At 48.4% G+C, this 144,179-nt stretch overlaps 1 protein-coding gene across 1 annotated transcript; it reads right to left on the bottom strand.

Annotated features, from left to right (window-relative positions):
- Window positions 1-30,054: 30,054 nt before the first annotated feature.
- Window positions 30,055-132,924, bottom strand: TPP1 (tripeptidyl peptidase 1). Its single transcript, XM_069203639.1, has 13 exons — window positions 132,628-132,924; window positions 125,877-125,960; window positions 122,379-122,518; window positions 120,963-121,113; window positions 111,374-111,495; window positions 61,310-61,488; window positions 59,659-59,857; window positions 52,048-52,236; window positions 42,205-42,277; window positions 41,559-41,679; window positions 40,005-40,163; window positions 36,866-37,003; window positions 30,055-35,650 (listed from the first exon to the last, which is right to left on the bottom strand). Exons 1-13 carry the CDS (start codon window positions 132,633-132,635, stop codon window positions 35,510-35,512), a joined length of 1,704 nt encoding a protein of 567 aa, XP_069059740.1. The 5' UTR covers window positions 132,636-132,924; the 3' UTR covers window positions 30,055-35,509.
- Between the last annotated feature and the right edge of the window lie 11,255 nt (window positions 132,925-144,179).

The raw sequence follows: 144,179 nt of genomic DNA, 5'->3' as shown, positions 1-144,179 counted from the left end.
ACTTTGGCCTGTGCCAGACATTTTTTAGAGAGAGTTAAAGTGATAGAAAAAGAGAAAAAAGTTTTCAGAACTTTTTGGAAAGACAGAAAAAAACTTTTTAAACTTTTAAGAACTTTTTGAAAGTTTAGAGGTACTTTTCAGCACTTAGAAAAGAGTGAAAAGAGGAAATGCAAAACTTTTTGGCTATGTGTATATACACTGACCTTGTTTTGTATATTTTTCTCTTATGAAAAGTACAATGACAAGAGTGGTAAGTAGTCTCAAGCACTTATCCCACCACTGCACAACCAATGTAGGAGGCTGGACTGGCTTGTAGTGGGTACCAAGGGGTACTTGCACCTTGCACCAGGCCCAGTTATCCCTTATTAGTGTATAGGGTGTCTAGCAGCTTAGGCTGATAGATAATGGTAGCTTAGCAGAGCAGCTTAGGCTGAACTAGGAGACGTGTGAAGCTACTACAGTACCACTTAGTGTCATATGCACAATATCATAAGAAAACACAATACACAGTTATACTAAAAATAAAGGTACTTTATTTTTATGACAATATGCCAAAGTATCTTAGAGTGTACCCTCAGTGAGAGGATAGGAAATATACACAAGATATATATACACAATAGCAAAAATATGCAGTATAGTCTTAGAAAACAGTGCAAACAATGTATAGTTACAATAGGATGCAATGGGGAAACATAGGGATAGGGGCAACACAAACCATATACTCCAAAAGTGGAATGCGAACCACGAATGGACCCCAAACCTATGTGACCTTGTAGAGGGTCGCTGGGACTATTAGAAAATAGTGAGAGTTAGAAAAATAACCCTCCCCAAGACCCTGAAAAGTGAGTGCAAATTGCACTAAAGTTCCCCTAAGGACAAAGTAGTCGTGTTAGAGGAATAATGCAGGAAAGACACAAACCAGCAATGCAACAACTGTGGATTTCCAATCTAGGGTACCTGTGGAACAAGGGGACCAAGTCCAAAAGTCACAAGCAAGTCGGAGATGGGCAGATGCCAAGGAAATGCCAGCTGCGGGTGCAAAGAAGCTTCGACTGGACAGAAGAAGCTGAGGTTTCTGCAGGAACGAAAAGGGCTAGAGACTTCCCCTTTGGTGGACGGATCCCTCTCGCCTTGGAGAGTCGTGCAGAAGTGTTTTCCCGCCTGAAGGACGCCAACAAGCCTTGCTAGGCGCAAATCGTGCGTTTGGCGTTTTTGGACACTGCTGGGGCCCAGGAGGGACCAGGAGGTCGCAAATTGGACCTGAAGAGAGAGGGGACGTCGAGCAAGACAACGAGCCCTCACTGAAGCAGGTAGCACCCGGAGAAGTGCCAGAAACAGGCACTACGAGGATGCGTGAAACGGTGCTCGCCGAAGTTGCACAAAGGAGTCCCACGTCGCCGGAGACCAACTTAGAAAGTCGTGCAATGCAGGTTAGAGTGCCGTGGACCCAGGCTTGGCTGTGCACAAAGGATTTCCGCCAGAAGTGCACAGGGGCCGGAGTAGCTGCAAAGTCGCGGTTCCCAGCAATGCAGCCCAGCGAGGTGAGGCAAGGACTTACCTCCACCAAACTTGGGCTGAAGAGTCACTGGACTGTGGGGGTCACTTGGACAGTGTCGCTGGATTCGAGGGACCTCGCTCGTCGTGCTGAGAGGAGACCCAAGGGACCGGTAATGCAGCTTTTTGGTGCCTGCGGTTGCAGGGGGAAGATTCCGTCGACCCACAGGAGATTTCTTTGGAGATTCTGGTGCAGAGAGGAGGCAGACTACCCCCACAGCATGCACAAGCAGGAAAACAGTCGAGAAGGCGGCAGGATCAGCGTTACAGAGTTGCAGTAGTCGTCTTTGCTACTATGTTGCAGGTTTGCAGGCTTCCAGCGCAGTCAGCGGTCGATTCCTTATCAGAAGGTGAAGAGAGAGATGCAGAGGAACTCGGCTGAGCTCATGCATTCGTTATCTAAAGTTTCCCCAGAGACAGAGACCCTAAATAGCCAGAAAAGAGGGTTTGGCTACCTAGGAGAGAGGAAAGGCTACTAACACCTGAAGGCGCCTATCAGCAGGAGTCTCTGACGTCACCTGGTGGCACTGGCCACTCAGAGCAGTCCAGTGTGCCAGCAGCACCTCTGTTTCCAAGATGGCAGAGGTCTGGAGCACTCTGGAGGAGCTCTGGACACCTCCCAGGGGAGGTGCAGGTCAGGGGAGTGGTCACTCCCCTTTCCTTTGTCCAGTTTCGCGCCAGAGCAGGGGCTAAGGGGTCCCTGAACCGGTGTAGACTGGCTTATGCAGAATTGGGCACATCTGTGCCCAACAAAGCATTTCCAGAGGCTGGGGGAGGCTACTCCTCCCCTGCCTTCACACCATTTTCCAAAGGGAGAGGGTGTCACACCCTCTCTCAGAGGAAGTTCTTTGTTCTGCCATCCTGGGCCAGGCCTGGCTGGACCCCAGGAGGGCAGCTGCCTGTCTGAGGGGTTGGCAGCAGCAGCAGCTGCAGTGAAACCCCAGGAAGGGTAGTTTGGCAGTACCAGGGTCTGTGCTACAGACCACTGGGATCATGGGATTGTGCCAACTATGCCAGGATGGCATAGAGGGGGCAATTCCATGATCATAGACATGTTACATGGCCATATTCGGAGTTACCATTGTGAAGCTACATATAGGTAGTGACCTATATGTAGTGCACGCGTGTAATGGTGTCCCCGCACTCACAAAGTTCAGGGAATTGGCTCTGAACAATGTGGGGGCACCTTGGCTAGTGCCAGGGTGCCCTCACACTAAGTAACTTTGCACCTAACCTTTACCAGGTAAAGGTTAGACATATAGGTGACTTATAAGTTACTTAAGTGCAGTGTAAAATGGCTGTGAAATAACGTGGACGTTATTTCACTCAGGCTGCAGTGGCAGGCCTGTGTAAGAATTGTCAGAGCTCCCTATGGGTGGCAAAAGAAATGCTGCAGCCCATAGGGATCTCCTGGAACCCCAATACCCTGGGTACCTCAGTACCATATACTAGGGAATTATAAGGGTGTTCCAGTAAGCCAATGTAAATTGGTAAAAATGGTCACTAGCCTGTCAGTGACAATTTGGAAAGAAATGAGAGAGCATAACCACTGAGGTTCTGGTTAGCAGAGCCTCAGTGAGACAGTTAGTCACTACACAGGTAACACATTCAGGCACACTTATGAGCACTGGGGCCCTGGGTTACCAGGGTCCCAGTGACACATACAACTAAAACAACATATATACAGTGAAAAATGGGGGTAACATGCCAGGCAAGATGGTACTTTCCTACAGTCACTCCTCCTTGTTAGGTGGAGTGTTTATATTCAACGTGTTGTATACTTTTAGTATACTTATACTGTGGTTCTAAGCGATTTGATTTGTTAGTTGCAGTGTCCTTCAAAAAACCTTGCTTGCTAGTGGTCAGTTGTGCCGCTTTGTCCTGCCTCTTTTTCTCTCTGGGAGCAGCACGAAGTACTGTATAATTACACTATGTCATGTTTATATCTTCTGTAAGGGACTTTTTTGTTAGCATTTGCCTGTTTCTCTACACTGTGGGTGCTTGCTCATTTTCTCCTCCCCACCATCTCCCTCTACAAACATAATAAAAACACACGGGGGAGGGCTTTTCCAAGGCCAGCTTGCTTTCCCCTCGATCTTTTTATTTTGTTTAAACATGATTTCGTTTCTCGGGCATATTTTGTAAAGGTCACTGTAAAACACGACCCATGTGTTTATGCAGGTTGTGTACGTTTGATTTTTTTCAAGATGGCTTACCCTTAAATGATTTTCTGTGCACTCAGCTTTGACTTAAAATATGTGTATGATTGATCTTGCGAATCAGCATGGTGTTCGTTTTTTAGGAGCAGGATTATAGCTAGCGTTATCCAGTTGCGTAATGCAAACATTATAATGATCCATCCTTTAAAAGTTTTATAGCTGCTTGTAAATGTACCAAATGCTTTTTTATTTTGTGCATTCCTTTGCTCCGATGGAGCGTGCACTTTACAGTGCCCCCGGGGCACAAGCAGGGACTGACTATAGTGTTTGTTTATTATTCGCAAAACCCGTGTGCTGAGGGTTTCCCAGAGATCGGCGTGCCTTTTAGAGGACTCAAGCTGTTCAGATAGTAAGGGCTAAGTCCTCCAAGCCGCCCCCTGATCTGACATCAGTGCTGCATCGGAAAAAAAGGTATTTCCCCGATCCGAGCTGGGAGGATGCTCCCTAGAGCTGATAATGTTGGTTCTCCTGTTAATCTCTTTCGTCTCCTTGCCACGCCTCCTCTCCGTGGACAGAGTATGAACAGTATATTTTTGTTACAGAGGAGAAATTTTGCATTCAATGGACCCTTGCGTCGAACCTATAGTGGCAAAGGAGAGACACACGACTGAAGAGCGATGCCTGAAAAACAAGGGAAATAATCTTTTTTAGAGAGGATGTAATGCTCTTTTGTAGTTCACATACTACTTGTTATATACGTTTATATTGCAGTCTATTTTGGGGTAGGGAGCTTGAAAAAGTTTTTTCATCGAAGTAACTAAAACCAACACTGATTGGAATTGGAACATTTAAGTTTTGTTTACCTTTCAAGAATAAAGTGCTGCTAAAACAATGGACAGTGGTGTGGCTTAACGCAGTTCCATGTCTGCAGCGTTTACTGCACAACTATGGAGTTACTGCATTTGTCACGTAATTGGCCACGTAAATGAAAATAGTATTGCCAGAGACTATGCATTTTATTTCCATTTTGCTACATAACTAAAATACCCATATCACATAATTTGGTCCACCATATTGCATAATCCTAGTACCCCCGTGACATTGACAAAGCTTTGTTGACGGTCTAGGGGCTGCCATTCCTATGATGGAATCCAAATCTCACGTACTGTGTAATGTTTTTTATATTTCATAGTTCCCTGTGAAATGTGGATTTTTAACTCAGGCTTTTGTGCAACAAAATACCCAACCATTTAATACATACATAAGATAAAGATATATATATATATATATATATATATACATATATATATACTTACATAGATATATAGTCTTAAAACAAATCAGAATAATAGATTACATGAACTCTACAGAAACTATTGTTTTACTTTTCATTTTCAAATTTATGTGGCAAGAAAAGTCCAGTTAGGAGTTTACAACACTAATAGCTCTAACTCGAGCAAATGCAAGACCAAATGCATTGCAAATGGTTGCTTTTCTTAAGTTTCCCGCCAAACTTGCTGCCAAAAGTGGGGCTTTGTCCGGGGGGCGGGCATCTCCACTAGTACTGTAACACGAGGTCTGAGCCTTTGAGGCTCACCGTCAGGTGTTACAGTTCCTGCAGGGAGTCTTGCACTCTGGTTGACTGGCAAACAAACATTCCTATCCGACGCTTAAGCTTTTCGTACCTTGGCATGATGGAGGCACTTGATCCGTCTATGACCTGGGCCCTGAATCTTACCCCTCTTCCCTGCAAGATGAAAACAGTACTGGGGAAATGGCAGACCCTGCCGTTAAATGTCATGGGCCGTATAGTACTCTATAAAATGCTTGTCCTGCCCTGCTTCCTATATGTCCACCAAAATCTCCCCCTTCGACTCCCCTGCCATTGGTTTCAGGAGATGGACGCCACGGCTCACTCCTTTATATGGCTGACGGTGCCTATCCTGGGACACTTGCCAGCACGGTGTATATGACAGCGGTCTAGCTATGTCTAATTTATACTTCTATTATTTGGCAGCGCAGGTACTCTCTATCAACGAATGGCTAACAGGGGGATGGGACAGTCCAAATTACCACTTAGAACTATCCACACTGGGGTTCTCACATCTTATGGACCTGTTCTACGGCAGTCCCATTCTCAAGGCCATCCCAGAAGACACCAGCCATGTCCTATATGGTTGGTGGGCCACTCAAAGACAGACAGGGTGGTGGGGCCGGGTCACCCAGCACACCCCTCTATGGTGGGGAACATGGTTAAGAGAGGTTGCCAATCTAGAGGACTTTACACGATGGGACACCATAGGCATCACAGTAGTGGGAGATGTCTTTTCAACAACTCCAAAAAACATATGCACTGACCCAGACACAATTCCACAAGTTTTACAATTAAGACATTCATTGCATGCCCATGTTAACAACGACACTCTTATACCGGAATTCAGCCCCATGGAGGCAAAGGTAATGATGGGGGTGCTGGGGGTATCTCGCAGATTTCTTGCTCCCTTGCGCTGAACACTTCACCATCTCTCCAGCCTATACAGACCCACTGGGAGACTTGGGTTGGTCCATTAGACGAGGAGGATAGGTGAGACGCACTGATGGAGCCGCGTGTCCTCGCAATCCCAGCTAGACTACGTATGGTGCAAATGTACTACTGTCTGGAACAAAACAACTGTCTGGAACAAAACAACGACCCCAACACCATCACCCTGCTCGACAACCTCGCCAACCTCGGCCTCAAACAACTGGTGAACACCGCCACCCACATCGCCGGACACACGCTCGACCCTATCTTCTCCGCCAGCAAACACGTCTTCTTCAGCCACACCTCTGCCCTACACTGGACCGACCACAGCTGCGTCCACTTCACATTCCGACGCGAGACCTCCCACCTCCGCACTCAACCCATCCCTCGTCGACAGTGGAACAAGATCCCTGAAGAGCAACTCTTCTCCGCTCTCGCCGCCAACCAACCCACCCTCACCACCGACCCCAACGACGCAGCTCTCAACCTCACAAACTGGATCTCCAACTGCACTGACAACCTTGCTCCCCTCAAACGCACGCATCGACAGACCAACACCAAAAAACCTCTCTGGTTCTCTGACACCCTCAAAGAATCAAAGAAAACTTGTCGTGCCCTTGAGAAGGCCTGGCGCAAGGACCACACCGCTGACAACATGACCGCCCTCAAGAACGCTACACGCGAACACCACCACCTGATCCGCACTGCCAAAAGGAACTTTTTCACCGACAGACTAGACAAAAACAGCCACAACAGCAGAGAACTCTTCAGCATCGTCAAAGAGTTCTCCAACCCCAGCGCCAGCGCCAACGCCGTCACGCCCTCACAGGATTTGTGCGAATCCCTCGCCACTTTCTTCCATCGCAAGATCAGCGACCTCCACGACAGCTTCGGACACCAGACCCAACCATACACCACTGAACCCGCTTCCCCGGACATCACCCTCAACAACTGGACCCACATCAACACGGAAGAAACCAAATCCATCATGAACTCTATCCACTCCGGCGCCCCTTCGGACCCCTGCCCGCACTTCATCTTTAACAAAGCCGACGACATCATCGCCCCGCACCTCCAGACCGTCATCAACTCTTCTTTTTCTTCTGCTACCTTCCCCGAATGCTGGAAGCACGCTGAAGTCAACGCCCTACTAAAGAAACCTACGGCTGACCCAAGCGACCTGAAAAACTTCCGCCCCATCTCTCTTCTACCTTTCCCAGCCAAGGTAATAGAAAAGACCGTCAACAAACAGCTGACCACCTTCCTGGAAGACAACAACCTGCTCGACCCTTCACAAACCGGATTCCGAACCAACCACAGCACGGAAACCGCCCTCATCTCAGTCACAGACGACATCAGAACCCTGATGGACAACGGTGAAACAGTCGCCCTCATTCTCCTCGACCTCTCGGCTGCCTTTGACACTGTCTGTCACCGCACCCTAATCACCCGCCTACGCTCCACCGGGATCCAAGGCCAGGCCCTGGACTGGATCGCCTCCTTCCTCGCTAACCGCTCCCAAAGAGTTTACCTCCCTCCGTTTCGCTCAGAACCCACCAAGATCATCTGCGGCGTACCTCAAGGCTCATCGCTCAGCCCGACACTCTTCAATGTCTACATGAGCCCCCTCGCCGACATCGTACGCAAGCACGACATCATCATCACCTCCTACGCCGACGACACCCAACTTGTACTCTCCCTCACCAAGGACCCCGCCAGCGCCAAGACCAACCTACAAGAGGGTATGAAGGACGTCGCAGATTGGATGAGGCTCAGCCGCCTAAAGCTGAACTCTGAAAAAACGGAAGTCCTCATCCTCGGCAACACCCCGTCCGCCTGGGACGACTCCTGGTGGCCCACGGCCCTCGGCACCGCACCGACCCCCGCAGACCACGCCCGCAACCTCGGCTTCATCTTGGACCCTCTTCTCACCATGACCAAGCAAGTCAACGCCGTGTCCTCCGCCTGCTTCCTCACTCTCCGCATGCTCCGCAAGATCTTCCGCTGGATCCCCGCCGACACCAGAAAAACCGTGACCCACGCCCTTGTCACGAGTCGCCTGGACTACGGCAACACCCTCTACGCCGGGACCACCGCCAAACTCCAAAACCGCCTGCAACGCATCCAAAACGCCTCGGCCCACCTCATCCTCGACGTACCCCGCAACAGCCACATCTCCGCACACCTGAGACACCTGCATTGGCTCCCAGTCAGCAAAAGGATCACCTTCCGTCTTCTCACCCACGCACACAAAGCCCTCCACAACAAGGGACCGGAATACCTCAACAGACGCCTCAGCTTCTACGTCCCCACCCGCCCCCTCCGCTCCGCTGGCCTCGCACTTGCTGCCGTCCCTCGCACCCGCCGCTCCACGGCGGGTGGGAGATCTTTCTCCTTCCTGGCGGCCAAGACCTGGAACTCCCTCCCCACCAGCCTCAGGACCACCCAGGACCACTCCGCTTTCCGGAGACTCCTAAAGACTTGGCTGTTCGAGCAGCGATAACCCCCCCTTTCCCCCCTAGCGCCTTGAGACCCGCACGGGTGAGTAGCGCGCTTTATAAATGTTAATGATGATGATGATGATGATGATGATACATTGTGCCTACCTGACCCCAGCCCGACTCTTTCACGCCGCGCTCAAACCAAGCTCTCAATGCAACAGATGCTCCTATTCACCGGCAGACTCCTTCCATGTAGCATGGTCCTGCCCCAAGATACAACGAGAATGGAGGCACATCCTCACTGAACTCTCCACACTGTTGAACCTCACCCTCCCCTGTAATGGCCCTGCTGGGGGTGATGGAGGGCATCAGGAGCTCCCGGGTGACCGGAACACTTGTGGGCACAGCCCTACTTATTGCAAAAAGAGGCATTGCTGGGCATTGAGCGTCCAAGCCCCCCCCCCTCATTACAGCAATGGAGGAGGGGGATGGAGTGGTGCGCCCAAATGGAGCGACCTGTTTACCAGACAAGGGGATGTGAGGGCAAATATCATAAGATCTGGGATGCCTGGCTCGGCCCTACTTGAGCGCGAACCATCTGTTCGACCCATGTATCAAATGGACCTGTTGACCCATGAATCTGTACTTAAATATGATATTGCGCTAATGAAATGTGTCTTCCTGCGTGTGACATGTTGTTATATTTATAAATCAATAAAAGTTGGTTATCAAAAAAACTGTCCATACTCCAAGTTTTAAAATCCACCAACCCACTGCAACCCTCCCTTTGGACCCAACCACCTGTCCGAAGATTCCGGTGGGGGAGGGGGGAGGAGGTTTGAAGGGCATTGTGCCCAACCCCCCCAACCAAAACCCCATTGCAATAAGGAGGTTGTGTGTGTGCCTGAGGGAAGAGTTCTCAGTTTATTATCCTGCCGCTTGGATACACAGGCACTCATTCAGGGATCCATGAACGATTTTTGGGATATATTTTAAAAGCCTGTTTATGTAAAGAGGAAAATGTGTTTTCCGATGACCAAAGCACTTCTGTAAATTACAACATGGCCTCCCTTTGGAAGTGAGCACCGTGGAGGCCTGTGCCTGGTTTGACACAGTCCTGTTTCATTACTTGTGTGGGGTTTCATTTCACCTGTTGCATTAACTAGTTTAATGTGCGGTGCGCAGGCCCTCATCTCTTTGTGATTATATTTGTTACGTGGTAACAAGTGACGCTTCGAGTGACAATGAACACTAGTTTCTTCATAAGCCAAAAACCTAAACATGGATGCTCAGGATTTGTTGTCCTTTATTTACAGAGATCATACAAGATGGGGGCACAAATGATGACTATAGCTAAGTTTTCGCACTTGCCCTTGTGGCATTTGGATGTTACCGATTTTTTCCTTGATCAAAGAGAAAACTTCTGCACGTGTAGGGGAAGTAAGGCAGTTGTTTTTAGGTCAAGCGCGTGAGTGCTTTGACCTATTGTAAGTATTGTGGGCTTTTAACCACACCCACCTCGCCCATCACCTTCATTCGTTGTGTACTTGCCTTCTAAAAACCTCTTGATGTCTCCAGTAAATGCTTTACGTTTTTCCCGCCTTGGGGCGCTTTGGTTTCCGCCTTGGATACAGAGCCTATGAAAGGGATAATTGTACTATTGCCGATATACTTCAGCATGGGAGAACTACTTTTTGCTTTTGTCTGCGCTTTAAGCCATGGAACTCAAACTTGATGGGCCGTATTGGAGCATCACTCAAATTGTCTACACTGTTACCTAGTAAGAGTCATTTCATTTTTGCTTTTTACTTTTATTTGCGTGATCTGTAGTTTACCGGATTACCTTCTCGGATAACGCATGGTAAATATTTTTGTATTTGTTTTTTATTAGCGCTAGCTCTTCCAGGCACATCGGAAAGCATTTTCTTTCCAGGTCCAGAGGTGTGTTGAAAGCACCGCTGCCCATCATGGCAGAGCAAGCTGTAGGCGAATGTCACTGTGTCCAGTGTGTGAAATGAGGCCTCTGTGGAGTCTAAAGCAAGGGGTAGGGACAGCGGACATAACAAAGGGTCACGAGGACACATAGCAGAGACCTCGAGTGACTTCATAGTCCACATTTGACTCAGAGGCAGAAATACAAAGCTGTTCCCTCTGTAGAAAGAACACTGATCACCAGAGTTATTTTGAAATTTTTACATTATATGTACTTTGTGAACTGCCTAGTTCACGTTCTTTGCAGCAGGCACATTAACCCTCTTTGCAACCTTATGATGACTCCAAGCATACACTAGACAACAGTACGTTCTCTCTCTCTATAAGTGGTATAGTAGGAGCTTTGCATGTCTCCTAGTTCAGCCTAAGCTGCTTTGCCATAGCTACCTCTAACAGCCTAAGCTGCTAGAAACACCTCTATTCTACTAATAAGGGATAACTGGACCTGGCACAGGGTGTAAGTACCTCTGGTACCCACTACAAGCCAGGCCAGCCTCCTACAGTGACAATATGCCAAAAGTATCTCAGAGGATATACTCCCTTAGGAGGTAAGTAAAATACACAATGTATACACACACAAAACAAAATCAGGTAAGTAACAGTTAGAAAAGCAGTGCAAACACTGTAGTACACAAGAGAATGCAATAGGGAGAAATAGGCCTAGGGGCAACACAAACCATATACTCCAAAATTGGAATGCAAACCACGAATGGACCCCAGGCCTAGTGTAGTGTGTAGAGGGTCGCTGGGAGTGTAAGAAAACACTAAGGGTGTCCAAGATACCCCACCTCAAGACCCTGAAAAGTAGGAGTAAAGTTATCCTACTACCCCAGAAAGACAGTAAAGTTGAGATAGGGGATTCTGCAAGGACAACAACTGACTGCAAAGCACTGAAGACAGATTCCTGGACCTGAGGACCTGTAAAGGAAGGGGACCAAGTCCAAGAGTCACGCAAGTGTCCAGGGGGGCAGGAGCTCACTAAACCCTGGATGAAGGTGCCAAAGGGCTGCCTCTGGGTGGAAGAAGCCGAAGATTCTGCAACAACAGAAGGTGCTTTGTATGTACTATTCAAAGTAAGAAATAGCATGCACAGAGTCCAAGGGTTCCCCTTAGAGGTAAGATAGTGGCAAAAAGAGATAATTCTAATGCTCTATTTTATGGTAGTCTGGTCGAGCAGTAGGCTTATCAGAGGGTAGTGTTAAGCATTTGTTGTACACACACAAGCAATAAATGAGGAACACACACTCAAGGACAATTCCAGGCCAATAGGTTTTTATATAGAAAAATATATTTTCTTAGTTTATTTTAAGAACCACAGGTTCAAGATTTACAAACAATACTTTAAATGAAAGGTATTTCACTCAGGTATCTTAGGAACTTTGAGTCATCACAATAGCATGAACAGTTTTGGCAAAAATGGACACAGTGCAAAAATCAACAGTTCCTGGGGCAGGTAAGTAAATGTTAGTTTCACAGGTAAGTACAACACTTACAGGGTTCAAATTTGGGTCTAAAGTAGCCCACCGTTGGGGGTTCAAGCCAACCCCAAAGTTACCATACCAGCAGCTCAGGGCCGGTCAGGTGCAGAGGTCAAAGTGGTGCCCAAAACGCATAGGCTTCAATGGAAATAGGGGTGCCCTGGTTCCAGTCTGCCAGCAGGTAAGTACCCGCGACTTTGGAGGGCAGACCAGGGGAGTTTTGTAGGGCACCGGGGGGGGACACAAGCAGGCACAGAAAGTACACCTTCAGCGGCACAGGGGCGGCCGGGTGCAGAGTGCAAACAGGCGTCGGGTTTGTAATGGGGAGACCCGGGGGTCTCTTCAACAATGCAGGCAGGCAAGGGGGGGGCCCCACGGGGTAGCCACCACCTGGGCTAGGGAGAGGGCCGCCTGGGGGTTGCTCCTGCACTGGAGTTCGGTTCCTTCAGGTCCTGGGGGCTGCGGGTGCAGTGTGTTTTCCAGCCGTCGGGTTCCTTGAAGCAGACAGTCGCGGTCAGGGGAGCCTCTGGATTCCCTCTGCAGGCGTCGATGTGGGGGCTCAGGGGGGGGGTCAACTCTGGCTACTCACGGGCTCGCAGTCGCCAGGGAGTCCTTCCTGTAGAGTTAGTTTTCCGCAGGTCGAGCCGGGGGCGTCGGGTGCAGAGTGGAAAGTCTCACCCTTCCGGCGGGAAACGTGGGGTCTTTAAAAGTTGTTTCATTGTTGCAAAGTTGCAAGTTGGTTGAACAGGGCCGCTGTCCTCGGGAGTTTCTAGGTCCTTTTAGATACAGGGTAGTCCTCTGAGGCTTCAGAGGTCGCTGGACCCTGGGGGACGCGTCGCTGTTGCAGTTTTTCTCGAAGTGGGGAGACAGGCTGGTAGGGCTGGGGCCAAAGCAGTTGGTGTCTCCGTCTTCTCTGCAGGGCTTCAGGTCAGCAGTCCTTCTTCATCTTCAGATTGCAGGAATCTAGTTTCCTAGGTTCTGGGGAGCCCCTAAATACTAAATTTAGGGGTGTGTTTAGGTCTGGGAGGGCAGTAGCCAATGGCTACTGTCCTTGAGGGTGGTTACACCTTCTTTGTGCCTCCTCCCTGAGGGGAGGGGGGCACATCCCTATTCCTATTGGGGGAATCCTCCAAAATCAAGATGGAGGATTTCTAAAGGCAGGGGTCACCTCTGCTCAGGACACCTTAGGGGCTGTCCTGACTAGTGGGTAACTCCTCCTTGTTTTTCTCATTATCTCCCCTGGACTTGCCGTCAAAAGTGGGGGCTGTGTCCAGGGGGCGGGCATTGTAACACGAAGCCTGAGCCTTTGAGGCTCACTGCTAGGTGTTACAGTTCCTGCAGGGGGGAGGTGTGAAGCACCTCCACCCAGAGCAGGCTTTTGCTTCTGTCCTCAGAGAGCACAAAGGCCCTCACCACATGGGGTCAGAATCTCGTCTCTCAGCAGTAGGCTGGCACAGACCAGTCAGTCCTGCACTGAACAATTGGGTAAAATACAGGGGGCATCTCTAAGATGCCCTCTGTGTGCATTTTTTAATAAATCCAAAACTGGCATCAGTGTGGGTTTATTATTCTGAGAAGTTTGTTACCAAACTTCCTAGTATTCAGTGTAGCCATTATGGAGCTATGGAGTTCGTTTTTGACAGACTCCCAGACCATATACTCTTATGGCTACCCTGCACTTACAATGTCTAAGGTTTTGCTTAGACACTGTGGGGGCATAGTGCTCATGCACTTATGCCCTCACCTGTGGTATAGTGCACCCTGCCTTAGGGCTGTAAGGCCTGCTAGAAGGGTGACTTACCTATGCCACAGGCAGTGTGAGGTTGGCATGGCACCCTGAGGGGAGTGCCATGTCGACTTAGTCATTTTCTCCCCACCGGCACACACAAGCTGGCAAGCAGTGTGTCTGTGCTGAGTGAGGGGTCTCTAGGGTGGCATAAGACATGTTGCAGCCCTTAGAGACCTTCCCTGGCATCAGAGCCCTTGGGACCAGGGGTACCAGTTACAAGGGACTTACCTGGGTGACAGGGTTGTGCCAATTGTGGAGACAATGGTACATTTTAGGTGAAAGAACACTGGTGCTGGGGCCTGGTTAGCAGGGTCCCAGCACACTTCTCAGTCAAGTCAGCATCCGTATCAGGCAAAAAGTGGGGGGTAATTGCAACAGGCAGCCATTTCCTTACACTTCTCCTTTGGTCAGAAGATGTGCCACGACGTGCTGGAGGATGCATAGTTGTTTCCACGCAGAAAGATCGCAAACAAGCCTTGATAGCTGCAAGAGTTCCGGTTGAGGATTTTGGGTGCTGTTAGGGCCCAGGAAGGACCAGGAGGTCGCCCCTTGCAGGAGGAGACAGAGGGGGCGCTCAGCAACACAGAGAGCCAACGCAGAAGCAGGCAGCACCAGCGGAAGCACCTGAACAGGCACTTAGAAGATCTGAGGACGACGGTCGACTCAGAGCCACAAAAGAGGGTCCCACGACGTCGGAGACCAACTCAGCGAGTTGGGTAATGCAGGACGGAGTGCTGGGGACCTGGGCTAGGCTGTGCACAAAGGAAGTCTTGCAAAAGTGCACAGAAGCCTGAGCAGCTGCAGTTCATGCAGTACACAGGATTACTGTCCGGCGTGGGGAGGCAAGGACTTACCTCCACCAAATTTGGACAGAAGGGGCACTGGACTGTCGAAGACACTTGGACCCAGCTCCTGTGTTCCAGGGACCACACTCGTCAGGATGAGAGGGGACCCAGAGGACCGGTGATGCAGAAGTTTGGTGCCTGCGTTAGCAGGGGGAATATTCCGTCGACCCACGGGAGATTTCTTCTTGGCTTCCAGTGCAGGGTGAAGGCAGACAGCCCTCAGAGTATGCACCACCAGGAAACAGTCGAGAAAGCCGGCAGGATGAGGCGCTACAATGTTGCTGGTAGTCTTCTTGCTACTTTGTTGCGGTTATGCAGGCGTCCTGGAGCAGCCAGAGGTCGATCCTTGGCAGAAGTCAAAGAGGGAAGTGCAGAGGAACTCTGGTGAGCTCTTGCATTCGTTATCTGGTGAGATGCCCATATGAGAGACCCTAAATAGCCCACAGAGGAGGATTGGCTACAGAGAAAGGTAAGCACCTATCAGGAGGGGTCTCTGACGTCACCTGCTGGCACTGGCCACTCAGAGCTATCCATTGTGCCCTCACACCTCTGCATCCAAGATGGCAGAGGTCTGGGACACACTGGAGGAGCTGTGGGCACCTCCCTTGGGAGGTGCTGGTCAGGGGAGTGGTCACTTCCCTTTGTCCAGTTTGGTGCCAGAGAAGGGCTGGGGGGATCCCTGAACCGCTGTAGACTGGCTTATGCAAGGAGGGCACCATCTGTGTCCTTCAAAGCATTTCCAGAGGCTGGGGAAGGCTACTCCTCCCCAGCCATTCACACCTATTTCCAAAGGGAGAGGGTGTAACACCCTCTCTCAGAGGAAATCCTTTGATCTGTCTTCCTGGGACAGGGCTGCCCAGACCCCAGGAGGGCAGAAACCTGTCTGAGGGTTGGCAGCATCTGCCCGGAAAACCCCAGAGAGTTAGTTTGCCAGTACCCGGGCTCTATGCTGGAGACCCGGGGATGCATGGAATTGTTCCCCCAGTACCAGAATGGTATTGGGGTGACAATTCCATGATCCTAGACATGTTACATGGCCATGTTTGGAGTTACCATTGTGACGCTACATATAGGTATTGACCTATATGTAGTGCATGCGTGTAATGGTGTCCCCGCACTCACAAAGTCCGGGGAAATTGCCCTGAACAATGTGGGGGCACCTTGGCTAGTGCCAGGATGCCCTCACACTAAGTAACTTTGCACCTAACCTTCACTAAGTGAGGGTTAGACATATAGGTGACTTATAAGTTACTTAAGTGCAGTGAAAAATGCCTGTGAAATAACGTGGACGTTATTTCACTCAGGCTGCAGTGGCAGTCCTGTGTAAGAATTGTCTGAGCTCCCTATGGGTGGCAAAATAAATGCTGCAGCCCATAGGGATCACCTGGAACCCCAATACCCTGGGTACCTAGGTACCATATACTAGGGAATTATAAGGGTTTTCCAGTGTGCCAATCAGAATTGGTCAAATTAGTCACTAGCCTGCAGTGACAAATTTAAAAGCAGAGAGAGCATAACCACTGAGGTTCTGGTTAGCAGAGCCTCAGTGATACAGTTAGGCACCACACAGGGAACACATACAGGGCATACACTATGAGCACTGGGGTCCTGGCTAGCAGGATCCCAGTGACATAGGCAAAAACAAACATACACACAAGTAAAATGAGGGTAACATGCCAGGCAAGATGGTACTTTCCTACACCATTCCAGGACTATTTAGGGTCTCCCTCTTAGGTGGGTCCTCAGATTCGGTTTGCAAGATTCCAGAAGGACTCCTCTGCAACCTCTACTTCGACTTCTGGCCAGTGGAACTGCGACTGGACCCTTCAGGAACCAACAATCTGCATCCACGACGAAGACTCTGCTTGCAACATTGTTTCAACAGCTCCTTCCAGCTTCTGCAACATTTCCCTGGCGCTGCATCCTCTGAGGGTGGCAAGTCTTCAGTCTACACGAGAAGGAAGAGGGAATCTCCCTTGGAGTGAAGGAGTCACTCCCCTGCATCCGTAGGTACCAACAGCAACGATGACGGTCTGCGTGGATCTCCTCTCATCCTGAGCTGCGCGGATCCTGCATCACGGGTGGTGGTCTGGAGTGGTCTCCTTGGTCCTCTCTGCCAGATGTCCAACTTTGATGGAGGTAAGCCTTTGCCTTCCCATGCAGGACAGTACCCCCGTGCACCACGTCTCTTGCAGCTACCAAGATTTTTTGACATCTCCTCCAAGGGATCTTCGAGGTCCATGTTGCCCCAGCACTCTTTCTTTTGATGCAGTGTCCTCTGTGAGCTTCTCCTGCGGCATAGGACCCTTCTTCAGTTGTGCTGCGTGGGATCCTCTGCGACTCCTGGGTCCTTTTCCAGAGGGTCTACTGTGGGGGCTGCTTTTTCGTCTGTTGACTCTCTGCATCGCTGAGGGTCCCCCGAGACTCACCCCTGTGGGTTGCGTCCTCCTGGACCTTGCTGGTCCCTGGCAGCTCCACTTTTCTGCTACAGCGACTCTTGCCTTTGCAAGGCTTTCTTGTGGCTTTCCCACACCACAGACAGACTGCAATCTTCCATCCGGCATGGGACGTCAACTGCATCATCCTTGGAACTCTTCACAGATTCCAGGGCTACATTGCTGACTGTCTTCGTCCTACCATCGACCAACTCCTGCAACCACATATGGGTGGGAAGTGGCTCCTGCCACCACCGGACACTCCTGTGACTTCTGGACTTGGTCCCCTACTTTTTAAAGTCTTCCTCTTCAGGATTCCACGGCTGGTTTCTTGCAGTCTTGTCTGGGTGTTGCATTATGTTCTTTTTAGTCGTTTTGGGTGGTTTGGGGAAAATACAGTAACTTACTCCTTTCTTCCTGGTCGCTGGGGGGCACTGTGGTACTTACCTTCGGGGTTTCCTAGTTTCCCCAGCTCCCCTCTACACATTCCACTTACCTAGGTGGGGGGTCCTGCATTTGCATTCCATTTGTTTTAGTATATGGTTTGGGCTCCCCCTAGGGTCATTATTGTCTATTGCTATTTGCACTGTTTTCTACTTCTTTTATGTCTATTTCTCTTGCCTCTCTAGTACATTTTGGTAATTGTGTCACTAAAATAAAGTACCTTTACTTTTGTAACACTGAGGGGCCGCCCGCCAGACTTCCCCCTCCAAAATACCGCTCCGCGGTCGAAAGACCGCTGAGGGTATTTTGGGTTTTACACTGGGCTGGCGGGCGACCGCCAAAAGGCCGCCCGCCAGCCCAGTGTAAAACTACCTTCCCACTAGGACGCCGGCTCAGAATTGAGCAGGCGGAGTGGGAAGGTGCGACGGGTGCAGTTGCACCTGTCGCGAATTTCAGTGTCTGCAAAGCAGACACTAAAATTCATTTTGGGGCCCTCTTACGGGGGCCCCTGCAGTGCCCATGCCATTGGCATGGGCACTGCAGGGGCCCCAAGACACCCCATACCGCCATCCTGTTCCTGGCGGGAGCACCGCCAGGAACAGGATGGCGGTATGGGGTGTCAGATTCTCCATGGCGGCGCAGCTTGCTGCGCCGCCATGGAGGATCCATTTGGGCAGCGGAAAACCGGCGGGAGACCGCCGGTTTTCCGCATCTGACCGCGGCCAAACCGCCGTGGTCAGAATGCCCTGCGGGGCACCGCCAGCCTGTTGGCGGTGCTCCCGCCAACCCTTCAGAATGACCCCCTGAGTGTTTTCTTTCATGTGTGTAAGTGCTGTGTGGCTACAAAGGTATTGCATGTGCTTTGCATGGCTCCTAGATAAGCTTACGCTGCTCATCCACAGCTACCTCTGGAGTGCCTGGCTTCTAGACAGTGCCTACACTACACTAATAGGGGACACCTTAGGTATCTACCACACACCAGACCAGCTTCCTACAGTCTGGAGGTAGCAGGCTGAAAACAACCAGTTAGCAACCATGCCAGGGTGGGTAGTTTTTGCAGGGGGTACCTCTAAGGTGACCCCTGGGTGCATTTAGGGACAAATCCAATACTGGTAAACTCTGGGAAACTCTTGTTGACCAGTGTCCAGTACATGTATTAATATGGCTGCTCTGTTCACTCACTATGTCCTAGGTTTGGCAAGGAAACAGTGGGGGCAGATTGCTCATGCAGCTATGCCCTCGCATATGATATGATGCACCCTGCCTTAAGGCTGGAAGACCTTCCAGAGGGGTGTCTCACCCATAGTATATGCAGTGTATGGTGGACAGGGCACACAGGCAGTATGCCATGTCGAGTTTGCATTTTCAGTTTGCACCAGTGTAATGCTATCTATATTTAACCAACGATTCCATCTTGACTCCATTTTGTGCTTAGCTTAGCTTCAAATGCCGGCACATCGGTGGTGCAGGTATTTTTCAATGCACAGATTGTTAACATGCTTTCGCTTTTCTCACCACGGAAAGGAACCTAACAGGAGGGTTGCAATGCTGATAAAAGTGTGCAAGGGTAAGCATGTTTATTGCAGAGAAAGGAACGGCTCGGTCTTGGAAATACACCTTGGGATCTGACCAATCTCTTTGCATGTTTTTCAACACTGACCAAGAAAAGCCAGCGCTTGAATTTCAGAACATAGTCGCAGAGAGGAGGGAGGTTACAAGAACCTTCTTCTTAAGTTAGTTTAAGGTACATAAGGTATAGAAACTTGGCACCGAGGCCAAAGGAACTAATTTCGGAGGGTGGACACGTTGCTCAGAACAATCCCAAGGGGGAGAATATCTCCTGTCTCAGCTGCCCAGGGTTCCAAGGCTTTGCGTTGGCAAAGACCAGGATGATGCTGGATTCAATCCCCATGGTGATGCATTTTTAATTCTTAATTATCTAGCTTTATTGTGTGCATGCATAAATATATATATTCACTGCATACATATTAATTGTTGATCTATTGCATTTTTTCTGATTATTATTATTCAATTTCTGTGCTTAATTTAGTAGCTACACCTGTTTTGCTGCATTCAAGTTAAATGCTCACGTTGTATACTTTTGTTTGAATCCTGGGAAGTGCCTTAATAAATTCATTATTCAGACTGAGTGCTGCATTCTTTGCATCCTTTAGCCCCGTTCCCTCTTAGTTTGAAGCTATGCAGAGCCACCAGGACACCCAGCCTGCAATTGCAGTGCAGAGTGCATCAGGATGCATGGCCTTAGAGGGCCCTCAGGGGCCTACCCTTAGTAACTCATGCCCTGGGTACCTAAGTACCTTTTACTAGGGACTTATAGTGGTTACTAAAGGTGTATCCAATTACCTTTACAATGTTTTAGGGAAAGAACACTGGCACTGGGAACCAGGTTAGCAGAATCCCAGTGCACTTCAGTCCAAGTTGCATCCTGAAGCCAGGCAAAAAGTGGGGGGCAACTACAAAAAAGTGACAGTTTCCCACACCTAGCTGCATGCAGCAGTCACATTAAAGCTCTGCATTCTTGGAGTACAATTATTTATTCATTGCCCAACGGGTAATGTCGCCGGTACCAACTGCCAAGTAAATATGTTTTGCACCTATGAGTAGTTTGTGTTGTAAGGGCCTTGTATAAAAATATATTCCAGTAGGCCTACTAGCCCTTTAGTTATATGCAGGGCCACTAGAATTATGTGGCAGAAAGGACCAAAATATGCAGCAGGGTTGACTGATTAATATGGCAAAAAAGTCTTATTATGCATTTACATTGCCAATAGCTCCAACTCAAGTAAATGCAAGACCTATTGCATTGCAAATGCTTGTTCTTACCTGCCAGATCATTGCTATTAGCCTGTGTTGTTGACTATTTGTTAAACAGTTAAGGTGTGACGTGGGTGTCCTGTCTAGACAGCTGCCTTGATAGTATGATACCAAAAACATCCAGAAGAATTGAAGTTTCAACACCACACGCAAATGTCACAAGAATACTATCTGTAATTATACTTTAGACCGTGATAGGACCAAGATACGTCCTAATCCTGCCAGTAGAGTCCGGTCACAGCATCATGGCCCAAATAACAGTACGTGTGATGTTGAAAATTCACGAATTCCTCTGGACGTTTTTGGTATCATACTATCAAGACGCATGTATAGACTCATTGAGCACTATAGACAGCTATTCAATTTTTGAAACATATGCCCTGTTTTTGGACGTGACTTTCTTCGTTTATATACAATCGCCTTGAAAAAGTCACATGGTGTGACAAAACACATGTTGGCTGTTCATAGATGATCTGACTAGTTATTGTACAGTTTGATGAACAAGGATGGACTGACCGAAGAATTTTGCAACATGATTTACACTTCCAGCATGGAATAAAGTCAATACATGGACTGGGATCAACCTGACTGCTTCTTCTTGGAGTTATTACTTTGAATTGTGGAGTGCTGTGGACTGTTCGATTCATTCATGTGCTCCTCTGGTAGCACATGTCTTGTTGCCCTGGGGTAGTAGGGCACTCTAACCATACAGCAATATATGGTATTAGTAACATTGTGACGTGCACAGGATGTGCAGTTGATTATACCACTACTACCTCTTAGGGTGTGTGAGTGTGTATGTATATATATATATATATATATATATATATATATATATATATATATATATATATATATATATATATATATGGAAAATGTCACTTACCCAGTATACATCTGTTCGTGGCATGTAGTGCTCCAGATTCACATGCTGTGCATATATCGCCATCTAGTGTTGGGCTAGGAGCGTTACAAGTTGTTTTTCTTCGAAGAAGCTTTTTTCGAGTCACGGGATCGAGTGACTCTTCCTCTTGGTGATCGTGCGCATGGGCATTGACACCTTTGTTAGATTGTTTTCCCGCAGGAAGGTGAAGTAAGGAGTGAAGAATTGGATATGTACAAAAAAAAATATATATATATATATATATATAACATATAAGACCGCGAACTCTGGGTAGTTCCCAAATTTAGGTGGAGAGCAGCTCCAATAAGGAGCACTCTACAATACCAGCGACACTCTAGATTTGCTTACCTTAAATGCCTGTTTATCTAGCAAAATCTTTAAGCATAGCATAGTGCTATCCACGCCGAGCTAGATAAAGACAAAGTCTTTTGCCATTTGTACATCAAAATCTTTAAGCGCAGGAGTGTTGCTGGTGTTGTAGAGTGCTCCTTATTGGAGCTGCTCTCCCCCTAAATTTGGGAACTACCCAGAGTTCTCACTTGTATTTTGTAGAATTTATGTGTCACTCTAACCCTGAAAGGGTCTTGTTTTGATATATATATATATATATATATTAAAGAAGATGTCCATGCAATGTATATACATATTTTCATAATAAAGTACTACGACGGCTACAGGTTTCCGGAGAGGAGGGAGGGCCCAGGATGTATTGGAATGTGGAAGTAAGTGTCCTTGAGGTCTAATGCTGTCATGTAGTCTTGTATTTGTAACAAGGGAATGATCTCTTGTAGAGTGACCATGTGGAAATGCTCTGACAGGTTATATTGATTTAGAGGTCTGAGATCGAGAATTGGTCTGAGTGCGCCATCCTTTTTTGGTATGAGGAAGTATAGAGAGTATACTCCTGTTCCTTGCTGACTGACGGGAACCATTTCTATTGCTACCTCTTGTTTTAAAAGAACAAGGTGTTGGAGAGAAAGCCTGTTTGAATGTTTGAACGGGGTGGAATGTTTGGTGGAGTGGAGATGAGTTCTAGGCAATAACCATTACGGATAATTGACAGTACCCATTGATCTGTTGTAATTTGTTGCCAGTGTGAATGGAAATGTTGCAGTCTCCCTCCCACAGGAGATGTATGTTGCTGTGGAATGGATGGGAAGTCATTGTTTTAAGGTAGAAGCACCCTTTGAGGCAGGGAATTTACCTCTGCACCTGAAAATGTGTGCTCTGTAAGAACCCCTGAAAGATCCCCTAGTGTAATACTGTTGGCCCTGTTTAGAGTGGGACGTGGAAGCCTCTGTTGTTTGTGTTTTAAAACCACCTCTAAATTGAGGTTTACGAAAAGGGGCCCCTAAATGGTGTAGCGTAAAGGGCTCCAATGGCTTTTGCTGTTTCTGAGACTTTTTTGAGTTTATCAATGGTTGTGTCCACCTCTGGTACTTAAAACCGCTGTTTATTGAATGGCATATTAAGGACTGCCTGCTGTATCTGAGGTTCAAAACCTGAGGACCTTAACCAAGCACAATGGTAATGCTGGTGTTAATTCCTCTAGCTGCAATATCTGCTGCATCTTAAGCAGACCTAATCTGATTGTTTGCAATAGCTTGCCCTTCCTCCTCTATTTGATGTGCTGTTTTTTGATGTTCTTCGGGGAGCTATTGCAATAATTCTTGCATCTCATTCCAATGTCCTGTCGTACCTAGCTAATAGGGCTTGGCAGTTAGCAATACGCCATTGATTGGCTGCTTGTGTTGCTACCCTTTTACGTGTCACATCAAATTTGTGGCTCTCTTTGTCAGGGGGAGGAGTATCCCCAGAGGACTGGCTGTTCGCACACTTCTTGGCTGCACGGACTACAATGGAGTCCGGTGGTAACTGCTGTGAAATATAAATTGGGTCTGTTGGTGCAGGCTTATATTTTTTTTAATCAATTCTGAGTGTTTAAACTCTAGCTTTAACAGGCTCTTTAAAAATATCATCAGCATGTTTGAGCATACCAGGGAGCATCGGTAAACACTGGTACTGCTTGTGAGTTGAGGATAGGGTGTTAAACAGGAAATCCTCCTCTAATGGTCCGGCATGCATTTGCACTTCATGATATGTGGCTGCCCTGCAGATAACCTGATTGTATGCTGTGGTATCCTCGGGTGTAGATGGTCTTGTGGGATACGAATCAGGATCGTTAGGTGGGATTGGAGCTGAATCATACATATCCCAAAGATCTATATCATAACTATCATAGCCTCTGTCTTCGTCCTGTGAGGAAGAATAAGAGTGTGTGGGTGAAGGTGGTGATGGTGCAGTAAGAGGTTGTGGAGAAAAGGACATTTGAGGTGAATGTGATGGAGAAAGCTCAACAGTTTTTGGCTTTTCCTTTTGTTTGTAAATTTTTGCCGGTGAAGAGGCAGTATCCAGAGTTTCCTGGAATGCTAATTTCCTTTTGGTAAGCGGAGGCAGAGAAGCAATGATTTTTCCAGTCTCTTTCTGGATTTGATTTCTCCTTTGTTTATTGTCCATGACCTCCAAAATTGGTGGAATGTCTGATTCATTCCCTTGTTGTTTTAAAGCATGTTTTGTGCCTTTAAAAGAATGTTCCATGGCAGCATGCTTCATTCGAGTTGAATTTCCATTTTCCTCTGTATAGGAAGATGTTTTCTGCTCCGAAGTTAAAATCTGATGTTTCGGCTCCGAAGCAGAGCGCTAGGTTGTTTCAGCTCCAATATAGCAGGGTGCCGACTCGGCTTGGAGGTGGAAGCCTGTATCTTTCAGCTCGACCCCGACACCGAAACAGGTGTGGTAGCCTGTTGGGGAACTGTCTTGACCTTTTTCGGCACTCATCCCGAGGGTCGGTGGCGATTGCTTGTTTTTGGGTGGAACCATGGCTAAGAATCAGTGGTGCACCCAAGGCCTTGCGATGTTTTTTATTTGCTGGGTAGGAGCTGGTGTACTCACGTACTGCGCCGCAGATATTGCCTGGCTGTCCTCGTTTGACTCTTGTTCGGAGTCCGAATCTGGAATGGAGACTGCAGTTTGTGCCTGTTCTTCGCCAAGGATGTCGGGGGTGGCCTCTGTGAATTTCGACACCATCTCCAAAACGTCTTGCTCTTCGATCACGGAACGTTTTCTTCAATCGAAAAGACCAAAACGCCTCACAGCATTCTTCCCGATGGTCTGGAGAAATGCAGAAATGCAGAAATTACACAACAAATGCTGGTCTGTGTGTGGGAATTAGGTGTGGCACCAAGGACAGAATCGGAATGGAGTCCGATCCATGAGCCTATGACGCAGTAGGCCCAAAGGGGCCAGAGAAGGGCACGGGTGCCCAAAAGGGCATTTAACCCATCTCAACAGTACGATCGGAACGAGTGCAGTGGGAAACCGCGTTCAAAACTATACCAACGGTAAGAGAAAAGTTTAAAGAAGTACTGAACCGAAAATCCCAGAGCGAGAGGGAACACGTGCGAACCCGACAGCGGAAAGAAAACAATCTAACAAAGGAGTCGATGCCCATGCGCACTATCACCGAGAGGAGGAGTCACTCGATGCCGTGACTCAAAGAAAGCTTCTTTGAAGAAAAACAACTTGTAACACTCCGAGCCCAACACTAGCTGGCGATATAGCTGCAGATGTGCATCTACAGCTATACATGCCATCGAACATATATATTCTCTCTGTCTTTCCCACTCAGTCTCACACACTGTTGTCTCTCACATGGACACCTACAGATATACCATGACACATGCGCTCATTCATTGAGCCTCTCTCACATGCACAGCCTTGTACACACTCACATTCACACCCGCACACTTTCACTCTCACCTCACTTGCTGGCCTATTCACACTCTCCCACACAATGCGTGCATGTCACACAGCTGCTTCTAGAGGAGAAGGATGCTCTACATACTACGTAACTTGTTAAAGTTTTCCTTGTTATTTTTCACTAGGGTGGGTTGTGCCTTTTCCATAATTTCGAATTTTTCCCACTTTTCCCATTAGTAGATCCATTCCAAAAACTAAATGCTTTTCTTTTTATTTTTTTAAAATAGGTCACTCTCAAGCCACTCCACTATACGCTACACCACTTCACTCAATGCAACTCCACACAACTCTACGCAATGCAACTCTAAGCCACTCCATTCTATACAACACCACTGCAAGCAACTCTACTCCACTCTATGCAATGCCACCTGCTTCAGGCAACACCATGCAATACCACTACACTCCACGCCACACTATGCCACGTCACTTAATGCAATGCCACTTCATGCAATGGCACTCCACAAAACACCACTCTACGCCACTCATGCAACTAAACTGTACGAAATGCCACTCCACTGTATGCAACACCAATCCACTCAATGCAAATGCACTCCACGCAACTGCACTTCACTCTATGCCACTTTATGCCATGCCACTCCATGACATGCCACCCCAGTCCATGCAATGCCACCCAATGCTACTCCACACTACCGAACGCCACTCTGCTCCATGCAACACCACTGCAAGTAACTGCACTCTACCCAACGCCACTCCAGGCAACGCCACTCAATGCCACTCTATGTCACACCACCCAACATAACTGCACTCCACTCGACGCAACATCACTACAGGCAACTGCATTCCAGGCGGCACAACGCCACTCCACTCAACTGCACTCCACTCTAGGCAATGCAACAGCACTCTTTGCCATGGCACTCTTTGCCACACCACTTAACTTTACGCCACTCAACTCTATTCAATGCTACTCCAATCTACGCCCTGCCACTCCACTCCACTCTACTCTACTCCATAAAAATATACTCTTCTCCACTTTAGAACACTTCACTCCACGTCCCTTTACACCAATAACTTTGCTATGCTAAATAGCAGCCACACTAGAGTACAACATTGCTAAAACATATTGGCAAAGCCATAGTCTATGCCAATGCTTGTTTAATCTTGCAAAGCATGGCTCCTAGGAGCACCTTTCAAATGCTGTTGACCCTCTGTGCCACTGTAAGCTTACTATCAGCTGCCTATTGCTGTTGAACATCCAATAAAATAATTTTAAATGAATCTTCCCAAACAGATTCCTTCCACATCTTCCTCACACAAAGTTGGGAGGCTTTCTGCAAAAACAGGGCACTCCACACCCTACAGACACCAGAATCTAAAGCCTCTGATGGCATATCCTCCGACTACCCTACTGACATTGTAACTCGCTACAACCCCATCAATAATCTTGGATCTCTCAACCTGAATCATCTGGTCACAGGCAACGGCTATGTGCTTCGTCCACGTTTGGATCTTTTTACCTTCTTGGTCACCTTCACTGGAACTCACCACCTCCTGAAATCTGGGCTTGTTCCCCACTCTAGTGGCACCTCATGCAATCAGAAACACAACAGTAACTATATGTTGCCTCTAAAGTGCATTGTGTGTCTTGTTACTATGGCATACAACAGTGGAGTAGCAAGGGTGCTATAGGGAAACAAGGTTGTGGCCCAGTACTGATGGCCACCAGGATTTAATTATCCCTGCTGACTGCCTTGGACTGTATGCCCCTATTAAAGCACTCCTGGTAGAAGAATCAACAAGAAATAGAGAGGGCATATTAGGAGGCGAAGAGTGGAATGCTTGCAGATAGTCTCAAAATCCATGTTTTTCCCCACTGTGCTAGACGCCATCTTCACCTCCAGCAGTCACACCACCAAACTCCACTGGACTGACCACTGCGTCCACTTCTCCTTCCTGAAACCCACCACCAACAGCACCCTACACCCTACCGCAAGTGGAACAAGATCTCCAAAGAACACCTGATCTCCAACCTCGCACAAGCTCCATCACCAACGACCCCAACACCGCCACCCTCAACCTCACACGATGGCTAGAAACTTGCGCAGACTCCCTCATCCCTTTGAAAACAAACAACAACACCCGCACCATCAAGACCGCCCCCTGGTTCACCACAGAACTTCAGTCTTCCAAACGAGAATGCCGAAAAATTGAGAAAGCCTGGCAACAAGAACCCTCAATGAGCAACTTCTCCGACCCTCAAACAGCCATGCGCAAACACCACCAACTCATCTGGACCACCAAACTGTCCCTTCTACAAAGAACGCATAGACAACAACACGCACAATAGCAAGGAACTTTTTGCCATCATCAAAGAACTCACCAAACCCAAATCCTGCACCATCGACCCTCCACACTCCCAAGACCTCTGCAACTCCCTCTCCAACTACTTCCACCGCGAAATCGCAGACATACACGACAGCTTCACATCGTCAACATCCACCATCACCGCCACCGATACAACCAACACCACAACACCCTGCCGCACCAACCTACTGAACACCAGGACCCCCACCAACGACAAAGAAATCGGCAAAACCATGAGCTCCATCCACTCAGGCTCCCCAACAGACCCTTGCCCCCACCACATCTTCAACAAGGCCAACCCAATCATCGGTCCCCAGCTCTCGGCCGTCATCAACAGTTCCTTCGACACCGCAACCTTCCCAGATATTTGGAAACACGCCAAAGTCAACGCTCTTCTCGAAAAACCCAAAGCAGACCCTGAAGACCTCACAAACTACCGACCCATTTCTCTTCTCCCCTTCCTCACAAAGGAGAAGATAGTAAACGTACAACTGTGTCGCTTACTAGAAGACAACAACATACTCAACGTCTCCCAGTCTGGATTCCGCAAAAATCACAGCACCAAGACCGCCCTCATCGCTTGCACAGACGACATCAGGACCAGATTGGACAAGGGCGAGACCGTCTCCCTCATACTCCTATACCTCTCTAGCTTTTGACACTGTATGCCATCAAACCCTCAGCACATGCCTTTTTGACGCCGAAATTTGTCACAAAGCCCTGGACTGGCTCCCCTTCTTCCTCTCCAAAAGAACCCAAAGAGTTAGCCTCTCTCCTTTCTGGTCGACAGCCACCAAGATCATCTGTGGGGTCCCCCAAGGATCCTCCCTCAGCCCTACACTTTTAAACATCTACATGGCTCCTCTCGCCAACATTGTCCGCCCCCACGGCATCACCATTATTTCTTACGTTGACGACACCCAGCTCATCATCTCCCTCACTAGGAACCCAGCTACCGACAAGAATAACCTGCATGCCGGACTCCTCGACATCGCCACCTGGATGACGGCAAGCCACCTCAAATTGAACTCAGACAAAACAGAGATCATCATCTTCGGCCCCAACAAGGCAGCATGGAACGACTCTTGGTGGCCCACCACCCTTGGACCACCCCAACACCCACCATCCAAGCACTCAAATTTGGCATCATACTGGACTCGTCTCTCTCCATGACCCAGCAAATCAACACCATATCATCCTCCTGCTTCAACACCCTTTGCATGCTACGCAAGACTTTCAAATGGATTCCTTTAGAAACAAGAAGAACAGTCACCTATGCCCTCATAAGCAGCAGACTTGAATACAGCAACACCCTCTACGCAGGGACCACAGCCAAGCTTCAAAGAAAACTCCAGTGAATCCAGAACGCAGCCGCACGTCTCATCCTCAACCTCCCTCGCCACTAACACATATCCACCCACCTCAGATCCCTACACTGGCTGCCCATCAACAAAAAGGATAATTTTCAAAATCCTTGTCTACGCTCACAAAGCCCTCCACAACACTGGACCGGCCTACCTCAACAAACGAGTCAACTTCCACATACCAACTCAACAGCTCCGCTCCGCCGACCTCAGTCCCCGCATCCAACGCACCACCTCTGGCGGCAGATCCTTCTCCCACCTCGCCAAAACCTATAACTCCCTCCCCACCAACCTGCGCAAGACCCAGGACGTCCTAACCTTCAATCAATCATAAGATTTATAAAGCGCACTAATCACCCGTTAGGGTCTCAAGGTACTGGGGAGGGGGAGCTACTGGTCATATAGCCATGTCTTTAGGTGTTTCCTGAAAGTTAGGAGGTCTTGGGCCTGGCGAAGGTGGAGCGGTAGGGAGTTCCAAGCCTTGGCGGGCAGGTGTGAGAAGGATCTTCCTCCAGCGGTGGATGCGGGGAACGGAGGTGAGGGCGAGGCTGGCAGAGCGAAGGTTGCGGGTGGGGGTGTGGAAGGTGAGTCTTTCGTTGAGGTAGGTTGGGCCTGTGTTGTGGAGGGCCTTGTGCGCGTGGACGAGGAGTTTGAAGAGTACACCTTCAGGAAGCACCCCAAACATGGCTTTTCGAGCAGTAGATTAACGGCCCCTCCCTCCACCCCCTCCAGCGCCTTGAGACCCTACCGGGTGCGTAGTGCGCTTAAGAAATGTATTTGATTGATTGATTGACTGTGCCACCCTAGACAGAGGTACACCTTTTGCAAATCATACTGGCCATGCTTCTCATGGAAACAGTCCATTCTGAACTGCAGGGCGAGGTCCCCTTCAGAAGGAAATACATGCATCCCCAGCCATGTTTAGGCCTTTTTGGGCCTCGTCAGTAAAGTATATCTGCCCATCAGTGAAGTATATCTTCCATCGCTGGTGACCAAGCTCACCTTGTTGTTGCATAAATCATTACTGCTCTCACACTGACCCATCAAGAGGTACAAAGGCCTGTTTTTATACCACACCAACATTCATACAAATACATGTTTGAATTCTTCACATGGTTTTAATTCTCAACAGATAGGCAAAAAGTCAGAAACAGTTAAAATTTATTTTTATTTTGTCATTATTCAGTTTCAAAAAATAATTGTATTAGTCACCCAAAGCAGAAGATGAAGACATTCAAACACACAATCCTGGGTTTGGCATTAGAATCTTTCCCCAGTCGAGACACAAGTATTATTCAAACAATTCACACTGAGAAATAAATGGAGGACAAAGGAGACAAAAATATTGTATATTCTGAGGGTGGAGGGGTTACGTAAAAAGCTGAAGAGGATTTGTATATACCCCACGTTTCCACCACTAGGGACATCAGCACAAACCTTACACAATTATTACAGAAATTCACACTCAAGAACTTCTAAGTCTGCAAAATTGTGAATGTTAAAATAAAGGGTAGAGAATTACCACAGAACCATTTGTTAAAGAAAAATAATCCAGTGCTATTTCATTCCAAAACAATTATCAAACAATTAGAAAAACACTGTCATAGCATTCCTGAGACACTCGATTAAAGAGTTGAGATTGCTTCTTTAGTCAGTATGATTTATGGCTCTCACCTACGTCATTTATATTTTACTCCATTTTGTTGGGGAGTAGCTGATGATGAGGAGTCTCCTGGATGACCTCTGACCTCATTAGCTGCTTAAAATAATACCCACCCACAGAGTTCAGCTCTTTTTTTAAGTCTTAAACACAAAGGCCAAAGGTTTGAATTCTGACAGGGTAACTCGGCCTTCATCCATCCCTGGTCAATGCACGCAGTACCATGGAGTTGAGTATTAGTAACATTTGTTATTTCACAGCTCCATGAAGATAAACAAGTTTGGTAGGGTAGAATAAAACATGGTAATATTTGAGCTGGTGGGGGATGGAACAGTGGAAAGAGGCAGCACCTTCTCTGAAGACCCCTTGTTGACACTTCAGATACTGGACCAGGGGATGGGACTGCGGTGAGGTCCAAAGGCCTGCTGTAACAGACATGTTCTTGGAAACCTTAAAGTCTGCTTTGAGGAGAAGGGTACGTGGATGCAAGTTACAGGGGAAGGAGACATGTACACAAATCGCCTTTACATGCTGGAGTCATCTACTGGAAAGACATGGTGTGTTTGGTGAAGTCTAAACCTGCACAACCAGGCTACTGGTGGCAGGCCTGCAGTCATGTTTTACTGTTGCTACAGTTGATTGCACAATGTGATGCAGTCCACTTGTGACATTTAAGTTAACAGGCCCTGGGTGCACTGTGGTACCATATACTAGGGACCTATAGGTGAGTTAAATACGACAATCAGGGGTATGCTGAGTTCATCATGGTCAAAGGGGAAGCACAAGCCCTTTACCACTGGTCAGCAGAGGTAAAGAGCACAGACTTTTACAGCCACCAAAAACAATCAAGGCAAAAATCGGGGGTGGTCCCACACAAAAGATGGTTATTTCCAACTGGCCCTGAAACAAGATAGACCAGACGTGCATCGTTGTAGTGGAATGACCCAAACGTTGGTAAGATATGGTCTCTGGACTTCAGACCAAGGATGAGACGGATGAATGACTCTGTGCCCGTTGGAGTCGACAATTGCCCTGGAAGAAAGACCACTGTACATTCCTTATCAATAGTCAATCCACAGCTGCCACGGCTACAGCATGATCCTTCCTTTGAGACAAGAGTAGCACAGGCAGGATTCTTGGAGGGCGTATGAGTTAGATGCAATGATGATTTATACAACATCAGTCAGCTATCAGTGACAGGTTTGCAACCAGACAGGACCACAGGTTTGATCCATTTTGAGAAGAAGACACCACAGCAGGGCACGAAAAAGGCCAATCGGATGGAAGTTGGATGAGCCCAATAGCAGATTCTTGGTTTTGAGAAACTGAGACGCATTTGCTGATTCATTTTCATTTGGGTGCATTTTATGCAGTCTAGGGTTCAACAATGATCCAGAAAGACATACAAGTTAAGGTATAATCATTTTAGGTACTAAGAAGGGAAAATGTGTATTTTGTTTTAACAGAAACATTGGGCTTTTCATCACTTCACATCCAGGTGCACCACATGAGGAAAGCTGGAGGCATAAACCTTGTGTAAGGCACATAGGCAGGTTGTACAGTAAAACTGCATCAGTGGTTGAACCCAGGCCACCAAAACAGAAGACCAACCTGATGGAAGAGTCAGACATGGGAATGAGGGGGGCAGCACAACATTCATATCCAACAAGAAGTTGCCTGACTACCTCTACATGTACCGCCTGATCTCCAAAGAGGAGAAGGAACGGACAGTACTGTAGATGGTACAGAGAGGGGGCCCCTGAAGCATGCAGGCCTACAGGCAACATTAATCTCTAATCCATAGCACCAGGGCTCTTTCTTGCAGGACGTCCTGGCAACTTTGTACTCTGGTTTAAGAGAACTGGGAAGGTTTCTTGCTGAGAATGATGGCCTCCAGGTGGTGGTGTTCCTAAGTCACTGCTGCTACAGGTCTGTTGACACGCCGTACTCAGTGAGAACTGCTGTCACAAGGGCTTTGTCTACATCCAGTGGACCATGGGCTCATGTCATTGGAGTAGCTCATTTACGAAGTGCTATTCACTACCCGAAGTTCAGAGGGTAGAAGATGTCGTCCAAGGGCTTTATGCAGAAGGTGGTGTGGTTACGTCAGTGCTGCTGCAGGTCTAGGAATCATCGACTCTACATAAAGTTCAGAAGGCAGAATACATTTTCCAAGAGCTTTAACAGTATCCAGGAGGTGATTTGTCCAAGTCACTGCTGCACAGATGGGCAGATGACCTCTACCTTGTGCTTTAACAACTACTTTCTGAGGAAACAGAAGATAGCTTGCTCCTCTGTTGGGAAATATCGTATTAAAGTCACCTCCGTTTCATGTTGAAAACAAAATAGAAAATTACCTTCGACCCAGAAGTTCATATGCTTCAATTCTGCTAGCGATGGCACCGCATTGCTCCTAATGGACTATAACTTGTAAAAGGGGGGTTGTGAGTAGATGTCTCTATAGATTGGAACACTGAAGGGTGTTATGAGGTGGCCGAGTGTTGTTGGTGAACTGCAGATAGTTATTTGTGTTTTAAATGTTTTCTAAAATGTGGTTGCCTGATCTATAGTCTACTGCTGGGCTTGTGAATAAAGATGGGGAGGCCGGATGGAGTTGTCCCACACTCCTGTGGACAAGGCTTAGCTTTCGATCCCCTGGTATCTTCCTAAAGCAGTGTCTTCATCTCCAGTGAAGGTTAGCTCCAAAGTAATGAACCCTGCACAGATGGGACCCTCCTCGCTGGGTCGCTGCCTCATTTGTGGGCCATGCATGTGGATCAGCAGGTAAACAACCAGAGGTCTCTTTCTGATGTTGGTGCCTGTCTGAAACTGGGTGATTCAGAATGATGCCCTCCTCAAGGGAAGCCGGAGTCCATTAAGGTTCACAAAACTCTGCTAATCCTACTTCCTGGTGCTAAAGGTATTGGCAAGGAAGCCCCTACTCGTGTAACTGGCAGCTGCACTGCATTGAACAGCCCAGCAGACTTCCTGAACAAGGTGCATTTGTTGATGGCCTGAGGAGCCACAGAAAGCTAATGATTCCATGTTTTATATTCATTGGAAAAAGTATTGTGAATAACATGTTTAGTTGCTGATTTTCTATTCTTGTCTTATTTTCAGGGGTAAAATAGTTATTTATGATTGTGTGTTTGATTTAGAGATTCTAGGTTGATCTGTCAAATCAAAAAAGGGTAGAGCCAAAATTTCAGAAACAAAAGTCAGAAACCAAAATTTCTATATATATGGCTATTAGTTTGAAACCAATTTGTTTTCTTTCCAAGATCTAACTCTTCCTGTAATGCACCCCAACAATACCTCATAAATCCATCACTGTTACATAATTTACCCACAACTTCTAAGCCCTAAGCATAACCATCCTAACCCTGAAACAATATCTAATCACTGAACCTAACAGAATAAATTATCCTAATCCGATCTCTCGCCCTTACCTACTCTAACCTCCATCCTCTCACTAAGACTAACAAAGCCCATCCCGTCAGCCCACCCCTACCCTGTTTAGCAGTCCCATATATCGCAAAAAGACAAAACATACAAACCAAACGTGTTGGATAGGGAGAGATTAAGCAATGGGGAAGCAGAGGGAAGAACACAGGAAGGCACCGGTAGGCATCTTTTCATCATTCTAACTGCATCCATTAGAGCTGAAGACTGGGACAACACTACAACAGAAGACTAATTTTCGTGGTGATGGAACAAATTAATTTTTAGGATTTTTCTGAAAGCGAAAGAAGTTGACCGAGCCCTCGGCGGGCAGGTCAAAAACTTTCAAAACTTGGGGCATCACTGGAAAAAGAGGTTTTCAAGACTAGTCTGGTTTTGAGTTTTGGTAACTCAAGATAAAGAAAGTCATTGTTCCTCAGTCTTCGCAGGCCTTCTAAAACATCAAACTCTCTAAATAGGGATGGTTTTAGAGTGAATGGGCTTATACACCAAGCAACATACTTCAAATTTCACCCAGTGTAGATCTTTTAAAATGTGAGTTAAAAGGCTGAATTTCTTCTTCAGGAATCCAACTTTGCGGAAGAGTGAGCAACTGCTTTCAATGAGGCGAAGGCATCTGGGTAACGTCAGAGAGCAAGGCATTTCCAGAGTCCAGCCGCAAGATCCACAGGTTTTGGTTTTCCTTAGGAAATGGAGCAAAATAATTGCTGATTTAGTTTATTTATATGAGAAGAGAGGACATAGTGTTGTCTCACTTTAATTCCAGTTAATTTAATTCCGGTGACCAGATTGGGGAGAAGCCTTTGGGCTTCAAGCTGGACTACAATGTTGGCTCAAATTCACTTTGATGTTGTGGGGATATCAGGAATTAGTTTTTCTGTGGTCTCACCATCAACAGATTGTCTGATGTCACAGTTTGAGTTCTGTTAATGGAATCATATTTTGATGGCCCAGCTGACATGGTGACACTAGTGGAAAGGGTTCTAGGTTTATACCTATTGCACTCTGAGGCAGTCAACAGTGTGGAAAGCTGCAAGTGTGTTATCCTGTTTCGAATGTCTACTTCAGCATTTGTTCTTTCAGTCGTATCAGATTCCTTTCATTTGTTCTTTCGAAGATCTGAGTAAAGCAAGTGTACACTATACCAATCTGTTTAAGGAGACAGACGTACAGCTTGCATTTAGGTTAGAAACGAGTCCAATTGAAGTCGGACGCATTGCTTGTGTGTGTGGTTGATGGGTGGAAAAATAAGGTGGAATTAAAGATTATCAGGAGTTAGAGGACTTTAGTAACTACTGAGGATGTTGGATCTAGTTAGGATGATTGAGTTGGATTGCTGAAGACATCTCAAGCAGCAGGTTTCTAGGGACGACCCATGATCAATATGGCCCAGAGTTGAGAATTTTGCTGATACGCCTCTGTTTTTAGTAATATCCAGAAGATGCCTTGAAGCACATAGAAGAGTTTCTCTTGTTCTGAAGCCTATTTGGGCAGAAGGGCTCTCAACAGTTCTGGGAAGTTTGGAGTGCCCCAGCCAGTCACGGGGTCCCAGGAGGGGGAGGCACAGAACCCCTGACCCTCCACTTTGTCGTCCAAGCAGGAGAGGTGGCAACCTTCAGTGACCTGAAAACAGAGAGACTCCAATCAGTACATGCAGACAAAAGACACCATTCGGAAATGTAGATGAAGACCCATCACAGTCTCTAATAGCAAATGGCATCTTTTATGGATTCCAAAAATACCAAAACTCCCCTCCGTGTATTAGGGAAAGACAATTTTATCCACCTTCGTCGTCAAATAAAAAGAAGAGAAAGATGATTTTTTAGGGCAAGTACTTGTGTGACACTATGTTTATTTTTCATTTGAAGCTTATGCAATACATCTTGGCGCTAAAACTCTAGCAGTTCGGGTAATGAGTGCACTTTCCAAGAAGAACAGTTATACATTAAAATGAGATTACAGGATAGATATTTTCGTGGTCTTCCTGCACATATGGTTCAGCAGGATCCTTTAATTCACCAGGAAGGAGAACAGTATTGTGAAGGTTTGATCACACGGGTCAAGCCCCAGAACCATCCGAGCTCCAGGGGTCTGCATTAGCTGAATGTACGGAGTCGCTGGGGCTTCCATATTTGGAGTCTCTGAAGAATCTTTGGGCTGGTGGACAAGACAAAATTTTCCCTTTCAATATCTCCTAAACCCACTGCCCATGCCCAGTACGGGGAACCCTACAGATCCCACTGGTTGCTTAGCTTAGCATGTACCTCACACCAAACGGTTTACTTATTTATTTTTCATCCATGAAGTTATTTACTCCCACGATATAAGGCATGGACGTATGCAGATTTTCAAAAATGTGAGACAACTCCCTATGTTTTAGGAATGGAATTTTATGACTTCCCTTTTAAACAGATTAAATGCAGCTCTAATAACTTTTGATATTCCAAATAAACTGTTTTCATTGTTTATTTGCAAGTCACAACATTTACAAGACAAACTGTGCCCTTGATCCTCCACCACCTCCTCACACATCCCCCCTCCTCATTCCCCTCCCCTTGCATCCACCTCCACCTGTGTCCACCTCTACCCTTGCTCTTATCCATACATGCCTGTGTCAAACTGGGCCCTTAGCAGTCCCCCACCTCCTCATACAGAACCTTTTCTCATTCCCCTCCACCTACATCCACCACCACCTGTAGTCCTCATCACCTCCACCTGTACTCCTCACCCAACTGCACCTTGCTAAATCTCGCCCTGAGTCCATTTCCACCTGTGCCCACCTCTGTCCACATCCACCATGTTGGCCAGTACTCAACGCATCCCATCAGCATGACTTACATCAAAGAGGGCACTACTGCTGCCATTGGCCTGCAGCTTGTAGATTGCTGGATTCAAGAAGCCCAATGGTGCCAGCCCTTTCTGCAGCCGGTGATCATTAATCAGTGCCAGGACACCACCGAACACAGGGCAGGAGGCCTGAGAGAAAGCAAAAGAGGGTGGAGTTAGACGTGAAAGGACAAGAGCGAAGTGCAAAATCCCACAGTGAGAGCAAACAGGAGCTGCTGTTCAGATTGGTTTCCTAGGCCTAGTTTCACTTCTAGATTCACTGATAAAGCTGTGCAGGTTATCGCATCAGACGGCCAAGTGGGACAAGGTTTAGAGCAACTGATATTCAAGTACAACTGATTAAATGGAACATTTAAATTTTAGGCGCTGGAAAGTTGCCCCGACCTGTGAACAAACCACCATAAGCTGCCTTACCCAAAAGTGCCAGGAGGTAATACCCTGTCTATTCTTGCTCAAGCATGGGTATGGCCCCAGATACAATAGTACTGTGTGTCAAAAGAAAAGGCAGTCCACTGGAAATCCTGACCTGCATGCGCTGTCCACAAGGTCACAGGACAGGCTGGCTACACCAAGAGGCACACGTGCAGCTCCATTTAACCTGGCGTTTTAATACAAGGCACTGCAGCAAGAAGAGATCCTGCCCAAGACCAAACATAGCCCTATTTTCTGGCCTCTGGCTAGCAGTGAGCACTCGCTCCTTGTTCGTGTAGCTTGTTCAGACTTCTAGTAGTAAACACTGGCTCCTTGTTCTGTGTCACCGGGTCATACTTCTTGTAGTAAACACTGGCTCCCTAATCTGTGCAGCCTGTTATCACTTCTGAAAGTAAGCACTAGTTCCTTGGTCCATGCAGTCTGCTCTCACTCCTAGTAGTAAGCACTGGCTCTGTGTTCCCTCAGCCTGTTCCCCTTCCTAGTAGTAAGCAACGGCTCTGTGTTCCCTCAGCCTGTTCCCCTTCTTAGTAGTAAGCACGGGCTCTGTGTTCCCTCAGCATGTTTATCCTTCTAGTAGTAAGCACCAGCTCTGTGTTCCCTCAGCCTGTTTATCCTTCTAGTAGTAAGCACCGGCTCAATGTTCCGTCAGCCTGTTTATCCTTCTAGTAGTAAGCACCGGCTCTGTGTTCCCTCAGCCTGTTTATCCTTCTAGTAGTAAGCACGGGCTCTGTGTTCTCTCAGCCTGTTTATCCTTCTAGTAGTAAGCACCAGCTCTGTGTTCCCTCAGCCTGTTTATCCTTCTAGTAGTAAGCACCGGCTCAATGTTCCCTCAGCCTGTTTATCCTTCTAGTAGTAAGCACCGGCTCTGTGTTCCCTCAGCCTGTTTATCCTTCTAGTAGTAAGCACCGGCTCTGTGTTCCCTCAGCCTGCTCACCTTCCTAGTAGTAAGCAGTGACTCTGTGTTCCCTCAGCCTGTTCACCTTCTTAGTAGTAAGCACGGGCTCTGTGTTCCCTCAGCATGTTTATCCTTCTAGTAGTAAGCACGGGCTCTGTGTTCCCTCAGCCTGTTTATCCTTCTAGTGGTAAGCGCTGGCTCTGTGTTCCCTCAGCCTGTTTATCCTTCTAGTAGTAAGCACCGGCTCTGTGTTCCCTCAGCCTGTTTATCCTTCTAGTACTAAGCACTGGCTCTGTGTTCCCTCAGCCTGCTCACCTTCGTAGTAGTAAGCACTGGCTCTGTGTTCCCTCAGCCTGCTCACCTTCGTAGTAGTAAGCACTGGCTCTGTGTTCCCTCAGCCTGCTCACCTTCCTAGTAGTAAGCACTGGCTCTGTGTTCCATGCAGCCTGTTCACCTTCCTAGTAGTAAGCACTGGCTCTGTGTTCCCTCAGCCTGTTTATCCTTCTAGTAGTAAGCGCTGGCTCTGTGTTCCCTCAGCCTGCTCACCTTCGTAGTAGTAAGCACTGGCTCTGTATTCCCTCAGCCTGCTCACCTTCCTAGTAGTAAGCACTGGCTCTGTGTTCCATGCAGCCTGTTCACCTTCCTAGTAGTAAGCACTGGCTCTGTGTTCCCTCAGCCTGTTTATCCTTCTAGTAGGAAGCGCTGGCTCTGTGTTCCCTCAGCCTGTTTATCCTTCTAGTAGTAAGCGCTGGCTCTGTGTTCCCTCAGCCTGTTTATCCTTCTAGTAGTAAGCACTGGCTCTGTGTTCCCTCAGCCCGTTTATCCTTCTAGTAGTAAGCGCTGGCTCTGTGTTCCCTCAGCCTGTTCCCCGTCCTAGTACTAAGCACTGGCTCTGTGTTCCCTCAGCCTGCTCACCTTCCTAGTAGTAAGCACTGGCTCTGTGTTCCATGCAGCCTGTTCACCTTCCTAGTAGTAAGCGCTGTCTCTGTGTTCCCTCAGCCTGTTTATCCTTCTAGTAGTAAGCGCTGGCTCTGTGTTCCCTCAGCCTGTTTATCCTTCTAGTAGTAAGCGCTGGCTCTGTGTTCCCTCAGCCTGTTCCCCGTCCTAGTACTAAGCACTGGCTCTGTGTTCCCTCAGCCTGCTCACCTTCGTAGTAGTAAGCACTGGCTCTGTGTTCCCTCAGCCTGCTCACCTTCCTAGTAGTAAGAACTGGCTCTGTGTTCCATGCAGCCTGTTCACCTTCCTAGTAGTAAGCACTGGCTCTGTGTTCCCTCAGCCTGTTTATCCTTCTAGTAGTAAGCGCTGGCTCTGTGTTCCCTCAGCCTGTTTATCCTTCTAGTAGTAAGCGCTGGCTCTGTGTTCCCTCAGCCTGTTTATCCTTCTAGTAGTAAGCGCTGGCTCGGTGTTCCCTCAGCCTGCTCACCTTCGTGGTAGTAAGCACCGGCTCTGTGTTCCCTCAGCCTGCTCACCTTCCTAGTAGTAAGCAGTGACTCTGTGTTCCCTCAGCCTGCTCACCTTCCTAGTAGTAAGCACGGGCTCTGTGTTCCCTCAGCCTGATTATCCTTCTAGTAGTAAGCACGGGCTCTGTGTTACATGCAGCCTGCTCTCACTTCTATAAGTAACCACTGGCTCGCTGATCAGCGACGCCTGTTCACACAGTAGAAGTGACTCCTCCTTCCCCCATAGCACGTCACTATTTCCACTAATGCTCATGAGCTCCTACTTTGGCTCTGCATGCCTATTAATAATCAATGGTTCCTACTTCCTCTTAGCATGTCCCACTTCTGGTATACCAGTCCTTACCGAAGTCCCAGACACCCAAGGTATGGGGATGCGGTTGCTCACAATCCAGTAGTTATCAGAAAGGGCAGCGATATCGGGGTACGCCCGGCCGCTGGCATTGTAGTAGCTCTGTGGTGGTGGCTTTGGTATGTTCTTCAGGTAGTTCTTCACTGCAGAAACCTATGGAGGGACAGAAAAGTACAAAACAATCACTAAAATGAAAGCTCAGGTAAGACAATATGGCCCTCATTAGGACCTTGGCGGTCAGCAGTAGTACCGCCAACAGGCTGGCGGTACTTACCACCATACTATGACATTGGCGGTATGGCTGAAGCCAAACCGCCAATGTACCACACATACCGCCACAGCGGTAATGGCTGCCGGGCTGGAGACATCAGTCTCCAGCCCGGCGGCTGTCACTGTATCGCCTGTGGGAAAATGACCCCGCCTACCGCCATGGTTTTCGTGGCTTCCTTAGCTTCCTTAGGCACGATCAGTGACAGGGAATCCCTTCCCTGTCATTGTTAGGGGTCTTCCCCGCCCCCTGCCCCTCCCCAGATTCCCCCTTCCATCCCCCCCTCCTCTCCAGATCCACCCCAATACATACACGCACCTTCCTTCACACACTCAAACATGCATACACACACTCATTCCCACATTCATCCATGCATGCATACATCCATTCACACACACACATCCACACACACTGACATACAGAGAAGTACACACGCATTCACACAACACAACATACATGCACTCACACATCCATACATGCACACACATACAACATGCAACACACACCTGCATACACAAACGCACAGACATACACATACACACACACCCACCCACACACACACCACCACCCACCCTTCTCCCCTGTCGGAGGCCTGACTTACCTGAATCCAGGGGTCCTCTAGGAGGGAACACGACGGGGGGCTGAAACCGTCAGCAGCGCCCGCCAGCAGAACACAACCAGGCCGTATCACAGGTCATGAAATGGTCTGCGGCGGTCTACTGGTGTGGCGCTGCTGCTGGCAGCAGTGCCACCTTACCGCCACCTGCCGGCATGGCCACAGCCGGATTTCCGCCATCCTTCTGGCAGAAATCCGGCTGTAGTCATAATATGGGTGGACGGCTAGTAGCTGCAGCAAAGGTCTTTTGGCAGCCATTGCCGCGGCCGTAGGTGGTTTTTACCGCAGGGGACGTAATGTGCCCCTATGTGTCAACTTGCGAAAAGTGACAAAGGGGAAAATCCAACATATCAGCTCCACAAGGTCTTTTAAGACCTTTACCCACAGCTCCTCCCCCTTGGCATACTGTTACCATGGATCTCATAGTAGATCTTCCCAGTAGTCAAGGTTATGTGTAGGTGGACTGCAGGCTAGTGGTGGAAACTAGTAAAGAGCAGGTAACACTGGACCACAGTTGACAGACAATAAGGTAAACTAGAGGGGGATATAATTTTGTTAGGAAGATGCACTGGGATCAGGAACAAAGCAAGGGTCATCAAGCAAGGTGGACAATGAGCATGTTGTTACATCAAAGATTGGGTCGAAAAAAATAAGTTCATCTCACCTGATAGTCTGGCATAGGGAAGATGTTACTGAACCCCCCACCACTGATGTAGTCTGTCACCTCATAGGTCAGTAAGAATGGGTTCTTGAATGACGTTCCTCCCACTGTGGTGACATAGGGACTGCAGAGAGAAGGTCAAAAACTCAGTTCAGGAATTAGGAATACAACCAAACCCAGATCTCTCAAACTTCTCCTCCATTCCCAGCTCGAGCTCTCCGCTATCAAGTCATGACCTGCTCCAAAACATGTCAAAAGGAACAACAAACACCAACTCGATGCCTGTTGTACTTTGCTGAGGCTTTGCTTCTCTCTTTGGCCGTCATCGACTGTTCTTTCCTCAGCGCTCCTCTACTTTGTAGATTAGGTTACTTAGGTTATCTGTTTAGCAATGTACGTGTAACTAACTAAAAATGTGCTTTTGGCAACTGGTGCAACATCGCCAAATGGCTTCAGGTTTATCGTCACAATTCCCACCTACCACCTAAACTCACAACTGGCCTCTGATGTCTATTCTAACAGTTGCGAGTTTCACTAGATGTTTTCTATTCACCGATGTCTTAATTCTCATCACCATCTACTAGTACTCTGGTTCTTATGCACATCTCATGAAAGGGTCATTTGCACAATTATGAATTCATATTCTTACCTAGAAGCGGGAAAACTGGGTCTGAACACATTTGTGCCTTTCTCTTCATGCCAGCAGCCAGCCCCAGAGTCTCCTGCAAAAGAAAACCATGGAGATTACCAGCTGCACTGATCAGCCGCTGTAGTGTGATTAGCTGGAATTAGAGAGCTGCAGAAATGAATCTCCAGCGGAGGTGTTCAAGAAAGCAGCAGTCGCCTATGATGAAAGACATAATTAAGGGACACCTGACCTTTCTCTATGCCACTGAGGTTCTACCACATGACAAATTAGTGATGGAGCTCAAAATTAGGAGAATGAATGGTTTTACGGAAGATATCTTACATATACTCACCAGTTCTGAATTTCTAGCCCAGACACAGGACGTGACATGATTTAGGAAGGGATTGGGGCTATGAGTTGGACTTTCTGGAGATTAATAGGCGCTCATAGAGAACCCTCAAAACCTTTCTGAATAGAGCTGTGATACCATGTGTATGAGGAAACATCACTGGTTCACCATCTACCCGGGGGATAACACCACCACTGTGCCTTTATAAACAGTCTAATAAACCCAGGACTTTCCATCTGGGCAAGATTGACAGCTTTTCCAGAATGCTGAAGACCCAGCCTTTGGTTTAACGTTCCCCAAGACCAAAAATGCATGTGTTCCTTTCAGCATCACTAGAAATTTCAAAGCTTGAAAATTATTCAAGCCCTAAAAGAGTTGTTGACGTGGAGAAATCTGAATTTCCAACTCGCTGGTATCTGTCTAGAAGATCTACAAATACTGCTTTGAGGCTGCCCTTCTCAGACAGCCACCAACATCTTCCACACCTGCTGTTGTTCAGCTGACTGCCTGGACCTTGCGTTTTGTCTGATACATCAACTCCATATCTCCCCTCACCTTGTACGGTTCTCCACCGCTCCCCCACTAATTTACTTCATAGCAATACCACTGCTTCCAGGTGCCCCCCAACTCTGTTGCAATATCCTCAGCTTCACTCTGCGCTCCATACTTTGACACTACACAATTCTCTCACTCTGCCAACAGCCTTACTCCACCAGGGCCTCTCTCTCAGGCTGGTGTGTAAGCCTTTACCTGTTGCCCGCTCTTTGTTGGAGACCCTTGTATGCTGCACTCACTGTCCGTCCTTTGACATCAAACTAAATGTTCCACTTACTTGTCAGATGGACATCCTGGTACAAAGCAGTTCCTTTTTAGTAGGGACATGTGTTTATAGTGACTTGTAATGATTTATAAACACCAGAGAATTGCTGACCATTCAATGCTTCAGAATGAGAGCCCAATCAAAAGTAAGAACGCTCTGCCTTTTTGACTTTAAGTCTTCAGCTGGCATGACATGTTAGGAGGAATGCAAACAGATGGACTTCAAGAACAGATTCTGAAGATTAGGGATCTCCAAAAGTACTTCATTGCAAAGAGAGGCTTCTAAAACTGGATTCAACACCAGTGCTATTTCGCTGTACACCCCTGACGAGCACATCCAGTTTGCTTCCAATATCTGTGATTTCAGAGAGTGACAGTAACACAAATGTGACCGCACCGCAACATGAAAACAAAGGGGTAGGAGCCACTGATGTGCGGCTCAAACGCGATAGACCACCATATAGGGGTTAACCATCCTGTAATGTTATCTTTACAGAATGAAAGCCCCCACACTCACATTTCCACCACCAAGGAAAAGATATTCATAGTTCAAATGTTAATCATAGGTCTCCACTAGGAGTATCATCTTTGAACTCATATACATTATGTATGCATGCATTGGTATTTATATAGCACCAACCTAGCTGTAAAGCAACCAAGTGCTGTGCATTATGTGAGGAAGGGTGGGAGATGATCTGCAAGACTGTGTACAATAAGTGGGGATTTTACAAATACATTTTACTCCTACTTAAGCACAGGAAGATTAAGTGACTTGCCCAGAATCACACAATGCTGACTCTAGCACCAAGGCTGGGAATCGAACCTGGGACCCCAGGACCTAAAGGCAGCAGCTCGAGCCACTAACTCACATCTAATGGCCTTACTGCTTTTGGAGAGATACTTTCTTCCACTTAAAGGCATTCAATGCCCTTGTGGGAGGATGTCTGGTTTCTTTGTTAAAATGTCTGCAGTCAATGGGCAGCTCTAGAGGCTACAATGGTTGTTATCGGAGAGCTAGGAAGTCCTGGTTGGCAGCGGAGTCAGATTCTGCCAGACATCATGGGTGGGCAATCTGGCTTGGGCGAGGCCTGCTGTGTGTCTTTTGGGACATGAGATGGTCTTGATGCCACAATGTTGGGCCAGGCCTGAGCATGGAGGATCATTTTCTTTCTATATTTTTTCAATTTAATGATGGTCTTCAGGAGGCGAAAAACTGCCACGAAAGCAAGCGTGTAGGTATCTGACCAGTCAATCAAAGGAGAAACCCTACTGGAATTAGGCTTTGGGAGCCTGAACGTGACATCTTGGAATGTTCTCTTAGTGAAGATGCCAAAGAATTTAGATCCAATTTTACATATATGGAGAAGATGTCTTCTAGCCCCTTGTTAAGCATCATCACATTTGTTCTTCAAGGAAATACCTGTTCAGGTGTCTCCTTGTTAAGCACAATCACATATGTTCTTCAAGGAGATACCTGTTCCGGTGTCTCCTTGTTAAGCACAATCACATATGTTCTTCAAGGAGATACCTGTTCTGGTGTCTCCTTGTTAAGTACGGTTACATATGTTCTTCCAGGAGATACCTGTTCAGGTGCCTGTCTTGTTGTTCTGGCTGGAACCAGGGGGAAACCAGAAAAACTAAACAGTTGAGACAGAACCAGTGACAAATTCTTGCAGAATACATGGAAGATGTTCTGGCGTTCACTCCTCCTTACCTGTCCCAGCGATACATCATCATGACGTGATCTTTCAGAATCAAGATGGAGCTGAGTTTTATTGAGTGCACAAACGACTTCAGATCTAGATGCACGGCCACAGTATGTTTACGTAGTACAGTGTCCCTGGTCACCTATGGCCTTCCAAAGTAAATTGACCCACATGAGCAGTCCATCCTTTCATCGTGGCCTCTAACACACCGACTGCGTTTGAAGACCCCTTTGGGAAGGGACTACCCTCTGTATGTTCTCCTTCAGAGCTATTGAGGAAACCTATGCTCAGCAGCTGCAGATAAACTTGGCCTGTGCCCCCAGCTTCCTCGTCTCTCGAGAGGTGGCCATAGCTCTCATGAAGTAAGGTGTTTGTAGAGATGAAAATGTACAACTCCATGAAGCCCAGAAGATCGGGCATCCGCCTGACTGATGGAAAAGGGGCCTTCTGAAGCTGAAGATATTTTGTGTGTGTAGAAGACGAGATTTCCTCTATATGGTAGACTTTTGTGTCCAAGACACCCTTTAAATATTGGACCTCTGAGACCGGATTGCTCATCTACCATGGTTTTTCAAAACCATCCCCGATTACATGAGGCCTTTTTCTAGGTGCCCTGGGGCAGTCAGTTACTCATGGGTATCCTGGTGAATAACCAAGCTATCCCCACTGGACACTTGACTCTCCAGGGTAGTAAAACTGAGCAGTCAAGGATGAATCTAAGAGTTGATAAGGGTTTAAAACTCAGATCTCGGTTGACACATCAAAAAATACTCAATAAACTCAATGACCTGCACTGCTATATTTACGTTTCCCTTCAAAGAAGAACACAACTTTTATTAAAAGGTAGATATCAAGACCAGTAAAGTGTTATAGTATCTTCTGGGATGAAGCTATGACCCAAGATCGTTTTTATCACATTTATGTGCTGGGGTTTCTATAACATTGGCCCTAAGGCAGCTTAGGGGCGTTGCTCTTTCTCAGTGGTTGTGCTATAGCTCCACAATAGCCTTCGCCTGCCCCTCTGGACCATCATTAAATTACCTGTGGTTTTCAAAAACTCTTAAAATGCATCTCCTTAACTGCTTATCTCTCCTGCGGTCACATTATCATCTCAGCTTCATGCTGCTTTAAGTCACCAAGGGCCAGATGTAGGTAGCCTTTTGCCCCTCGCAAACGGTGAAAAACGCCGTTTGCGAGGCGCAAAAGGCCTCACGCGATGCAGATACACATTTTGCGAGTTGGTACCGACTCGCAAAATGTGATTCCGACTCGCAAATAGGAAGGGGTGTTCCCTTCCTATTTGCGACCGCATCGCGATGTAGAGTTGATTTGCGACCGCGAAAGCGGTCGCAAATCAACTCGCAGTTACCATCCACTTGAAGTGGATGGTAACTCATTCGCAAACGGGAAGGAGTCCCCATGGGACCCCTTCCCCTTTGTGAATGCCGAAAAAATATTTTTTCAGAGCAGGCAGTGGTCCTAAGGACCACTGCCTACTCTGAAAAAACCGAAACTAACGGTTTCGGTATTTTCTCTGTTTGCAGCTCGTTTTCCTTTAAGGAAAACGGGCTGCAAAAAGAAAAAAAAACTGCTTTATTAAGAAAGCAGTCACGGACATGGTGGTCTGCTGTCCCCAGCAGGCCACCATCCCCGTGAGTGCCTAGATTCGCTATGGGGTCGCAAACTGCGACCCACCTCATAAATATTCACGAGGTGGGTTTTTGTGACCCCATAGCAAGTCGCAGAAGGTGTCTAAGACACCTTTCTGCATTTCCTTTTGCGAGTTGCAAATTGCGAGTCGCTGGGACTCGCAATTTGCAACTCGCAAACGGAAACCTACCTACATCTGGCCCCAAGAAACCCTTTGGATGAATATGTGCTTTATAAAAACACATCCTAACCTCAAGTACCTTGGTACTGTGTTCAACATTGCTACTTGCGTGTTAAGCCACCTGTGGTAAGTTTCCATTTAAATATAGAAAAATCTCTTCGCACAAAAGCCAACCATACAGGTAACTCCAGTAAAGTCAATGGTGAAGATTTAAGGGTGTCCATGTCCACTTCAATGGGTTTTAGGGATAAGCAATCCAGTGCATTGGTAGGACACAGTTTAGAGGCAAGTTAAGTCTCTGAAATCTGAATGGAGGTAAATGTAACAGTGGTCAGAATCAACTATAATGTCTCCAGAGGTACCAAACCTTGGGGGGATTGCATTCCTCAAATAACCATTTGTGATTAAAAACAAATACTGCTAGTGCTTGAACTCTGGGCAACCACTGGATCCCAGGGCTTTTTCCAGCTTCAACTGGCAACTGGACTTTACGGCTATAGGGCAACTACAGCTTTCAACAGAGCAATATCTAAAACTATAAATACTATAAAGATGGATTAAATGGTTCTGGAATCACACCTTCTGGGTCCAGCTAACTGGGATGTGAAGGTGCAAGATCTTTGGGTCCCTCTGGAAAAGAGAGAGGTTTCCTAATGTTATGTTGGCTCACCAGGTTGAAACAGAATAACATCAACACAATTAAATGAATCGTGCAATGCTGGTCCGTGGACCCCCTATTGGACATGGTTCCAGAGCAGCTTGAGTAAAGGGCTTTTGTCCCTCTTGTGTGAGCCCCTTGACTTTTATCCGTCTCCAGGTTTGCAGACTTGCCACTGTCACCCTCGTGCACATCCCCTATTTCAACATCCCTCAGGCAACAGCACTCGAACATCTCTTTGAAGACTGGCTAACCCTTTCACACTTAACCATATCACTTTGGCTCCCCAAATGTAGTTTAAACATTTAGCCACACTTCCTCATCTTGCACCCTCTAATGAGAGGACATCCACGATTTTCCCTGTTAAATAGCTTTGTATGGCATTGTATGAGTACTGGCTAACCCTTTCGCTCTTAAATATATAACTTTGGTCCCAAATTGTAGTTTAAATATTGAGCCACACTACCTCACCGTTCACCCTCTAATAAGAAGGCGTCCACAATTTTCCCTGTTAAAGCGCTGCATGGCACTGCAAGTGGTATGCCCGAAAGAAACGTACACTGTACATACTATCAATTGTTAAAATACTGTGTGGTGCCTTCAACCTCACCTCAAGTACCAGCCTAATATCATGAAGCCAAGGCCCTCAGCACCTGTATCTGTATCAAAAAGGACCTGTGTTCACACGCCAGCCCCCCCGGACCTGTGTTCACACGCCAGCCCCTTCGACCAGTATTCACACACCAGCCCCTCAGATGTGTGTTCACACTCCAGCCCCTCGGACCTGTGTTCACACTCCAGCCCCTCGGACCTGTGTTCACACTCCAGCCCCTCGGATGTGTGTTCACACTCCAGCCCCTCGGACGTGTGTTCACACTCCAGCCCCTCGGACGTGTGTTCACACTCCAGCCCCTCGGACCTGTGTTCACACGCCAGCCCCTCGGACCTGTGTTCACACGCCAGCCCCTCGGACCTGTGTTCAGACGCCAGTCCCTCGGACCTGTGTTCAGACGCCAGCCCCTCGGACCTGTGTTCAGACGCCAGCCGCTCGGACCTGTGTTCAGACGCCAGACGCTCGGACCTGTGTTCAGACGCCAGCCGCTCGGACCTGTGTTCACACGCCAGCCCCTCGGACCTGTGTTCACACGCCAGCCGCTCGGACCTGTGTTCACACGCCAGCCGCTCGGACCTGTGTTCACACGCCAGCCCTTCGGACCTGTGTTCACACGCCAGCCCCTCGGACCTGTGTTCACACGCCAGCCCCTCGGACCTGTGTTCACACGCCAGCCCCTCGGACCTGTGTTCACACGCCAGCCCCTCGGACCTGTGTTCAGACACCAGCCCCTCGGACCTGTGTTCACACGCCAGCTCCCTGGACCTGTGTTCACACGCCAGCCCCTCGGACCTGTGTTCACACGCCAGCCCCTCGGACCTGTGTTCACACGCAGGCCCCTCGGACCTGTGTTCAGACGCAGGCCCCTCGGACCTGTGTTCAGACGCCACCCCCTCGGACCTGTGTTCACACGCCAGCCCCTCGGACCTGTGTTCAGACGCCAGCCCCTCGGACCTGTGTTCAGACGCCAGCCCCTCGGACCTGTGTTCAGACGCCAGCCCCTCGGACCTGTGTTCAGACGCCAGCCCCTCGGACCTGTGTTCAGACGCCAGCCCCTCGGACCTGTGTTCACACGCCAGCCCCTCGGACCTGTGTTCACACGCCAGCCCCTCGGACCTGTGTTCACACGCCAGCCCCCCAACACGCCAGCCCCCCGGACCTGTGTTCACACGCCAGCCCCTCGGACCTGTGTTCACACGCCAGCCCCTCGGACCTGTGTTCACACGCCAGCCCCCCGGACCTGTGTTCACACGCCAGCCCCTCGGACCTGTGTTCACACGCCAGCCCCTCGGACCTGTGGTCAGACGCCAGACGCTCGGACCTGTGTTCACACGCCAGCCCCTCGGACCTGTGTTCACACGCCAGCCCCTCGGACCCCTCGGACCTGTGTTCACACGCCAGCCCCTCGGACCTGTGTTCAGACGCCAGCCCCTCGGACCTGTGTTCAGACGCCAGCCCCTCGGACCTGTGTTCAGACGCCAGCCCCTCGGACCTGTGTTCAGACGCCAGCCCCTCGGACCTGTGTTCAGACGCTAGCCCCTCAGACCTGTGTTCAGACGCCAGCCCCTCGGACCTGTGTTCAGACGCCAGCCCCTCGGACCTGTGTTCACACGCCAGCCCCCCGGACCTGTGTTCACACGCCAGCCCCTCGGACCTGTGTTCACACGCCAGCCCCTCGGACCTGTGTTCACACGCCAGCCCCTCGGACCTGTGGTCAGACGCCAGACGCTCGGACCTGTGTTCACACGCCAGCCCCTCGGACCTGTGTTCACACGCCAGCCCCTCGGACCTGTGTTCACACGCCAGCCCCTCGGACCTGTGTTCACACGCCAGCCCCTCGGACCTGTGTTCAGACGCCAGACGCTCGGACCTGTGTTCACACGCCAGCCCCTCGGACCTGTGTTCAGACGCCAGCCCCTCGGACCTGTGTTCAGACGCCAGCCCCTCGGACCTGTGTTCAGACGCTAGCCCCTCAGACCTGTGTTCAGACGCCAGCCCCTCGGACCTGTGTTCACACGCCAGCCCCTCGGACCTGTGTTCACACGCCAGCCCCTCGGACCTGTGGTCAGACGCCAGACGCTCGGACCTGTGTTCACACGCCAGCCCCTCGGACCTGTGTTCACACGCCAGCCCCTCGGACCCCTCGGACCTGTGTTCACACGCCAGCCCCTCGGACCTGTGTTCACACGCCAGCCCCCCGGACCTGTGTTCACACGCCAGCCCCTCGGACCTGTGGTCAGACGCCAGCCCCTCGGACCTGTGTTCAGACGCCAGCCGCTCGGACCTGTGTTCACACGCCAGCCCCTCGGACCTGTGTTCACACGCCAGCCCCTCGGACCTGTGTTCAGACGCCAGCCCCTCGGACCTGTGTTCACACTCCAGCCCCTCGGACCTGTGTTCACACGCCAGCCCCTCGGACCTGTGTTCAGACGCCAGCCCCTCGGACCTGTGTTCAGACGCCAGCTCCCTGGACCTGTGTTCACATGCCAGCCCCTCGGACCTGTGTTCAGACGCCAGCCCCTCGGACCTGTGTTCAGACGCCAGCCCCTCGGACCTGTGTTCAGACGCCAGCCCCTCGGACCTGTGTTCAGACGCCAGCCCCTCGGACCTGTGTTCAGACGCCAGCCCCTCGGACCTGTGTTCACACGCCAGCTCCTTGGACCTGTGTTCACACGCCAGCCCCTCGGACCTGTGTTCACACGCCAGCCCCTCGGACCTGTGTTCACACGCCAGCCCCTCGGACCTGTATTCACACGCCAGCCCCTCGGACCTGTGTTCAGACGCCAGCCCCTCGGAGCTGTGTTCAGACGCCAGCCCCTCGGTGCTGTGTTCAGACTCCAGCCCCTCGGAGCTGTGTTCAGACGCCAGCCCCCCAGACCTGTGTTCACACGCCAGCCCCCCAGACCTGTGTTCACACGCCAGCCCCCCGGACCTGTGTTCACACGCCAGCCCCCCGGACCTGTGTTCACACGCCAGCCCCCCGGACCTGTGTTCACACGCCAGCCCCCCGGACCTGTGTTCACACGCCAGCCCCCCGGACCTGTGTTCACACGCCAGCCCCCCGGACCTGTGTTCACACGCCAGCCCCCCGGACCTGTGTTCAAACGCCAGCCCCCCGGACCTGTGTTCACACGCCAGCCTCTCGGACCTGTGTTCACACGCCAGCCCCTCGGACCTGTGTTCACACACCAGACCCCCGGACCTGTGTTCACAGACCAGCCCCCCGGACCTGTGTTCACACGCCAGCCCCCCAGACCTGTGTTCACACGCCAGCCCCCCGGACCTGTGTTCACATGCCAGCCCCTTCGACCAGTATTCACACACCAGCCCCTCAGATGTGTGTTGACACTCCAGCCCCTCGGAGCTGTGTTCACACTCCAGCGCCTCAGATGTGTGTTCACACGCTAGCCCCTCGGACCTGTGTTCACACTCCAGCCCATGGGACATGTGTTCACACACTAGCCCCTTTGACCCATCACAAATCTTCTGCACAACTACCTTGTCCTTAAACCCAGCCACCAAACAAAAATATTCCTTGCTTACAAATCTTTTATTTTTCACAGATTTCCCATTCCTGAAAAATGTGTAAAAACTCCACATTGCCTCCGACGACTCCTCACAAAAAAAAAAAACCTTATAAAATAGATTGCAAACATACTCCACAGACCCTCCTGTACGCCTATAGTCTAACGCACACCACAAAAGCACTAAATACAGTGATGCTTCCTAGCACCTGACGGTGTCACGACCATCCTGCGTCAAGTAACTGCTGTGTCTGGGTAAGGTCACAGGGACGTGGCAGCACAGGTAGAGCAGCCTAGATATCGTGGGGCAGGGTGATGATGCTCAGATAACATGCATGCTATGGTTGTGCTTTCGAGGATGTACCTGAAGCAAAGAGTACGGTGAGTCCTCTCGCTCCCGCCTTCATGAACTCCACGTTAATCCGCTCCATGTAGGCCACCGAGAGGCTGTCTTCGTCATCACCATAGCTGACACTGTGGACCCACGGGAGGGCCGACATGTTACTCAGCATCAACAGCCAGTCCAGAAATGGCTCCTGCGACTCGTGGCGGCCTACAAAAAACCAACGTGTGAACAGAAATCAGACCCTCAGCCGCTGATGGAGGTTCACTACTCAACAAATCCCTTATGCTCAGATCTAAGGTGCACATAAGGAGCTAATATAAGCCAGAATATCCTCATTAATATGTTGGGTAAATAATGTTCATACACAAGGAAAAGGTTTAAAAGAGAATTTCTCAAAAAAGGCGGGCTTACTTACTGTATCAAATGACTTTGACAATGATATGCATTTTTTTTTAATTCAGAGGTGTAGCAGATCATACATCAGAAAAGTCCATGACAGTTTGTGAAAAACTACGGAAATGATACCAAAAAAACGTATACGGCAGCAGGGAGATACACGGCTAAGCCACATGCGCCAGCAGAGATCCCGTAATCCATGGTAGCAAAGCCGGACGGTCACAGTGAAGTCAAGACACCATGTCCAAGTAACATTGAACTTTGGAGCACACAGGCAATATTCTGACCCACCAGTACTGTATGTTCGGCAGAGGAGCCGAGAGGTTTGGCAGGCAGTGATAAACCATAGAGCTCTACAAATACTCTGAGGAGGCCAGGCTTCCGTCCGAAGCTGTTTGGTCTCTACCTCATGTTTGTGAATAACACAAGCCTTCACCACAGGACAGCAGTAAAATCAAATGAGAACAAAAGAACTTCAAAAACTGATATTCATGATAAACACAAAAAGTTCACAACAACAAAAAAAGAAGTGAAATAACACTCTAGAAACTAAAAAAGGATGGACAGGTCCAGCCAAGTAGACCTTGTGTGGACACATTTCTACTGCACTCTGCTCCACTCCTGCAAAAGCGCTGCCTCTGTGCAGAGTATCGATTCAGAGCTGGCCTGAGAAGTGTGGACATCACCGATTCAGGGTGGCGAGTGTGCCTGGAGTAAGAGCTGCAGCTACAGAACAAGACGGAAGGAGTTGTGCTGGCCTCTTATCTCAGAAGAAAGCATTGTTTCATCCCTACTGTCTTCAGCTGGATCTTGGCCTCCACTCTCAAGGAACCACCATGCCTACTGGACCAGGTAATGGTCAACTCCCTATTAGGGGGAATACCACAGTGGCACAGCATCTGACCTTCTTGCTCCATAGGACAGGGGCCTGTGATCCTCTGTAAGCGTAGGACAACCTGGGTGCTAGACGTAAAGGGACATCTTGGGGAGTCCCTCAAGTCACAAAAAGAAAGAGCACCCAAAGAAAGCCCATAAAAACAACTTTGTTTCTGAAGGACAAAGGTGCCCGACACCGCAGCCGCACAACAGGTGAGACTACTGGGTGGAGCACGTCACTGGCCCATGACTCTCCGCACCGACCCCAGGGATGAAACCCTCGCAAAGGAGCAGCACAGGTGGAGACAACACTTAATTTTGGTCCTATAAAGAGAGGGAAAAGATTCTTTGTTTTAACCATGCAATTTAAGTCAAATTGCCTCAAAAGAAGAGGAACAGCCTTTTTGATAAAGCCAAGGATCCAGTGAAGGGGAGACTTCACTCCCAACAATCCACAGGAAGGAGGCTGGTGGACTTTGAATCGAGAAAGGATCTTCTGGAATCTAGTGGGTGGATCCCTGCTTGGGATCCAAGCAGGGATGCCCTACAGTGAGATACCGCCAAAAAGGGGACATTGTACACTGTCTGGTACTTCTGCACTGATAGGTGCTTGAATGACTGAATTATGCCCCCAAGCACCAATCAAAGTGAAAGCAGAAGGCACCTAATGACATTGGCTGTATTCACTTTTGACAGTGTGGGGTCAGCACATGGTGAGTGTGTGAGTTGCGAGCGCTGATCGTTAACAGTGTTATAAAAATAAAAATAAAAAAAAGACATGAGGGAAGCTCTTCCCTCACATTCTGATTAAAAAAAAAAGAAAAAAGAAAATCCATTCAAATCAACGCACTGGAGTGAGCGCAATGGATATGAAGGGTTCATCGGCAGCACTTAAGGGGTCAATGGACACAGGTAATACAGGTCACCAGGAAGCAAATGATGCAAATGTCGCGACCTTTGGACACAGGTGACATTGGTACCACTAAAGAGCTTTGTGCGTGAGCTTCAAAGCCTGTGACCCGCAAAAAACAGGTTTTACAATCAGAAAAGACTATTTTGCTACGCACAGCAGCTATTTTACAAGTCTCTGACTTGTAACAAGTTTCGCAACCAATTACAAATCACAAATAGATGGGTGCATGAAACGAACTCCCCCCTCCTATCTGGCGCTCACAATTACACGTATGACTGGTTTGTGGCTGCATTTGGAGTCGCAAACCATGGATCATTTACTGACTCCTGAATTTTAGTCACTCCCTCATGCACTCTCCTTTTTCTTCGTCTCTCTTTTTCTTTTCCTATGTGCTTTCTCTCATGTTTTTCTTTTTTTTTTCTTCTCTTTCTCTCTTTTTTCTTTTCTTTTTTGTTTCTTTCATTTTTTTTCTATGGAATATACTCTTGAGACCCACAAACTTTTCATTCATATTTGCCTCTTTTTGTGTTACTGGGATTGACGTAGAATACCAATATAATTCAATGGCGCATACATCGCTATTTGTACATTTTGATAACATCTCTTAATGACAAAATATATTGGTGATTTATGTTTTATCCTGAATCTATGATATATTTTGTTCAACCTTTTCAATACATATTGGGTTGTATCTTTTTGATGCTTTTTAACTTGGGTGGCATGCTCATATTTGTTTGCGCCTCATGACATTTATTTCATGAGTTAATCGTTATTGTTATTTGTTATCTCTGCTGCGGTAAGAAAATTAATAAAATATGTGGAACAAAAAAAAAAAAGAAGTGGTCGTAAGGAGGAAGCTAAATCCACGGGCCAGCTTCATGCCTGAGACTGATGTAGGGAACCTCGAGGAGAGTAGGCAGTGGTCCATGGACTTCAATGTCCTATGACTCCATGTCTTCCCCAACAAGAAACTTTGTTTTTTGTTTCAAAATCAGAAACAATGTTTCCAGTTGAGAAAGCATGCTCGTCCCTGCTGTCCCTTGCAGACCACCATCCCTGCCATCTACCGGGTGTCACAATTTGCAATCTGCCTAATCCATATGCACTGGTGGACGGGTGGAGGTCTGCTGACCTCAGCGGAGGCAAACTGATACTGAACGAAGTCAATCGTCAGCTAAATCATCATCAAACGATTATTCCGCCCTCTGCTTATGGGCTGTTTTCTAATGTGACCTCTTAGTACATATGTCACATCACAAATTGCATCACTGATCGCAAACCAGTCAGTGTGCAAGTTTCAAATGATGGTCTATGACGAGAGCTAAATACATTGGGACTATTAATCCTACAGAAGCCAATGGTGCTCCTCGAGGGTAGGAGGACGTGCAGAGAGAAGTCAATCATGCTTGATAAGGGCAGGGGTGGTACGGGTTCCGAGGAAACCCACAAAAATACTAAGGTGTACAGGGCTCATGGATCCAGAGGAAGTCATCAACCTCCTTATGGCCAAAGCAGAAATGGGAACCAACAGGAAGGCCAGAAAAATACCAATTGTTAGCCCCAAACTGCTCTGACCAAACAAGCCCCACTCCCTTTCAGGGGTGTTCAGGCAGCAGTGAGATCTTTCCCAAAGCAACCCTTGTTATATTGTTTGATGTTACTCCTATTTGTAAATGGCATGTACACTGGGCAGTTTCTTGGCGCCAGGGTAACAGAAACATTAGCCTGGCACCCTGATTTTGTACTAGTTAAAGTCTGTGGTTCAAGCCCTTTGGGAGGCCCACGTAGAGGGCGTTTGTCGAGTCTATTCTTGAGATGACTAATGCAATGATGACCTGGATGACAGCCTCAAAGGTCAAGAATTTACCAATCTTTCTAATTTTGCAGAGTTGAAGGAAGCAAGATGAAATTACTGCCTCTAACTGGAGTTTCATAGACAGGTTTGTACAAAGTATTTGACCAAACAGTGGATTTTACCATACAATTGCGTAACTTATAAGATATGATCTAATACCCATAGGATTTGGAAGCACTTCAGAAAAGAAGTAATTAAGCATTAAAATACTTCAGTCTGCAACGCAAACAGCAGCATGACTCTAGTAACTATGTCTCCAGGAAGACCTGTGCCTTATGAGAACATCAGCTGCTCAGTGAACATGTGTTTGTGCTCGAGAAGAAGAAACGTTTGGACAGCGCAGGGCTGGCCTCAGGATAAAATGCACATTGGAAACCCTCAGACAAGAGAAACAGCAACAACTTCAAATACTGCACCTGAACATAATGGCCAGAGCGGTACCTGTGCCAGAAAATAAAATCTGGGTACCAAGAACCTGCCAAAGAAATGACTGAACACATAAGAACGGCGTTATCACTACCAAGATATGTTTGTTACCTTTCTGTAACAACGCAGAGAAATACAAACCGTAGGTCTGAACCTTCTTTCACCACAAACACGACATGGCAAAAAATCACAAATGAGGGCTGTTAGAAATGGGGTATCTAGTTGGCAGAGGTTTACAACCCTGACCAAGTAGTAGCCACAATCCTACTCAAGGTGTCACACACAATTCAAATGATCCTGTGCTCACCCTCTGGTAGCTTGGCACTGAGCAGTCAGGCTTAACTTAAAAGACTCTGTGTAAAGTATTTGTGCCATAACTCATACAGTAACACAGTGGAAACACCACAAAAGTACTCCACAGTAGTTTAGGAAAATAGATAATATGTATCTGAATAAAATAAGACCAAAACGACAAAAATCGAATATCCACAAGTCAAGATATCACTTTGAAAAGTGTGAAATGAGCCTCAATCGTTAAGAATCAGTGGTTGCATCGTTTTAACACACAGTACCTGGGATGCACCAAAAATAACGACGCAGAGGGGCCAGAGAGGAGGAGATGCTCTCAGGCCTAACAAGGGTGGTGTAAATTGAACTAAGAGAATGACGATTATAGTTGCGTTCTATACAACACACAGCCTTGCTAATCCTTGTGGTAAACACTTACTTTATCTGATAAAAGATGACTAGTTATTTAAGTGACCAGTTCACCAGTTGTATCAGGTACGTGGGTGTGAGGGACAGCACCGCAATCCATATGCAACGCTTTCATCACCTTTTCATTAATTTGCTCTACTAGAGTTATTTTGCTGTTACAATCTGAAGGCTGTGAAGTAGATGGTGCCTTTCATTATACACTAACTTTAGGCATTAGTCTTGCTATCTACAAGAACACTTTTACTTTCGGCTTAATACCACTCACAGAATTGCATACTGTGCTACACTGATCAGGAAACTTTAAACAGCTTTTCTTAAAGTTTGAAAATTGAGGGCCTTGACTCTGGTCACCTCCACAGTGTAACCGGCATTGTCACAAAAAGTGTTCAGAAGCAGTGTACTAACATTGGGTCGCGCATAGGTAGGTGTGTGTCCTAAGTTGGGAAGACGTGGGTTAGGTATGAGTTATTAATACTCCAGAAAAATGTTTGTACACCGACATCCTTTGAAGTGTCCCCTTTATCTAAGGAGTTTGCGTGCACACAAACGGGAGAGTTATGGAAACACCAGCAGAGCAACACGTGACACTACGGCTTGGCCACCTTATGGTTCAGGCTGATTCCCTTTCGGTCAGTGAGCCAGTCAACCAGTGACTTCCAAACTCCGCCCTTGGAGGCTAGTTCAGTGTCTATCATTGCGTTGAGAATGTACCTCTGAAATTAAAGCCCTGCTCTTTACCATCTCATCGGCGGTTTCGTCCTATGACAAGACGATCACCCCATTGAAGCATGGATGCAGAGTCCATCCCAGTCAGGCTCCAAAATGTTCATCCTCAAAATCCTCCCAGGTGCTGATGTAGAATCCGTCATCATCATTAGAGGTGACCTTGACGTCAACCACCTCAATGACAAGGACCTTGGACTTTTCCTTTCCGTCGAAAGTCTTGGCATCTTTGAGACTCCCTCTTCCTTCACGTTGAGATCCGAACTACCGGTGGCATCAAGGCCGCCCCACACTGCTAGAATGTTGACTATTACTACAGACTCCCCAACTTCAGGGCTCGCTCCGGAGAATCCTACAGCATTGAGATTTAAGACTTTAAGCTGGAGGAAAAAAAACTCACAGCTGAGAATGACTCACAAACTATCACCTAACTTTCTGGAAGAGATGATGGGGGCCAAAAGGCAAACTGTAGTGGCACAGTGATCCCAGATATTCTGAAGGACTTTAAGAAGTTGGATGAAATCACTAAAGAGCTGGTGGAGAAATCAATTCTCTCCATGGATGTTTTACACTAGTTAGAGAAGAGCATTTCAGTTGAACAGAAACTATTTCACTTTCAAATCGTTTTTGCACGAAAGCGAGAACAGGATGTTGAGGTGTAGCTACAGACACCAGAGACGTCATTACCCGCGCCTCTGTAAGGAACATAGTGCAACTCGATTAATCAGCCTCAGTAACGTCTTCAGTCCCTGTCGTTCAACCAGCAATAAACTTTTAAACAAATCATTCATAAGCTTCCTGGTCTTTTCCAACTAGAATCCCTTCACCTGAAACAACAGGACATCCCATGCACTGTAGGACTATTCAGCCTTCGGAAGAGAGAGCAGAGGATTGCCCGAATGAGGAGAAAGACCCTCTGGAAGAGAGCAGCTGCAGCCTGCCAGGCCTAAACAGGAAGCTGCAAACCACAGCAGTTTGGTGGAAGCCATGAAGTTCCACAACCACACGGCAACAGCATTAAAACAGCTATCCACTGAAGTGGAAAAAAACAGACTTTTTACTCAGCCCTTTATGTTTAATTATCAACAATATGTATTCTTCACTACTCCTCTGCCTGCTAATAAATGTTTGGGTTTTGACACATATTGTGATATAAATCTCTTGATGGCCTCTTAAAGTACTTTCAAACACAAAGCCGGAATCCTTGCGTTTTCTTTAGTATTAAGATTTGTGTCTTGCCAGGAAAGGAATATTTAAAGCTAGCGGACCTCTTTTAGAAAAAAAAGCAGACCAGCAGAACGAGTGCCTGCTTAGAAGAAGTGATTATCATGAAAGAATGAACAACTGAATGAGGAAGTGGTCTTGTATCACACACATTGTGAACAGGTAAGAAAACTCTACTGTCCCTCGTGGTAAGGTTGGTCCCGGTCTACAGTGGCAGAAATGACAAAACAAAATAACCTGAACATGGCCTTCAGAACTATGAAGGGCTACTATTATTTAAAACTTTCCATTGGTCAGTTTTTGGTCTTCCTGGATAAAGGTAGGAAGGCACTGGGGGATGAATGTATTCGCCCAGGATCATATAGTTTGGTCCAGTGCAGAAATTGGCACAAAAAAAGAGATATTGTGTTTCTAAAGTCTACAAGTGTGCCACTGCGTCACAGGACCTCTTGTGGATCCAGGCGGGGATGAGCTGCAACGAGGTACCGCACACACGCACCTGGATTACTGAAGACCCAGGTGGAGATGTTGGCTCCAGTACTCATGATGTACTCCACGTCGAGGCTTGCTTCGAGCCCAGCCTTCCCTTCGCCCTGATGGCCCACTAGCTTATCGACCTGATCATGATGATCGAAGCTCCGTCCAAAGAGCTGCATGAACTCAGCAAGATCGGCCTGGTGGAAATACTGCTCCAGAAACTAGAAAAGAAAAGAAAATGCAATCAAGAGACATGAAATCACTCTGACAGAATGAACAGCAGATTCAGAAACAGGTACTTTGAATATTCTCAAGTGACGATCAGTTATCCATAGTTGATGCTACTGGACGTTTGTATACCCTAAGTATGGTGATGAATGGACTCGCTGCTTTACTTGGAGTTTGGCAGATAGGGCACTCTGTCCCAACCGGACTATCCATCACATTTAGAGCACCACTGACTACAATGTATTTGCAATATAGTGGACGGTATATCCTCCACATTTTGTACAGCGTATTCTGTACGTGAATTTCCTAATAAGGCTCTGATCTGTTGAGGTTATAGCTCACAACGTGCTCTGAAGCATGCTCAGAAACGTCTGGGCGAGGGGGGTTGTCGGTGTGTGAATCCGCTATTAAGTAGCTGCGGGTGAGTAGGAGTTCAGGGGTGTTTATATGCAAACGAGTGAGATTCCTTATGAGTGAAGGAGCGTTCAGTCTGTGCAGGTAATTGGCTGATCTGGGTGTGAGTCTGTTGCCACGTGCCTGGATGTAAGAGCGACTTCAGTTGTCTGAGAAGTAGCAGGCGTCCTACATGACATCCCGTCAAGGGCGTATGTTTTAAAGAAGATGTTTCCCTGTGTGCAGCCAGTTGTCAAGTGTCTTTGGAAGGATATGAGATTTCCCATCATTGGCGTGTCAGGAGACCAAGGGTCTGATTTAGACTTTGGCGGAGGGCGTTAGTCCGTCACAAACGTAATGGATGTCCCGTTTGCCGTATTACGATCCCATTATAGCCTATGGAGATCGTTAAATGGTGGACGGGATATCCGTCATGTTTGTGACGGAGGAACGCGTCCGCCAAACTCTAATCAGGCCCAAAGTTACAAATATATGAAGGGATTTCTAAAGCATTTACATGCAGACGGCAGTGAGTTTGCTGGAGATGTCTCTGAAAGCAAATCTATCAGGGATCGAAACTTACTGAAAGAATTCCACACTTGTGAAGGAGCCGCTGGTGAAATTTGATGCAGCATGAATAGCTGTTCCCAAATTAGTGTAAGCCACAAGGGTCATCAATGACTATTGCCCTTTGGGGCCCAGGATCCAAGCTCCTTGTTATACATTAATTGACTGGAGTTTCATTCTCCAGCACCTGACCGCGTCTAATCTCCTTTTGCGGCTACAGTCATGAAATAGGCCACTCAGACCATTACACATTTGCACTTTCACTGTGCTGCTGTCAGTCAGTGGCTTCAAGGTGTGCAGCACCACATTCTCTAGAGGGCAGGAGACAATGCCAGAAACTAACAGCTCTTATAAAGGACGGACTTTATCATCTGGTGGGGCTCTGTCCCAAGACATCAGCGGGAGAGCCGCCACTGTGTGGTGCATCTCCTGGGTTACCTGTGTGTTAACCCCCATTATGAGACAATGTAGCGGCATGTACTGACCTGTGCACACGCCTGACTGTTGTCAGGGGAGGATCCAATGTCACTGGCTGAAATGTTGTATCTCTCTCTGATCACGGATGGAGTAACTCCCAGGTGGAATCCCACACCTCGCTTCGTGTGATCCTTCCAGGCTCCACTGAGGACTTTCTTCTCCAGAGGGAAACGATGCAGCCCCCCCACTGCAGACACAAAGGAAAAACAACAGGCCCCATCAGGAGGTCATTAACCAGAAAATGGGTCAACCCCTGAAGAACATAAAGCAGAAACTAACTCCTGTAAACTGAAAAAGAACAGAAGACTGGACGAGTATGCTCCATCTAACTGGCAGTCTGCCCGACCACACAAATGCCCTTTGGTACCTTATTCGTGGCATTACGCATCAGAACAGTTAAATGGTAAAAGAAGGAAAGAGTTTATACGTTGCTGCTTTTCCTCAAAGTTTTGAGCACAAAGAACCCATGTCGGCTAGCACTGAGGGTCAAGGTAAAGAAGAAGGTATTCACCTGTGACACTGGTCTTCGAACTAAGGGGGTCATTACAACATTGGCGGGTGGCGGTTGTAACCGTCGTGCGGCCGCCTATGCGGCCGTACTCCCACGATGTCCATAATGACATCCCCACTGGGCCGCAACATGGGAGCCGGCTCCAAATGGAGCCGGCGCTGTTGCGGCCGTGCGACGGGTGCAGTTGCACCCGTCGCACTTTTCACTGTCTGCTATGCAGTGAAATGCTGCACGGGGCCCCCAGGGGCCCCGCGACTCCCCGTTCCGCCAGCCTTTTCCTGGCGGTTCAAACCGCCAGGAAAAGGGTGGCGGTAGGGGGACTTGTAATCCCCTCATTATCACCGCCGGGGCAAATGTGGCGGGAAACGGACTGCCAGGGTTGTAATGAGGGCCTTCGTTTCTGTTGTGGTTTCAGGTGTTATATCAACAAATAAGGGTCAATTTACAGGTTCTTAATACATGTGTCATGGCTGAGTTGCACAACCTATCAACAAAATCTTTGATTTCTTTTGCATTTTGAAATACTCTCACTGACGTACTCACCAATGACTTCCTGGAAACATTTGAAACATTCTCTGTAAAAATTATTATAATAAATTGCATATCTCACATCACAACAACCACACCACCCGCAACCATCTCAGCTGTCTGAGATGTCAGCTGTCTGCTACTAAACACCCGGTCCCTACACAAACATGCCATAGAACTCTGGGACCTCATCACATCACACTCACCCAACATCGTCTTCCTCATAGAAACATGGACAAACCTCACATCTGAGCCAGACATAGCCACAGCCACCCCGGAGGGCTACAAACTCCAACGCAAAGACCACCTTAACAAACCTGGAGGCAGCATCGCCATCCTTCACCGAGACACCATCAAGGTCACCACCATCACTCTCGACACCCTCAACAACGCAGAACAAATGCACTTCCTCATCCACATCAACACCACCACCACCCTCAGAGGCACACTCATATACAGACCACCTGGACCACGCCCCCCCTTCTGCGACACCATCGCTGACACCATCAGCACACACGCTCTCACCTCCACAGACTACATACTCCTCCGCGACTTCAACTTCCACCTGGAAAACCCCCAAGACCACAACTCCTCCTCCCTCCTGGACAACCTCACCAACCTGGGACTCAAACAACTGGTTACAGCCCCCACCCACTCGGCTGGACACACACTCGATGCAATTTTCACCGCAAGCCAACACGTCACCTACACCCACACCACCAAACTCCAATGGACAGACCACCATTGCGTCCACTTCTCCTACAACAAACCACCCACACACCACCACCAACACACCACCCCCTACCGCATGTGGGACAAGATCCCCACGGAACACCTGAACTCCCAACTGACACAAACTACCCCACCCAACACACCCGACCCCAATATTGCAGCACACAACCTCAACAAATGGATCACCACCTGTGCCGAAGCCCTCGCGCCCCTCAAAAAAAACATCACCACCCGCAATATCAAGAACGCCCCATGGTTCACCACTGAACTCCACGAGTCCAAACGCAAATGCTGCAAAGCAGAGAAAATTTGGAGACAAGAACCCTCCGCCACAAACTTCTCCGCCCTCAAAACCACCACACGCGTCCACCACCAACTCATACGCACCACCAAAAGAGCACACTACCAGGAACATATTGACAACAACTCCCAAAGCAGCAAAGAACTCTTTACCATCATCAAAGAGCTCTCCAAACCCAAAGCCAGCAACCGAGACCCTACCCACAAACAAACCCTCTGCAACTCCCACTCAAATCATTTCCACCGCAAAATCCAGGACATACACAACAGCTTCATACCACACACACCCTCCACACACAACCCCCACCCACCCAACACAAACCCACCAAACACACCCCCCAACCTACTCACCACCTGGGCCCCCACCACTGACGAAGAAACTGAAAAGACAATGAACTCCATTCACTCTGGCTCCCCCTCCGACCCATGCCCCCACTGAATATACAACAAGGCCAGTCCCACCATAGCCCCTAAACTCCGAGCCATAATCAACAGCTCATTCGCAACCGCCACCTTCCCTGACCGCTGGAAACACGCGGAAGTCACCGCGCTCCTAAAAAAAACAAAGACGACCCAGACGACCTCTCCAACTACCTCCCCATCTCCCCCCTCCCTTTCCCAGCCAAGGTCACGGAAAAACTAGTCAACTCCCGCCTATCACACTTCCTCGAGACAAATCACACACTTGACCCCTCCCAATCTGGGTTCCGCAAGAATCACAGCACGGAAACCGCTCTCATCGCTTGCACCGACGAAATCAGATCCAGAGTCAACATGGGCGAGACCGTAGTACTCATACTCCTGGACCTCTCCGCAGCCTTTGACACCGTCTGCCACCACACACTCCGTACACGACTCCACAACGCCGGGATCTGCCACTTAGCCCTGGACTGGCTCACCTCCTTTCTTACCGACAGAACTCAAAAAGTCAGTCTCCCACCCTTCCAATCCTCCACCAATCACATGCGGAGTCCCACAAGGCTCCTCCCTCAGCCCCAAACTCTTTAACATCCACCAGCCAACATCCTCAAACCCCACGGCATCACCATCCTCTCATACGCTGATGACACACAACTCATTTTTTCCCTCACCCGCAACCCCACCACCGCCAAAACCAACCTACACGCTGCACTCCTTGACACTGCTGCCTGGATGACAGCCAACCACCTGAAACTCAACTCCAACAAAACCGAAATAATCATTTTTGGTCCTCACAAAAACACTTGGGACCCCTCTTGGTGACCCACCACGCTAGGCCCCGCACCCAACCCCCGCAAACCACGCACGCAACCTATGCGTCATCCTGGACCCCTCCCTCTCTATGACCCAACAAATCAACGCCCTCACCTCCTCATGTTTTAACACACTCCGCACACTGAAGAAGACATTCAAATGGATCCCCACAGAGACCAGAAAGACAGTCACCCACGCTCTCATCAGCAGCAGGCTTGACTACGGCAATGCCCTCTATGCCGGCACCACACAAAAACTCAAACGCAAACTACAACGAATCCAGAACTCAGCACCACAACTCATCCTCGATCTGCCCCGACATGAACACATCTCACCACACCTCAAATCCCTCCACTGGCTCCCCATAGACAAAAGGATCACCTTTAAGATCCTCATCCACGCGCACAAATCCCTCCACAACACCGGCCCAACCTACCTCAACGAAAGAGTGACCTTCCACACTCCCACACGCCACCTCCGCTCCGCCGACCTCTCCCTCGCCACAGTCCCCCGCATCAAACACACCACCACTGGGGGCAGATCCTTCTCCTATCTGGCCCCCAAAGCCTGGAACTCCCTCCCCACCCACCTCCACAAGACCCAGGACCTCCTACTCTTCAGGAAAAACCTTAAAACCTGGCTTTTCGAACAGTGATCTCCCCTCCCTTCCCCCCCCCTCCAGCGCCTTGAGACCCTAACGGGTGAGTAGCGCGCTATATAAGTCTCTTTGATTGATTGATTGATTGCTTGATATGACAAAATCAACAGAAATTCGTGTTGTTGGTTGGTTTTGTCATAGCCTTTTCACTAAAGCCCAAAAATAGTAGACATTTTCACTCAATCACAACAAAATGATGGCACCAGTCAAAAAATATTTTTCAGGAACATATTCTAATCTTTACACGTTAATTGAAGGACCTCATTGATGACAACCACACATACACGGGTGGAACCAATCTTTTCAAACTTGTAAAGTAATATATATTCTTATAAACTGATTTGGTGCCTTTCTTCTGGCTTTTGCTTTCATGCTTCTGCCAGACATCTGCTTTTTGGGGTCTTTTTCAGGACCTTGTTTCAGAATCTTGCAGCTAAATATTTTCTGTAGCTCACTGAGCTTTTGAATGGGGACCAGTGTACACAGAACAGTTGGAGATCTCACATTGCAAAGTAACTTCTAAAGCCAGCACCTCCCAGAGTGTGTGCCAGGTGGGTAGCACTTGGTGAGCTCCAGTTCCTTCTTAGACTTGCATGTGGTGCATTTGTCTCAATGGAAATAATTGCAAATGCTGTGCAAGGCCCTCAGAACTGAAGGTTGTACGACTGAATTTTATAAGGAATTGAAACATATTCGGGATTTTCATTTACTTGCTATGTCTGAGGAGGCTTTGGAGGATGCAGTGCTGCTGCAATCCATCACGGAAGCATCAATCGCAGTACTACTGAAGTCAGAGAAAGTAAGTGCTCTAGACTCCTCCTACCAGCCACCATCATTATTAAATGTGGACAACAAAATCCTTGCTAAGATTGCAGTTTATCGGCTGACCTCCCCAGATGAAGAGGCTGGTCCTGCCTAATCAATCCAGACTCATCCAACCTAGAACCACCTCCTACAACCTGTTCATAACTGGAGGCAGTTCTGGTCTTTCTCAACACGGAGAAGGTCTTTGATTCATTGGAATGGTCTTTCTCCTGAATGTGATCAGACAAACAGGGATAGGAGACTACTTCACTAAATTGATTAAATGAATCTACACCAGGCGTATAGCCAGAGTTTCAGTGAATGGCTACATGCCTGGGCCACCGGAAATCTCAAAGGAAAAAGACATGGATGCCTCCGGTCCCCCTTGCTCTTTGTGTGAGCCATGGAGCTGCTGGCGTGCCGGCTTTGGTAAGATCATGCATGCAGAGGGCTAAGACTTCCGAAGGAAAACCTGATTTCAATGTAGGTCTCATACACACACTTCTTTATTAGATAGCCAGGATGGAACCTGCCCCCTGTAGTTAGGGAGGCCACTAAGGCATAAAAATAATGACGCCCCTGAATTAGAAAAGCTTGCAAGTAGGGTAATAGATTAACTAGTTTACTATTATCAATGGCAGGCAGGACTGCGCCTATTAAAATGATTATACCGCCTTAATTTCAATGCCTGCCAATATTCCCATTGAACTGTCCAAATGTTTTTTTGCACAGCTGAACTCTACTATCTCTCTCTCTTGACTGGTCGGGGAAATAAGCAACACTGGAGAAGTGGGCTGTCATGACCGTTCCATTTGATAAACAGACATCGGTGTCCACAACCTTAAGCTGTACATTTATGTAGCCTGGTGCAGTTTGGGGAGCACTGGTATCACGCACAACCACACACTTGACATAGGAAGAAGTGATGCTTGGTGCATTGCACACTGTGCTGACCCACATGCCTAGAAGTCCTAGAGATGTGACAGAAATGGTGACGCCTGCCAGCTGAGTATAGCATGCACTGGCCAGGACACTTCGGATCCCCTACATTCACTCACCGGCAATACTTATGCACATAACCTGGCCCTCATGCAGACAGGGGAAGGTTCATTTATTTCTGTGCTACAGAAAAGGGGGATAAGTCACATTGGCCATCTCTACAGTGAAGGGATGTCCATAACAATTTAAGCCAACAGGAGCCAAGAACAGCACAGTGTGTTGGATACATGCTTATACTTTTGGATCAAACAGACTTAAAACAACATACCCAGAGTCCCCATAGAAGCTGATGGATTTAACTCACCCGACTAAATCTATACAATCACCCACATGAGACCCTGCATGATAGGACAATTGTGGCTAGACTGCCTGATGGACCGAGAGAGTGGTGGCCATAAACATAGAGGCAGATGTTTCCAATGAATGCTAGAGTAACTGCTGCTCTCAAACTAAAAATATCTTGATCAGCTACTGACACTGCTTTCTAAATTTTTAATTTCTACACTGAATGTACAATACACAGTATTTCTTGCATTAACTAAATCATGGATGAAGCGGTGGGTGCCACAGATGCCGTGGTATGCAGACTGGCTGCAGGCATAACTCCCAGTCAATTCAAGTACAACTATCAACTGCCACAGACAAGTTGAGTAAAGCTATCCTATGTCAAATATACTGGATATGTTGAGTACAGCTATCAATTATCAAATATCCCAAACTAGTTGAGTACAGCAAACAATTCTTAAATGTCCCAGACAAGTTGAGTACAGCTATCAACTACCAAATGTCCCGGACAAGTTGGGTACAGCTATCAACTATCGAATGTCCCAGACAAGTTGAGTACAGCTATCAACTATCGAATGTCCTGGACAAGTCGAGTAAAAGCTATCAACTATGGAATGTTCTGGACAAGTTGAGTACAGCTATCAACTATCAAATGTCCCGGACAAGTTCAGTACGGCTATCAACTATCAAATGTCCCAGACAAGTTGAGTACAGCTATAAACTATCGAATGTGCACCATTCGACTGTCCTGGACAAGTTTAGTGTAAATATTGACTGTCTTAGACAAGTTGAGTATAGCATTTGACCTGAGCATTACAGATGAGCACTGGACACAGATAAGGGCCGGTGTCTCTCACGCGGCTCACTTTGAACTCACCCGTTCACCACTGTTGGACACTGATGGGCAACACTAGAGGCGTCCCCAAGAAATTGAGGAAATTCATTGGCCTGTCTCACTTGTTGGCTAAGAGAAGAAAAGCTTTGAGATGGGAGAAGGGTCTGAGAGACGGGCTGGCTGCAAAACCTCTTATTTTTAACAAATAAGTAGATCTGTACACTGACCACCAACCCATCAGTTCCCAGACAAGAGACATCTGGGGCCAGCTGCCCTTGTAATAATTTCTCTCAAAAAGGCTGTACAGCGCTAAGCTGCCCTTTGGCTCAGTTCACACTACAGAAATATTATATATATATATATATATATATATATATATATATATATATAAATACCCAGGTGATGCTTCAACTGTGGGGACGGCTCGTCAGGGAGCGAAATGAGTGCGACTCAAGAAGCAACATTGTTGTCTGCTGATCCATCCTACTGAGATATTGTAAATCTCAGACGCTCCAATGAAACACAAGAGCCTGTGTATATCTATGAACCAGGAAATGTCTTTAGGAGGTACTGATACGAACATGCCGAAACTAAGGAGAGCTTGTGGCAGCAACAGCCTCATTGCATCTAAGTGAAGACTGTGATCCTTATTGACTCTCATTGACAATGATATGGGAAAACATTAAAAAAGCTATTCCAGTCCCCTGAATATTTGAATGTGGAACCATGAACCAAACAGTAGTGGCAGCACCCTTCTTTCAATCATCACCTCAGCCACTCCCTCAAGACTTGTATATTTACAATTAAAAGATAAAGCTACCTCTTGAGGCACTCGTGTTCGGTTAGGCTCCGTTTGCCCTTCTAAAGTTACCGTCTGTGCCACTCCATCCCTTATGGATTAGGAATTAATATATTCCTTCTAAGTGATATCACAGGAAGGACATATAGGGGGTCATTCTGACCTCGGCGGTAAAAGGCCCTTACCGCCGGTCAGAAGACCGCCATAACACCGCTGCGGCCGCGGTTAACCGCCACGGTCATTCTGACCCACAACGGCCAAACCTCCAAAAATCCGTCCTCCACTGCAGCCCGCCACATCAGCGGGCAGCGATAAACTGGAGATGACCAAACCTCCACCGTCACGCCAACAGAAATACGCCCATGCCATTACGACCCACGAATCCACACGGCGGTCATTCAAACGCGGTATTCCATTGGCGCTACACACCGCCGCGGTCAGAATACACACACATCACCAAAACACAGCCACATTGGACAATTTGAAATACACACACCTGATACACATACACACACCACTCCCACACAATCAACCAACTATAAAACACACACCCACATCACCCACAAACCCCTGCGACCATAATTACTGAGAGAAGGAGAGAGAGACACAGCAGACAATCCATAGCAAGACACACTGAGGCACACTACACCATCACACACACCACATAGTAGCACAAAGCACCACTCACCAACATACTCCTCATCACATACACCACCCCACACCACCTCACCCACACCACCCCATGGCACCCCAAAGGCACCCACGCTTTTCGGACCAAGAACTCCGGGTCATGGTGGAGGAAATCCTAAGAGTGGAACCCCAGCTCTTCGGCTCGCAGGTGCAGCACACCAGTATAGCCAGGAAGGCGGAGCTATGGCAGCGGATCGTGGACAGGGTCAACGCGGTGGGACAGCATCCCAGGAATAGGGAGGACATCCGCAAAAGATGGAACGACCAACGGGGGAAGGTCCGATCGATGGTCTCCAGGCACAACATCGCGGTCCAGAAGACTGGCGGCGGACCCCCACCCACCCCTCCCGAATTTACATCGTGGGAGCAAGACGTCTTGAACATCCTGCATCCTCAGGGCCTCGCTGGAGTAGCCGGAGGAATGGACTCTGGTAAGTCCAATCTCAACTACTATATCCCCCCCACCCCACCAGCATGCCAACCCACACCCCCACCCTCACCCCCAACCCCCAGCACACATCCTCCCTGACAATGTCTCACCAGCACAACCCACCCATCCCAACACCAACTCCTGCATGCCAACACAAATCATGGGCACCCATCACCTAAGCATGACCACTGCACTAACCCCCCCCCCCACTAACTACCCTCACAACACCTCCCTCAAGGGAATTCCTGCACTGGGGGACAAGGGCACCCATAACACGCACGCTATTGCACACACAGAAACAATAACCAAACTCTCTTACCCCATGCAGGACCCGAACGACAACACACCAGCCAGGAGGGTCCAGAAGTGTCCATCCCACCACCGGAACAGGCCCACACTGAGGATAGCAGCTCTGTCGACAGTGAACCTGATGACCAGCCCGGACCATCGGGGACCTCTGGGCAGTCGGTTCCCCTCAGGCAGCCACAGGCCACACCAGACCGACCCCCTCTGCCAACACCAGCACAGCTCCCACCCAGAGGGCCCATGCCTCTGTCTCTAGGACAGCTCAATCAGCGGTGTGTCTGCCACTACAGGGCACCCAGGCTAACCCAACACCCCAACAACAACAGGGACCTGGGGGCAGTGGTAGCGGGCACACCGTCCAGGGGACAGAGGCCGGGGAAACCGGGCAGCTTGGAGGGCTGCTGTGCGACAGGGGGGGGAGGAGAGGCCCAGGGAACCCACTCTCCAAGAGGCCCTCACCACCCTCATGGGGGCCTACCACCACTCCCAAGAAACGATGGCGACGGTACTGGCCAGGTTCACTGAGATCCAGGCACAGCAGGAGGAACGCTACATGGGGTTCAGGGAGGAGCTGAGAATCATCGGGACCGCAATGGGGACCATCGTCCTGGCCCTCAACAGGATAGAGGACGCGTTGCAGGACCATGGTGCACCACACAGGGCCCCTGTCACTAGCCCGGACCAGGAACAGCCTACCACCTCCGCCGGCGCTAGTGGACAGGAGGTCCCAACACCTCGACAGCCCCCCAGAACCCCACCTCCTGCTGAAGAACAACCACCCCGTAAGAGGAGCCTGAGACCAAAAAAAAAGACAGAGTAGGATGTCAAGACCCCCGCCAGCAGGACATACCCCCTCAAGTCTTCCCACTGTCCCACATTGCCACCCTGTCCAACCATGAACTGCCTATGCTCCATCCTTCCACAGGCAAAAGGACAATGCACCTGTGAGACTGAGAACTGGACTCTGCCATGGATATTCCTCCACCCCCACCCATCACCCTTAGAATCACATGTACCGATATCTAGCACTGTAAATAAATCACATTTTGCACACAAATCTGTTTTGAGTCATGCTGTATTATTAACAAATGTATTACATATTACTGTTCAATTTCTGTTCTGTCAATTAGTCATGACAACATACCAATGTCAATACGCTGTATTTCATGGGCGAACCAAGCAGAAGTCAGGTACTGAGTCAGACAGCACTGAGAAGGGAAGGGAAAGGCAAAAATTAATGAAAAACATCTGTGGGGAACTACAGAAAGTACAGATGCAGGAGGCTATAAGCAATTGTGAAATGTCGTGGGTGATTCTTACCTGTGTGTTACTGGAAATACTGTTGTATCACTCTGTCCCTATTGTCTGTGTCATCCTCAGAGTCTTCCTCCTCTTCACTCTCCACAGGCTCCACTGCTTCTACAACACCACCATCTGGACCATCCTCCTGCAGGAAAGGCACCTGGCGTCGCAAAGCCAGGTTGTGAAGCATACAGCACGCCACGATGATATGGCACACCTTCTTTGGTGAGTACATTAGGGATCCACCTGTCATATGCAGGCACCTAAATCTGGCCTTCAGGAGCCCAAAGGTTCGCTCAATCACCCTCCTAGTACGCCCATGGGCCTCATTGTACCGTTCCTCTGCCCTGGTCCTGGGATTCCTCACTGGGGTCAATAGCCACGGCAGGTTGGGGTAACCAGAGTCACCTATTAGCCACACACGCTGTCTCTGTAGCTGGTCCATCACATAGGGAATGCTGCTATTTCGCATAACATACGCGTCATGCACTGACCCTGGGAACTTGGCATTTACATGGGAGATGTACTGGTCAGCCAAACAGACCACCTGGATATTCATTGAATGGTAATTCTTCCTGTTCCTGTACACCTGTTCATCGTCATTTGGGGGGACTAAAGCCACATGGGTCCCATCAATTGCACCAATGATGTTGGGGATGTGTCCAAGGGCAAAGAAATCAGCTTTCACTGTAGGCAAATCACCCTCCTCTGGGAAAAAGATGTAGCTCCGCATGAGTTTCATCAGGGCAGACAACACTCTGGATAAGATCTTGGAAAACATAGGCTGAGACATCCCAGATGACATGGCCACTGTTGTCTGGAATGAGCCAGTTGCAAAGAAATGGAGGACAGACAGAACCTGCACTAGAGGGGGAATTCCTGTGGGTTGGCGGATGGGGGACATCAGGGCTGGCTCCAGCTGGGCACACAGTTCATGGATGGAGGCTCGGTCAAGTCGGTATCGTAGTATTATATGGCGTTCTTCCATTGTCGACAGGTCCACCAGCGGCCGGTACACGCGAGGATTCCTCCTTCTCATCGCTAGTCCCAGCGGACGGTGCCTAGGAAGGAGAATATGGAGTACAGAGTCAATCCACTCACAGGTACGTACAACACAGCTTGCACAGTACAGGTAAATGTATGGTTTGATATGTTTGTATGTGTGCCATTGCAAGGCCTAGGCCTGTGTGACGCATTAGAAATTAAGCCATGTGGGCCGTTGAAATGGCCGATGCCTGACCTGTGAAGTGGGACAATGGGATGTGAGGTCACTGCGCTGGCGGGGCACACCGTGGCGGTAGGCGGTCGAAGACCGCTGTGCGAAGACGCATTGGTTAACATTGAAGCCTATGGGTTTCAGGAGCCAATGACGATGTGCGCCGGCGGTCGCAGTACGCACCGCCGCGGTACGCACCGCCGCGGGCGTGACCGCCATTTTCTATCTGCTCAATCATTCGAGACCTGATCATCCACAGGAGAGGACCTATACTGCAAGTGCTGCTGTGAACTCGGTCTGGAAGTGACAATGGCTGCTGCTACTGGTGAAAGGGCCCCCGCCTTCAGTTCAGAAGAGTTGGAGAAGCTCGTGGACGGGGTCCTCCCCCAGTATGCGCTACTCTACGGTCCTCCAGACCAACAGGTGAGTACACTCAGTGCACATTGAATGGGTTATGCCTGTGTGGAGTGGGGGGGATGTAAGTTGGTGGGGTGTGGAGGGAATGAGGAGTGCAACGCACGACAGATGAGAGAATGGGAACCATGGCAAGGTTGGGGAGGGGGGGGGGCATGTACTCCAAACATGCAGATATGTGACGGTTTCTCTTTCCCACCCTGTACATGTCAAACAGGTGAGCGCCCATCAGAAAATCGATATTTGGCGTGCCATCGGCAAGGAAGTCCGGAACTTGGGGGTCTACAACAGACGGGGCACCCACTGCCGCAAGAGGTGGGAGGACATCCGCCGCGGAACGAGGAAGACCGCAGAAACACTGCTGGGGATGGCCTCCCGACCTAGGAGGGGTGCCAGTCGCACCATGACCTCCCTGATGTCCCGGATCCTGGCGGTGGCCTACCCTAATTTGGATGGGCGCTTGAGGACAGCACAGCAGACACAAGGGGGTGAGTATCTGCACATTCTCCTATCTGTATGCGCAGTGGAGGCGTCTGGGTGGGGGAGGAGGGCTGTGGGTGACATTAGGCCAGGGCGCTCTCTGTAGTGTAGGCCTCTCCCTTAGGCATGGCCCTGTGCCCCCGCCCCCCACCTCTGTAGGGTGCCAAGTGCAGCTACCCATGCTCCAGCATCACACATGTGCGCGTCTGTTGTCCCTAGACCTGTTTGCCTAGTCAGAAGTACTGAGTAGTGTACCCCAAGTTCGCGACTTAGTGCACGAGGCACCTGTGTCTGTCCTCTCCGCAAAGGGTATTGCTAAGGCATGCACTCAACTTTGTTTAATTTCTGCCCCCACCCTAAATCTTTGTCTTCTTGTGTTTTAGCATCATCAGGCGGAGGAGATTTGGCGTCGGAGCAGGAGGGAGCTGCAGGTCACCAGGCCCCGGTGGGCACTGACACAGACACCGAGGGCACCAGTGATCCGGATGGCGAGGGGAGCACCACAACGGGGGCCGGTGGAGACACCAGCGACACGGACACGTCCTCGTTTGGGAGCTCCCTAGCGGTGGCGGCACCATCTGTGCCCCCCGCAACAACAGGTACAGCCGCCACCCAGCGCACCAGCACCGCCCTCCCAGCAGCCCCTCAGTCTTCGCTCCGTGGCCGCTCGGCCAGGAAGGCGCGCGTCTCCTTCGCCCCAGGCACCTCAGCCCCTGCCTCTGTTACCCCTGCTGCCCTCAGTGCGGAGCTCATTGACCTGGTGAGGACGGTCATTGTTGGGCAGACTACCCTTCTGAATGCCATCCAGGGGGTGGAAAGGGAGGTGCATCGGAGCAATGCCTACCTGGAGGGCATTCATTCGGGTCAGGCTGCCCATCAACAAGCGTTCACTGCTCTGGCCTCAGCACTGACGGCAGCCATTGTCCCTGTCTCCAGTCTCCCTCTTCTATCTGCCTCCACCCTTTCTCTGTCTCCTGTACCTCAACCTATCCCATCCACACCATCAGACCAGCCTGCACACACCTCAACACCCAAGGCCAGCTCATCCAAACATAAGCACCACAGAAAACACAAGCATTCACCCAAGCAACACACAGATGCAGACATATCAACAGTCACTACCACCTCTGTGTCCCCGTCCTCCTCGTCTCCCTCCTCCCTCCCTGTGACGTCTACACTCACACCTGCATGCACCCCAACATCAGCCAGTTCTTCCACCACCAGCAAACCCTCCACTACAGTCCGCACACCTGCAGTCACCACCCCCACTGGCATTTACACGTCCCCTGTGTCCTCTCCCACTGTGTCTGTCACCCCCTCTTCCAAGACACATAAACGCAGGCAGACACCCAAACAACAGCCAACCACCTCACCACAGCCTACGTCCCAGTCACCTGCACCCAAGGACAGCACACCTGGCTCTCATACAACCACATCCTCTTCCTCCACTTCTCTCACCACTACTCCTACCCCTTACCTTGGTCCCAAGAAATATTACCTCTCCAATTTTGACCTCTTTCCCTTCCCCGACCCACCCCTTCCAACTTGGAAAAGTCCCAAGGGCACCTCAGCCACCACCAGCCCAACTTCTACAGTGCAAGTGGTGCATGGCATGTGGAGTCCACCCTTTGGCGGCAGTAACACTTCGGTGAGCAGCAAGGGGACAGCCAGCCCCCCCCCCCAGGCAAGAGGACCCGGAAATTGAAGGGCCGCCGTGAGCGGACAGAGACGGCTGCCCCCAAGGAGGTGACTCCGGCCACTTCACCGGCCACAGCAGCCAGGGGAGGCAAGGGGCCGAGAGCCCCATCTAAGGAGCGGAAGGACAGCAGGGCGGAGAGGACAACCACCAGGAGCGCGGAGCAGGAGGGCCCCACAAGCCCCATCCCGGCTGCAAGGGACGACACCAAAGGGCCCAGGACTCACTCCCCGAAGGGGCCTGACACAGCACGGTCGGAGGGCGAGTGAGCAGGGTGTCCAGGCCAGGTCTGACTCCCTTGACATACTGCAAGAGCACCGCTGAACAGGGCCCCGCCGTGAAGACAGGTACCGCTGAAGAGGGCCCCGCCGTGCAGAAGAGCGCCGCTGAACAGGGCCCCGCCGTGAAGACAGGTACCGCTGAACAGGGCCCCGCCGTGCAGAAGAACACCGCTGAACAGGGCCCCGCCGTGAAGACAGGTACCGCTGAACAGGGCCCCGCCGTGAAGACAGGTACCGCTGAACAGGGCCCCGCCGTGAAGACAGGTACCGCTGAACAGGGCCCCGCCGTGAAGACAGGTACCGCTGAACAGGGCCCCGCCGTGCAGAAGAGCACCGCTGAACAGGGCCCCGCCGTCTCAAGCACCGCTCCGCTGGGCCCTTCCTCTCAAGCACCGCTCCGCTGGGCCCTTCATCTCAAGCACCGCTCCGCTGGGCCCTTCATCTCAAGCACCGCTCCGCTGGGCCCTTCATCTCAAGCACCGCTCCGCTGGGCCCTTCATCTCAAGCACCGCTCCGCTGGGCCCTTCCTCTCAGGCACCGCTCCGCTGGGCCCTTCATCTCAAGCACCGCTCCGCTGGGCCCTTCATCTCAAGCACCGCTCCGCTGGGCCCTTCCTCTCAAGCACCGCTCCGCTGGGCCCTTCCTCTCAAGCACCGCTCCGCTGGGCCTTTCATCTCAAGCACCGCTCCGCTGGGCCCTTCCTGTCAAGCACCGCTCCGCTGGGCCCTTCCTCTCAAGCACCGCTCCGCTGGGCCCTTCCTCTCAAGCACCGCTCCGCTGGGCCCTTCATCTCAAGCACCGCTCCGCTGGGCCCTTCCTCTCAGGCACCGCTCCGCTGGGCCCTTCCTGTCAAGCACCGCTCCGCTGGGCCCTTCATCTCAAGCACAGCTCCGCTGGGCCCTTCCTCTCAGGCACCGCTCCGCTGGACATCGCCATGTCATGCACCGCTGCGCTGGGTCCCGCCGTCTCAGGCACTGTTTATGGTTCACTGTGCCCACCATGCCTCCTCCTTGACCAGTGGCGACTGTCATCCACCGGATGGACTGTGGCTTTGCACTCCCCAGGATGGTGCAGTGGGCAGCCCACCCACTGTAGAGACATTGAGAGACTGTGGCTTTGCACTCCCCAGGATGGTGCAGTGGGCAGCCCAACCAATGTAGAGACATTGAGAGACTGTGGCTTTGCACTCCCCAGGATGGTGCAGTGGGCAGCCCACCCACTGTAGAGACATTGAGAGACTGTGGCTTTGCACTCCCCAGGATGGTGCAGTGGGCAGCCCACCCACTGTAGAGACATTGAGAGACTGTGGCTTTGCACTCCCCAGGATGGTGCAGTGGGCATGGTGGCTCCTCGTGGATCTGGCGTCGTGGACTCATGTGGCTGTGGTGGCCCCCCCTTCCCTTCCCCCTGAGGTGCCTGTAGTTTTAACATCAGATGCCCCTGCAGTGTTCTCTCCAAAGGACTCAGGTCTCGTGTGTGGGCTTTGCCCTTGTTTCGCAGAACATTGGCCCACGGACATGTTAGATTCGTAGGATGTGCAGGACTTGTTACTTCAGTGATACACTGATGTGTATATATTTTTGTTTTTTGTAAATATTTTTCACGGTTGCTCAAATATTTCCAGGTGCTTTTTTTGTACATAAATATTTATTCCAAATTTGGTTGTGTCATTGTATTTTTAAAGGGTGTTTGTGTGGTGTCACTGTGACTTCCTCTGCATTGGTGTGTACATATTGGGGGGGTCGCATATGTGTATGCCCGTAACCTTTCGTCCTCCCCCCTCCCGTGTGTCGTAGGTGCAGTACTCACCGTTGACCTCTGCGCCGGAGTTCGTACTCGTGGTAGATGAGCAGGTAGACGAGAGCAGGTATGATGTTCAATTCGGGTTCCATGCTGTCCGGATTCCGCGTGGAGTGTCTCGAGGTGAGCGTTTTCCATTGAAAATGTCTGTTTCCGCCGTGTTTTTATCGGCGGGGCTCCCGCCCCGGAAAAGGTGGCGGATTGGTGGGTCGTGATAGGGTGGGCGGTACATTGTCTGCCGCCTGGCTGTTGGCGGTGACCGCCGCGCTGTTTGTTTGTTCCGCCGTGGCGGTCGGAGTGTTAATGCGGCGGGCTGTGTTGGCGGTTCCCGCCAGGGTCAGAATTGCATTTTTTTGACCGCCGGCCTGTTGGCGGGTTGGCCGCCGCTTTATCACCGACCGCCAGGGTTAGAATCACCCCCATAATCTCTCTTTCCTTCCATCAAAGGCAGCAGCAGCTGAGCCTCACCTTTCTTTGGTTTATTTTTCACAGTGCTCGACTTCCACTTGGGGTCTTCGTGCTAACTGTACAGGTGTAAATTATAAAGTACAACTGGGGTTAACTAAGGGTAGTGACCATAAGCATTGATTAAATAACCCCGTTTTTACAGCTGCGTCAGTAAGGCGAAATCAGTGGACTGGATCCTTCGAGTTGGGATATGAGTTCCCTGGGGATGAGCATTGGACTGCAAAGGCGCCAGCTCCTGTTCGCGTTTTGTAGAGGCGCCTTTAGTCGGTTTCTATGAGCTGATCAGCATAGACCAGAAGGCCCCAAAAAGTAAGCACAAAGGAAATACATGCTAGGACACTGCCATGGATATGATTTTGCACATGAGACAAATGTAACTGCTTGATAATTGGGGTCCTCAGTAACTGCCAGGGTGCCCGTGTGACAAGCCGTGCCACAAACCATGCCCATGTGTGGCAACTCAAGCAATGTCCATGTGACAAGTCGTGCCTGTGTGACATGCATGCCGCAAACCACACCCATGTGACAAGCCAGGCCACAAACCACACCTGTGTGGCAACTCAAGCAATGTCCATGTGACAAGTTGTGCCTGTGTGACAAGCCAGGGCACAAACCACACCTGTGTGGCAACTAAAGCCATGACCATGGGACAACCTGTTCCCATTTGACAAGCCATACCAGAAAATCACGCCCGTGTGGCAACTCAAGCCATGGCCACGTGACAACCCGTTCCCATGTGACCACGTCCGTGTGGCAACTTAAGCAATATCCATGTGACAAGTCGTGCCCGTGTGACCAGCCTTGCCGCAAACCACACCCGCGTGACAAGCTATGCCACAAACCACACCTGTGTGACAAGCCATGCCACAAACCACACCAGTATGGAAACTCAAGCCATATCCATGTGACAAGCCTTGCCCATGTGATGAACTGTTCTGCAGCACCTTAGAGCCACTGCAACTCATCAATTAATAGCACAAGAAGGCCGGGTACAAACTGGTTGCAGTAACCAACACTGAAGGAAACACTGGCCCCCAGAAACCACACACAGAGGCGGGCAAAAGGTGAAACCTTTTCATCAACATCCATAGTCGTTAACCTCATGATCTTGTTTCTGCTCAGATCCAGGCAACAAAGCTAAGGATCCCAAATAACTGAGCACCCAAGCTCCTGACCACCTACTTATTTTCAGGGACCCAGCCCTGTGAATCCCGTCCAAGGGAAAGGGCCTAAAGCTCCTCTACTGTAAAGAACACAACTCCATCTGCACATCATTTCAATTTTAGGACCAGTTGATGCAGCGGGCATGAACTGCTGAAAGGTGGGACTTAAAGTGTGCCGTGGCAGAAGAAGCAATATTAATGCTAAGAAAACTCAATGTTATCACCTTCATACCAAAAATGTAAAAAAAAGAAAAAAAAAGAAAAGTTTGAAGCTACGAACAGGCTCCACTTGGTAGAATATAGCTGTTAAAAGAGTTGTTGGTTCAAGGATAACCTGTAGAGAATTCTACAAAAAAGTTACTTTTGCTCAAACCTAGAATAGCAGGAAGACCAGTTGAACACACCCAGAGAGAAAATAGGGGGTGGTGGGAGAGGGGTTCAAGAGCAGTCGGGTGGGTTAAGAGCAGATGGGGGTGGTGGGGGTCGACAGTGCCAAACCTTTCAGTAAAATTCAGACGGGCAAGCTGCTCACACTGCATCACTGACCACCTCACAGAAGTATTGCAACATGTCCAGAGGACGGATTCAGAACTGTCTCTTAGTAGAGGTGTGCGAAGTTTTTACTATGCGAGCAAGAACTTAAATAGGTCACAATTATTGCACTGCACGCAGTTTGCACAGTATCCGTTTAGTATCCCACAAGTACTTATTTTCCTGAAAACTGGCTACATTTACCCAGGAGAGCTGCTTGCTTTCTTCTCCCATCTGCTTAAGCGGGCTGTGAAAGTTTTTTCACAGGACAATCCAATGATAATAGTTTGTCAATCTTTGTGGTGATAATCTTACTCTTTGCAAGGATTACAGTGTAGTGTGGTTAGTTTTACGTATTCATTGCGCTTTAGCTTCAGGCTTTAGGCCTTTGTGCACTTTGCCCTGAATATATTTTATTCATTTGCTGACAGCTTAGAGCCTCTGTGTACTTTGCTCTACATGCTTTTTATTAGGCTTCGTACTGTTATTTTTCAAATAGCCAGTTCTACGGTGTTGTTTTTTATTCATATCACACTGTTTTGCCTACTTCAGCACTGGAGTTCTCCATAACATATTTACTCTGTGCTTCAGTCAAGGATACAGTCTGGTACATTGCCGATAGACGTGGTAAGAGTTTAGACTTGGCATTCCTGCGTAGGGACATTTTGTGATCACGATGACATGTTAGTTAGAAAATCACTTCCTTGTCCCAATACACGCAAGAGGGAGATTCCGACCAGGGAACCACAACTTGACGCTGACTGCCTCGTTGCAGATGCTGAACCAAGATCACAGGTCTTTGCTCAGGTATGAGGGCTGATGTCTCCACAGTGATTCTAATAGGCAAGCTAGAAGCTTAACATGCTGTGCTCTAGATAGAACAAGCAGAGGGAGAGTAGAAACTGTTTGACAATATGATAGCTTTGTTTTTATGTTTTACTCTCCTGGTAACAATTACAATCCTACTGTGTTGTATCGTTCTGGTTATTGCGGCTCACGCCTTAATATCTAAAATACAGTCGTTTTATTAAAACATTATATAAAACTTATCCTGTCTTTTGTCATTTGTATATGAGATCATATTGGAAATAAGAGAGTTGGTTTGAATCTGAGTAACCACGACTTCCCTGAGAAGTTCCAAAGATGTCATGCGCTCGGCTGCCAAATCATTCCTTCCACATGGGAGAAATGAGGCACTGCTAGTTAGCCGGAGCAAAAACCGGATTTAGGGTGACAGAGTTCTTTACACGTGGGTCAGACTCAGTCCCCCACACCGTTATAGATTCGGCTACCAAGAAATCCAGTAGTCTCATTTAGGATAATGAGAGCCCACGCGACATGGCGCCGCCAACATTTGGTCTGGCTCTAATGATTAGGTCCGACTGACTCTCTTGGTCAAATATATATTTTGACTCCTCGGTTCCGTATACGGAGACGTCCGTGGGGCTGAGGGTTTCCGCTGCCACTGCATAGGTGCTTCCTGTTGCTTAGTTGTTGGTTGTTCAAGCTTGAACTTTGAGGAAAAACCCCGATATTGGTGTGCCTTCTCTGACCTGAAGCCGTTTTTTATAAAATGGCGAATCCTAATGTAGTGAACGTAGCAATTAATATGCGACATCCGCTCACGGGACATCTGTTGACACATGGACCGACAGTCCAGGGGGGTCCAGTCACTTTTGTGGTGGACGCCCATGCAGCCTATAGAACGGAACTTTTTTATTCTTGGGTCGGATTTCCAGCAGTGGATGGGGGAACAAATACTTTTCACAAATACACAGTTGCGAATGTCCCTGGACAATACAGGGCTTACGCTTATTTAGAAATACCTCTATCTTATCAAGAACACCATAATTGGCTTGATGGCGCCCTCCCACACACAGTAGCACAAGTTAGGTTAGGTCCACTGAGTAATGATAGTCCTACCTGGCCTTTATTGGCTACATATACACCACATCCTGCGGTTGCTCAATTGGCAGTGGTTGAAGTTCGTCGCTTATATACAGAATTAACGGCTGGCTATAGACGATTAGTTCAGTTTGTCATGCAGACACTAAATACGAATGCAGCGCGTGCTGCTCCAGCGCACCCACAGGCTGTGGTTCCGGGTATTAATCCGGCCACTGTGCACTCGGTAATGGGTAAAGTGCCGGCTAAACGAGAGGAGACTCCATTTTGGCTGGCGCAAAAAATTAATACGCTGGAAGCAGTATTTCCCCATACGGGACCTCAGGATAAACATAGAATTTTGACGATGTGTTTGCCGTACGGGATGGTTCCTCCGGTGGACCTTTGTAATACCTGGGGCACGGTATTTGCCGCGCTCTACACTACGGCACACGGTACACCGACATTAGCTAATTTACCGGACGTACTTAAACAGATTCAGGATGAATATGGGGCTGCCCCTGCCTTGGATTTGGGCATGCAGTTGCTGGGCAATTTTGCCACAGTTTCTTCTATTATTTTGAGTAATCTCAAAGGAGAGGCAGTAGCACTAGCGGTGCGAATGCGTCTTCGGGATGTTCCGCTGCTTAATCAGGAGCGGGAGCTTCCGAGAATAATAGCGGAAAAATATTCTAGTATTGGTCGTGATAGTCTAGGGGCTAGACCACAAAAACCCCAGTTACAGGGTAAAAATAATAAAGATAATGCTAAACAGCAACAACCTGAAGGTTCGAAAAAGCGCTGGGAAAAGAAACAGCAAACACCTAAGAAAGATGGTGGACAGTCTCCGCAACCGGAGACACCACAGAATAAGTATAATCTCAGGAATAGGGATACTTTGAAGACGCCTGATAGATATCAATACACTGAGACACGCCAATCTCGTTCCTTTCAGGACTCCTCGGAAAAGAGAAGTGAGAGAGGTGGGTGGTCAGAGCGGAGGACGGAGTACGTGAAACCGAGACAGGATTCACAACGCTCAGCGGAGGTTTCTATTAAACAAGAAGAGAAACCGCTGCAACAAAAACAGCAATTTAAGAAGAAGAAAATGGCAGCTGTCTCAGTCAGACAAGCCGCTCAAGAAGAGAGTTCTCTTGACGAACAAGACATGGGCATTAGCACTGTTAGACAGCGCGGCAGAGGTCACAATAGTTCGCCGGAGTCTTCTAGAGCATCTGGAGGTGAAAGCAACTGATGACTTCATACAAGTCGAGACGGCGGATATGCGAGTCTCTGATCCTGATAGAGTATATGAAGTGACTCTGCGATTGGAAGGGGACATTGACCGTATTATAAACGCCATTTTTTGGGACCATGTGGTAAAATCGTATGATGTTCTGTTGGCCGAACAAGATTGGCCACCTGACTTTGTTCGCGACTGTCCAGTTGGGGAGGAGGTTATTAAACCTTCCTTCTCACCACTTGTTCCGAGAGAACTCGCGGAGTCCTATAGTAAATCATGGGCTCTAGCACAGGCTCCCGCCTTGTATAGAAATAACATGGGGTGGGACAGACAATCACCTTATCATGTAATTCCAATAAAAGACGAACCTCAGCCACAACCGCAATATCCTATCAAATTTGAAGCTAGGGCATCGGTTAGAAAAATTCTTACACAATTGGAGTATCAGGGTGTAATTGAACCCTGTGTCTCGCCGATGAATAATCCCTTGTTTCCGGTTGCTAAACCGGACCATTCATATAGGATAGTGGTGGATTACCGACATTTGAATAGTCATACACGCACATATGCAATACAGAATTCACACAGCGCTTATGAATAATATAGTGCGTAAAAAATATAAGACAACATTAGATATCTCGAATGGATTTTTCTGCCAGAATATAGCGCCCGAGAGTCGGGACTATACCTGTTTCAGTGCGTTTGGCTCTCAGAAATTTTTTCGTCGTTTGCCTCAGGGGTATAAGAATAGCCCAGGACTGTTTTCGGGTTGTGTAACTGAAATGCTGGATGAGTTCGACCCTGAAGCATTATCATATGTTGATGACATATATCTGACAGATGATGAGATTCTGCAACATCTAAGGCGTGCATCGCGCATTGTTGTGGGGATTGCTGATATTGGCTATAAGTTTAATTTTAAGAAATCAAAGATTGCCTTCCTCAGCGTCATTTTCCTGGGATATGAGTTGTCGAGTGAGGGCAAGAGCCTAGCGCCACATTTTTTGGAGAAATGTGCTTTATTGCAGCCTCCTAATACGGTTCGGAAGCTCCAGTCATTGTTGGGGTTTCTGAATTTTGGCAGAACTTACATTCCTGATTATGCAACGTGTATAAAACCCTTATACGAGTTGATTCGCCCGAATTTTTCGAGTAGATTTTGGACGATTGAACATACACACATACTGCGAGAATTACAGAGTGATCTCTTAGCAGTTAAACACTTACACATACGGGACAATAAGACACATTTAGTCATCAGGGTGATACCTGGGGCTGTTGGGTTTACTTATGTCACCTTTAATGAAGGGGAGACAGTCCCGATAGCATACAAGTCTCACTTGTATTCTGCTGCAGAGCAACGTTTTGCACAAACTGAGAAAATTCTCACTGCAGTACAGATGGCTGTTATTAAAGAAAGACCGCTGGCCCAGGGTCAACGCATTGTTGTTGTTTCCCCGGTTCCGGCCTTAGAGGCTGTTACAAAAGTGAGTGTTCCTAATTCGAAAGCTTTACACCCGCGATGGATACAATGGGCTACGTCTTTGACAGCCACTGATGTAGATTATGTATTTGACCCTAAACTGCAGACTCAAGAATTTCTTCAATACGAAATAGAATACCCTGTTCCTGCTGGTACATTGCCTATTGACCAATATGAAGTGGTCATGTATACTGATGGCTCTGCGCAACCAGCGGTTGGGACTAAACAACAGTATTCTGCTGCATGTGCGGTGGTGAGCGGCACTATGGAGGGGGAAGTGTTCTGCCCCTGACATACTTATACTAAAACCTTGGGAGATTGCACGGCACAGCTGGCTGAGCTCAAAGCTCTATTGTTAGCGTTGGAGCACGCGGATCCGGCACTTTTAACCTTGCTGTGACTCCTACTACTGTGTGCAGTCTTTCAACGAATATTTACACTATTGGAAGATGAATGGGTTCAGAGATTCTAAAGGCAACTCCATTAAACATAAAATGTTGTGGGGTAAGGTTGCGGATCTGAAGGAAACGCTTCCTAATGTCCATGTTGTACATACACTTGGACACCAGCGCGTTGGAATACACGTTACTGGGAATACTTTGGCTGATGAAGCCGCGAAATCGGCAGTGGCTGTCGCCACTGTGGCCGCAGTGACTCGTTCGAGTTCCAAACCAGACACAGACATTTCGGCTGCCATAAAGGCTACGGCTGATGGCACGCCCTTTCCTAAAGGATTTCCTTCAAAATATAGTTACTGCTTGAATGGTGCGCTAAATGCTACTGTTACAATTCCAGGCATTGGTGTACGTGAAATTCCCAATAAGATTGAGAGACCTCGATTGATTTCTGCAGCACATGAGGGGGTGGCTTCTGCACATGCTGGGGTGGCTGCCACGATTTCACTTTTACAGGCTCGTTACTGGTGGCCTGGTCTCTATAAAGAGACAAAGCAATATGTCCTTTGTTGTGACGTTTGTCAACAAATTAAAGCGTCGTCGGCTAGACGCCCGCAGCAGACGCCCCTTCTGATTTCAAATAAACCATTACAGTGTGTGTACTTGGATCATTGTGGTCCGCTGACGCCAGATAGTGCATACAAATATATATTGGTTGCTGTAGATTCGTGCTCCAGATTTGTATGGGTATGGCCACAACGCTCTGCTGACGCTCGCACTGTTATTAAAGATTTGCGCATCTTTGTCGATATATTTGCAGTTGCGGCTTTTCATTCGGACCAGGGCCCTGCTTTTGCCTCTAAGGCATTCAGGGACGCCATGGCTTCGTTGGGGGTCCAACTCCAATTCTCGTCTCCATTTCATCCCGAGGGAAATTCTGTCGTGAAGCGTTTAAACCGTGATTTAAAGCAGTCCTTAACGGCCAGGGTTATAGGTACGGGTCGTGGTTGGCTAGCCCACCTATATGGAGTAAAGAGAGCACTTAATAACTTGCCTAGAAGGTCACTGGGGGGTCGTACTTCATATGAGTGCCTGTTTGGAACACAAATGTATGTTCCTGATCTAGATGGTCCTGATGTGGAGGCGGCAGATACGCCCTTTGACATAAATGATCGTGTCACTGTTTTGCAGGATTTACAACAATTCCGTGAAGATAACTCTTCTGCAAGTGCTGCCTCCTCAGGAATTAAGGATGAGCCAGTAACACCTACTGGTTGGATACCCAGGATTGGGGATCTAGTGCGTGAAAAGGTCACAGTTAAAAAAGAATTTGGTCCTTCTTATCGAGAACCTGTCCCTGTGTTAGGGGTAAGCGGCACGAGAACTGTGATTTTACCGCCGCTGCGAGGGGCCAAAGGAAATCGCTTTGTTTCCATTGATAATGTCAAGTTACAACATGTGGCCGATTCTGCACAGCAGACCAAGAGGGACACCCAGTAGTTCCGGAATCCCTCTCACTACTGGGGAAGAGGTCCCGCTGCAGGTGATTTTCACCGACACTGTTTCCTCTCCGAGCTTGGGGAGGGTGGATGATGATCTTGCGATTGTTCCACCGACGGCGATTAATATGGAATCTTGTGATCAGATTGCTGTACGTTCTACTGACGTTTCTGAACATGTGGTTTATAGCGTGCCACGGCGAGAGCCTCCATCTGCTTCTTCGTTCACAGTTGCACCTTTTGCTAGAACTGCTTCTGGCTGCTTCAACGACGCTGATAATGATGGGTCCGGCTCCTCGTCCTCGATGTCTTCTGTCCACGGTCCACGACGGCTGCTGGGATGGCTTAAACGAACATATTTTGTTTTTCCTTGGAACTATTTTTGGCTGTTTTTGGCCGTGATGACTATTTTATTATGGTTGGGATTTGTGGTTACTTTTTTTCTGATAATACATGGTCATTTTCTTCCTGATCGATCTGACATTGAGCACGTGGAGAGTGTGTTAAAACCGCATTTTTCGTCTCATATGGTTCGAAGAGACTTGTCCACAGTGAACATTTCTGCTATACCAGTTCCGGATGGAATTGTGTGGGATAAAGTAATGTTTGATATATATGGTCCCACTGAATTGATTCAAATACCGTATGTCCTCAAATTATCAATGAATGATATTGTTATACCTGGCATTGTTTCTGATGATTGGGATGTGAAGACAGTAGATTCTATGCTAACGGATTTGCAATATTATACTGTCTATGACGATGAAGATGCTTACCAGTTTAGAGATAATCATGGTGCCATGTTTTGTTACAACTATTATGGACACCACTTTATTCATAAAGCTAGTAGCCCTAAGCCCATGTTTAATTATGTGCAATGGGAACATTGCTCGACTCCTCCACAAGGGAGTTCAAAAACGTATTATGAAAAATTTGCATATTTTGCTGGGCATGATCTACGTAATGCTAGGTCCTACTATTTTAAAGTTACACCGTATTCTAATAAGCAAATGTTATTGACCGATACTAAATTACTGTATTCCAATTTGTTTGTATCTAAACTGTTGGTCGAGGGATATGAATACTGGTTCAAAACTGTTGACTTGAAAAGTGTTTGGGGTACGAAAAATTGGCAAATGCAAGGCAGGGACACGTTATTTAGAGCATGTATTATCCCTGTGCAGATGATTTTCCTCAATGACACAGTACAACAGACTAGCTGTTTGGGCTTAGCGACGATTAGGGAGTTGACTTTGCCTAGTATACCTCTCCCTTCTAAATAAAAAAATTGGCAGCACTATGTGAATGCTACTTTCAGTGACTTTACACATTGGGTCCAGAATGGTACGCTTAACACTTCATCGTTACATCCAGGCGGGTGGTTATTATGGCCTGTAGACACTAATATGTGTCATCAACGTTTTGTCACCTCTTCAGGGGGGTTCAGGACTAGTAGGGAAGACCCTCGTTACGTTTCACCAGAACATGCTGATATTATAACTACATACAGTGTGGGGAAGCTTTGTCAGCAATGGTTGAAGTCATCCACGCTGGATGCAGTTAAGTCACATCTCACGTTACTGTCTAATAATACTGATTTACAAGATTTTTTGTCAGGTCCCAAAGTACCACGGAAGAAAAGGTTCTTATACGAGGTTTATAATGAGATTTGGAAGCTTTCACAACAAGAGGCTGCAGCCCGGTTGAGGCAGATTGATCAAGAAAATCTGATGCAGACTTTGTCTGTTGTTGATAATGGCATGCATACCCTTTCTGAACGTGTTTACACGATTGACAGCATTGTTTCCTCTGCCATTGACATTATTAAATCGGACATGTCTTCTTTATATCATGGGCAGAGTCAGACGCGGTCCATCATGCAGCTGGGTTGGACTCTTCAGACCTTGAAGGCGGGTCGCGTTCCATGGCAGCACGTTCGTGCCAGAGAGATCTTTATCTCTTTTAATTTGACTCGTCAACAACAACTGATGGCTAAAAAGGAAGCGACATATGTTATGTTAAATATTGAGAAATTAGAGAAACTGCCTTTCACGGTAGCTGAGATTCCGTCAGCTGAATGGTTGATCCATGGGGTTATTAATTTGCCTATCTCTACTTTGCAATTTACTTCGTGTTTGAAGCACATTCCGGTGGGTAGATATGAACTATTGGGAGACAGTTACATACACGAGGTGTGGGACCTTCCCTTTCAGTACAGATGTGTTAATGGTTTGAAGGAGGTTTTTCTTAGCGGCAGCGAATGCGAAGCTTCTGTCAGCCATTCAATGGTTTGTAAACAGCTGTCCTTGCACGGGGCGTGTAACGCTTCGATTGCTAACTTAGCTTGTTATCTGAAGGGAGTTCCAGTCCCGGTTATTAAAAACACTTTCCAGGTGCTTTCTAACGGCAGTTACATTGTTCTTAACAGCGAACGCTGCTGTGGCATGCGTGCCGGAATAGTTTACATCGTCGTTGTCAACAAGGCCGTTACGTGCTGCGGGAATGTGTTGTTTCCCCCCACTCAATTTAGGGAGGTAGCGGACATCTGGCCTCATATTGCTACTTCCAAGGTTGATTTCGACAAGTTGAGTCGGCTAAAAGCTTTATTGTTTCAAAAGCATGTGGCCCTTACATCTGCTAGCGAGACCTACGCACTTCAGGTGGCAAGGTCATCGGCGGAGATACAGTCCCTTTTGAATACTAACTTTCCAAATCACTTCGGTGAACTTGTGTGACGTATATTTAATGCATCCAGCACTGCTGGTATTGCACATTTTTTCAAAGTCGTTGGTGTTGGTTTTGCTCATACCTTCTCTTCCATATTCGGTTTGATACCTTCGGCTATACATTCTATTTTCGGAAGCATTTTTGGGGGTTTCCCGATTACTTTGGCTTTATTGGCTGGAGTCTTGCTGTTGTTGCTATTTTTTCGCAATGGCTGTCCCGTCACGACGAGATCCTGTATTGCTGCTCCCATCAGCGCAGCTGTGTCGTGAACGCATGATGCAGCATTTTGGAGCGACACTCCTGGGACATTTGGAGTGCGACTGGTCTCTGTCATTCAGACCGGTTTTGGATTGTGTGCAACCCGTGTTTCGATGCCTTTGGTGCTCGTTTGAACATGCACTGGCTCTCTGTCTCTCATTGCAGCGCCCTCCAATGGTCGATACTGATCTGTTGATGTTCCCGATTAGGGCTCATTCCCAGACTTGTGCACTACGGATACGTTTGCTTCGTGAGGCAGTTTATGAGATTCCCTTCCTGGAGGAAGATGGTATTGTCTCTTTCATAGGCCCTGCACGGGGTGCCGCCCTGAATGGTTTTGGGGCTTTGGATCACACCTGCTCCATGGTACTTTGTGGCGTGGATCTTCCGATATTGACATATATCGAAGTGGAGGAACTCCTGCGTTCTATTGCTTCTATCTGACGATTGGATTTTTACGAAATTGACACTATATTGAATTTGGCTTTATGATCACATGTTACCTAAATTTATGACTTTGTTGTCTTCTCAACTTGTCGAAATATTTTTTTTAGGTATTGTTTATATTTAGGGCATCCTTTTATATTATTGGAACCACTTGCTACCGACAAGGGGAGGGTGTAGTGTGGTTAGTTTTACGTATTCATTGCGCTTTAGCTTCAGGCTTTAGGCCTTTGTGCACTTTGCCCTGAATATATTTTATTCATTTGCTGACAGCTTAGAGCCTCTGTGTACCTTGCTTTACATGCTTTTTATTAGGCTTCGTACTGTTATTTTTCAAATAGCCAGTTCTACGGTGTTGTTTTTTATTCATATCACACTGTTTTGCCTACTTCAGCACTGGAGTTCTCCATAACATATTTACTCTGTGCTTCAGTCAAGGATACAGTCTGGTACATTGCCGATAGACGTGGTAAGAGTTTAGACTTGGCATTCCTGCGTAGGGACATTTTGTGATCACGATGACATGTTAGTTCGAAAATCACTTCCTTGTCCCAATACACGCAAGAGGGAGATTCCGACCAGGGAACCACAACTTGACGCTGACTGCCTCGTTGCAGATGCTGAACCAAGATCACAGGTCTTTGCTCAGGTATGAGGGCTGATGTCTCCACAGTGATTCTAATAGGCAAGCTAGAAGCTTAACATGCTGTGCTCTAGATAGAACAAGCAGAGGGAGAGTAGAAACTGTTTGACAATATGATAGCTTTGTTTTGATGTTTTACTCTCCTGGTAACTATTACAATCCTACTGTGTTGTATCGTTCTGGTTATTGCGGCTCACGCCTTAATATCTCAAATACAGTTGTTTTATTAAAACATTATATAAAACTTATCCTGTCTTTTGTCATTTGTATATGAGATCATATTGGAAATAAGAGAGTTGGTTTGGATCTGAGTAACCACGACTTCCCTGAGAAGTTCCAAAGATGTCATGCGCTCGGCTGCCAAATCATTCCTTCCACATGGGAGAAATGAGGCACTGTTAGTTAGCCGGAGCAAAAAACGGATTTAGGGTGACAGAGTTCTTTACACGTGGGTCAGACTCAGTCCCCCACACCGTTATAGATTCGGCTACCAAGAAATCCAGTAGTCTCATTTAGGATAATGAGAGCCCACGCGACAACAGAAACTTAGTGAGAGAAAAGATTGGAAATTTTAACACACCACACATTTTGTAGGCAAAACCTTCTAAAATACCAGCAAACACTGTAATTATGTCTCTCGATCGAGGACAGCTCTCGCTTCATGAATGAGATTTAATCGATGGAAAGACAGATTTAAGTCACACAGCACCTGGGGAGGTGGATTTAGGGAGTAGTTACATCAGGACCTATTGGCTGACTGAGGGTTTAGAGAAATGTCCTAAATTGGTTGAAGACTCCAGAGAGCAGTATTCCAATAGGTGGTACACCTCCTCTTGTTGCTGAAATGAAGAAATAGAACGGAAGACAAGAATGGTCGCGGCGATGTCATTACAGTCAAAGTTCTGTAGACGAGTACCCAAGACTGACTGGGTGCGTCTATAAAACACTGATGCCAAGAAGGAAGGCATTAACATCATTTACAAGGACTTTTCATCTCAGAAGAATGATCTCTCCAACTCAATAGTACCTCAATCTTCTATTACTGCTTCACAAGCGTTGCTACTTTCCATTTTTGGAATTTTTTGGAACGACACCAGCTTTGTGCCATCACCGACTCCGATAATTCCCGGGGTCGTCATGAAGCTACAAATCATAAGACGGCCTGACCAGAAGCTCGGCTTCCTGATTTTGACTGTATTTATAAAGGACAATTTCAAATTCTACAGGCCTTCCTTGGATCTATGCGTGAGAGATGTATTCTTGTCTCTGACCCACTTTCACCAATGCTGGAAAACTGAAAAAGGCTGATGAATTTTTCTCTTAGTGCTGGCAACCTCAGACAGAACCTCCAAGCCGGTGAGCCTACTTGCGCACCTTCCTGCCCTCTCGAACAGGCTGGGCGATCACAGCTGCAGTCTTGTGCTGAGCTGCATGTCACCCTGCGTGGCCCTCAACGCAGCTTCTAACCACGGAGAGGTTGCCCATCAGAGGACACTTTTGATGTGGGATGCGAAGCCGGAGCGGGTTCTGTTGAGTCTTAATAGAGGCTGTGAGACTCTGGTCTCAACCACAGATAGGTGGAAAGCCTGCAGCTAATACCCAGGGTTAACTGTGGGTGGTAAAGTCCATGGGCTACGCCTCCCTCTATTTGCTATTATTTAAAAGTATTGTCTTAACCTATGGTGGTCAAACCCCTGATCCTGCAAAGGACAACACTGAAATAGTGAATTCAAGTAGGCAGTTTCCAAAAAAATCTGAAGATATAGTAATTCTTGTAAAGTAGTCTTCAGCCAGTCTTGTTGATAATAATAATAATGTATTCAGCCTCAATAGGTTCTTGCAACTCAGGTTGTCGATGTAATGTAAGTAGGTGAGTAATGTATAAAGAACACCTGCACATTATGTACCTATTCAATGTCATCCCTCTTACTCACTCCACCCTCACTCCATTCCACAGGCTGCATTCTTTAATCAGACCCCATCAGACCCCTTTTTATCAGACCCCATAGACATCTTGTCCCATCTGCATCACAAAGTTCTGATGCTTCTGCTACAAGGAAAATATTCATATTAAGCAGCGCAGCTGCTCTTTAGAACAAAACCCTCCCTTCTCAAATAAAGGTTTTGCAGCTTGATATAGATCCATTTACTATTAATATATCGCCATCTAGTGGTGAAGTTGAGGCTTGCACATTAGATGGAGACCCAAGGACAGCATAGAAATCTATCAGAGACTCTGATGAAAAACTATGCGGACTGATGATAGGGAAAGGCCTAGAAACCGAGGGTTTGGCTACAGAATTTTTCTGACAAGATGGCTCCAAGCATATTTCCTGGTCCAGGCTTCACCATCACAAACCTGGGGAGGTTCGATTCCGCGTCTGAACTCGTGTTTGATCCTCAAGAGGAGACACCAACTGAGAAAACAAGTAACTCAAGTCCTTGGTTTGAGGATGTAAAGTGGTAGACTTGTTTCAGAAGCAAAGCAACCACGATGGGGCATGGAAGGAGGCTGGCCTGGTGTGCGGTGGGTACCTAAGGTACTTACACCAGGTCCAGGTATCCCCTCTTAGTGAAGTGTACGCAGTGTCTAGAAGCCAGACTCTCTACAGGTAACTGTGGATGAGCAGCCAAGGCTTATCTATGAGACATGCAAAGCTTATGCAATACCACTGTAGTTACACAGCACTTACACACATGAAAGAACCACACAGTGTTACAAAAATAAAGGTACTTTATTATAGAACACAAATACTAAAATCCATATAGAGTCAGTCTCTCTCTCTCTCTCTCTCTCTCTCTCTCTCTCTCTCTCTCTCTCCCTCTCTCTCCCTCTCTCCCTCTCTCTCTCCCTCTCTCCCTCTCTCTCCCTCTCTCCCTCCCTCCCTCCCTCCCTCCCTCCCTATAGAAACAACAAGCACTGGCAATTATGATAGAAAATAGTGAGGGCCATAGGGGAGGGCCAAACCATATACTAACAAAATGGAATGCAGATGTGGACTACTTAGAGGGGAGTTGGAAGAACTAGGGATTTGAAGAGGTGAGTACTCGAGTTACCCCCACCGATCAGGAGAGCGGAGGTAAATAACCTGGTCTTCCCAAGGACTAACAGAAGGACTTAGAAAAGGGATTATGCAAGACCCGGACCAGACTGGAAGAAACCAAAAGTGGATTCTGGCAGATGACCTGCAAAAGAAGGGGACAGAGTCCAGTTTGTGATGGAGTGTCTAGTCGTGGCATGAGCCACTACCCACCCTTCTGTGGATGCAGAACCAGGTCATCGGGGGAAAAAGACCAGCTGTGCAGCAGAGTAGCTGAAGAGGAGTTCTTGGAGCAGTGCAGATGGTGTTCCTTGTCGGCTGTCAGGTTGTAGTTGGTCAGTGGTTAGGAAAACCACCAACAAGCCTTGGGGAAGACAAGAAGAAGCACAAGAGGAGTTCCAAGGCTGAAGAGGACCAGCAAGGTCCAGAGGACTTCACTCTTTGACAGGAGTCCAGGCTGATCCTCAGCAGTTGGGAAAGCCAGCACAAGCAGTCACAGCCCCCACAAGTGACCCACTGGCAGCAGGCACAGTAAGTCATAGTGTGGCCCAGTCAGCAAACCTGAAGAGGAGCCCCACATCGCTGGTGCAGCAGAGAGGAGACTGCGCTGGACAGGATGAAGTGCTGGGGGCCAGTGATACTCGGATCCTGAAGATCCCTTGGAGCAGAAGCAATCAAGCCTTGGTAGCTGCAAGAGTCACAATGCACTGGGGTACTGGTCTGCAAGGAGAGGAAAGGGCTTACTGTCTCCCAAGTTGGACAGCAGACAGAGAGGGCCAAGGGGACCACTCCAGTCCACCACCTGTGATGCAGGATCCACGCAGTTCCAGAGGAGAGCAGATCCTCGCAGCCGGACGTTGTTGCAGTTGGTGCCTGCAGATACAGGGCAGTCACTCCTTCACTCCAAGGGAGATTGCATCTTGCCTCTTGGTGCAGACTGAAGTCTTGCCAACCCCAGAGGATGCACAGCAGGGGAAAAGTTGCAGTTGCTGGAAGGAGCCGGAGAAACAAAGTTGTAAACAAAGTTGTCGCAAAAGTTGCAGACTTGTTGGTTCCTGAAGAGTCCAATTGCATTGGCCAGAAGTAGAAGTAAACAATGCAGAGGCATCCTGGTGGAGTCTTGCACATCGACTCTGGGGATCCACCCACAAGTGCAGTCCCTATATAGCTCTAAAAGGGAGTTATATCACCTGGAACAGTGACCACCTATCTCGAGGGGTCTCTGACATCATCTGCCTGACCTGGCCACTCAGATGCTCCTAGGGGCCTCTGCACATCTTGGTTTCAAGATGACAGAATCAAAGACCACCTGGAGGTGCTCTGGAGACCACCCTTGGGGTGGTAATAGACAAGGGAGTGGTCACTCCCCTTTCCTTTGACCAGTGGCGTGACAGGGCAGGGGCTGGTGGTCCCTGGACTGGTTCAAACTGGTTTATGAAAGGAGGGCACCAAATGTGCCCTTCAAAGCAAACCAGTGGCTTGGGGAGGCTAACCCTCCCAAGCCTTGTAACACCTATTTCCAAGGGAGAGGATGTTGCCTCCCTCTCCCACAGGCTATGCTTTGTTCTGCCTTCCCCTACTTGAGCTGGTCAAGCAGCACGAGGGCAGAAACCTGTCTGAGGGGTGGGAGCAGCACAGACTGCCTGGAAAACCATAGAAGACTGGTAGGAGCAATACCGGGGGGTCCTCTAAGTAATCCCCAGAGTGCACGGAATCCTGCAACAGTATTGGGTTATGATTCCAACATGTTTGATACCAAACATGCTGTAATGCCATCTGTATCTAACCACCGGCTCCATCTTGACCACGGACTCCATTTTGTGGTTAGCTTAGCTGCAAATGCCGTCACATTAATGGCGCAAGTATTTTTCCGCGCACAGCTTGTGTAACGTGTTTTTACTCTTTCTCACCAAGGATGGGCACTTAACATGTGGGAGTAATAATGATAAGATGTACCAGGCTGGGGATGTTTATGGTAAAGCAGGGAACAGATCGGTCTGGAAAGTGCACCTTAGGATTTGGCCAGTCTCTAAAGGTGCTCTTTCAACAATGACCTGGTACGGCCAGCATTTGAACAACTTACCCGATGGGAGGCGGGTTTCTAGAGCCTTCCTCTTAAGGAAAGTTTTAAAGTATATAAGGTAGTGGAGGCTTGACAACTGGGAAGAAAGAGCTCATCTGAGAGGGAACGCCTTGTTCAGAAACGAATCCCATTGCGGGCAACCTCCCTCTTTTCGGTTGTCCGGGTTCCACAACCTGGAGCTGGCAGACAGAGGGATGATGTTGCTGTTAAGACCCATGGTAATGCATTTTTAATTCATATTTTTAGCTTTGTGTTGGACATGCATGAATACAGTGTGTCTGTCTCTCTCTCTCTCTCTCTATATATATATATATATATATATATATATATATATAATCTCCATTGTTGAAATATTGCATCTTCTTTGTTTCTGTGACTATTATTATTCTACTGTTGTGATCATTTTTAGAATTGCACGTATGTTGCTGCATTTGAAATACTCATGTTATTCTTTCTGAGTATGAAACTTGGAGAGTGCTTTAATAAATTCATTACTCAGACTAAGAGTGCTGCATTCTTTGCATTCCCTTCACTTTGTATTCCTCTCAGTCTGAAGGAGAGCAGAACACATGCCCAGATTCGGAGTTACCATTATGTAGCTGGAGACCTGGGTCTAGTACATAGGTAAAATGGCTTCCCCACACTTACGAAGTCCAGTGGAATGGAGCTAGACCTCATAGGGGCATCTCTGCTCATGCAGGGGGGGCCTCACACACAAGGACCTGCATCCTGCCCTCTAGACTAGGAGTGCCTATTATAGGGGTGACTTACAGTGACCTGGTGCAGTCACTTGTAGCGAAAGGGTGCATGCACCTTTTCAAGCAGGCCACAATGGCAGGCCTGCAGACACATTTTGGATGGGCTCCCATGGGTGGCATAATACATGCTGCAACCCAGTGGGGACCCCGGGGGAACCAATTCCCTGGGTACCCAAGTAAAATATACTAGGGACTTACAGGGGGTGCACCAACATTTCAATTGTGGGGTGTAATATGTACCAAAGCAACCAAATTTAGAGGGAGAAAGCACAATCACTGGGGTCGTGGTTAGCAGGATCCCATTGAAAACAGTCTAAGCACCTCGACAGCAGGAAAAAAGTGGGGGTAACCCTGCCAAAAAGAGTGACTTTCCTACAACACATAACCAGACAAACTGTGGATTTGTCACACATACAAAGTCTCAAGGTTTGGCAGCTATGCACTAAGTGTATAGCCAAACAGAAAGGTATAATTGTATCAGAAGCATGTACCACCCCTGCATGCTGAAATCAGATGTCACACACACACTTACATGGAAACTCCAAATGTAGGTTCAAAATGGACTGAGCAGGGTACATCCCAGCAACTGCACAACACTAATACCTTGCAAGCACCACACACCACCTCTATCTGCAGTGCCCACTACATAAAGGCAATTTGTCCACACGTTTGGCCTCTGTTATGTTGATATGAAAGTTGTAAATATATTTCCAACCCTTCCAGAAACATATAACAGGACTTAACCTTCAGCTCTAAACACTTATGAAACCATTCAAATCCTCTTCCACCCCAACAACCCACAGATGACTGCCTGTAAATCCAACATCCAATTTACATTTTGAAGCTTTAAACAAAAGCAAACAACTCTTAGTGAAATGAGTAAAGCTGAATAAACTTTCTTGTTAGAAATGGGGTCTCTAGTTGGCAGTCAGTGTACACCCTGTCCAAGTAGGTCCCCTCACTCTAGACAGAGGCAAGCTCAGCCGAAGCCCTTGGAGAAACTTCACAAGCAGGATACACAGCAAGTCCAGTCTTTGTTCTCTCCAAAGCAGAAGCAGAAACCGAAGGCCAACCCAGCAACACCCATAGAGCAACGGGGCAGTACTCCTCACAGCTCTTGATCCAGAAGTGTTTTTAAGTTGTGGGGTCAGCAGTCCAATACTTATACTAATTTCTGCCTTTGAAGTAGGCAAACTTCAAAGGAAAGTTTTTATAGTGCACAAGATCTAACCTCTTCCTTGCCCTGCCCCAGGGGGTTGGAGACTGCATTGTGTGAGGACAGGCACAGTCCTATTCCATTGCAGGTGACTGCTCTCCTACTCCCACCCTAGCCCAGTAAGACCCATCAGGATATGCTGGACACAACTCAGCTCCCTTTGTGTCACTGTCTAGAGGGAACTCACAAACATCGCAACTGTCAGTCTGACCCAGATGGGTTTTCAGCAGCCAAGAAGAGGCACAGAATGGTTGAGCAAGAAAATGCCCACTTTCGAAAATTGGCATTTTTATACTGGCAATGTAAAACAAACTTTTCCAAAAGGTGTATTTTTAAATTGTGAGTTCAGAGACCCCAAACGCCATATCGCAATCTGCTCCCAATGGGAAACCATACTTAAAAGATTTTTAAAGGCAATCCCCAAGCTAAGCTATGGAAGAGATGGGCCTTGCAATAGTGAAAAACTAATTTAGCAGCATTTCAATATCAGGACATGTAAAACACACTGGTACATGTCCTACCATTTAAATACACTGTACCCTGCCCATGGAGAGCTACCTTGGGTCTACTTTAGAGGTACCTTACCGGTACAAAAAGGGAAGGGTTGGGCCTAGTAAGTGGGTACACTTGCCATGTCGAAATGGCAGTTTAAAACTGCACACACTAGACACTGCAGTGGCAGGTCTGAGACAAGTTTACAGGGCTACTCATGTGGGTGACACAATCAGTGCTGCAGGCCCACTAGTAGCATTTGATTTAAAGGGCCCTGGGCACCTCTAGTGCACTTTACTAGAGACTTACTAGCAAATCAAAGATGACAATCATGGAAAAGCCAATTATCAATACAGTTTAGATAGAGAGCACTTGCACTTTAGCACTGGTCAGTAGTGGTAAAGTGCCCAGAGTGCTAAAAACAGCTAAAATGAAGTCCAGCACACAGTCAAAAACATAAGAAGCAGAGGCAAAAAGACGGGAAACCACACCAAGGATGCCAAGTCTAACAATTCATAAAAAAGTTTTTTTTTTAAAATGTTGTGAAATAACATACAACTGATTCGGAGTAATACATCCTATCAAGTCCCCTCCTTTATTCTTATATATCGGGCAAAACATTTAACAACTGGAGTGAAGACTCTAAAACTCAACATAAATGCAATCTTGAACTTTTACATTTCATGCGGCACAACTAAACCTTCTTGGGTGTTTTAATGCCAGCATCGCAAATCTACTTCTGGCGTCATCCTCTCAGTGGGCATCTTTGAAACATTGGTTTTCATCTTTCCCCAAGAAAGACACACATCACATTCAACCAGCTAGATCCACATGACTCGTGGGTTATTCATTAGAGAATTAGCTAGTAATTGGACATAACTGCAAGTCAGATGCCTCGCATCCGGTGTTCTTGTTCCGCTGTCTTGAGATGTGATTACTGACGTTGTCATGTGGAGGTCTTTATCTTACACAGCAGGGAAGATGTAGCGCTCATTTGTAATCCTCTGTTAAGTGTGTGCTGGGAATATCTAATCCCAGATGTCAGTGGGGCAGAGATTGTTACCAGTGTTGAGTTAGAATATTGACAGTTGAGTTTCTATAACTTTTATAATACAGGACTCCACAGGGTGTTGCATCTTCAAGCTGTGTAGATGTGGACTTAGGAACAGTACAATGTTTTCCTCCTGTGCACTTACCTTTCAATGTTTTGTCCCTTGATATTGTGGTAATGATATTCTGTCCAGTTTACATTTGGGATTTGATATTTCCTAGTACAATCTATGCAGCAAGTCTTTAGGGTGAAGTAAGGGGTTTAGCAGAGGTTTGAGCATTGGGGTTGTCCCATCAGGATTCTGAAGACTTTGATGTACGCTGCATGAAACACTCCTCAGTGGACAGGTGTGTTTCTTGCCAGAACAAAGTCCATTTATGTGTGATTATGTGAATGCATCATTTTTCTTCAGTTTGGTGTGGGCATGGCCTCTTGTAGAGCTGGTGGTATTGATTCCCATGTCAGCCAGTTGTGTTTCAAGGGGCTATATGCTCAAGTTAACATTTATCAGTGAGGGGGATGGATGCTGTGAGGGTGCTGAAAATGAAGGGACCTAGCAAATGAAAAACAGAGAAACAGCAAGAGACACTGCCACAGAGAACAGACGCTGAGTGAAAACAAGCATTGGCAAAGCCAAATGGTTCTTGCCTTTAGGGCCTTTTGGGATTGGCAATGCCTTTAGGCCATGCTTTACAGCTTCAGGTTCACTCCTACTACACCCTTCACCCCCGACTATGTGCAGCATCATTAAAAAAAAGAATAAATGAATGAAAAAAGGCACAATGAAATGATGGTTACAGGTGGCGGTGTCATTCCACTTGTGCATGACTTGGAATGCACGCGCACACCAGTAGTATGATGTGGCTGCCTTTTGCTGTAATTGGTTATTTAGTGATCCAAGATGGCAGATGCCACTTGGATTGATAAAAACATATGGCCCAGTGGAGGGACAAATAGAAGGCGGACAAGCTGGGACAAGGAAAGCCATTGAATAAGAAGCAATCAAATGAGATTAAAACACAAAGCAAACCAATGAAAGCAACGGCGGGCTGTAAATTGTTGGTAAGCCCACAATAGGTCTTTTTGAAATCGGAGAGTTCGCCCTGTCTGGTAGGCTCGACTGAACAAGCACTGTAAAAGGCAATAGGTCTGTCTTTACCTGTGTTAATGCCTGTAAGCACAGGCATGCACACGTGTACAGAGCATTTATGTGCCTGTAAATATAGGCATGCACGTGAAAGACTGCGCTGTGTCTACCTGCAACCAACCTCTTTCTGTACATAATGCCTGTCCCCTCTATGAAGCACAAGCTTGAGTAAAAAAATAAAATATATATTTTTTAAAAAAGCATTGGTAAAGGCAACAGGCCTCGAAGATGGGCGAGCTTTTGGCTTTGGCAAGCATCTGGAGGGGGCAAATGGGGGGCGGGGGAGAAGAATGGATAAGGGGATAATTTTAAAAAGCGGTATAAAGGGACCAGCACTGGCCGCTTCAGAGCGCTTCTTAGGTCCCAATTGCAGAGACGCGGGTGGGTGGGAGAACAAGAGGCAAAAAAGACAGCACAAGTGAGGGAAATGGGAAATAAAACAGTGGAAAGGATGGAAAAAGCAAGTGATAGGAGAAAGGGGAGGAAGAGGCAAGGAACAAGAGCAGTGATGGGGGAGAAATGGAGAGAGAGAGATTGGAAATTTACCAAAGAAAGCGAAATTATAGGGTAAAGAAAGCAGTGGAGTGTGGCAAGAGAACAAAACAATGAAATAAGATTCTGACAGCAGCTTAAGGCAAAGACACTGTGATACGGGGTGATGGAAGGGGAGAAGAAACAGGGGAGGATGGGGAGTCGTGGCGTAGCGCGGGGGGTGCAGGGGGGGCCGGCCGCACCATCTGGGGGGGGCGCGCTCGCACTCGCTAAAATCCACAGGTTAGGGGGCGCAAATCACTTGCCTTGCCCCGTGTGCTGACAACCCACGCTACGCCACTGATGGGGAGAAGTTAAATGAGTCTCAAACAGGAGCAATGGTGAACGCAGCATAGAAAAGCAAATATGCGCTTCAAGAAAAAGGTGTGTACGTTCAAATCTGCAGTAACAATTCAGGCCTTTTATCGCGCCAACATAACCAGGAAAACGTTCCAAAAGCTGATGGATGCCATTAGGAGAATCTAGGCCAATGTGAGGACAAGGCAGGCAGATAATCAATACAGAGTTCTGAAGAAAGTTGTGCTCTTTGTTCAAGGATTTTACGGTTGAAGGAAGTGCATCATGCAGCAAAGCGGAAAGCCTGTATTCGCTTGCAGGCTGCATCGAGGGGACATTTGATCAGGAAACAAATGCACCAGTGAAAGACAGCTGCACCTCTCCTAGAAGCCCAACATAGGTTGTTTCGGCACAGTTCGCTCCTCTTCACACTCCACAGTGCAGCAATTATGATATAGTGTAATTTCGCTGTATATCATGCACAGCGTTATCAAGCAGCATACAATCTGCATACAAGCAGCATACCAAGAATACGAGCAGCATACATAGAGATGCACACGAGCAGCATACCGAGGGTTCGAGCAGCATACACAGAGCTGCACACAAGCAGTACGGAGGACACAGAGCACAATCTGCATACAACCAATGTTGTGTAGCCATTTATTTGTTATAGCTTCATGCGCGTTATTTTAGCATACTAGGCCTGCCGCTGTGCACTATAACCTAGACATATTTTATTCAGCTTCATTTCATTATTCTTACAATAGTCACTTTTGCGGTCTTGTTTTATTTCTCTCTATCTAGCTCTTTTTGCCTAGGCCAGCACTATGTTCTCAAACAAGACATTCTTGCTCACTCTGTGCTTCTTTCAAGGCTGTAGTAAGATAGGTTGCCGGTGAACGTGGTATGAGTTTTATCTCTGACATTCATACAAAAACACAGATCCTTACGTAGGGACACTTTCTCAGAATATCAGCTGTTGTATTTCCCTGCACCTGTCCCTTACACGTTAGAGTGCGATTCGAGCCAGAGAACTGTGGCTAATAGCTGAACGCTGAACGCGTCGCTGCCGCTGCTGATGCAGACTTCAGGCCTTCGTTCAGGTATGGAGGATGACGTCTTCCCAGGGGAACATGAAGGGCAGAATTAAAGCTTATGATGCTGTGCTCGATTATAGCCTAGGTAGGAATTAGTCGATTGACTCTAGTGACAAAATGGTAGCGGTATTTTTATGCTTTACTTTCCTTCTCACCATTTTAATCTCGTCATGCTGTACCGTCCTGGTTATTGAAGTCCACGCTTTGCTATCTAAGATGCAGTCGCTTTATTAAAGCATTATTGAAATATATACCGCCTCTGTTTGTCATGGTGTATGTGAGACTAATGTAACTGAGAGAAGCGGATGAGACCTGAGTGACCACCGTTTCCCTGAGAAATCAATTATGTCATGGGTGGAGATGAGGCACTGCTAGTTAACCAGAGAAAAATACGGATTGGGGTGACAGACGTCACCTGAACTGGGTAAGACTCAGTCTCTCACATCGCAGGCGATTCTGCCGCTCAAGTAGTCTTATTAGCATAATAAGAGCCTATGTGACACCAGGATACAGAGCACAATCTGCATACAAGCAGCATAGCAACGATACGAGCAGCATACACAGAGCAAAGATCTGCACAAAAGCGTCATACCGAGGATACAGAGCACGGATCTGCACACAAGCAGCACACAGAGGATACAGAGCATGGATCTGCATACAAGCAGCATACAGAGGATAAAGAGCATGGATCTGCATACAAGCAGCATACAGAGGATACGAGCAGCATACACAGAGCACAGATCTGCACCCAAGCAGCATACCGAGAATACAGAGCATGGATCTGCACCCAAGCAGCATACAGAGGATATGAACAGCATACACAGAGCACAGATCTGCACACAAGCAGCACACCGAGGATACAAAGCACATCTACTTATAAGCAGCATACAAAAGATACAAGCAGAGTACCGAGCACAAATCTGCATACAAGCAGCATACCGAGGATACAGAGCACATCTGCATACAAGCAGCATAAGACAGATACAAACAGCTTACCGAGGATACATAGCAGTGATCTGCATACAAGCAGCATACCGAGGATACAGAGTACATCTACATACAAGCAGCATAAGACAGATACAAGCAGCATACAGAGGATACAAGCAGCATACAGAGGATACAAGCAGCATACAGAGGATACAAGCAGCATACCAAGGATACATAGCAGTGATCTGCATACATGCAGCACACAGAGGATACAGAGCACATCTACATACAAGCAGCATACCGAGGATACAGAGCACTGATCTACACACAAGCAGCATAAGAAAGATACAAGCAGCATACCGAGGATACAGAGCACATCTGCATACAAGCAGCATTAGACAGATACAAGCAGCATACAGAGGATACAAGCAGCATACAGAGGATACAAGCAGCATACAGAGGATACAAGCAGCATACAGAGGATACATAGCAGTGATCTGCATACAAGCAGCATACCGAGGATACATAGCAGTGATCTGCATACAAGCAGCATACCGAGGATACATAGCAGTGATCTACATACAAGCAGCATACCGAGGATACAGAGCACATCTACATACAAGCAGCATAAGAAAGCTACAAGCAGCATACAGAGGATACAGAGCCCTGCTCTACAAGCAAGCAATATACCAAGACCAGAGAGCCCTCAAAATATACGTCAGTGCAGCACTGAAAATTCAGACTCCTTTAGGCATTACTCTGAGTTGAAAAGTTATCTCTTGACCTTGACAGCATGTTTACAATTCAGAGGTTTACTAGGGCTACCTAACTTCTAAAAGACAACAACTTAATTTCTTAAAGGTGGGGAAAGCTGCAGCGCCTAGAAGCAGGTTACCATGGCTAGACTGTCTGTAACAAACCCAAAAGCAACATAATGCTGCTGTGGTGCTTCAGTCCTCCCACAGGAAGGCTGTGGCACGAAAACAATAAAGAAGCGTGCATTTTCCCCTGTTAAACCAACATGCCAGAGGCCACCGCTTACGGTAAAGAGGGATTGGGGTGGGGGGGGGGAAGGATGTGCTGTAACGCCGTTGGAACTGGGGAAGCGGAATCAAGTCTCGGCGCCTCAATCAACATCCTGTGATTCTGGACAAATCACGTAATAGCCCGTGCCAAGAATAAGGTGAATGTGCCTTGTGTAATGTAAATGCTTTTCATATTAAAGCACTCCAGTACCTTCAGTTTGAGTCTGTAGTATTTAAACTGTGGGGAAAAAAGGATGATTGCAGGGTTTAAAGCTGGTTTTACATCACAAAACTCATAAGGTTTGTGGAAGTGAACGAACACATCATCAGCCCTATCAACACTGTGCGAGATCACAGCAGTGCCATCTCAAGATATTTACCATAGAGCCAACCTCAGGGAGAAAACTTGTAAAGATTTAATTCATTACAATAATTCATGATATTTTTCTAAAGTACTGGAAAGGCAAGTAACCACCTCCTCCGCACATAAAACAACAAATATGTTTTTTTATCAAGTTAGATTCATTAGCAGAACAGCAAAAGGTGGTGCAGCGCAAGGGTTGTGTACGGTGGATGGTGTTAGGAGACCTGTGCAACTGTGGGGAACACCAACTCAGTCTGGTTTCAGTTCTGGTTCACAAACATTTGTGAATAATGTAATTCTGACGTTTCAGAACAATGTTAAAGCTATAACGCACAGGTGTACCTGCTGCTGAAATTAGGAAGAGGTGCACAATTTATCAAGGTTTCACTGTATTTATGTGTAGGAACAGGAGACAAATGAGGGTTCTTAAAATAAAGAAAAGATCATGGTACTTCAAGGAATGCACAGAGCTGTAAAACTAACCAGGACGTGTTGTAAAGAAATAGGGAGGGGATTAAAGATAACTTAAAAACAGAGCTTTTATGAGCTATGTTGCAGGGCTGACGGCGTCATATTGTATAAATGGCATCTGCATTCCAGCACAACTGGTAGGAGAGGTAGTGGTGTAAGGACCAGAGGGGACAACTTTGAAGCTGGGGATCCGGGTTTGAGTGTCAGCATCTTCTCAACCTCCTGTGATTCTGGGCAAATCACTTCATCTCTCTGCAGCCTAATGAAACAATGTGTCCTTGTGTAACCGAACAAATTGGTACTCATGTTAAAAGCTCCAGTACCTCGGGGACGAGTTCCCGCTTAAAAGTGAAAAAACAAAACAAAAGATGGCCAGTGGAGGTACACTTATGATAGTTAATTAATCAGTACTTGGTCCCTGCGCGACATCAATAAAAGGAAGTGACGCACGGCAAGAGTTGCCCACTGAGAAGGACTGCCATCCTTGGCGTGGTTTCCCCTAAATTTTTGCCTCCACTTCCCAGGTTGCTGCTATGCGCTGGACTCTGTTTTTGTTACTCTGGGCACTTTACCACTGCTGACCAGTACTAAAGTGCAAGAGCTCCCTATGTGAAATTGTATGTGTAATTGGTTTTTCCATGATTGGCATATTTGATTTACTAGTAAGTCCCTAGTAAAGTGCACTAGAGGTGCCTGAGGCCTGCAAATCAAATGCTACTAGTGGGCCTGTAGCACTGATTGTGCCAGCCATATGAGTAGCCCTGTAATCAAGTCTCAGACCTGCCACTGCAGTGTCAGTGTGTGCAGTTTTAAACTGCCAATTCGACAAGGCAAGTGTACCCACTTGCCAGGCCTAAACCTCCCTTTTTATGCATGTAAGCCACCCCTAAGGTAAGCCCTAGATAGCCCCCTGGGCAGGGTGCAGTGTATGTTAAAAGTGGGACATGTACTGGTGCGTTTTACACGTCCTAACAGTGAAATACTGCCACATTTGGTTTTCACCTATCTCTTTCATAGGTTAATATGGGGGTTGCCTTTAAATAGTCTTAAAGTGCAGTTTCTGTTTGAGAGCAGATAGAAATGTGGAGTTTGGGGTCTCTGAACCCACAAAATAAATATACATCTTTTACTGAAGGTGGTTTTTAAATTGTTAGTTTGAAAATGCCACTTTTAGAAAGTGGGCATTTTCTTATTTAAACCATTCTGTGACTCTGTTTCTGGGTTCCCCGTCTGGGTCAGGGTCAGACTGACAGTTGTCACTTCCACTTGAATAGGCTGTACCTGCCCTCATACAAAGCAGTCTCCAACCCTGTGGTGTGTGTCTGGGGCCTGGCCTGGGCAAGGCAGGTTCCTGTAAACAACAGAGACTTTTCTTTGAAGTTGTGCAACTTCAAAGGCAGAAAGGTGTATAAGTATTGGACCCAAAACCCCAGACTTTAGATTTCTTCAAGATTCACTTCTGGAACCAAGAGAAACCTCTGCTGAGGAGAAGAGCTGAAGAGCTGAGGAGAAGTGCTGCCCCTGCCTGTGACTGTGCTTTGTTGGGCTATCCTGCAGTTGCTGCTTCTACCTGAGGAAGGGGACAAAGACTAGACTTTGTGGTATATTCCTGCTTGAGAAGAAATTTCAAGGGCTTGGACTGAGCTTGTCCCCTGTTCTGAAGTCTCAAGGCCATCAAAGACTTCCTCTGCCAGCACCTGGACTCTCTGCTGAGACTCCTGCCCTGCCACGTGCTGCTCAATCTAGTCACTGGGCTCTTGAAAGGAGAAGCTGGTGGAAATTCAAGAAAAACCAAGTGCACCGACTTCGGATGTCTCCGGACTGACGCCACTGTTGGATTATGCGATGCCACCTGCACCTAAAGCCATGGTCGTCGCTGGAGTGTGACCCCACAGGCCAAACATCGCAGCAGCCCCTCCGAAGTCCGCAACTCCGTGAGTCGCAAAGTGCGTGCCACCAATGTCCGTGACACTCGACTTCGCCGCACCACGCCGTGACTGTCGGATATCGATCCCATCGAAGTGCGCAGATCCAGCACTTCACACCGACAACACCTCACCTCCTCACCGACACCGCCTCACCTCCACCGCTCCGCAGCAAGAACCAGATGCCTCTTCGTGATGCCTCTGCTCCTTAGCCCACAGCACCGGAACCGAAGCCACACCGGATTCAGCTACGCTGCAATCCCGGACTCTGTGCACCGGCTTGTTTCCTCATTTTTTACTAGGTACTGTACCTTGCATCGTGTGAGTCTGTGACTGGCCCCATTGGTGTTGGATTGTTGGGAACAACTCCGTCACAATGCTGTGATTTCACCAATTCGAAGCATGTGTGTTTCTAAGCTCTATATTGAAGTTTAATCTTTTAAAAATTCAGAACTTTGCTTGTGTATGTTGTATTTTTGTTGTTTTGGTCTTGTTTTGTTTAGATACATATTGGCTATCTTTCTAAACAGGTGTAGGTTCATTCTGTAGTGTCCTCACTGTAGTACTGTGTGTGTTGGTACAAATACTTTACACTTTGTCTTTGGGTTAAGCCTTTCTGCTTGTGTCAAGTTACCAAGGGGGTGAGCAGGGGGTATCATGACTGCCAACCAAAGATCCCATTTCTAACAACAGCTATGAAGAACAACAATGGTGCCAACAAGTGGTAAGCGATGGGCGGGTTCCAAACCTATTACCTGACACAAGAGACTTGCATGAGAAAGCGCATACTCTTGCAGCCTCAACCTAAAAATGGGCGAAGGCATGGGAGGCACAGAAAGAGGCAGGATGCAGAGAGACTTTGAGCAAACTGTCGGTGTGTTAAAGCCAAACCTTTTGGCTTTGCCAATTGAAGTATCCAGGAAGGCAACAGCGGACTATATCACATATTGGAAGCAGCTAAGTTTATTTTGGACCTTGGCTCACAAGTGACACTGTACGTGAGCTGTGCACCCTGGTGCACAGTTGTGGCTGAAGATGGGCTCCTTCAGCTCGTTTGTAGGTCCAGGTAGCCAGGGTGGTGATAAATGATAAAGTATTAAAACAAAGGAAGATGTGTTAATGGCACAGGTAACATCTCTGTAGAGAGCCGGGTAACATTCTATTCTCTTTGCTGTTACGGCCCAGTCCACACTAGAGACAACCAACACAGTACATCTCTGTGTGTAAGATGAATAGGTAAGATACGTATGCTTAACATAGTGCTTTAGTGTTGAGCACCCGTAGACTGTGACTGTCATACTTAAAGTGTGCCCGGCAGTGAATATACAAAGAGCAGTGGGTGAGTGAGCACCTGTGACAGGTGAACAGGAAAAGGACAAAAATTAAAGGCCTGTTTCTGCAAGCTAGGCAGCCCTGCACTGAAAGAAAACACAAAACTACACACCAGACTTCAGAAATGAGAATGAAACAACAAACACCAGGAACAAGGAGCACTTTGCTCTCAGAGCTCGATGTGTACAAACATAGGCACCAATTACTGAACCAAACTACGCCCGCTCCCCAGCTCACCCTTTGGGCCTTCCTGTACTCCACGGGCCAATATTTCTTCATTTAAAACCACCAATCTGAATAATGCAATATTAAGCGTCATTGGACACGGCACTTTCAATCATCTACCAGGTATTACTTTTACATAAATTTATTAGGAGTTTGAACATATTTGTGAGGAGCTGCAGCACAATATTACTATCCACCAGACAGGTTCTGGAAAGGGAAGGGGGACTCTGGCGACAGCAGCGGCTCCTCCTCTGCTATGGTGGAGAAGCTTCTCTCCCACCCCACAGCAGCAGCAGCTGCAAACCTTTAACAATAAAACGATAATAAACTATATTTATTATTGTTAAAGGGGTGGGGCGCAACAGGGACGGAGGGGTGGAGTGCACATCATTCCCCTCAGTGGTCACGTGTTTGGCCGCCCATCTCAGGACACCCAATCACATGCACACTGAGCCCTCTCCAATCCAAGCTGTGTTGCCATATTGGAGACAGCAGGCAGAGGCTCCCAGTCTGCCTCGGAACACCAGGCCAGGGCGCTCCAACCAATACTAACGCTGCTTTCATGTTGCCAGCAGCATGAGGGCAGCATTAGGGTTTGCCACAGGGCGGGCTAGAAGCCTGTGCCTGCAAGTGGAGCCTGCGGAGTGGCGTGGCTCTCAGTAAGGTAAGCTAAAAAAAAAAATAATAATAATAATATCTCATCTGTTTAGTGTGGCCCCCTTCCCATCCGCCATGCACCCCACCGCCCCTTACTGCACGGTTGTATCTTTTCTTTTTGTATTCCTTCCTTTAATTCATTCTTTCATCTCTTCTTTCCTTCACACGCCCCTCCTTTCATCTCACATTTCTTCAGTATTTTTTACTGCTTTCCTTCTTTCTCTGCTTTCATTTTTCTATTAATTAGTTGTTTCTTCCTTTTTCTTTTTACATATTTTTCCTTATTTCGGACCCTCTTTTCTTCACGCTTCTTTTTAATTCCGGCTATCATTATCTACATTTTACTTCCTTTATTTTGTCTCACTTAGTTTGCCTCTATCTTATTTTTTTCTTTCCCATTGTAATATTTATTCGTTTTCTATGGCACAGTTTCTCTATCTGACTTGCTTTGACCTCCAAGCCAAAGATAAAAGTTATGAAGGATCATAAAAGAATTGAGTCTGTTTCTGTGGCACCCCTGCCTACGCTGGTATAGTGGGTGGTGAATCCTGCCCTTGCCCCACCGTCTTGCACATACTGAAGTCCACTGCCTCTATAGCACAAGTGCTTTAGACAACTTGTGGTTGGTCCAGGCACTTTTATTACAGAGGGAGCTCTTATGGGCAGCCCACAGGCCGTAGCCTTTTCAAGTCAGCTGCTCTTTCCCATTGGGTGCCAAGCACATGGGTACTGACTGCAGGCAGGGTGGGCAGCGCCAGCTGGAGCACCCATGCCAAGCCCCGCAAAAGCCACCACAACCCTGATGTAAATAAATATATAATAATATGAACTCATTGGAGAGCACAATGCAGCTGTTGTTTTTTACTTGGGTGGGAGCATGACCTCCTAGCCTGGGCTGTGCCTACTCACTGCCCCAGTAATACCTGTGTAGGCAGCTAGGATGGGGAGAGGTGAGATTAATATGAACTGAGTTAGAACTTGTAAAAGGGAAAAACCAGCGTGCAAGCTGGGAAACACAGGCACTTTCACATAGTGCTTAACCAAAAAGAAAAAAGTAGTGCTTGAAAAGCAAGAAATAAAAGCAGATACACCAGCCAATCAAAGCAATGGTGAACAGCCAATGCTCCATGGGAGGGAAAAATCGCAAGATTGACAAGCTGGGGCACAAATAAGAAGCAGTCAAATGAGAATGACAAGCTAAGCTAACCAATAGGAAGAAATCGGCGGGCACCAAGTCCATTATGCACTGTCTAGCATGCTCAATCTAAGGAGGAAAAGAAGGAGATGAAACATAAAAGACAGTCCTTGTGTGCACAGTCTCACTCATTAAGCCTAAGGGCCTAATTCAGACTTCGGCAGACGGGTTACTCAGTCACAACGGTGATGGATATGGCTTCCACCGTAAAATAAATCCCATAGGAAATATTGGGATTTATATTTTGGCAGAAAGGATGTCCATCACCATTCTGACGGAGTAACCCATCTGCAGAACCTAAATCAGGCTATGTCTAAGAACTTAGTTTGAAGCATCATAGAAATTAAAGTATTCAAAATAAACTTAATTATATCTGACCAGTAGTGTTTGACAGAGAAAGGGCTGAATGGGTTGGAGTGCAGACAGCCAACTCGGGGTAGAGCTTCAAGTGATAAGTTTGCAGATCCATACTGACTATGTGTGATCCTCGGTGACTCAGTTAATACATGCTATATGTAATAAGCTAAAGAAGCAGTGTGCCGCAAGTGACAGCAATGCAGCCTAAAATGTCTGATTGACAGATCTGTGCAACCTGAGAGATAGTTCCATTGTCCAAATCACAGATCACAGTCTATGCCTAGCTCTAGAATTCGAGGTCTGAAACAGAAATGGGTGTAAGCCTAAAACAATGAGTCTCTATCCAATGAAAGGTCTGACAAAGATATAATTCAAGTCTCTGGCTTCATGACCGCCTTCCAAACTCCCTGGTTAGGAGGTCAGGTTTGATGTAAAATATTGTTTCCCCCAGATAAAACCATATCACGTTCAGTGTTATTAGTATTTTGTCGCTAGTTTCAGCGAGGAACAGTATATATAGATATCTACAGAAAAGTTCTCCAAGTCTATAATTTCTCTGTCTCTTGGAGAACAGCTCTGCTGTGTATATACAGACTCTGTGGTTTGTGCAACACAAGCGATAGCTCTTCTGTGTGAAGCCTGTGCCTTAAAGTTTGGTGCCACCATATGCAATCAATGTGCTTCCGGGTGGGGGAAGAACCGGCTTAAAGATTAGGCTCCCAGTTATTTGAAATAAGAGCCCCTTTTATGAATCCGAGATTGTGTCAACAAATGCGCAAGAGCAACACATTAGCTCTTCAAAGCCTTCACTTCTAGCTCCAGTATGTCTTGTTGCAGGACTCACCGAAGTCGATGTGATCAGCCAGTTCCTCGGACACCTGGTAGGGTGCGGGGGACCGGACCACGCTCTGTGACCCCTTCACGTAGCGATGAAATTCGGAGCCAGGAAGAAGCTTCTCCGCTGTCCTGTGGAATAATGAGGGAGATCTTACTGGACATGGAGAGGCCTGGGAATGGGGACAGTAACCAAAGCAGACACAGAGGGGGCCCAGAGAAGGAAGGAGACATGGAGGTCAGGCATGGAGCAGACTACATGAGAGACAGAGGGCCATCTCTCGATTTACCATGCGGACACAACAGGTCTCCCTACCTAGGATCGCTGAAGATACTCATTTCCGAAAGAGCAACACTGATAAGTCTGAGCTCCTGTATTTAAAAAGTCACAGATGAAAAAACTGTAGGCAGATAAGACGTCAAAGCATTAACCTAGAAGACTAAATGCCTGGTGTTCCCCTTCTCTCATTTGCTACTTCCCGCTAACAGGATCCCCCGAGAAAACCAGACAGGATTAAATACATTAAAACACCAACCTTACTATTATCTAAATAAATACAGACCTTCCCATTCACAATGAAACAACATCCCTCTGCAAGAGCTGCTTGGATTTAGACACCTGCGTTAAGCAGGGGCTAAGTTTATAATTCCTACTATCTGGGTTTCTGACCCCAAATATCGGAGTTTATAACACCAACTATCTGAGTTTCTAATCGCTACTGAGTTTCTAATCCTTACTATCTGGGTTTCTAACCCCTACAATCAGTTTCTAATCCAGACTATCTGGGTTTCTTATCCCTACTATCTGAGTTTCTCATCCCTATTATCCGAGTTTCTAACCTCTACTATCTGAGTTTCTATACTATCTGAGTTTCTAATCCCTATTATCTGAGTTTCTAATCCCTATTATCTGAATTTCTAACTTCTACTATCAGAGTTTCTAATCCCTGCGATCAGAGTTTCTAATCCCTGCGATCGGAGTTTCTAATCCCTGCGATCGGAGTTTCTAATCCCTGCAATCAGAGTTTCTAATCCCTGCAATCAGAGTTTCGAATCCCTGCGATCGCAGTTTCTAATCCCTGCGATCGGAGTTTCTAATCCCTGCGATCGGAGTTTCTAATCCCTGCAATCAGAGTTTTTTATCCCTACTATCTGAGTTTCTCATCCCTATTATCTGAGTTTCTAACCTCTACTATCTGAGTTTCTATACTATCTGAGTTTCTAATCCCTATTATCAGAGTTTCTAATCCCTGCAATCGGAGTTTCTAATCCCTGCAATCGGAGTTTCTAATCCCTGCTATCGGAGTTTCTAATCCCTGCGATCGGAGTTTCTAATCCCTGCGATCGGAGTTTCTAATCCCTGCGATCGGAGTTTCTAATCCCTGCGATCGGAGTTTCTAATCCCTGCGATCGGAGTTTCTAATCCCTGCGATCGGAGTTTCTAATCCCTGCGATCGGAGTTTCTAATCCCTGCGATCGGAGTTTCTAATCCCTGCGATCGGAATTTCTAATCCCTGCGATCGGAATTTCTAATCCCTGCGATCGGAATTTCTAATCCCTGCGATCGGAATTTCTAATCCCTGCTAATTTTCCTATCCCCGCTATCGTATTTTCCTATCCCTGCTATCGCATTTTCCTATCCCTGCTATCGCATTTTCCCACCCCTGCTATTCGAGTATATTATCCCTGCAATCGGAGTATATCATCCCTGCAATCGGTTATCATCCCTAGAGTTTCTAATCGCTGCTATCTGAGTTTCGAACCCCTACTATCTGAGTTTCGAACCCCTACTATCTGAGTTTCAAAACCCCTACTATCTGAGTTTCAAAACCCCTACTATCTGAGTTTCAAAACCCCTGCTATCTGAGTTTCAAAACCCCTACTATCTGAGTTTCAAAACCCCTACTATCTGAGTTTCAAAACCCCTACTGAGTTTCAAAAACCCTACTATCTGAGTTTCAAAAACCCTACTATCTGAGTTTCAAAACCCCTACTATCTGAGTTTCAAAACCCCTACTATCTGAGTTTCAAAACCCCTACTATCTGAGTTTCGAACCTGTACTGAGTTTCTAACCTCAACAGTCTGAGTTTCTAACTCGTACTATTCGAGTTTCTAACCCGTACTGAGTTTCTAATCCCTACTATCTGATTTTCTAACCTGTACCATCTGAGTTTCTGGTCCCTACTATCTGACTTTCTAACCTTTACAATCTGATTTTCTAACCATACTGAGTTTCTAATCCTTACTATCTGAGTTTCTAACCCCTTCTGTCTGATTCTCTAACCCATACAATCTTAGTTTCTAATCCCTTCTATCTGTGTTTCTAACCGCTATCTGAGTTTCCAACTCGTTCTATTGGGGTTCCAGGAGATCCCTATGGGCTGCAGCATTTATTTTGCCACCCATAGGGAGCTCTGACAATTCTTACACAGGCCTACCAGTGCAGCCTGAGTGAAATAACATCCACGTTATTTCTCAGCCATTTACCACTGCACTTAAGTAACTTATAAGTCACCTATATGTCTAACCTTCACCTGGTGAAGGTTGGGTGCAAAGTTACTTAGAGTGTGGGCACCCTGGCACTAGCCAAGGTGCCCCCACATTGTTCAGGGCAAATTCCCCAGACTTTGTGAGTGCGGGGACACCATTACACGCATGCACTGTACATAGGTCACTACCTATGTACAGCGTCACAATGGTAACTCCGAACCGGGTCTCTAGCACAGAACCCGGCTACTGCCAAACTGCCTTTCCGGGGTCTCCACTGCAGCTGCTGCCAACCCCTCAGACAGGTTTCTGCCATCCTGGGGTCCAGGCAGCCCTGGCCCAGGAAGGCAGAACAAAGGACGTCCTCTGAGAGAGGGTGTAACACCCTCTCCCTTTGGAAATAGGTGTGAGGACTGGGGAGGAGTAGCCTCCCCCAGCCTCTGGAAATGCTTTGATGGGCACAGATGGTGCCCATCTCTGCATAAGCCAGTCTACATGGTTCAGGGATCCCCCAGCCCTGCTCTGGCGTGAAACTGGACAAAGGAAAGGGGAGTGACCACTCCCTGACCTGCACCTCCCAGGGGAGGTGCCCAGAGCTCCTCCAGTGTGTCCCAGACCTCTGCCATCTTGGAAACAGAGGTACCAGAGGTTTGTGGCACACTGGACTGCTCTGAGTGGCCAATGCCAGCAGGTGACGTCAGAGGCTCTTTCTGATAGGCTCTTACCTCTCTTGGTAGCCAATCCTCCTTCCTAGGTAGCCAAACCTCCTTTTCGGGCTATTTAGGGTCTCTGCTTTGGGGATCTCACCAGATAACGAATGCAAGAGCTCATCAGAGTTCCTCTGCATCTCCCTCTTCACCTTCTGGCAAAGGATCGACCGCTGACTGCTCAGGACGCCTGCAAAACCGTAACAAAGTAGCAAGACGACTACTAGCAACCTTGTATCGCTTCATCCTGCCGGCTTTCTTGACTGTTTCCAGGTGGTGCATGCTCTGGGGGTAGCCTGCCTCCTCTCTGCACCAGGAGCGCTGAAGAAATCTCCAGTGAGTCGACGGAATCTTCCCCCTGCAACCGCAGGCAACAAAAGACTGCATCACCGGTCCTCTGGGTCCCCTCTCAGCACGACGAGCGTGGTCCCTGGAACTCAGCAACTCTGTCCAAGTGACTCCCACAGTCCAGTGACTCTTCAGTCCAAGTTTGGTGGAGGTAAGTCTTTGCCTCCCCACGCTAGACTGCATTGCTGGGTACCACGTGATTTGCAGCTGCTCCGGCTCCTGTGCACTCTTCGAGGATTTCCTTCGTGCGCAGCCAAGCCTGGGTCCCCGACACTCTAACCTGCAGTGCACAACCTTCTGAGTTGTCCTCCGGCATCGTGGGACTCCCTTTTGTGACTTCGCGTGGACTCCGGTTCACTCATTTTCCAAGTGCCTGTTCAGGTACTTCTGCGGGTGATGCCTGCTTCTGTGAGGGCTCCCTACGTTGTTGGGCGCCCCCTCTGTCTCCTCCTCCAAGTGGCGACACCCTGGTCCCTCCTGGGCCACAGCAGCACCCAAAAACCCTAACCGCGACCCTTGCAACTAGCAAGGCTTGTTTGTGGCCTTTATGCATGGGAACACCCCTGCAAGCTTCTTCACGACGTGGGACATCCATCCTCCAAAGGGGAAGTTCCTAGTCCTCTTCGTTCTTGCAGAACACCAAGCTTCTTCCAACAGGTGGCAGCTTCCTTGCACCCTCAGCTGGCATTTCCTGGGCTCCTGCCCACTCTTGACACTGTTGCGACTATTGGACTTGGTCCCCTTATCTTGCAGGTACTCAGGTCCGGAAATCCACTGTTGTTGCATTGCTGGTGTTGGTTTTCCTTGCAGAATCCCCCTATCACGACTTCTGTGCTCTCTGGGGGTTATAGGTGCACTTTAAACCTACTATTCAAGGTCTTGGGGTGGGCTATTTTTCTAACCCACACTGTTTTGTTACAGTCCCAGCGACCCTCTACAAGCTCACATAGGTTTGGGGGTCCATTCGTGGTTCGCATTCCACTTTTGGAGTATATGGTTTGTGTTGCCCATATACCTATGTGCACCTATTGCAATCTACTGTAACTTTACATTGCTTGCATTACTTCCTTTTGCTATTACCTGCATAATCTTGGTTTGTGTACATATATCTTGTGTATATAACTTATCCTCATACTGAGGGTACTCACGGAGATACTTTTGGCATATTGTCATAAAAATAAAGTACCTTTATTTTTAGTACTTCTGTGTATTGTGTTTTCTTATGATATTGTGCATATGACACCAGTGGTATAGTAGGAGCTTTACATGTCTCCTAGTTCAGCCTAAGCTGCTTTGCCATAGCTACCTTCTATCAGTCTAAGCTGCTAGAAACACCTATTCTACACTAATAAGGGATAACTGGACCTGGCACAAGGTGTAAGTACCTCTGATACCCACTACAAGCCAGGCACCCTACCGAGTTTCTAATCCCTACTATCTGAGTTTCTAACCTCTATTATCAGAGTTTCAACCCCCTACTATCTGATTTTCTAATCCCTACTATACGAGTTTCTAACCCCTACTATCTGATTCTCTAATCCCTACTATATGAGTTTCCAACCACTACCATCTGAGTTTCTAACCCCTAGCTATCTCGATTCCTAACTCCTACCCCATCTACTGGAAGGTCTCAAAGGTTGCTCGTCTTTCCACCATGGACTTGGTCCATGCTTCACTTATCGGAGGGACTTTGTTTCATAGCAGAAGATGGGTTCTGCTCACTTGTGTTTTATATGTGGTACCATGAATCACTTACCTGGCGGGGTTTCCTATATGTTTGTCTGCTCTCCTCTGTGTATTGGTCACTGTGGAACCATTTTGGGAAATCATTTAATTGTCATTGTGCTTGGAAGTCTGATATTGATCTCAGACTTCTCTAATGCTTTTGTAATGGCAGAGAGGATGTGAGTTTTACTGTGGTAAAGGGTGTCCAGTTCAATTGTTAAAAGGGAACACAAGTAGAAAGTTGGGGCATATTTCAGCACCAAGACCAGTTCATGACACACCTGGTCTTGGCGATTTTTACTGGGATAGATTTAGCCATCAGTCAGCACCCACTATCAGTCACCCTATCCGCTAGATCGCACCAGGCATAAATGTGCCATCTCTGGGTCCCCAGTTCAGAACACTTTCTGGACCGGCTGGCTGTGACTGGAGAGGAGCCCTGAAGGACTAGACCTCCTCCCTATGATTTCCCCCAGACGTACCAAATACTAGCAGTCCATAGCTTGACAACAGTTTATCGCAGGTAAGATTTTCATGTGGCAGGGGTACCTACAGGACTGAGGGTACTGACTTGAGTGAAAGGCTTCACCAGTCCCAATTGGAAAGAGGACTTTAGCATTTCTTCACAGATAGAACGTTACCTTTCCCATGCCTGAAGTTCTGAGAGGCTAATTTGCATTGGCTGTCGTGCTTCTCCCAGCCCTGACTAGCCAGTGATTAGCCTTAGATGTATGTGAAAGATGTGTGAAATGCCTCCCAGGGGCAAACAATAGGCTGCTCTGAATGGGCAGCGTTCACATGTAACATTTGGGGCACACTTGAAAGAAAAACTAATTAGTGCCAGGATGCTTCTTGAAAGCAGCTATTCACACTCTAGTAGTAGCATTTTATTAATTATTTCATTCACTCACTCATTCATTCAGGATACCAAGACAACACTCTTATATCCCCTGTCTGTTTGCTGAAGGACGCTGCTTTTGCCCTACCAGACTTCTGTCTCTGGGTTTGCTGTGGGTACAATGCCTGCCTTAAACTGGGTTTTAAGGTTAGATGTGGGAAGAGTCTAGGATTACAATAGTGCACCCCCCCAGACACACACACACACAGCCTGCAGATCCCAGGTTTAGTGTAGTCAAAGACTTTCACCATCTTGAAAACACCCGACACATTGCATTTTGAGCCTGTTTGCAGGTAGGCAAACAGGAACCACTGAAAAAGTGGTTAAGGTTGGACCTGGGCACTATTACCTCATTGCTGAAGGAGGGGCCAGAGGGGTCACCCTACCCGCTAGATCGCACCAGGCATAAATGTGCCATCTCTAGGTCCCCAGTTCAGAACACTTTCTGGACCGGCTGGCTGTGACTGGAGAGGAGCCCTGAAGGACTAGACCTCCTCCCTTTTGTGCCCAGGAAAAAGTAGTAGACTCGAAGGGTGAGTTGGCTGACCTCATGTGCGGCTACAGGGAGACAAGCTGCAAGGTCTTTTCCTCAAGGTACCCAGTTGAACATTGGCAATTGGACCTGGAGTGGACCCTGCTGTCGGCCTCTGCCTGACACACTGTGAGCCTCCTAATGCTTTAGAAGTGTACTCCTATGGTGGACTGGGACTTGAAAGACTAACAGAAGATAAAATATTTTACCGGGATGAACCTGTTTGGCATATCTGATCCATTGTGGTTAGCCTCTAATTTATCCTAGATACTGGTTTATTGCGACCACAGGCTAACATTGGTCCTTTTTTTACTTTCTTGCACTATTTTTCCTTAAAACTGTAAAGGTTCATATCTCCAGGTCACCTTATTTTATTTTTGGTATTTTGGTTATTAACTCTGCTACTCTAATTTGGTTTGGGATTTTTATTGTGTTGAACCAGATATGCTAATTACGAAAATTATTAATGATGTATATGTGTTTACTAATGGAAAATGCATGGAGAAATTAATCATAAAGAACATAATGTGCATGTTTGAAAATGTGCCCTCGGGGTGTGATCATCATGTGTACTAAAATGACTGAAAATGTGCAAAATAATGAAAAGATATAAGAAAAATGTAATAATATGACATAATGAGATGTATAACCTATATTTGCCATTAATTTGTAGAGATAAGTTAGCTGAACTGAGGGCCTAGTCTCCTTAGGCACCGCACACTGAGAGCAGAAAACAGTAACCGCGTTTGCTTCGAGGCTGCTGTGGATTTAGCTTTGACCCGCTCAAAGTTAAAGTCGCTTAGCTAGAACATTCTGCAATGTACCGGCGGACAAGAGATGATGAAGACAATTTGATACAATTATATGTAGAGTAGGCAAAATGTACTTTCCCAGGACTTGAACAATGGAGCCACTGACTGAAGAGGAACATGCAACAATTTTGATACCTGAAGGGCCAGATGATGAGAACATCGTAAGAAGAACCAATCCGCATCTTGTGAACCGAGACATTTGAAAATGAGTAGTTTTGGTAAACAAAAACTATAGGTTAAAGTCATATCTGCTGACTGACCAATTAGCAACTAGGGGGATGGACTGAGAGACCCTAATAAAAGTCATGACAAGAGGTCAAATCAGAGAGTTGCGGGGAGAGAATCGATGACGTCAGGAGACGCTCTCCGATGTGCTGATATTGGGCTCATATTCCGTGAGCCTGATCTGTAGCTGACTAATTGATGACCTGAAGACGAAGACTGACTTGTTGCTGACCCATCCTGTATAGGTAGCTATGAAAATGTGACTGACGACTTTTATGCCTTTTTTTCTAGGTATCAACTGCGCTGATTATAGATATTTTTACTTAGATAGATTTTTTCAAATTAATGTTTTCTCAAAGGATTTTCGCATGAAGTCCCACATGCTGATGCTAATCTTGGTTAGGTAGGCTGTTGTGGGTGACGTTGACAGTGACAATTGACTTACGGACTTAATTGCTGAACTTCACTATTAATGCTGATATTCAAAGCTTATGTAATGGCATTTTCGCATATGTTTGTCTCAAGTGGTGATGTCTTATTAATGAATTAATAAAATTGAATAAAGATTGAACGGATGATTTAGAATTGTAAGTAATAGGGAAATAAAAATTGATAACCAATACCGAGTTGTGGTTATTGATGAGTAGACGGTTTATTAGATGTTTTCTATAGAATGTTTTCTTGATTATTGGTTTTGATACTGGTCCAGTAGTCACTGCAGGACTAGGATACTCCATGCGATTCAAAAGGTTAATCAACCTATACGTGTCCCCTTGTAAGTTAACTTACTAAGGACCAGGCGCGCTGGCAAATGTTATGCATATAGATTTTATTACTTTTTTGGTGCTGCATAAATAAATTACAGGTAGCCATGCATTAAGCCTGTGTGCTCTGTGCCTAGCTATCAGGAGGGTGAGCTCAAGTGAATTTAGTGACTGTTGGTTCACTCTAACTAGGATTGAGATTTTTGCTTGAGGTGGCTAGTCACCCACCCCAAATAATAATAGCATTTCTCACAAGATACAAAAACAGACTGCCCTAAATTTCATGTATTTTATGATTAGGCTCCAAATGACCCTTCTTTAGTGAGAGCTCTAGTCAGGTGAAATGACAATTGCATTTTGATTATTTGCTCTACAGATTGTTATTTGTGCATTAAACACGTGTTAAGACTTGTGGGTTTTATGACGTGTTGGGTTTGACTTTTAACACCTAGGAGGATTAATTAGGGACCCATGTTATGAAATCGTGGACCAACCTTTACAAAATAAAGCAGGTTGAGTTTTCACAAAGCGCTGGAACCCACCTCTTTTCAGTATGATAATTTTCTGAATAGTTCCCTAGGCTGCCTTTAGCAATCTTCTTTCTTCCTATCATCTCATTAGGGTGATGTTGTGCCCATCACCCTTTCTGGGCAACGGTGCACTCTACAAAACTATGTTGTCAGCAACATCATTACCATCGCTAGCGACTTGATAGTTCGAGGATGCGCAGCTAGTAACTTCCTTCAAATCCGGAAGAGTCTAGCTGAGCTGAGCAAGAGAAGCCTTCGGCCTCGTTCCCCTTTATGGGCATTGAAGTCCTTGGTGAGTTGCAATATCCTTATAATGCATGTCAGGGGGAACTTTGTCCCATACATACAGAGCAAACATTAAATAGTAATTACTGACTGCCCAAGAACATGAACACACACGTGTGGATGGGCAATAAGTGGCAGAAGAAAGAAGCAGCGAGAGGTGAAGAAAGATACTGAAGGGAAAAGCAAAGCTTTGAGCACCGGAGAGGCAGGTGGACATGCGAAAGAGTCCCAACTTCACAGTGATTACTCACAGCCACTCTACGGCTCACTTTCTAGCGCACTCACCTGGCGGGCATGGTGCACTGCAGGAAGTCCATGGTCTGGATGGTCTGGCAGTCCTCCACCCCATACATCTGCAGCCACTTCCTGACTGTGGAGAGGGTGAGGCTGGAGGGTTGGATCATGGCCCCCAGCTCCTGCAGCGAGAGGTGCTTCCCTGCACAAAGGAGAGAGGGGAAAGTGATGGGTGCCACAATGAACAAAATAGACAAGACAGGTAAGCACAATTAGGAAGCGTGACAGTAACCGCTCTGGACCCATCCATAGGAAGTACAGAGCGTGAAATGAACACACAGTCATCCCTCAGACTGAGCTTCTTTATCAGGACCAGGGGGAGCTCAGTGCATATAGAGGGAAAATCCCTTGGGTGTCACATAAAAGGATATCTGTTTCACAGCTACAGAAGAACTAGCGGGGAGTGGGCGGAGAGCTGCCTCAAAGGCGGGGAGACAGTCACGAGAGGAGATGGAGACAGCTACTTGACGACAAGGAGGACATTTAGATGAGGCGAGTGGTAGGACATCCAGCTGAGGCATGTGGTAGAAGAACATCCAGCTCAAGAGAAGGAGATCTCTACATCAGGGATTGGGTGGGACATCCAGCTTGAGAGGGGGGTGTATATTTAGGGTGGGGGGAAATCTAGCTAAGGATTATGTTGGTAATGTAGGTGAGGAGATGTGGGTGCACCTAGCGAAGCAGCAGCAATGCTCCTCGTTTGCAGAAGTAGACCATCTAAAGACAGAGGAGGGATGCCTGGGGTTCTACTGTACCATAGATTTGCAGACTGCTTGCTGCCCCTGATGAAATGTTACAGTGCTTTACGGGTGGGTAGCACGCAACTCTTGAGAGCCCAGAGTAAGTTTGTAGCGTTAGCCGTGCGTGCTGCAGATGATAGTGAGTATGCATTGCAGAGTACTGGCTAGGATACGAGTTACTGGATTAAAGGGTTTCTGAGGAAGAAACAAAAGCATTCAAGCAGATGCGGATTCTTGGTCAGGGCATGGGTATATCTGGCCGGGGGTGCAAGGTAGGAGAGATATGATGAAGGTGCTGAAGGGGTACCAGGTGAAGAAGTTGTGGGCTACAGACTATGGAGTAGGGGTTCCTCTTCCATGCAAGGGGAGAGGGTTGCAAGGAGAAGCAGGAAGGATAGATCTTCAGAGGTGCAAAGGGACAGCAGACACTGCCAGAGACAGCCGGAGGAGCTGGGTGATACCTGGCAGGGGAAGCTGTCTTGGAGGACCAGACGGTTAAGGGTTTAGGATAAGGGCAGAGGTTTGTCAAACCAAAGGTGGAGCGGTTTCCTGAAATAGGGTGTAGCAAAGGGATACAGGATCGAGTCAGCAATTACAGACAGGTAATACAGACAATATACGAAATAAAGAATAATCCCAGATTGGAAGTACTGCTTCGGAGATTTACCATAGAGGGGAGAATCCGGATCCGACACTCTGTTCACCAGGTCCTTCAGCTTGTCCACGCGTTGCTGTTTCAGGGCAAAGGTCAAGGTGATGTCATCAAAAGCAGCCAGGCGCCCAATGTGCGTCCATCCATCTGGGATACTAAACATAATAGGTTTTTGTACTGTGTGTGCGGAAGGACAAGGCATCCTGAGCACCTCACGAACACTGAATGCAGGAAGGATATAGTGCGCAGAGGATGAAGCAGCTGGGAGGAGGGGTGCACAAGGGAGATGGCTAGGTGGGCTTCCGACTACTGAAGCAGGATTCAGGGTTAATAGGAATCTCAAGTGGCCATGTTCACGCGGAAGGCCTCATTAGCAGGAAAAGATGTCCTAGAAACCTCCCAACGAATTCCTAGCCCACTGTCTTTTCCTACTTTTGTGTTTTTCTTTCTGTTCTTCTGCATCAAAGTCTGACGAGTAAAATAAATGGTGGTCCCAAAAAAGGAGTGACAGCTCACATTAAGCACTGCTTGGGACATCAGAGGATGAGGGCAGGGCCTTGAGATGAATGTTAGAAGGAAAACATGAACCAGCAGGAAAAGGAAACAACAAAAACTAACAGGAAATAGAGATAATCATGGTATGTGGGGAGTAAAAAAAAGGTTTAAAATGGCTAGGTGTAAAGAAATAAGATTTACTAGGGCGGACAAGGGGCAGAGGCAGCCTCTAGGATTTACATAAGGGGCAGATGGAGAGAGCCCCATATAAGAGAGTGGTGACTGGCAAATGAATACTAGCACACGTGGACACATGGGTGTACAGAATGGTCCAATAATGCAGAAGCAACAGGAGAAGCGGCAGGGCCCTTGGGAAAAAGGAATGGTTGCATAAAACAGGAGAAATGGGCGGGTGCCAAAACATGGTAGCAAAGGATGGTCGGATAATCCAGAATGATGCAGAAATGGTAAGGACTGTGGGCAGGCCTCGAAAAATCTACTTGTCAACTCAATACGGAGAGTCTGATTTCACCAGTGCAATCTAGTTTTAGGGACTACTGGCCCACTACAGCAAGAGATCATGAGCTGGCAAAGAACAGATGTTCTGTTCAGAAAGTGAATGAGCAATAAAGATACCTTTAAATAACGTTTCTATCTTTCTATCATTCAAAGACAGAGGTCAAATGTCAGCTTATGTCTTCTTACAAATTGCTGCTCATTTTATCCTAGAAATTGGGTTTTACTTTTGTTTCCCTGACTGCAGAGTAAGACGATTTTGGAAAGTGAACTGTGTGACGGTCATGCTGGGGTACAGGGAGTGTGAAATGAAAGGCTGTAGAATATCAGTTTTTTCCCTAACACATAGCATTGAAGTAGTTTATGAATGAACTGTTAAAATATTTCAAAATATATCAGCAGTTAGGGAAGCACATTTTTTTCAATTCTGAAGTGCGACAGAAACAAAGATTTGATTTCAATAGGATCAAAACAAGCATAAGCATTTTTTGTACAGGTGACATGCTTAACTCACAAATTTGAAGGTGTTTCCATATGAAATAATGAAGAAAAGTTGGCTGAGTAAATTGAAATATTTTTCTAGAATCACACAGATTGGGGGCAGTTCATGGTTCTAGCTTATTACGTTTACGACCAACAGATTATTCAATTGATTAGACGTGCATGCCTGTGTGGAGAACATGGGAGTAAGGAATAGTAATATGGTAATATGGCAGATACTGGAGGGATGGCAGAGCTCCACTGGAATAATGAAGGATCTAGCAATGCAGAAGGTTTACACAAGGGTAAGGGACAGTCACACAATAAGGGAGGAATGGCAGGAACCATAAATAAGCGGGAATGGCCGGTGATGCAGAAGATGCAGTGGGAGTGCAGGGTGTGAATGGTACATTGGGGTAAGGCACAGTTTGATTAAACAGGAGGTGTGGTGGGATTAGGAGGCCCCTTGGGATTCACAGGAGTAGCTGATAGTCTGGTTAAACAGGAGGAATGGTTGGGTTTGCAGAGTACGCTGCAGTAAGGAATGATCCCATACACCAGCAGCTGCAGTAGGAATTGCAGGGTCAGTGGAGTACAAGGGAGTAGGAAAGACTCCTGTGTTGCAGCAGGTGCAGGGTGAATGGTTGGTATAGAGGGGTATTTGGGAGGAACGAATACTCAGCTGTTATATGACCAATGGCCGGATCCTTATATACATGCAAGTAAGGTGCGGCTGAGTAACGCAGCAGATGCGGTAGGCATGGCTGGGCTCTTGGGATGCAGGTTTGACAGGAGCGGTCAGGTAACACCGCAGGTGTGAGAAGGAGGACAGGTTCCTTGGAGTACATGTGACCAACTGAAGGACATATGGGACAAAATAAGGATCCCAAAAATCAGATGGTGCAGGAGGAGTGTGAAAACCCTCCTGGGACAGGCAGTAGGCGGCACAGACAGGAGGTGCAGCGGTGTCTTTGGATATGGTCAGGGTGAGGGATGGCCGGGTACTAAAGCTGTACTTGGAATACATATGGTTGGCGATACAGAATGGGGAAAGGACCTGGAGCACAAGAGAATAAAACACCTATCGAGTTGATCGACCCACAGTCGGGATCTTCCTCAGACTCCATTAACCCGTCCTCTTGAGGACTGTTGCATGTTCTTGATGTACCCCTCTCACCCGCCGATCCGCTTCTCTCTATAGCTCAGCGGATCTCTCAGATGCTTTGGGGACACTTCTTGACCTTCACCTACACCCCCGTCCCTTCCCATGACCTCTCAACCCAGCCCCTAACCCAATCTGGCAACAGGACCCCTGACCCCTGGCCACCTGCTCCTTCATTATCCGGGGTGGGGTGACTCTCGGCGACCGTTATTAGATATACGCATGACCACCACGACTATATGCCTTACATGTTTTGCCATTTTATGTTGAATATCTGTTGAAAAAATCTCAATAAAAAAAAATGTGTGTAAAAAAAAAAAAAAAAAATCCCGATTGAAGGCTACCCTAGGTTCAGGATGGGTGAGGTGGAGGAAGGGCCTGTCCCAGCGACAGAGAGAGCCAGAGCTACAGAAGATGAGAGGACCAAGCAAACACTCTGAAGCTCCTCCTCATGAAAGCCCTGCCCGGGGCACCAGGGGGGACAGCAGCCAGGACAAGAGCAGCTCCGCGAATAACAAGAAACCTGGAGGAGCCTGTAGGACCATCTGAGTCACGAGCAGGACAGTGCCACTGAAGCACAATAGAGAAGAAGTCAATGAGATGATTAGGGGCAGGAAGACATCGGGTGGGGAGGCAAGAAGAGGCTGTTAAAGGTCCCTTCCATCATTAGCTTCTTCATGTCTCCAGCAGGAGCAGGTTCTGTCCAGCAGAAGATCATCTCAAAGCAATCAGCTGACATGACCATCACATGATCCATCACTCGCTTGAGATTTTAGTGAGGTTTGGGGTAGTTAGCGCGGGTCATAGTCCCCTCCCCATACAGGCCACATGTAACACAGACAGCGGTGTGGATCACCTACCCCAGACTCTGGTCAGGCTCCAGATACGCGCCCATCACAGCGGCTCCACAACAGGCCACGAACAGGATGCAACGGGCAACCAACCTGCGAATGACAAAAGAGAAACTGTATTTAGCAATAACTTACGATTTAAAAGCACCTCCCGCAGAGTTACTTGTACTTCCAGCTTTCAGGCAGCAATGAAAAATGTCAAGATAAGTCTTTTGATTAATGTTTCTGTTGGAGAGTGAGAGATGGGAGTTTTGTCTAAAGGCAGGTTTGAGTCACCATAAAGCAGCACAGAGGGTTAATACGCCTGCTGCAAAGAACAGATCTGTATTTTATGTGGGTAGCTGAGTAGATTAGTAAAGTCAGCCCTTACCAGAGCTTTAAAACAAATGAAATGCATGTGAGAGAGGAGCTATGGAGACCTGAGGGACAATGTTTCCCATGGTGGTGAGGAAATCTGAGGAGGCCATGGAGGGGGGAGGTGCCAAAAAAAACTGTCACACCGGTTGCCACCAGCACTAAAGCTGGCCCTGGGTCTGGGTTTGTGGATCCGAGTGTGAGGGGCTACTGCATTTATAAACATCACCAAGCCGAGGGGCATTGGGTGTTGTAAAAACCAGAGTGAGAAGTTTGTATTGTGATGCGTTTTGCCATCCAGCCTGGTATCTGTAAAGATGTAGGTGTGTTGGGCAGACTGAAAGAGGTTCTTGTGAATTTTACAAGGAGTTGTCCTACTAGTAAGCTACTGCAGTTGTCCAGTTAGCTCATCACAAATGTGACCTGATGACTTAGATTCGAGGAGGCATAGAAGCTGATGGCTGTCTCTATACTGGAGAGCTGTAGACATGCCGCAGTAGCTCTTGATGAAGTAAATTACTACATCCTCCTTGCTGACTTTGTGTTTTTATTGTGTAATTCAGTCTAATCAGGTTATTACATTCAACAAATGTTAACACTGAAGAGAAAAGCAGCAGGACACACAAGGAAGAATGCTCAGAATGAGTGGGCACGGCTGTGGAGCTGAATTTGAGCCCTGAGAGGCACAGAAAATAGTAAGATGGGTTGGTGGGAGGAGGGATGAAGTACAATTGATAATTTTCACCTTTCACAAGCTGAGCGCCAGTGTCTGATGCCCATGAAACCCTGGCAGATGTGTGTCAAGCTGTGATCTCAGAGAGGGAAAAGTGGGGAAATATTCGGGGGACGTTAACCTACGTATGGTAGATGAACCCGAAGGAGGAGATTCTTTGTGATGCGGTGTAGGGGAGTGAAGAGTACTGGGCCTCACACGGATTCTTCTGGGATGCCCAATGGAGGTGACGCGAGTTGGAGCAGTGAACACTGCCAGAGTACAAAGGGTGAGCAGTAGGTCAGATAGGATGCAACCGATTTGAGAGCTCTGTCTGCAGACTCTAGAAAGGCGGCAAGTTCTAGTATGATGGTCAACAGTGCCAAGGTTTGCCAAGAGATCGAGAAGGACAGTTGTAGAGGGTTGCGGTTGGCAGAGGTCGCAGCTGCCTCAAACCAGATTGTAATGAGAAACGTTTGATGCATCATAGAGCAAAGAGCAGTCATTCCAGAGTCTCCGAAACGTAGCATAGTTGTGGTGCTGATTGTAACTAGAGAAAGAAAAGGATGAAACACACAAAAGGTGATGGGAGGATGCTTGCAATAAGTCTAACCACTGGCAATCGCTTGGGAGCATCATAACCTATCATTCTTTTACAACCACACCACCCCAGTTTGAACCTAGTCATTTGCAAATCAGTCTTGACCCTTCTCCAACTGGAACAGTCCAGCCCAAACTGCCAGGCCAATCATCCCTGAACCAGAACACAAGCAACTCCAAGACCAGTTTCATCCTGATTGGGTCTCTTCAGCCAGGGGTAGCTTGGTTCCATTGGCACAGTGAGCACGGGACCCACATTTGGGTTATTCTTGGCCACTAAGGGCATTACATCAAAAGCGGATGGAAGGATGCATGCAATAAGTGTAAAGATATGTCACCTTTACAATTAGTCATTTGTATAGACTTACATTTACCCCACATTTTGCATTCTTCATTATAAATTTGGTTCGAAAAATTAAAATGCGGCAAATGTGGAAAGTAACTTACCTTGATAAACATACTATTAAAAAAAAAAGTTCTTTATCTTTTTTCAAATTACATTTTATTTAAGAATGTTTTTTTTTAAATAATATAGGAAACGGGTGATTAGATTCATATTTATTTGAATTTCCAACACATTAAGAATGTGTAATTAAAATTAGAATTACATGTAATCTACAGGGAGGTGTATTACAATGAGATGTAAATGTTATTTACACAGAGGTGTATAATGGTATAGTTGTATGTGTTGCACTGTAATACGCCTATATATACATTTTCAATTGAAATTTCTGATCTCCTGCCAATCGCTGGGGTCATATCTCAACCCATCGTTCCTTTGCCCACCATGCCACCTCAGATAAGACCCAGCCATATGCAAATCAGTCTTGAATGTCAGTCTTAATCAGTCTTGAGGGGTGAATATTCCTTGCTCAGCTCATGCTGTTGGCTGGTTGATGTGCCTTTCTCACCCCATGGAGCACTATTTTACACCCATTCAACACACACCGTGCTCCTCATCGATGCACTGTACACTGGAAGCAAGCCTTATCTGTTTTGTTATTTCACAACAGCAGAGTATTTTTTAAAGTTTCACTCAGAAATAGCAGGCAAGTGGCAACCAGGAACACATATGGTTTACTCAAATACACACACGCAAGAATTGGCTCAGCAAATCAGGCTGGCTAGACTGCAGTAACACACAGAACCACAGGCATGCAAATAACCTATAGAGGGGGTCATATAAATGTTGGAGGGGGTAGGACATAGGGAGTGCCTGCAGCGCTCCCCGCTTGAACTGAGCCCAATATCCTGTATATTTCCATTAAAAAAATAAAAATAAAAAAAAACAGGAAACACGATATTTTCTTTCTATATTAATATGTAAAAATCAGTAAAAACGGAAAATGAAATGCCTTAATCATAATATTTTGTAATATATTTCACAATGCACCGAGATTAGGGTACCAGAAAACTAGATCCAGAGGGCAAGCCTTTTCCTATATCGCTCCTAAAGCGTGGAGTGACCTGTCATTACACATCAGAGCCTCTTCCTCGTTTCTTGAATTCTGCAAAAACCTTGCTTTTTATTTAGTGCAACTCAGGGACGGCTCCTCCATTAGGGCCGAGGAGCGTCGCTCCCCCACCAGAAGCGGCAGCTGGAAAACCTTTCAAATAATAGGATAATAAACTTTGTTTATTATCCTTTTCTTTTAAAGGGGTGGGGCCACGGGGGTGACGAGCAGCAAGGGGGCGGTGCTCAGCACTCCCCCTCACTGTGCAGGTATGTTTGGCCGGCTGTCTCAGGCTGGCCAAACACACATGCGCAGTAGGCTTTCTCAGAGAGCCTGCACAGGCTCCCAGTCTGCCTGGGAGCGCCATGGCTGGGCACTCCCATCCTATCTGGGCGCTGCTTTGAGCAGTGTCAGGATATGCCACGAGGCAGCCTGGGCATGGAGCGACGAGGGACAGAGGAGCGGTGTGCGGCAGAGGAGGTAAGTGTTTTTCTTTCTTTTTTTTAATTTAATTTTTATTTACACCCCCGCGTGTGTGCCTCCCCGCCCCTTCTACTTGCGAGCTGCGACTGGCTACTAGGTCCTGGGTGTGTTAGTCACACCCACCCAGCGGCAGGAGACCTGCCTGGCTATAGTGCCACTACAAGCCTGCGTGATATAACATGCTCTTGGCTACGGCTGTCGAGTAGGTAGAAACAACCAGGAACTGGAACAAAAATGACTGGTTGTTCTGAATAATACCGGAAAGTGTCTCTTGCATCAAGTCCTCGTTAGAATCAGAACTGGGGAAAAAAACGGAAAGGTAAAAAATTGGTTTAAGTGGAAATCTCACAGAGCAGAAGGAGCAGAGATGTTGGATTACTCTTGGTGATGCAGTCATGTGACTGGTGCATCCAGTGGCCACGCCCGACTCTCACTTCCTGTGGGCTCCTTGCTGAACTAACTGTCAGAGGAAACGATTTTTGCACAATCATCAGTAAGTGAAGAAGGCTAAGAAAAAGCTCGAATTAAACTACTAAATAATACTGTGTCTCAATATTTAATATGCTCCAGTAAAACGTCCATGGTCTACTGACACTTGCAGCCATGTGCCTTGCAGGAAACATAAGGCCACCCACTGGCCAACTATCAATCAACTTCCAGGCCAAAGGGAAAGCCCAGAGAGAGAAGTAACCGGAGAGCTGCAGGGGCTGGGGCTGGGGCTGGGGCTGTGCTTCCTGGTCGCAAGGCAGGGACCTCTCAGGGGAATGAGCGAGAATCTCACCTCCCTAGACCCAGGTCCCAAGATGCACCGCCCTCCATCACCCTCCTGCAGCCCGGACACGAGTCCATGGCAACCAGATCAGTGACCACACGTGGGAATACATGTCATGCATCACTTCACACTGGATGTTAAAAAACATCCCTTTACAATCGCACCCGAGAGGGGTCCTGGACCCGTGCAATCAAAGAGCAGACTTCATGCAGAAGCTTCCAGGGCCTTCCCTAACCTCGGATGCCCTGGTCTTCATCCTCCATCATCTCGGAGTCAGCAGGAGGATGGAGCGGGCTCTAGGCCCTGCCGGTCTGTCCTCGACTCCTGCGCGAGGGCTGGCAGTGGAGCGGGTCAACCTCAATGAGAGCGAAGTGGCTGAACTTTCCATACCCCAGAGTCATGTTTACACCTCCTGTAGATAACTGCACGAAGAGGAGGAAACATACTCTAATGCAGGTTAACATTGTTGGCTGTTACAGTTTGATGCAGGAGAAAAAAAAGATAAGACAACATTCCAGGATCTACCACAAGGATGGAAGTAAATGTGTCAGCATTGATGGCAGACCCCTGATATCTCACTCCATCAGCCCAGGACAGGCAGCCCTCCAGGCGCACTCATGCACACCACACCAAGCCTGGATGGCTAGGTGAAGCTAAGGCACCACCAGCCCTCATCCCACCACCACCTGCACCATCAACAGAACACTTATATCTACTCAACATGACAACCAGCCCTCCTGCCACAGTACCATAACGTGGATTCAAAGGCATGTAGTGGCAAAGAAAAGCCACCCCAATACCCCTTGACTCTCCTCACATATTATCTTCCAATCAAGCAACAGTTGAACTTACTCAGGCCACATTCACACCCCCACACATTCAGGTCTACAAACACCCAGACCTCTCCACCCTGACACTTCCAGGGCTCCACACCCCCATACCTCCAGGCTTCCACACCACCATACCCCCACACCGCCAGGCTTCCATGCCCCCACACCTCCATACTTCCAGGCCTCCACAAAGCCAGACCTCTCAATCCTCACACTTCCACACCTCCAGGGCTCCACACCCTGATACCTCCAGCCCCCAGGCCTCCACACCCCCACACCTCCATGCCCCACACCTCCATACTTCCAGTCCAGGCCTCCACACCTCCATACTTCCAGGCCTCCACACCCCCATGCCTATTCACCCTCACACTTCCACACCTCCCAGGCTCCACACCCACACACCTCCAGGCCTCCACACCCTCACACATCCAGGCCTCCTACACCGATACTCCCACACCTCGAGGCTTCCACACCCTCACACCCCCACACTCCCAAACCTTCAGGCCTCCACACCCCTACATGTACAACACATCTGCAATAACACGAAGTGGATAAATGCAGGCGCAGAACCTCACTCTGCTCACAACCACAGCTCACGTACGTAAACACACATTGGTCAATAAGAAACACGTCTTTATGTGCTAAACAGCACAGCAGGAACATCTCACCACCTACCTCTGGTTTGTGTTACGTGTAACCCCGAAGCTCCTATAGGAACGACCATAAACAGGAGTCAGAATGAAGATAAACTGCCTGGGGAGATGTCACGCATCTGGCGTGGAAAACCCTGACATTTGCATATTGCATCCTTAAGATCAAGTGGCTCGAAGACGTACATGATGCTAGGAGCCGCTCCTGGCATGTCAGCTTACAGACTAGGCGTTCTGAGGTTCTCACTTTTATTTTGAAAGACTGATTTCAAGCGGCCAGTGCTGGATCCAATGTGTTTTGCTCTGGTAAAATCCAGGGCTGAGGTGTTAGTTATCACATATTCTTTCTTTCAGAAAAACAATGCTTTGGCCGCAACAAAATCTGCATGTGCCTGTAAATACTGGACCTTTCAACCCTGTTAGATTCCAGCAGGCTTGACCTGCATTTTACTGAAGAGCGCAACCTCACACCCTGCAATTACCAGGAGCAACGAACACTGCAGCACCTATAATTCCGTGCCCTGGGCACCAGGGTGTTTACGCAGGGACCGGGCAGAGACGCCCCCTAATAAAGCGCTGTTGTCTGGAAGGGTCAGGCACTGGAGGAGGCTGTGCGGGGCGAGACCTCCCCCAGGAGCCTGTTCTCCAAGTCTAGCTTATGCGATTTAAAGATTCTTAGAGGTCCTAAATGACTACAACTCCCAGAATGCACTGCGATGACCTCCGAGACAATAAGAGCAAACTTTATGCAACTCTTCTCAGTTTGACTGAGAAATACCGTTTTCAACTGAGCAAGCAGTGCTTCGAAGGGTGCTGGAAAAATAAAGTTTCAAAAAGCTAAAACCACCGCTGTTTGCTAAATATGTCAACAGTCTGAACACTGGCGAGACGCAAGCGCTGCTTACCCCTCCATCCCTGCGGGGGCTCCGGGTGTCCCCAGCGCTGCTCCCTCTGTGTCCAGTGACTCCTGCTGCTGCCCTGTGTCCTCTGCTTCGAGGCGCTGAACCTGTCTCTGCAGCTGTCCTGTGCCCCCGAGGCGCTGCACCTGCAGTTGCCCTGTGTCCTCTGCTTTGAGGCACTGCCCCTGTAGCTGGCCCGTGCCCTCTGCTTCGAGGCGCTGTAGCTGTCCTGTGCCCTCTGTCTCGAGGCGCCGCTGCCCCTGGTACGTTGCTTCCTCCTCTCAGCTGCTGTCAGCTGACTCTGGTGCAGTCAGGTGACTCCTGCCCTGTGCGGGGGCGGAGACTGTTACTGCCCTAGCTGGGGGGGGGGGGGAGACTGCCACTACGCTCAGCGGGGCAGGAGGATGAATACTGCCCGGCTCAGTAACTCTGGTGCAGCCAGGCGACTCCTGCCCTGTGCTGAAGGAGGGAGGGGCGGCCCCTGGCACCGCCCTCTGCGGGGGCAGGACAGGGATACTGCCCGGCTCAGTAACTCTGGTGCAGCCAGGCCACTCCTGCCCTGTGCTGAAGGAGGGAGGGGCGGCTCCCGGCACCGCCCTCTGCGGGGGCAGGGCAGGGATACTGCCCGGCTCAGTAACTCTGGTGCAGCCAGGCCACTCCTGCCCTGTGCTGAAGGAGGGAGGGGCGGCTCCTGGCACCGCCCTCTGCGGGGGCATGAGAGGGATACTGCCCGGCTCAGTAACTCTGGTGCAGCCAGGCCACTCCTGCCCTGTGCTGAAGGAGGGAGGGGCGGCTCCTGGCACCGCCCTCTGCGGGGGCATGAGAGGGATACTGCCCGGCTCAGTAACTCTGGTGCAGCCAGGCCACTCCTGCCCTGTGCTGAAGGAGGGAGGGGCGGCTCCTGGCACTGCCCTCTGCGGGGGCATGAGAGGGATACTGCCCGGCTCAGTAACTCTGGTGCAGCCAGGCCACTCCTGCCCTGTGCTGAAGGAGGGAGGGGCGGCTCCTGGCACCGCCCTCTGCGGGGCCAGGGCAGGGATACTGCCCGGCTCAGTAACTCTGGTGCAGCCAGGCCACTCCTGCCCTGTGCTGAAGGATGGAGGGGCGGCTCCTGGCACTGCCCTCTGCGGGGGCATGAGAGGGATACTGCCCGGCTCAGTAACTCTGGTGCAGCCAGGCCACTCCTGCCCTGTGCTGAAGGAGGGAGGGGCGGCTCCTGGCACCGCCCTCTGCGGGGGCATGAGAGGGATACTGCCCGGCTCAGTAACTCTGGTGCAGCCAGGCCACTCCTGCCCTGTGCTGAAGGAGGGAGGGGCGGCTCCTGGCACCGCCCTCTGCGGGGGCATGAGAGGGATACTGCCCGGCTCAGTAACTCTGGTGCAGCCAGGCCACTCCTGCCCTGTGCTGAAGGAGGGAGGGGCGGCTCCTGGCACCGCCCTCTGCGGGGCCAGGGCAGGGATACTGCCCGGCTCAGTAACTCTGGTGCAGCCAGGCCACTCCTGCCCTGTGCTGAAGGATGGAGGGGCGGCTCCTGGCACTGCCCTCTGCGGGGGCATGAGAGGGATACTGCCCGGCTCAGTAACTCTGGTGCAGCCAGGCCACTCCTGCCCTGTGCTGAAGGATGGAGGGGCGGCTCCTGGCACCGCCCTCTGCGGGGGCATGAGAGGGATACTGCCTGGCTCAGTAACTCTGGTGCAGCCAGGCCACTCCTGCCCTGTGCTGAAGGAGGGAGGGGCGGCCCCTGGCACCGCCCTCTGCGTGGGCATGAGAGGGATACTGCCCGGCTCAGTAACTCTGGTGCTGCCAGGCCACTCCTGCCCTGTGCTGAAGGAGGGAGGGGCGGCTCCTGGCACCGCCCTCTGCGGGGGCATGAGAGGGATACTGCCCGGCTCAGTAACTCTGGTGCAGCCAGGCCACTCCTGCCCTGTGCTGAAGGAGGGAGGGGCGGCCACTGGCACCGCCCTCTGCGGGGGCATGAGAGGGATACTGCCCGGCTCAGTAACTCTGGTGCTGCCAGGCCACTCCTGCCCTGTGCTGAAGGAGGGGGGGGCGGCCCCCGGCACCGCCCTCTGCGGGGGCAGGACAGGGATACTGCCCGGCTCAGTAACTCTGGTGCAGCCAGGCCACTCCTGCCCTGTGCTGAAGGAGGGAGGGGCGGCTCCCGGCACCGCCCTCTGCGGGGGCAGGACAGGGATACTGCCCGGCTCAGTAACTCTGGTGCAGCCAGGCCACTCCTGCCCTGTGCTGAAGGAGGGAGGGGCGGCCCCTGGCACCGCCCTCTGCGGGGGCAGGACAGGGATACTGCCCGGCTCAGTAACTCTGGTGCAGCCAGGCCACTCCTGCCCTGTGCTGAAGGAGGGAGGGGTGGCTCCTGGCACCGCCCTCTGCGGGGGCAGGACAGGGATACTGCCCGGCTCAGTAACTCTGGTGCAGCCAGGCCACTCCTGCCCTGTGCTGAAGGAGGGAGGGGCGGCTCCTGGCACCGCCCTCTGCGGGGGCAGGACAGGGATACTGCCCGGCTCAGTAACTCTGGTGCAGCCAGGCCACTCCTGCCCTGTGCTGAAGGAGGGAGGGGCGGCCCCTGGCACCGCCCTCTGCGGGGGCATGAGAGGGATACTGCCCGGCTCAGTAACTCTGGTGCTGCCAGGCCACTCCTGCCCTGTGCTGAAGGAGGGAGGGGCGGCCCCTGGCACCGCCCTCTGCGGGGGCAGGACAGGGATACTGCCCGGCTCAGTAACTCTGGTGCAGCCAGGCGACTCCTGCCCTGTGCTGAAGGAGGGAGGGGCGGCTCCTGGCACCGCCCTCTGCGGGGCCAGGGCAGGGATACTGCCCGGCTCAGTAACTCTGGTGCAGCCAGGCGACTCCTGCCCTGTGCTGAAGGAGGGAGGGGCGGCCCCTGGCACCGCCCTCTGCGGGGGCAGGACAGGGATACTGCCCGGCTCAGTAACTCTGGTGCAGCCAGATGACTCCTCCCCTTCAGCTGACTTGGGAGGCGGTCGGGTGACTCCTGTGCTGGAAGGGGGGGGGAGAGGGAGGCGAGCAAAAGGGGGCAGGCAGCAGGAGTACAGGCGAGCAGCCCGCACAGCAGCACAGTGTGAGAGGAGGCCTCTTCTTGCCTGATGTTGATGTGTCCTCTAAAAGTTGGTAGTGCCCAGGCCCCTGCTAACCAGGTTCCCTGGGCCAGAGCTCTTTCCAAAACTCTGCTGTGATGCTTGGCACAATTGGAGACTCTTAAATATAACTATAAGTCCCTAGTAAATGGGTAACCCAGTACCCAGGGCATGGGATAGTAAGATATGCCCCTGAGGGCAGCAGCACTGATTGTGCTACCCCCAAGGGCCCTGCACCCAGGACCGCCAGTGCAGGCTGAGTGTACTGGGGCAAACCTTAAAAGGCAAACCGAACATGGCGCACTCCCTGTGTGCCCTGTCCATCCTACACTACATATGATATGGGTAAGTCACCCCTCTCGTAGGCTTTACAGCCTTAAGGCAGGGTCCTCCATATTATATGTGAGGGCATAGCTTCATGAGCAATATGCCCCCACTATATCCTTGTCAATCCTGGGACATAGTGAGTGAACAGAGCAGCCATTTTAATACATCTGCTGGACACTGGTCAACACAAGTTTCCCAGCTACATAATGGCTACTCTGAACCCTGGGCTGTTTGGTATCAAACAACTCAGAATAATAAATCTAAACTGATACAACAATCAGATTTAACCCTAAATGTAGTGTCCCATTGGACAATACCAGTTTCCCCCTAAAACGCCCACTAAATTCAGTATTTATTGGGCTCTCCTAGACCAAGAAACTAGATCAATCTGATAGAAAAGACAGCACCAAAGAACCCAACAGGATGAGAACAGAGGACCTGCTGCACCAGAAGAGGCTCCAAGACCCCTGCTTGCTGCCCCAAGTCCCGACAATCGCTGCTGTGGAGGAGCTGACCACTGGACCAGCCTCAAAAGACCCCGAGGACCTCCAGGCTTTGAATATAGCCCGAGATCTCCCTCCTGAGTGGAGTCACCACTCAAGAATCCAAAGGAACCTGAAAGGAACCTGCAAACCGGTGAGGGACACTTCACCGATCGGACGATATCTCCTCAACCGAAAGTCGCAGCCGGACCCGACGACACACCGACAGCCTGGACGAGACCTGCAAGTGTGCCAACTTTGGTGGCCTGGCCCCCTTCAGTGGCCGAGTTGTGCCAGTACCCCAGGTACTGGTCAGTGCACGTCGGACAACCCCACAAACAGCTCACCCAGAACTGCAGCTGGACTAGGAGGAAGCCCCAGTTGAGAGGCTTCAGTGACACCCTGGATCTCCAGTCAGAGCGCCCACGACGTCCTGTAAGGCCCATGGAAGAAAACCTACCTCCAGCTCCAAAGGGCCCCTTTGCGCACAGCATACACGACCTTCAACTCGCCCTGCAGCAGGCCACTCGGAGCCCTGCATCATGGGATCTGCTGTGTGCCCTGGGTCCCCAACCCCACACGATCTCAACAGCCCAAGAGGACCCCAAGGCACCATCTTTAAATCTGCAAACCAGCTCCCTTTCAAAGTGGCCCTGTGCCAAGAGACTTTCGAAGGATGCTCTCGCCAGAACCGGGAGCCGCCTGAGGCTCTACAACTGGCACAAGGTGCCCACTGACTGCTACTACCATCCTGCAAACGAAGAGACTGGTAACTCAACTGTACGATTCTTTATGCATTTTTAAAGGTGACTGTGCATTGATTCCAATGATGCATAATTACGCACAGAAAGACTAACTTAATAAAAATGTTGAAAAGTCATATCTCAAAAAGTACTTAATGTATCTTAAAGATCTTGGATGGCCATTACAACCCTGGCGGACGGTGTTAAAGCGGCGGTAAGACCGGCAACAGGCCGGCGGTAAAAAAATTGGAATTACGACCGTGGCGGAAACCGCCAACAAAGACAGCCACTTTAACACTCCGACCGCCACGGCGGTACAGACAAACAGCTTGGCGGTCACCGCCAACAGACAGGCGGAAGACAAAGTACCGCCCACAGTATCACAACCTACCAATCCGCCACCTTTTCCGGGGTGGATTCACCGCGGACAAAAACACGGCGGAAACAGGACTTCGAAGGGAAAACGCTCACCTCTACACACCCCACGAGGAATCCAGACGCCATGGAACCAGAGCTGCACATCCTGCCAGCCCTTATCTTCTTGCTCCTCTACCAGGAGCACAAACGCCGGCGGCGAAGACAACGATAAGTACTAGACCTACGACATAGGGGAGGGGGAAGGCAAAAAACAGGGACACACACACGCAACACGCAACACCCACACCCCCACCCTCGCCCACTACAACACACACACCAATACAGCATGATACATTACAGTTACATCCCCCAAACCCTGGAAGAATGCAAAGACAAAAGGAAATGAGTGTAACCATTGTAATATATTAAAATCAAGTATGCAAAAATATATATATACACCATAAACAAAATATACACCAAGTTTAGTAGTCCAGGTAGTGGACTTCCAATGAAGTCCGTGGAACACTGGGCCCAAAAGGTATGGGCGAGGCCCACCCAAGATCCCCGACTATGACGGAGAGAACACTGCAGGGGCATCAGAGAGCAAGAAAACAGGCACCTCAGGGGGAGGGAAAGGGGGGGCATCTCAGCCGGTTGAGTGCACAATGCCAAATCCACGAGAGGGCCACATGCCCACTGTTCAATCCTGGGGAGTGCAAAGCCACAGTCTCTCAAGTCTCTACAGTGGGTGGGTTGCCCACTGCCACAGTCTCTCAAGTCTATACAGTGGGTGGGTTGCCCACTGTTCCATCCTGGGGAGTGCAAAGCCACAGTCTCTCAAGTCTATACAGTGGGTGGTTTGCCCACTGTTTCATCCTGGGGAGTGCAAAGCCATAGTCTCTCATGTCTATACAGTGGGTGGGTTGCCCACTGTTCCATCCTGAGGAGTGCAAAGCCACAGTCTCTCAAGTCTATAAAGTGGGTGGGTTGCCCACTGTTCAATCCTGGGGAGTGCAAAGCCACAGTCTCTCAAGTCCCTACAGTGGGTGGGTTGCCCACTGTTCAATCCTGGGGAGTGCAAAGCCACAGTCTCTCAAGTCTCTACAGTGGGTGGGTTGCCCACTGTTCCATCCTGAGGAGTGCAAAGCCACCGTCTCTCAAGTCTATAAAGTGGGTGGGTTGCCCACTGTTAAATCCTGGGGAGTGCAAAGCCACAGTCTCTCAAGTCTCTACAGTGGGTGGGTTGCCCACTGTTCCATCCTGGGGAGTGCAACGCCACAGTCTCTCAAGTCTATACAGTGGGTGGGTTGCCCACTGTACAATCCTGGGGAGTGCAAAGCCACAGTCTCTCAAGTTTATACAGTGGGTGGGTTGCCCACTGTTCCATCATGGGGAGTGCAAAGCCACAGTCGCTCATGTCTATACAGTGGGTGGGTTGCCCACTGTTCCATCCTGGGGAGTGCAAAGCCACAGTCTCTCATGTCTATACAGTGGGTGGGTTGCCCACTGTTCCATCCTGGGGAGTGCAAAGCCACAGTCTCTCAAGTCTATACAGTGGGTGGGTTGCCCACTGTACAATCCTGGGGAGTGCAAAGCCACAGTCTCTCATGTCTATACAGTGGGTGGGTTGCCCACTGTTCCATCCTGGAGAGTGCAAAGCCACAGTCTCTCATGTCTATACAGTGGGTGGGTTGCCCACTGTACAATCCTGGGGAGTGCAAAGCCACAGTCTCTCAAGTCTCTACAGTGGGTGGGTTGCCCACTGTTCCATCATGAGGAGTGCAACGCCACAGTCTCTCAAGTCTATACAGTGGGTGGGTTGCCCACTGTACAATCCTGGGGAGTGCAAAGCCACAGTCTCTCAAGTTTATACAGTGGGTGGGTTGCCCACTGTTCCATCATGGGGAGTGCAAAGCCACAGTCGCTCATGTCTCTACAGTGGGTGGGTTGCCCACTGTTCCATCCTGGGGAGTGCAAAGCCACAGTCTCTCATGTCTATACAGTGGGTGGGTTGCCCACTGTACAATCCTGGGGAGTGCAAAGCCACAGTCTCTCAAGTCTATACAGTGGGTGGGTTGCCCACTGTACAATCCTGGGGAGTGCAAAGCCACAGTCTCTCATGTCTATACAGTGGGTGGGTTGCCCACTGTTCCATCCTGGAGAGTGCAAAGCCACAGTCTCTCATGTCTATACAGTGGGTGGGTTGCCCACTGTACAATCCTGGGGAGTGCAAAGCCACAGTCTCTCATGTCTATACAGTGGGAGGGTTGCCCACTGTACAATCCTGGGGAGTGCAAAGCCACAGTCTCTCATGTCTATACAGTGGGTGGGTTGCCCACTGTTCCATCCTGGGGAGTGCAAAGCCACAGTCTCTCAAGTCTATAAAGTGGGTGGGTTGCCCACTGTACAATCCTGGGGAGTGCAAAGCCACAGTCTCTCAAGTCTATACAGTGGGTGGGATGCCCACTGTTCCATCCTGGGGAGTGCAAAGCCACAGTCTCTCATGTATTTACAGTGGGTGGATTGCCCACTGTTCCATCCTGGGGAGTTGAAAGCCACAGTCTCTCAAGTCTATACAGTGGGTGGGTTGCCCACTGTACAATCCTGGGGAGTGCAAAGCCACCGTCTCTCAAGTCTATACAGTGGGTGGGTTGCCCACTGTTCCATCCTGGGAAGTGCAAAGCCACAGTCTCTCATGCCTATACAGTGGGTAGGTTGCCCACTGTTCCATCCTGGGGAGTGCAAAGCCACAGTCTCTCAAGTGGATAACAGTCTCCACTGGTTCTGGAGGGAGCATGGTGCCTAGGGTGCTTCATCCTGCTAAGGACAGAGGTAGTGGATAACAGTCTCCACTGGTTCTGGAGGGGGCATGGTGCCCAGAGTGCTTCATCCTGCTAAGGACAGAGGTAGTGGATGTCTTTCTCCACTGGTTCTGGAGGGGGCTCTGTGCCCAGAGTGCGTCATCCTGCTAAGGACAGAGGTAGTGGATAACAGTCTCCTCTGGTTCTGGAGCGGGCATGGTGCCCAGAGTGCTTCATCCTGCTAAGGATAGAGGTAGTGGATGTCTTTCTCCACTGGTTCTGGAGGGGGTTCTGTGCCCAGAGTGCTTCATCCTGCTAAGGACAGAGGTAGTGGATGACAGTCTCCACTGGTTCTGGAGGGGGCATGGTGCCCAGAGTGCTTCATCCTGCTAAGGACAGAGGTAGTGGATGTCTTTCTCCACTGGTTCTGGAGGGGGCATGTAACCGGACGTCTCCCGACGCCGGTTTGCAGGAAAGCGAGGAAACTGACGAGGGATCCCCCGGGGGCACCCGAGGAGCTCTGGACGTCATGACGTCAAACGTCATGTACGCCAGAGGGAATTTAGAAAGGAGGGACGCCGCCGAAGCCCCGAGAGACGCAAAGGATCGGGACGCGCAGAGAGCAAGCAGAGAGCAAGACGAACGGCAAAACGCACACCACAACGAAACGAGTCCCCGCGAGGCAGACGAGCACCGTGAAGGAAGAGTGATACGCAGGGAGCCTCCCGCCCCTGAGTCAGTGAAGTCGGGAGACCGTCAGGAAGCCGGCCGCGTCCCTGGAGGGGCGTGGCCTACAGAGGTACGATCGTACCGCCAGTGGGACCGGGGCACCGGGTGGTTACTGGGACTACGGGGAACCAAGGGGAAAGGGCTGAGGTCCTATAAGGGAGGGGAGACGGTATAAAAAGGGAAACCAGTGTACCCTCTAACCGCACGAAAACCCCACCCTAAATAATTGTTACCACAACAAAAAGGGGAGTTCCACGAAGGCACCGGGGCAGGGAGAAGGACGTGATCAAAAGTATCCCGCACCTCCTGGCACTCCTACCTATCCCCCACCTCCCTACTAAACCCAAATAACCCTACCTACTTACTTAAACCCCACTTACCTGTTTTTCTTTTCTTCTTTATTCTGGGAACCTGGGCCGCTGTCACACGGGAGGAGCAGAACCCTCTTAAAGCCGGACCAGACCCCACCAGGACCCTTGTCTGAACCCTGGAAGAGAAAATAAATAAACAAGGGATTTATTATTTGCATTGAGAGACTATATCAAGTCTGACATTCTGAGAAGAAGATAAGTTTATCGTAGAACCGTAACAGAAATAAATTAGTTAACCCCTTGAATACGCGTCTGTCGTCTTAATCCAATATCCCTTCCACCCGGGATAAAGAACCCGTCACAGTGGTGTCAGAAGTGGGATATTGGACCAGGCGACAGACAGTCTAGGACCATGGAGGATAAACCCACAATATCAGATATGATGCAGCAGTTAGCCGAGGGACATAGGCATCTGCAAATAGTCTGGGAAGAGCAACAGAAGGAGGCTAAAGTGGAAAGGGAGGCCCTGCAAAACGCGCTCAAAAGCCAGGCCACTATCATGGCCAACAATCAATTGGTTCATGAAACTGCCATTAAAAATCTCACGGATACCATTGCCGCCACCCGGGTACACCCGAATGTGCCCAGTTCGGTCCTACAGCGGTACCAGGAAGGCGAAGACCCAGATGCTTTCTTTACCAATTTTGAGCGAGTTGCCACTTCCGCTACCTGGCCCCAGGAGCGATGGGGTCAATATATAGCCCCATTATTGACAGGAACCCTCCAAGCGGCTTATCAAGCGGTGAACCCAGGTGGAATAACTCCCTATCAGGACATTAAAAAGAGCATCCTGGAAAGGGTGGGTTTCGATTCAGAACACTACCGAGTCCGGTTTAGAAAAGCCAAGTGGGGACCCTCCGAGAATCCCCGAGCCCTATACTTCCGGATCAAGGATTTGGGTCTCAAGTGGTTAGGCCCCATCGGGACTAATAGGGAAGACATCATCGAGATCGTCCTCTTGGAACAGTATCTAGACGCCCTACCCCCCAACACACGTCACTGGATCAAACAACACCCAAACCCAGACACTAACACCACCATCGAGTTAGCATGTGCCTTTCACCGCTCCCTCGAATTTAAGGTCCCCCCCCTTCGGTCAACACCTAGTCCGATTCGACAGAATCCCAGTTCATCCTCATCGGCAGGACGAAGAACCAACGAGGAAAGTGGAAAAACACGAGGGTTTGAAAAGCCGTATGTTCAACAGCCACAGTGTTTTAGTTGTGGTGAATGGGGTCATATAGCCCGGGTTTGCCCCCTAAAAACCGAAAAACCAGAACCAATGGAAATAGGAATTACTAGGGGACGAGTCTTTTATACCGAGGGAAAAGAAACCCCATATAAGAAGAGACTGGTTATCAATGGAAGACCCACTCTGGCCCTTATTGATTCAGGGTGCAGTCAGTCCGTAATCCGAGCTGATCTACTTGTTAACCCTACCTTTACTGCCGGTCTTACTGGGTCCATCTGTTGTATTCATGGGGAAACCAAAGAATATCCTCTAACGTGGACTACCCTGTCATGGGGAGGAAAAGAAAATCCCATAAGGATGGGGGTAGTGGAACGACTAGTGGAAGAAGCTATTATAGGAACGGATTTTACAAAATTTTCGGAGCTTCTAGATAGTACCAGACATTCTGAAGAAATGAATACATGGTGGAAAAATGCTCCCTTCTCTAACATACATATACCGCCCCGCTAGATCGGTATAAACCCTCCCGAGGTGAAAAGAGAGCAACCAGAAAAGCCTACGCAAAAGAAAATTCAAGCCCAGAGAGGGTAATTACACCGGTTCTTACCCTTACTAACCTTCCCCCCTTCCGGAGCTGCCAAAGAGAAGATCCAAGTTTAGTTCATGCCTGGAAAAGTGCACGACCCCGGACCCTCCAAGATAAAGGTCCATCGTTCACAATAGTAAAAAATCTATTATACCGAGTCACTAGCAATGACCGAGCAGAAAAGAAGCAATTGATAGTCCCTGAACCCTACAGACAACAAGTTCTCCACCTAGCCCACAGTCAGCCAGGGGGTGGCCACTATGGGAGGGAAAAAACGGAGGAGTATCTGTTGAGGAGGTTCTATTGGCCGGGTGTCTTTTCTCAGATTAGGAAATTCTGTCAGCAGTGTCCTAAATGCCAAATGATTGATCCTGGTACGAGGATACGAGCCCCTTTACAACCCCTTCCTATCATAGATATTCCCTTCTCACGAATAGGAATGGACATTGTTGGTCCTCTCCTACCCTCTTCTCGAGGATACCGTTACATATTAGTGTTGGTGGACTACGCCACAAGGTACCCCGAGGCCATCCCTCTTAGTAGTATCAACACCAAGAGCGCTGCCCACGCCATGATAGGGTTCTTCTCCCGTATCGGCTTTCCCCGAGAAATCTTAACAGACCAAGGCACCCAATTCATGTCCTCCCTAATGTCCCAAATATGTCAACTCTTGGGGATCAAACAATTGCGGACTTCGGTTTATCATCCACAGACTGATGGTCTGGTGGAACGGTACAACCGAACGCTGAAAAACCTTCTAAAGAAATCAATCTCCGAGTCAGGTAAAGACTGGGATAGGAAACTCCCCTTAGTATTATACGCTGTCAGAACCCATGAGCAAGCTTCTACGGGCCATAGTC

The sequence above is a fragment of the Pleurodeles waltl genome, chromosome 8 (genome assembly GCF_031143425.1).
Source record: "Pleurodeles waltl isolate 20211129_DDA chromosome 8, aPleWal1.hap1.20221129, whole genome shotgun sequence".
In the NCBI taxonomy this organism is placed as follows: Eukaryota; Metazoa; Chordata; class Amphibia; order Caudata; family Salamandridae; genus Pleurodeles; species Pleurodeles waltl.
This window is presented reverse-complemented; position numbering and strand designations above follow the sequence as displayed.

What these genes read in the sequence shown, in the direction of transcription:
- TPP1 (XM_069203639.1), bottom strand. An exon ending in GAGCCTGACCAGAGTCTGGG is followed by an intron (nt 122,519 to 125,876) that starts GTAGGTGATCCA and finishes TATTATGTTTAG; the next exon opens with TATCCCAGATGGATGGACGC. An exon ending in TCCGGATTCTCCCCTCTATG is followed by an intron (nt 121,114 to 122,378) that starts GTAAATCTCCGA and finishes TCCTTTGTGCAG; the next exon opens with GGAAGCACCTCTCGCTGCAG.